The sequence below is a fragment of the Thunnus maccoyii genome, chromosome 18 (assembly GCF_910596095.1).
Source record: "Thunnus maccoyii chromosome 18, fThuMac1.1, whole genome shotgun sequence".
Classification (NCBI taxonomy): domain Eukaryota; kingdom Metazoa; phylum Chordata; class Actinopteri; order Scombriformes; family Scombridae; genus Thunnus; species Thunnus maccoyii.
Genome location: NC_056550.1, coordinates 27,310,990 through 27,454,389, shown reverse-complemented (window position 1 = coordinate 27,454,389; position 143,400 = coordinate 27,310,990). Strand labels below are relative to the sequence as shown.

Here is a 143,400-nt window from a genome sequence, read left to right as displayed (position 1 = left end):
TCAGAGGGAAATATTGTACTTTCTACTCCACTACATTTATTTGACAGCTTTAGTTACTTTTCAGATGAAGATTTGACACAATGGATAATATAACAAGCTTTTAAAATACAACACATTGTTAAAGATGAAACCAGTGGTTTCCAACCTTTTTGGCTTTTGACGTCTTACAAAAAGCAGTGTGTAGTCGGGGTCACATTTCACATGTCTATGAGTTGTTAACAGCTCCACCAAATAGTGATTTTTCCCTCTAAACTTCTCACATGCTTTCATTTTTCAATAAATGTTCAAATGATCCAATATTTCAGCAAAAATCAAAGATTAGAGAAAAAGTCCAAAAACTGAAAACAGATTTGTGTATCAGAACTTTGTTTTTTCTTCTTTCCTCTCCCATTAATCATCTCACCACCCCTCAGATTTATCTGCTGACCCTTTGGAGGGGCCCGACCCCTAGGTTGGGAACCACTGGACTAAACTAGCTAACTGTATATAAAGTAGTGTAAACTAGCTCCACCTCCAGCAGCTACAACAGTAACATGCTGCTCTAACACTGATGCTTCACTATTAATAATCTAATGATGTCATATATAATAATATATCAGTCAGAGGGACCAAACCACTACTTTTACTGCAATACTTTAACTACATCAAGCTCATAATACTTATGTACTTTTACTGCAATACTTTAACTACATCAAGCTCATAATACTTATGTACTTTTACTGTAGTAAGATTTTATTATGCAGGACTTTTACTTTTAATGGAGTATTTTTACATTGCTCTAGTTGAACTTTTACTTCTTCCACCACTGAATATATGATCTTCGCCTTTGTGGTTCATCTTTAAATTAAATAAATAATTCAAAAATGTATTTTTTATACTTTTACTAGATGGTTTTGTACTGTATTCATCTGTGCATCATCTTCTGTGTTTTCTTGTTTGTCTCCTGATAAGAAAAGAAGCCCTGAGAGGTGACAACATGAACAGTGTGATGGACAGCGAGCAGAGGTCGAGTCACCACGGTCAGCGATGCCACAGAAAAGCAAAGAACCCCAGACCGAGGCATCTGCATCAGAGCACCCTGAACCTGGGTGACACAGCACCCTGCTACACCACCACCCACACCCAGGTCAGCAAACACAGGACGTCTGCAGCAACTTCACATATCTGATCTGATGTGTCCAACACTTTAACGTGCACGAGTCAGAGATTATGTAAAGGTTTGCATGTTTTAACTAGGGATGTGCCCGAATACAAATACGTAATTCGGCAAAGCACAAATGGTGGGTTTTTTTTACGAATATTTGTTTCATACAAATATTTTTTAAATTATTTGTTTTCGGGAAGAAAAAAAAAACATGTTAAATACCAGCACACAGGTCAGTTACATCACTATCTCAGTGTCTCTCCTCTGCTCCGCTGTGACGTCTATCAGCAGGTCTCAACAAGGGGAGTCACATCCACCTGCTACATGACGCACATTTCCTAATTTGGATATCACTCCTGAGTTTGGGGTGTTCCCCAGAGATAAAGCTGAACTACTGACACAAATGAAGTGCTCCCAAGGAAACACTTCATGAACACTTATTGTAACACTTTAATTTTCTAAAATTAAAAGTGTGATAAAAACAAAAACAGGATTTTTAAACCTCTTTCCGCTTTTATTCGAATACAAATACAAACACAAATAATTTTGCTGCCTCAACAAATACAAATACTGGGCTCGCTGCACATCCCTAGTTTTAACTCAACTTCTGTGTGAAAACTGGCAGAGCTGGTTCAGAGCTCATAAATGAACCCTAAAGGACAGAAAGTGAAAGAGTTCTCTGCTCCAACACTGTTTATTTATTTATCAATCAGATCTTCTTTAGCACTGACAGACATCACATCATATTCATGTTTCAAAATGAGGGAAAATCTACAACAGGTGATCAAACTGGGAAGCTACTGGCTGTAACCTGAAGCAGCAGACAGACAGGAACCTGCAAAAAAAATAAATACCAGTATATGAATTCAAGAAAAAAAAGCAAGTAAATAAATTACAAAAATATGAAATAAAGTCGTTTATTTAAAAGAGAACATTTAAAGACAACAAAGTGCTTCACAGAGGGATGAGAATAACAATCCCATAAAAACAAGCACATAATTATGAATAAAAATGTAGAATAGAATACATAAAATTTGGATAGAATCATAAAAGCACAGTAGCAATGCACAACAGGACAAAATGACTTAGTTAATAACTGATTTGGAGTGAAAAGAATCTACCGAGGATGATCATCTCATTTCGTCTCTTTTGTCTCTTCTTGTCAGAGTTATTGCGGCCGGTCGGCTGACGGACGTCCTCTCATCTTCCATCTGAGAGATCCCAGCTTCCCCTCGCAGCATCAGACGCAGCTGGACCTCAGCGACGACATCACAGCGCTGCGGGGCCCGCTGCAGTCACACAGCGCAGATGTGCACACGCCCAAACACATCACTCCGGTAAAGTTACATTCATGATAAACTTCATTTATATAACTTTCAAAATGATGTTGACAAGTGCAAAACAAAATCCAAATCCAGTAGAAAAAAGTGGCAGCATGATGCAAAACTCCAAATATGACTTCAGAAAAACACCAAAATCAATCTGTGCATCTCTGAAATGTATTTTTAGGTCATTTTAAGGCTTTATTTAGTTTTTTTCTGGCATTTTAACATGACTGTATTACAGTTTTTTTATGATTGGTACCTGCATGGTTCAATACTGTGTCTTCAAAACTCTTCACACAGTCGACACAACAGCAACAATTATGGATCAAACTGTGACACATTTGCATTGTTTTCACACAGAAAGCGTTCAGTGACAACACTCTTCAGTTCATGTTCAAACACTAACATGTAGCATGTCAGATGTGTTTATAGGCTTCAGACGACCTCCCTCAGCTCCCCACACCAGTGTTGTCAAGGGTCAGGCAGTGGATCGATAACCAACTATAAATACCTGGGCATCGTGATTTGAAATTTGATTCAAACACTGAAATGTTGTGTAAGAAAGGCCAGCAACGCCTTTTTTGCTTAAGGAAACTTGCTAAATTCCAGATTGTTACGACTCTAATGACACTATTCTATAGAGCTTTTATTGAGTCTGATTCATTTTCTGTTATCTGCTGGTGTGGAAACTAGGGATGTGCCCGAATACAAATACATTATTCAGCAAAGCACAAATAGTGAGGGTTTTTTTTACGAATATTTGTTTCGTACAAATATTTTAAAAATTATTTGTTTTTCGGGAAGAAAAAAAAAAGTTAAATACCAGCGTACAGGTCCGTTACATCATTATCTCAGTGTCTCTCCTCTGCTCCGCTGTGACGTCTATCAGCAGGTCTCAACAAGGGGAGTCACATCCACCTGCTACATGACGCACATGACCCGATGGATGTTGTGCATCATATTTCTAGTGATGATTTTGGGGGTTTAAGGTGGATATTTACTCATCTGTGTAAACTGTTGTATGTTTCTGTGGCGTATTGTATGTTTTTGTTTCGCTGCAGCACAGATTTCCGACCTGGGACAAATATTAAACTTGAACTTGAGCTTCATATTGATTCATCACATTCTGTTCATGTTCAGTTGACACTGTTTGAGTTGAATTCTGTTTTATGGACCTTGGATGTTTGTCATTGTGTGTATTTCTGAGTTGCATGTTGAGTTTTGGGTGACTAAAACCTGTTTTTTTTTAACCCTCACACCCTCCTTGACCTGCGTCTTTTCTCCAGAGAGCCGACATGAAGGTAGAAAACTGGGCTCGGTATTGCAGCGGCCAGGCTGTCAGAGAGATCACCAACCCCCCGGATCCGTCTGAGTACGAGACCACCTACATGACAGAGCACAGACTCCCAGTAAGCGACGGCTCACCACACCAGCCCAGTGGCAGACCAACACAGTGGCACCAGCACGACATCCTGACAGGTAGTGTGAACTCTGCAGAACTACTCCTGTGTTATTAGAGGCTCAGTTACTGGAATGTAGAGACCACACCGGGTCAGTGTTTATGATCAGCAGGGTCACCTGGTCGCTGTACAGGTGACTGTGAACGGGCTCAATTTCACCAAAACCATTGAGGTCACAACAACAGTCGTGTACATTGAATTAAAAGACTAAGAAGTTAACTGAAAGCTGGAATTTAAGTTTTATTCTTCATATCATTAAAGTGTTTTTATGTGTCACATTGATACATCATTGTCAGTTAATGAGGATACTTTGGTTCAATTACGGTAAACAAAACTAACCAGAGCTGCAACGATTAGTCAATTAATCAATTAGTTAATTGACAGAAAATTAATCTGCAACTATTTTGATAATTGAATAATAATTTCTGTTATTTTTTGTGCAAAAAATGTCAAATATTTGCTGGTTTCAGCTTCTCAAATGTGATGATTTGATGCGTTTTTTTGGTCAAACATGACAGTAAGGTGAATATCTTTGGGTTATTGATTGTCGTTCAGACAAAACAAGACAGTTAGAGACATCAATGTCAACTCTTTACAATTATAACCGTAATTTTTCACAATTTTCTGACATTTTGTAGAAAGAAAATAATCCACAGATTATTCAGTAATGAAGACAATCGTTAGTTGCAGCTCTACATAGAAATCTTATTCAATCATGTCCATCACATTTATAGACATGATAACTACAACGCTGCACTATTCAGTGGGATAAGAAATATATTTATCATTAGTATTTATACAGGTATCAATAGTCATACAGTATTCATGTTAATAGTATAATAGGCTTACTTTTAATATGCAATAAATACCTTTGTTCTGTTTTTGACTTGAGTGTATTTAGAATGATTAGTCTTTGCTGCCCTCCAGTGGTCACAACAGGAACTGCGATATTAAATTATGTTTGTAGTTAACACACAGTCAATATAATTATAATATAAATATGTAGAACTCATTATGAGTGTGATTATTATTTAAAAAAAAACCCCAGTAACATCAGAATTGGAAACATCTGTATTAACAAAGAGTTGTTTTAATAAGAGCTTTCAGGACTAGAACGTGTTCTAACGTGTTTTAAATGTTTATACCGGGATCGAGTCAGATCATTTTTATTTAATCCTTTATTTAAACAGGTCGTCGCACTGAGATCAGGAGAGACCTGTGGACAAGATTAAACACAAACACTTTAAGCAAAGACAGACGCATAATTCTCAGACACATGTTAGACGTTATTTCCACATTAACAAAATTAATTACAGGTGTGATTGTAAATATATAAGTAAAACCTTTTAAAATCTTCAAGTGAAATTAAACAGTGTAACTTCACATTGTTTGTAGCTCATTCCATTTTATACACAGCAGAGTATTTGAATCCATTTTCCCCCCAAGTTCAGTGTGAATAAGATGTGCAGTTGATGTTAAATCGTCCTGAGACGTGACGTTGTAGGTACGTTATTTAAATGTTACAAAATAAATAAATAAAATATAATGCTGCTTCCCTCTGTCAGAGATCTGTCACGTTTTTTTTTTTTTACTTTGCTGGATAAGCAAAAAAGAAAAAGACAGAACAAATCATCTGGTTGTTTTATCCATAAACAGTTTATCAATTGATTTTTAAATATATTTATCATTATTATATATATATGACAGCGGATTTTATTTATGTTGACAGCTCCTAACACTGCATGATAACATTATATCACCTACAAATGTAAAAATAATAATAATAAAGATCCTGCATTGATGGTTTTATATTAATATAATATTGTTAATCCTGAGCCATTTCTGAGATCATTTACCTTTTCTCTTTCTCTACAGTAAAAAGGAAACTGTGTTGTATGGAGAGTATTGATTCGTTGTATTCGTCTGCAGGTGAACAGAAGCAGCAGACTGGTCCAGTGAAGCCCAGCAGACGGTCCAGAGACAAGCTGCTGTGGGTGGCGAGACGCAGGGAGACAGACTGCTCTGCACTCAGACTCTACTAACACAGCAGTTATACAACTATACACTGCACAACACTCCTCCTCCTCTCTGATGTGATGATGCTTTCCTAAAAGGACGAACACTGAGGTGAAGATGTTGCTGTAAATCGGCTCATTTGTTAAAATTCTCGATCTGGAATAAAACTCTGAATGATCATGATGAAGTTGTTGCAGCAGACGTCGCGTCACCAGACTCCTCTCTCTAAGAACATGCTGTGAAAACTGGAAACAAGCCTGAAGGGAAACAAAAGATTCTCAGTCATTCAAGATATGCAGCTAAATGAAATTAGAAAGACATGTGAAGATCAGCGTGTGAGAGCAGAAGAACAGGAGTTACTGCTTTGATTGATGTGCATCACTGGAGCAAGTCTGTACTACAGTATGTTTTTATACCCATGTGATGCTGCTTTATACTTCCACTCCACTACATTTCAGAGGGAAATATTGTACTTTCTACTCCACTACATTTATTTGACAGCTTTAGTTACTTTTCAGATGAAGATTTGACACAATGGATAATATAACAAGCTTTTAAAATACAACACATTGTTAAAGATGAAACCAGTGGTTTCCAACCTTTTTGTCTTTTGACGTCTTACAAAAAGCAGTGTGTAGTCGGGGTCACATTTCACATGTCTATGAGTTGTTAACAGCTCCACCAAATAGTGATTTTTCCCTCTAAACTTCTCACATGCTTTCATTTCAATAAATGTTCAAATGATCCAATATTTCAGCAAAAATCAAAGATTAGAGAAAAAGTCCAAAAAACTGAAAACAGATTTGTGTATCAGAACTTTGTTTTTTCTTCTTTCCTCTCCCATTAATCATCTCACCACCCCTCAGATTTATCTGCTGACCCTTTGGAGGGGCCCGACCCCTAGGTTGGGAACCACTGGACTAAACTAGCTAACTGTATATAAAGTAGTGTAAACTAGCTCCACCTCCAGCAGCTACAACAGTAACATGCTGCTCTAACACTGATGCTTCACTATTAATAATCTAATGATGTCATATATAATAATATATCAGTCAGAGGGACCAAACCACTACTTTTACTGCAATACTTTAACTACATCAAGCTCATAATACTTATGTACTTTTACTGTAGTAGGATTTGCAGAACTTTACTTGTAATGGAGTATTTTTATATTGCTGTATTGGTATTTTTACTTCAGTAAAGGATCTGAATATTTTTTTCACTACTGTCTGTAGGTAACATCATGAATCTGGTAAAGATATTTTGATATTTTGTATGTTTTTCTTGTTTTGAACAACACAACCAAGTGAAAAGTTTCAGCGTACAGATATTTGAACAAACAAAGCTTCACTTTTCACCATCATAGTAAAAATACAACTTTATTGCATTTGCTGGAAGGTCAACAGTTTGAAGGATATTGGTTCATTCCACAGCTGCGTCTTTACATCTTATAACTCGACTGAGATATTTGACATCAGTCAAAGAAGCAAAACCACAATGTAGAAATACTTCAGAAACTTCTGCATTCAAACTTTTACTTTAAATCAGAAGTATTAACATCAGAATCTACCAGAAGTACCTAAAGTAGAAATATTCCTTATGCAGAATGATTATTAATTTATGGGATTATAACAATGGATTCATGTGTCATTACTTTATATTAATAAATCATAATGTACTTACTGATCATATTTCTGTTATTAATGTGAATCTGCAAAGTAACTAAAGCTGTCAAATAAATGTAGTAAAGTAGAAAAATAAAGTAGCATTAAATAGAAATACTTAAGTACAAGTACCTCAAAATCATACTTAAGTACTTGAGTAAATGTACTTAGTTACATTGTGATCCTCGGGTCAGATCACCACTTCACTAGTATTTCTTGTCACTTCAAGGATTCAAAGTGTTATTAATGTGAACTGAGGCCTGTTCACTGTGACTCACTGTGTGCATCCTGGTGCTCTAACACACGTCATGAATCCATTTCCTTCCTCATAAAAGTATTTTAAACGCTGCATTGTTGACATTGTTTACCATCTTGCAGTCTTCTTCATGGCCTTTACTGCTGCATCGCATGAGAAACAATACAGCGACCTGCTCATTGAAAAACTGCTCCACAGCTCTACTACAGCTGTCTGTATGTAGACAGGAGAAGATGGAATTAAATGAATTTCTTCTATTTTTGACTATTTGTACTTCAGTTGAAGTGTTTTGATGTTTTCATGACCATGAAACACTGCTGCTCAACCACAGCACTCATCTAAAAATAAACTACACACACACACAAAAAAAAAGGTCCCGTGAAAATTAATTTAAATCGAACTTTATTCATTTTCATAAAGATGTCCAATAAACACATATAATGAAATGAGTTGAAAGACAGTGATCAGACCAGAAATGAGGAGACTGAGGAGGAAAAGACGCAGATAAATAACAGGAACAGAAGAAAAAAAAAAAGGATGACAGACAGGAACAGAGTCATATTTACACAGAGACGGCCCACACCAGTGTAACACTGCGGCGGGGGGGGGTGGGGTGGGTGGGGGTGGGGGGGTCGTATAAGAGCTAAGAGACCACAGAGTCCAGCTAGCAGCGGTACAGCAGTAGGCTTGTATCTAGAAACAGTTTCACTCCTGACGAGCTCTGCTTTGAATCCAGTTTTGTTTTCAGCGCTATATTTAAATACAACCAAAGCAGAAGAAGCAAAAAAAATAAACAAACAAAAAAAAAAAAAGTACCTCTTCATTTGTAACAAGAACTGTCCTGAAAAAACAAAAAAGACAAAATACTGAAGGAATCTATGTGAGGTTAAAATGATGCAGTAATGCTACAAAAACTGCTCAGTAGTCACTTTGTCTAAGTAGAGGGAATGGCTTAAAAGCATTACTGACATCTTTAAAACGAAGCACGCTCAAACTAAGAAACAGAAGGATTTCAACTGTGCGTACATGTCACAGGGAGACTGTGTGTGTGTGTGTGTGTGTGTGTGTGAGAACTCGTGGCAACATCAGATAACCTTCATGTGGCGGCTGCATGCATGGCAGATCAATTCAAAAGAAAAAAAAATAAAATAAAATGATGGTAAATCAAGTGAGGTTGAAATGTCAAAGAGTGGGAGGAGAAATGAAACTTATCCAATGTGTGTGGTGGGAGGAAAAAAAAAAAGAAAAAAAAAAAAGTGTGTTTTGCTCTGTGGCAGAGAGCGAGGAAGCAGGAGACATCTTTTTGCTCTCCTCTCTCTCTCTTTTTTTTTCTTCAAAAACAAACTTCCTTCCACTTTCCGTTCCGTGTTGTGTGGTTTTAACTTTCAGAGATTCCCTCCTCTTCATCCCAAACACACGTTCTTCTTCTTCTCCTTCTTACTCGTTCTTCTTCTCCTTCTGTTTGAGCAGTTTGTTGATCTCCCTCTTGGCCATGCAGGTGTACTTGGAGATGATGCCGTGCTGGTTCAGGCCAGGCAGAAGCAGCAGGAAGCTCACTGCGGTGAAGAGGAAGCAAAAACAAAAACAAACAAACAGGCTGTCAAACATGGAGGCGAAGTACCGAACATTTAATTATTCATATTTTAAAAAAGGGGAATTTGTCAGGGATATATTTAAACCTGTTTACTCATCACAGGAACTCCTACTCAGCCTGTGAAAACAACACTGATGATGATGATGATGATGATGATGATGATGAGCGTTATCTCAGCAAACAAACTGGAGGTGTGAAGATTTAACAGGCAGGAGGTCAAATAAAGTTACTGAATTGATCCCAACTGAAGAGAAGTGAGTTCAGACCAAAACAGCTTTGTGTTAAAAAAAAACAAAACAAAACACAAAAACCCAAAGGGCTTCAAGTATCAATGAAACAATGAACTAATCCAGGAAGTCCAGTCTGAGTGACAGATGCAGGAGTTTGAAGGTTTATAAGATGCTTAAACAGGATTTCACATCTCTGTAAAGTTATAAACAGACAATAAATGTTTCTTCTGTCGCAGCGATTGTGATAAACTGTAGAAATGATCTGTTCTTCTGTGTCATCGTCACTCTGTTTTCCTCTCGTCTGTCTAGAAGTGCAACAATAAATCACCTCCGGCTCAAACGGTCCATTAATCCATCACTCGTATGAATCAAGATTTCACTTTTGATTTTTAAAACATTTGAAAAAAAACTTCAAACACGTGTTTCCACTTTGCTGTTTTTGACGAATCGATCGACACTCAATAACAAGTTTATCCATTTAGATTAAATCTACAGTAACGTGTGCAAAAGGTGAAAACAGTGAAAACTTCCTGAATCTCCTGCGTCTGAACTGTGTATGATGATCTTATGTAATACGCTGTGAGACGTGTTTATGAATGTGACTGGTACAAAACAGGAACATGAGCTACATGTCATAAAATCTGCGTCACTCTGAAACAAACTAGTAAAAAAGTGAAGTTCAGGAGAAGAAGAACCAACTCTCATCATCACTGAAATATCCAGCAGTTACATCTGATTTATACTCTGGAATAAATTTACTAATTCCAGACACACTGAGCCGCCTTCACAACAAACTTGTTTTTGACAAAAGGAAGCCGAGCACATGATGTAATTATGTGTTTGTTTATCATGAGAACACTGCTGCTAGGCAACTGACAAAATAAGACGCCATATCACAAAACATAACTCCTCATTTTCTTATCAAAAAGGAGGTTTTCTGGCCTCCGACGTCACGCTGAGGAACAAGAAGAAAACTCTTAAACCTCAGTGGACTGGTTGAGCTGAAGGTCTGAGTGACACCTGCTCAGACGCAGGCTGGCTGGAGAACAGGAAGCATTTTTTTTTAAAAATATATAAATCATTCATAGCACTTTGTAATTAAAGGCCCAGAAAACATGAAAGCAGCCGGAGAAGTGAGCGAGCCTCGAGAGCAACTTGATCTCAGATGAAAAGATAAAAGAAGACTTTGTTGTTGGGAGTCATGCGCCCTCTGCCTCATGCTTTCACTGTCAGATGAATGCTTGACATGTCTCAGCTTATTTAACTGATGATTGGCTCCGACGCGGCCGGCAGCAGAGCCGCTGATTCGCTGGATCGCAGGCTGTGGCGTTGCCCGAGGCGACGCCGCTGTGCAGCTCCGCGGCTGACAGGAGGGTTTGTCCTCCGTTTATGTGACGATTCACAGAAAGACTGAGACGATCTCAGCTCTCACTGCTCTCTCTCACATTTTAGTCCCGTCCTGCAGCACAACCCCCCCTCCCACCCACCCTCCTCCGCCCCCCGAGGCAGGTCATTAATAATGAAGGGAATTTTTTTTTGTCTAGTTTCTCAGGGATCAGGTATCGATCTATGTTACTGCTGCATTTCTGACTCACAGCCCCAGAATCAGCTGACTTCCTGGTACCGAGGTCATGTGACCTGGAACAGCCAGCCAGTCTCCTCACTCCGCTGCAAACTGCTGACACCGACGGCAGCGAGAGACACTGAAATCACTTGAATGGCGGCGTTTGTCTCGTCACCCGGCAGAAGCAGAACAGCTGATGACAAAGAACGAGCAGAGCTTCCTGTTTCTGTTTCTGCAGAGTCATGAGTGAATGTCGTCACATCGTCAGAGATCAGCTGCTCTCTAGACAGGCCTCGTATTGATGATCTGATCTTCATATTCAATCCGCTCAGTAATCCATAGAGATGATCGGTGGCATCAATGTAAAAAAACTACACCTGAAACGATCAATTAATCTGAAACTATTCTGATCATCAGTTAATGGTTTCAGTCATTGCTGAGGTCCAGCATCTCAAACGGCAGGATTTGATGTTTTTATTGATGATATTAAACTCAAAATCTTTGTGCTTTGAACTTTTGGTTGGAAAAAAAAAAACATCGATTTCATCAATAATTAAATCCAGGTGATAGTTGTTAGTTACAGCTTCATATAAAACCAAACTATGTTGTTTCACATTGTTTGTGAATGAAGTCAAATGTTTGAACTTGAAGTTTATTCTGCTTGTTGTTTTATTTCAGCAGAATATATTCAACGTTGTATTTTGAATTATTAACAGAAGAACTGTCTCAAATTTTAGTGAGAGCTAGAAAAAAGGTATAAAAATGGAACTTTACAGACTCAATGAATAAATGTAGTGATGTGATGAAGGTGGAGATTATTCTCAGATGAACAGGAGAAATGTTTCTCTACTAACAACATGGACATTAAGACAGTAGAGAAACGTAGACGTTTGTTTTCTTCTTCAGTGAAATGAATGTAAATTGTTAATATAGTGAAAAGAAAAGAAAGCGTCTCTGACATTCCACACGATTAATTATCCCATTTCAGAAGTTAACATCTTATCTGATGAAGTGTTTTCCTGTGTGGGTGAGAACAGTCGGCACAAGCAGCAGGACACACAAGAACCCGTCGGACGCTGACTGACGCTGGTAGTAACAACAGCAGCAGTTTGATTATAATGGAAACCTTCTGGTTTCTTGCTGCTGCTTGTTCACACGACGGTGCCGTTACTACGTTAAACCCTCCACATTTCTCTTGTCTAGACAAGTAAAAACAAAACGTGTTCAACCTGGAGAACGTGACTCATTTCAACCGTTGCAGGAGTAGAAAAAAAAATGACTGATTGTTGTGATATACTCACCGATCAGGTAGGTGAGGAACAGGTTGTGCACCTGCTGTCCGATCCAGGCGACGGCCAACAGGCTGCTGATCACTGAGGCAAAGTACTGCGGAGGACACACACACACACACACACACACACATACATACATACATGAACTTCAACATCACTCGACATCAAAGGAACCAACCAGGGATGGGAATCAATACCATCATCGATCCTGCTTTTGATTCTTTATTGATTCCTGATCAGTTTTCTGTGTGCTGTTTTATCATCTCTACTGCATGCTGATGAATATATGAAACATAACTGGCAGCCAGAAGTTAACTGTGTTCATTTGAAAGCATCTTACAGTCTGCTGTCGGTATGAGAATAACAAGCTAACATCACGCCTGCAGCAGTGGAGCAGAGTTATTTTCTATTCTCTCTGTCTGTATGTTGGTGTAATGTGTTTAATGCTGCAGTGTGTGTTGGTCAGCTGCTCTCATCTGATTGGTTACTGCTGGAGTTCGCTGTAGAAAGTTCACAGCGGACTTCACAGGTCATTATTTACCACGTTTATAAGCGCTGCCCTTGTTGAAGATGAATGATGGAGATAAGTCTAGTGTGTTTGTGCTGCAGACAGTCTGGAGGCTGCACCGCCCTCTTCCATCGACGTCACATGACCCGTCATCGAGGAATCGATAACGTCGGAGGAATATGATTCTGACGGATCGGACGGTTTGATTCCCATCCCTAGAGCCAACAAAGCTGTCGTTGAGTCAGTGAATGTGATGCGAGTGTGTGGAGCAGTGTTGAAGGCATGCGGTGAGAAACCCGGTTAACGCAGCCTGTAACCCAGTTAGAGGTCTGCTAAGTGGAGCAGCAAAACCAAATCAGCTGAGAGTATTTATATCTGGAGCAGAGAGAGAGAGAGAGAGAGAGAGAGAGAGAGAGCTCTCCACTGTAATAAAACAGACAGGAAGTCTCTGCAGCTTCATGTGTACAGTAGTAACGTCCAGCTGTTACTGACGGAATCAGTCAGATTTAACATTTAGATTTTTTTACCATTTTTGGTTTCTCTTCTTTGAGGGCGCAGAGACGCTTCCACCAGCCCACCACGCGACGCTGAGTCTTCACCAGGTTACCGCAGATCTCGTGGAAACGCTGCTGCTGCTCGGTGGTCCTGCAGACGAGACGAAGAGGTCGATTAAACAACTCAAACAAGGAAGCGCAAGATTCCTGGCAGACGTTCAGTGGAGGCAAAAGGCCAAAAAGCATGTTGCTGTTGACAATTATTCAACACTTAAAACATCACAGAGAGGAAGCAGATAAGCAGAGTGTGGTTTGTCACATCAACACTTGTTAGTTGCTCTTTTATACCCGAGAGAAAAAAAAAAAAGTGTCAGATATATAAACGTTCCTTCATTCATGACGACTGAAGCTGCTGCTGCTTCAATATCTTCACCAAATAAAGACAAAGAAAGATCAGCAGATTCCTTCACTGTGTGACTCTGTATTATCTCCATCACAGCTGAGAAGATGTTCATTTGATAAGCAGCTTGGCAATAAATTAACTATGTTAATAACAGATTAATCGTTTATGTAATTTTTAAGCACATCTGATGTGAAGAAATGTTTTTCTTCGTCTATTATAGTAAACTGATTTTTTGGGGTTTTTTTCTGACATATTATAGATTTGTTAGTAGAGCTGCAACCATTAGTTGATTCATTGATTGACAGAAAACTTTTTCTGACATTTTATAGACAAAGCTAATTGAAAAAGTCAGCAGATGAATCCACAGTGAAGATTATTGTTAGTTGCCATAATTATTCCACATCCTCAGTGACAGTGGAAAGCCGCTGCCTCTACGGAAGCCCGGATGAAGAGCTGGTGAGGCTGTGGTTGAATGTGGTTGAATGTGGTTGAACGTTAACGTGCTGTAAGACTAAAAAGGATCAAACACAGTGTCAGTGGTGACTGTTGGAGGGAAGAGAGGCAGCTGCGAGGAGCGTCCTTCCTTTTCTGCTTAGCCATCATTCCCTATTTCAGTCCTTGTTGTCAGGGAGCCAGACGGGGCCCGTGAGCCCCGTTAAACCTGCTGCTTTAATCTGACTCTGCTGCAGGCGCCGTGAGTAAGCAGCAGCCGCGGTATCACCATGAAGAATAAATCACACTCTACAGATCAATAGCTACACTTTCCTGGCCTCAGTCTAAAAATATAAAACTGCCTTTCAAAACGCTGCAGTGTGAGTCGGTGCCCATCCCCCCAGCTCATTTCCTCCATAACTAAACCCTGTCAGCACGCTGCTGCTGCTTTCAGCCTTCCAGGACACCGTTGAACGCAACGTGTAGAGACACCGTGAAAACTCTTCATGACTATTTATCTAAATGATACACTCGTTTTACTGAGCGGGCCGAGCGTACCTGCTGCCTGTGGAATGTGCAGCAGTGCAAAAAGGCTGCGAGTCATGCTCTGCTGATGCAGGGTTATATATATTGAGAGGCTGAAGGCGTCCGCTGGAGGACAGACGTCCAACACGCTGTGCCAACTGCAGCCTGTTACTCTATCCTGTCCTGGGTGTCTGGTTCTCATCATCAAATGCACAGAGCTGAGTCAAGGGGCTGTCTGCTGAGCGCTGTGTAATGTCAAAGCTCCATGAAGAAGCTGGACTCACTATAGGAGCCGTTTCAGATTCCACTCTGTCATATCAGGAACAGCAAAAAGACGCTTCTGCAATGACCAGAAGACTCCTCGATTCCAACAGAGTCATACTGAAATGTCTCTTTAGCCAAAGAGCAGCACAACAATCTCCAAACAACGATTGGTCCGTTAATGCATCAACAAAAAGAAATGAATCAGCAAATATTCTGATAATTGAGTCATTTTATAAGCAAAAGTGCCAAATGTTTACTGGTTTCAGCTTCTTCAATGTCAAAGATGATGATAATCTGATGTTCTTTGGGTTTATGATTGTTGGTCAAACAAAAGACAAATGAAGACGTCTCCTTTGACAACAGGCGTTCTTCACTATTTTCTCACATTTCACAGACAAAAAGATAAAAAATAACGGGCAGAAAGACTCTTTCTGTTGCACAAACTTTGGGAACTAAACAGAGTATCAGTCCCTCGGAGTGCGTTCTTACATTCAACATTGTGTCCTGGTTTGAATACCTGACGGTCAAAACCAAGGCCAAACTCTCCAGAATAGTCCAACTCGGCAGTGCAACGTCAGGAAACAACACGTGACATCTTTCCACTATGACTGACACTACTAACACCATGACGAAGCAGTTCAACGACGAGGACTCATCCCATGAATCATCACTTTCAGTTCCCTCCTTCAGGCAGACGCTACAGAGGCCAGTAATCAATGACTTTACTTCTTCAATTTATTCATTTCTTTTTTAGAAACGCATAATGATGCAAATGACGTGATGTTGATCATCACGCTGCGAGCTGAATTTCTACTTTTATGCAACAAAGGTGCACAATTAAGTTTTGATTTGATTCAAGATGAACTGATAATAAAAATCATTAATTGCAGCCTTAATAATCACTAACACTGACTAACGAACTCCAGCTTCACTCCATGACGTTTGCTTCTATATTCTCTCTTTATAATTGGTTCAAGTTGTTTTCCAGTCTGCGTTTTTATGTCATGCAGAGAATGTGTGAAACAAGTGGAAAAGTATCATGTGCCGTTTCCTCTAAAAGGGACTTTGTATGTTGGTCTAACTGTCAGTGTTCATCAGTTATTTCTCTGGCCTGTAAAGAAAGCACAAGATCTTGTTCTTGGTAGATTTTGTCCACTGAGATTTGATTGATCCTTCCTCCTGAGATCCAGACCAATAACTCATCAACATGATCTCTCAAAAACAATAAGTCTAACTGAAGCTTGTAAAGTGTATTTCTAGACCAATGTTGGTGAGAAGTGTAGAACAATGACATCTCAGTAGGTGATATATTTGTCTGAGCAGGTGTTGGAAAGGTTCACGTTGACGTCTGAGTGAAGAATGTCACTGATTTATCTCATCAAGCTTTGCCAGAATACAGTGAATAAAAACAAACACAGTGGGCTGACTGGGACACTATCAAACTCTACAACTAAGCAGAAACTCACACAAAACATGGAAAAACCCCTTTAAGAGCCAAAACAAGAACTTATTTTTACTGGCAGGGAATAAATATGACTTTATGGTGTGATGGAAAAAGCTATTTAATGGCACTTTCGCGTCTCCGGGCTCTCACCACTTATTGGAGCCGAAGACTCTGGGTGCGAGGGTGGGCACCAGGTAGTCGGCCAGGCAGAGCAGCATGACGGTGCAGGAGAGTCCGGTCAGCACTGATGGGTCCAAGTAGTAAATCATCCTGGAGGAAGACGAAGCAGACGGTTAGAAAACCTGTTTCACTAAAAACGTGCTCACACTGGAAACAAGGAGCGTTTTGAATTATTCACGCATGAATTGAGAGAAAGTCTGTCGTTCATTCACATGCACGCTGGAAATGTGATATTAAAAACACTGACAGTAGATCGGAGATAAAGAGAGTGTGCGCGTTAGATTAAGTAGGAATGCAGTATGTTAACAAAAAGACATTCAGTAACCAAACAGAAACAGCCTGTTAGTGCTCTTTATGTTCCTGTTGGATTATTCACCTGTTATTCAAGAAATACTCCGACACACCAAAGAATGTTGCAACCTAAGCTCATTGAACAAAATCTAATCTGTTTTAATCCACATTGTTTCCTTCTTCAGGCTTAGTGTTTCCAAAAAACACAGAGAAGCTTAACAAAACCTTCAATCTGGGTCTTTTAAAACTAATTCCATCCAACCTGTGGACTATTTTGAACCACTTTATAGCAGCTTCTTGTCTTTGTAACATTGCTTAAAGGGATGAAATGTGCGCTATGCCAAATATGTGCCCAGCTCTGTGTGTGTGTGTGTGTGTAACTCTGACTCAGCACACGGTAAAATGGACTCACAAGAAGATCAGGGTGGTGGCGGCCATCAGGGCTCCAGGGAACCAGGGCTTCTCCCAGCGCAGCACGCGGTCCCCGGCCAGGATCACCTCACCCCAGCCCTGCAGCTGCTCCTCCAGCTGGGCCGTTTCCTGAGCCTGCGCACAAGATTATACAACCACCTTACTGACCTGTCTGTTACTTCACTTCAAATCTATACAAATATCAGTTTAATGTGATGGTGAACTATGTCTGTGCTGCAGCAGCTTCATGGAATGAAGCACATGGATGTCTCTTCTGAAATCAAGGACGAGCGCTCCTCCTGGGACATGCAGCCGTTCTAGATAACCTTCATTAACTCCATACTGTAATCACCTTCAAAATAATTGGGAACTTAATATCTGCTTAAGTTGTGGCAAACATACATTATCTATCATTTAAAGTAAAGTGGAAACTATTACCCTGTAGACAGGAAAATAACCCATTTTGATAATTACTTGATTAACTGTTTAAGTTACTATTCAAGGCAAAAAAAGCTCTAATATTTCCCTGTTTCAGCTGCTTAATTGTGAGGATTTGCTGCCTTGTTTTTTAACAATAGCAGGTTGAATATCTTTGGGTTTTGTTCAGTCAATTAATCGATTAATCAAGACATAAGAAGGCAGATTAATCGATACTGAAAACACTTTAGCTGCAGCCCCAATAAGGCGTTTCTTGAATGATCTTGATTTAAAAATCTATCAACCGGTTCGTGACAAGTCTGTTTGTTCGGCCAGATATCGACTTATGCGGGGTTTGTCGGGTCACAGATCTTTGTGGAAAATTTCCGCTAATGTTTAGTGTGTTGCAACGCAGACCGAAATTAGGAGTAACGATCTGCTGAAGTCTCGGGTCTTGTTCTAGGGTGTGTGCCTTTAGCGATAAGCAAGACAACGATATCTGCATTTTCCATTATTCGTACGAACACACAGCATGTGCCTTCATGCAAGAGAAAAGAAAATGATAGTATAGCATCAGGTTACGTCGAGGGGAAATGTCATTATAGCTCGATTTCTGCTTTTCAAGCTCAGGTACGACAGTTGAAACCGTTAGCAGCCTGCTAGCAAGGTTACAGGGGGAAGCGACGACGCGGAAGTTAGCTTCCGATTCGTCTTTAAGGGGAACGTTAAGGGGAAGCATGAATAATGATATTTAGCGGCTGATTCTCCGTTTTAGCACCATTTACACTTCGGAAAGAGTGTTAGACATCGTAGAAAAAGCCTTAACGTTGTTTAAACCCTATTTCAGATTATTTTGCTTGTGACTACAGAAAAAGGAGCGATTTCACCGCGTTTTTTTACGCATCCAGATCACGTTAAAACAGATCCAGATTTTTAAAACCACTATACTTAGATTTGTCAAATCTGAACTAGATTAACAAGGAGACTCCAGAGACCTATTAAAACACGGGGATTTGAAAATCCAGATTCGACAGGTCTATGTAGAGTATTCAGTGAAATCGCCCTTTTTCAGTTTTCAAACACAAAATAAAAAGGTTTCACAAATCTGAAAGTGAAATTAAACAGCGTTAAGGCGTTTGCTACGATTTCTAATATTTTCCAAAGGTGTTGCAAAAACAGAGAATCAGCCGTTAATATCGTTATTTAACGTTATTTTCCACTTAACTACGAATCAGAAGCCAACTTCAGCGTCGTGCTGGTGAAGGCGTATTAAACCAGCTAACTAGCTAGCTAGCTGGGGAGCTAGCTAACGGTAGCAACGGTCACCGTCACAACCGATCATTCTGACGGATGTATCATTAAATAATATAACCAACAAGTAGAGGCCCCCCTCGACTGCGTGAACACGCCAGATTAGCAGTCTACGCTAACGTTAGACCCGCAGCAATGTCCTTTAAATTCGCTGGTAATAATAAAACAGGGTTAGGTTAATACTCACTAGCATATTTGCGCTTTTGTTGTCGCCGTCAGCCATCGTAACTAAACCAGCGTCGGTTAGGTTTCTATTGTGAGTTTCGTTGCAGTTTTTCGGTGAGGAAACGAGCCCGCAGAGCAGCAGCACACACGCCTCCTGCTCGACTGGCTTCAGCGTCACTAACGGTCGAACTTTGGCAGGATGTTTTTATCTCAAAAAATTGCGTCACAACCAGCCAGCAGCATTCTGGGAAATGTAGTTTTGTTGTCGTTTTGTTATAAGTTCTGCTCGCGCTGCAAAGACTAGTTTATCTACAAATAACTGCTGAAATGTGTACAATTTTACAAATTAATAGACCCTGAATGTACTAACTTTTGATTTAAACTGAAGACCGATTTATGTTAATTTATCTTTTTAAACTTTATTTATTGTATTATTTGTTGTATTATTTACAATTTATATATTTTAATTTATTTTCAAATTTTCAGTAGTTTTATTGTATGGTTTTGGTTTTTCCTTTTGTTTCTTGCATGCCCAGGTTCTTAATACCGTGGTTGATTTGCCTTGTTGTTTTTAAATGTATTGTTCAATAAAGCATTTTTAAAAAAAGAAGACTGGTTTATTTAAAGGACAGGTTCACGATGTTTCAAGTGTGTTTTAAAACAACAGTCAGGAGCCCAAATGAGCAGTGACACATGTTTTTCTTGCTGTAATCATTCCTCCTGTTCATACTGACCATTAGAAGATCCCTTCATAATGAACTTACAATGGAAGTGATGGGGGACAAAATCTACAGTCCTCCTTCTGTGCAAAAAAATGTATTTAAAAGTTTATCTGAAGCTAATATGAAGGTCTTTTTAGTTCATATTTCCTTCTTTGTGTTTCCCTGTTGAGCCACAGTGGAAGTATTGTAACAAAAAGAGGGAAATTTGTATTAAAAGGGCTGTAACTTTGGAATATATCCACTTGATTTGACTAAATTGGTCAGTTGAAGCCTTGTACACTCACTGAGCACTTCAATCTAACGCAATCCAATACAACAGCTTTGCAATAAATTCTACTTTTGCAAAACTTAAACATCTTCAGTTTTTGTGGATTGTGGTGATGTACTGGAATGCCTAATATTTTGTCCACTCCATTAAGATACATGAGGGGGCAAAAAGTTTTCTTTTCAATACTTTTCAGTACAACTGAAACAAAAGCTTAGAAAAACAACGTATCAGACACCCTAAATAGACAACGTGAAAGATTTAAAATAGTGCTCCAAGCGTGATTCTTGTGGATTAATGTATTTTCTTGATAATATTTTGGATTGATTTATAAAACTTATCAACATAGACACTTGTCACTGTTATAAACCTGAATATTTTCCATGTTTTGTTTTATTTTGAGCACAACATGATCCTGAGGTAAGACAATGTTATTTTACTGATATATTCAAAAAACAAAATGGTCAATGGTTTTCATTTTTTAATAGTCTTAGATATTACAGCAATATTGAATATAAAATTAATAATGTAAAAAACATCAGTAATATTTTAGTTGCAGATTGTCATGTACTTCCTGTGTACTTTCTATGTTAACTGTAGAAGAATTGGTATTTCTCTTTGTCTATAAATTTATTGTGTACGTTACAGTGTTGTAATTTAAAAAAATAGATCATAATGCTTCTACCTAAAGTCTGGGCTTATTTTCTGGCATATATGTGCAGCTTTATAAACTGGAAGCTAGAACGCTTTACTATCACCTTCTCATGGAGCTCTTGTCTGGACTTACAGTTCTCTGTTGTGCCACAAGGAGACAGTCTTCACCAACATAAGGTGTGACTGGAAAATCACAGTGCTACAGGATCCAATTAGAGTTGAAACAATAACCAATTAATCATTGAAGTAATTTTCCAAACAAAAATGGACCTAGTTCCAACCTCTCATTTCTAAGGATACCTTACATTTCTTTGTCATTTATGTTATTTATCTTTGGGTTTTTGGGTGTAATTTTGTGTTCTAATGATTAGATTCTGCATAGAAATTTTATATAGAAAACTGTTTGCTTTTGTGAGGCAGAGTGACAGTAGTACAAGTATGTACTTAAGCACAGTTTTGAGGTATTTGTACTTTACTTGAGTATTTCCATGTGATGCTACTTTCTACATTTCAGAGGGAAATATTGTACTTTCTACTCCACTACATTTATTTGACAGCTTTAGTTACTTTTCAGATGAAGATTTGACACAATGGATAATATAACAAGCTTTTAAAATACAACACATTGTTAAAGATGAAACCAGTGGTTTCCAACCTTTTTGGCTTTTGACGTCTTACAAAAAGCAGTGTGTAGTCGGGGTCACATTTCACAATCAAAGATTAGAGAAAAAGTCCAAAAACTGAAAACAGATTTGTGTATCAGAACTTTGTTTTTTCTTCTTTCCTCTCCCATTAATCATCTCACCACCCCTCAGATTTATCTGCTGACCCTTTGGAGGGGCCCGACCCCTAGGTTGGGAACCACTGGACTAAACTAGCTAACTGTATATAAAGTAGTGTAAACTAGCTCCACCTCCAGCAGCTACAACAGTAACATGCTGCTCTAACACTGATGCTTCACTATTAATAATCTAATGATGTCATATATAATAATATATCAGTCAGAGGGACCAAACCACTACTTTTATTGCAATACTTTAACTACATCAAGCTCATAATACTTATGTACTTTTACTGCAATACTTTAACTACATCATGCTCATAATGTTTATGTACTTTTACTGTAGTAGGATTCTTCATGCAGGACATTTACTTTTAGTATTTTTACGTTGTTATATTTGTACTTTTACTAAAGTAAAGGATTCGAATACTTCTTCCACTACTTGCACTACCAAAAATCTGATTTTATTTGAATTTTTTCATTCGAGTTTCATTTTTCCTCTGGCACTTGAACACATCGCGCTTTCGACTTGCGTCTCGCACGTATGACGTCACTTGGTTTTCATCTCGTTCTTCCTTTGGTTGGAGACAAGACCAGCTAGCTGATCGCTAACTAGCCGTATATCTTTGTTTTTTCAGCGTTTTAAGAGAAGCAGTTATTATAAAGTCAGTCAGTTTCGGCGTCTGATAGAAAGCAGGAAACTCTCCGTCGTCAAAGACTTCTGACGCCGTTTTCTCCCCGTTCCCGGGGAAAACACTGGTACGTAAGAAATGCGTTAGCTAACTAGCAAGCTAGCAGGGGCAGGGATTGTTCGTTACGCCTAAGTGTGGTTAGGCCTTCAGAAATGTATAAATCCACCGCGTTTTAAAACTAAACTAAATATTATAGCAGCGCGTTTCAGTCCGCGGTCCTGTTAGTCTCATATATTAAGTCCTGATGCTTTATTCGGTTGTTTGTCTTTGCCTTAGTCATCATAAATCTTGCGTACAAACACGCAGCAACAGGCCTGTTCTGCGCACGTGTTAAAGCGCGAAAAACCGCAATTTGTGGTGTAATAAATGTCAACAAATGAATAAGAATGCGTGGTAAGATCTGACATGAGACATATTTATCCATTTAAAGTTTATTGGACCGTCCAGCAACTGTGTTAGGTCGAGTAACCGGGTCCTCACTCGAGCTGAAACTGTGTTCAACTTAAAACTGTCTGTCTGTGTTGATGTTACAGCGGTTTGATGAAGCTGGAAGATGTTTCTGCTGTTCAGTCAACCGCCTTCATACAATTTAGAGCCAGAAATACAATCAGGACAATGATCTTGATCCACTATTAGTTTCGTTTTAAGTCAGCCATTTTAGTATAGTACTTAAAAATGGTTAGCTGGTAGTTTGCAGGAGCCTTTGCTGTTATTTATTTGGATCGCATTAGCTACTACTAAAGTAACAACTACTCGTTTTGGGGTCCACACAAGTGAACATAATGCTAAACAATAGTGTAATGAAATCCAAGGCAAAAGGGAATAAAAACAAACAATCTATAACATTAAAACTACAAATAATGACATTGACAACAAGTAGTCACAGTATGTCTAAATAGTCAGTAAAACCACCTGGAACAGCTCAAAAATAGTAGTTGTACCATTTAAAATATGTCAAGAGACTAAGAATAAAATGATCATACAGTCACATGCTGATGGTTTGTTTCAGAATCAGATTTATTACTAAGTTTGCACGTAGAAAGAATTTGTCTCAGTGTTTTGATGCATAACAATCAAAAAATAGAAGTTAAGAGAAAAAAACAAGAATCTATGCAAAGTAAGAAAAGTAGAGCTACCACAAAAAAACAGCTGGTAGAAATATGTAGATAAATAATTTCCAATAACGAATAAGTAAAAATGTATTCTATGTGAAGAAAGTTGTTAAGTTTAAATAATAACATACTAAATATTGACTGGGGATCCGCAAATGTTTACAGTATAAACAGTGTATTTAATGTGTAAGTAATAATACAAAGAATACAAATAATTGCATTAATGTAACATACCATGTTAGATGTGATGCGTTCACAGGTGTGCAATGTAACGTGTTGTATTGTTATTCCATCTTTAGTAACCAGTTGTTCTTTAGCTACATACTTTGGGCTGTTGATTCAGGAGTGTTAGGATTAAGAGCGTGACTTGCACACTGGTTAAAATTAAAACTTTCTGGAAGCCCGTATGTTTGACCAGAGAGGATAATTTGAAATTTCATGAAGAGAGAGTGTGTGTGCGTGACTGACCAGCTAAAATCATCAAACAACGAAAGAAAGCTGCTGCTCCTCAATGATTTAACTCAGCGCCTCGTTGTCCACTTCATTCCTGTCTGTTAAACTCTCACAGTAATAAATCAGAGAGGATTGATTCCACGATTGATCTGTAAACTAACACCAGCTGTTCTTCCACCACAGTTCAATAACCGATCGCATCTCTGTTCTATCTCGTCAGAGCCATGTACAATGGGATTGGCCTGACGACTCCGCGGGGCAGCGGCACCAATGGCTACGTGCAGCGCAACCTGTCGAGCCTGCGGGTCAAACGGCCGCGGGACGAGCGGGGCGGCGAGCGGGACGAGAAGGACCGCGAGAGGCTGGAGAGTCAGCTCAACAGGCAGCCCAACGCCGAGATCCTGGAGCACCAACGGAAGAGGCAGCTGGAGGTCAAGTGTGCTGAGCTGCAGGACATGATGGAAGAGCAGGGGTAAGAGTAGAAATCAACCACCAACATTTACCTAATATCAGGCTGCAAACAGTAACGCACCGTCTGAAATCTAGAGATGAACTTGTTTACTGACTTACAGCAGCTTGCTAGTGAGGGACGGCGGCGAGGTTGTCGTAGTAACTTCTGTACGGTGTTGAACTGTCTTCTCTGTGTTGGACGGTCAGGTATTCTGCAGAGGAGATCGAGGAGAAGGTGAACAGTTTCCGCATGATGCTGCAGGAGAAGGAGGAGCCGGCTCCCGCCACCACCGAGAGACCGACGTAAATACAACGCAAAACAGACGTGACCTTACGTTTCCATGAAAGCAGTTAAATTAAATTAAAAGGTCATTGTAGCCAGATATTAAAACTGGTTCTGGTTTTCCTCTCAGGGTGACAGAAACTCACGCTCTGGCGGCGGCCAACCAGCAGAAGAACGACCGTCTTCGCGCTGCTTTCGGAATCTCCAACGACTACGTAGACGGATCGTCGTTCCACGCCGACCGCAAGGAGAAAGAGAAGGAGAAGAGAGAGCAGGAACGTTTGGAGAGAGAGAGGCAGCAGCAGCAGAAATATACGTGAGTAGAAGAAACGTGAAACCTTGTAAAGTAACAGAGTCTATTGACTTTAAATTATAAATATATGTTTATTCTGATCATTTTGTGGCAAACACCAGAAGTTTCTTGGTTTGTGTTTGTAGTTTGCGATTTCAAACCTGCCTTACTTTAAATACAGGAGCTAAAACAAAGCTTTCCATCATGTTTTCATTACTGATGTGACAGTCAAGCAACAGTTTAATATATCGGCTTCATCTCAGCGTCGTTTCTGTTTCTGACTCACAGGTTGGTGGAAGATTCAGACGACTCAGATTCACCTCCAAAGAAACGCAGTCGGAAGAAGAAAAAGAAAAACAAGAACAAAGACAGGTGAGAAAATGAAAGTTTAATAAGAGCAGAAAAGGTTCAAACGGAAGAAGAGTCAGGTCTGACGGTTTCTTGTTCTTGCTGCCAGCAGCTCAGAGAGTCCCTCCCCGTCTCCGCAGAGAGAGAAAAAGAAATCCAAGAAGAAGAAAAAGAAACGGTATTCCACCACTGAGCTCTTCTCTACATCTGAGTATTTCATGTTTTGCACTTTTGAAGGTGAGATTTAACGGGAAGAATTTTCTATTTCAGTGACGTGTCAGAAGACGAGGAAGAAGAAGACAGGTAGGTGTCTGTTTCTTCAGCTTTTAACAGAGTAGTGTGGCTTTCTTCTTGTCCTGACACAGAAGGGAACTGGATGGTTCTTTTGTCTGACAAACGTAGATTTTAAAAGTGTTGCTTTTTAAATTTTCCTGGATATTCATCAAACCTGAGAACCTCGTTAACTCTCCTCCGCTCGTCTCCCTTTTTAAAGTTCCTCCGACGAGAAGCACAAAGTTTCAAAGAAGAAAAGAAAGCAGAGTGAAAGCACGAGTCCTCCGAAAACAAAGCGACAGAGGAGCGTCTCCTCCAGCTCCGCTCGCAGGTATGAAACCAAAATATCACCAGAAACTAGAGTTGTGAGTTAAAGGTGACCCAGTTTGTATCGAACCATCAGACTTGTTCAGATTTGGTTTTAAGTCCTTGTACGGTGGAGCAGCACGTTTTAAGGTTATTCACCAACTATTGGCTCCAGAATATCTGGACAGAAACGTCTGGCGGGGATAAAACTCGAGAGCAAGTGAAGCCACAGACGGTTGGGATAAAACTGGAAGTAAAGTCATTTTATAGTAAAATATGTCACATTTTCAGAGTTCAAATGTTTTTGGTGTAAAATAGGGATGCACGATATTATCGGCACGTCATCGGCCGATAAAAGCTCTGAAATGAAATATAGGCCGATTATGGGAGGCTGATATGTCGCCTTCTCCTTTGCCGCCTGACTGTGCTTCCCTCCACAGACTGTCTCACCCCGGCGGTCCCGGTGTTTCCTCCGCAGGCTCCGCTTCACTCAAGCTGCCCGTCAGACCAGCTGCTTCTTCCCTCTTTTTAACCTGAATAACAAACCGGAGCTTGGTGCTCCGGTTGGATCCACATGGAGAGCCGGGGGGCTAACGTTAGCTGAGAGGGTAGCTGGCTGTGCTTCCCTCCGGTCACGCTCTGACTAACCCTCCGCTAGCATCTCAGCTAACGTTAGCTGGGAGGTTAGCTAACGTTAGCCCCGGCTCGCCATGTGGATCCAGTGTGCAGAGTTTGAACTTCTCTCACTTCACAAAACTACTTGTGTCGCTTCACGTGTGTTTAACGAAGAACACCGTCAATGTGTTAAGAGCTGCAACAATTAGTCAATGAATTGATTAGTTATTCCAAAGAAAATTAACCTGCAACTATTTTGATCAATTGTTTCAGTCATTTTTTTTAAGCAAAAATGCCAAAAACGTTTGTTGGTTCCAACTTCTTAAATGTGACAATTTCCTGTTTTTCTTTGCAGCAGTAAATTGAATCTTAAGCTTTTGGACTGTTAATCAGACAAAACAAGCAAAGTAAAGACATCACAGTGGACTCTGAGAAATCCTGAATGCCTTTTTTCCACTATTTATTTTAACATCATTGACAAAACAATGATTTGAATAATCAACATATTTATTGATAATGAAAATAACGGTTAGTTGCAGCCTTAAATGTATGAAAGTCTTTCATTTGTTTGATTGATCGCCTCTCTATGATAATAGACTTTTTGCTCTGCCTTTGCACAAATCAGTTCATTTGAAGCATACTGAACCTTTTTATGTCCCGTTTCATATCAACAGCCAGTCTCCAGCTCCACCGAGGTCACGTCAGCAGGACCAAACGTTGAGAAAAGCTGACGAAGGAAGAAAGGGGAGATCACCGGACAGGAGGAGACGAGGCTACGAGGAGCAGAGCCCTCATCGTCAGGGAGGAGAAGGGGTAACGATGTTTCTTCTCCTCATAGCATCCTAAACAAATCATGAAATTGTGATATTAAACCAACAAAATCTTTCCTTTGTCGTCTAGAAGAGGCTCAATGTCGAGAGAGAAAAAGAGCGGACGAGCGCGACGGACAAGACGTCCACCAAGAGGAGACACGACTCTTCGTCCCCGTCGCCGGCGCCACAGACGGAGAAAAGCAGACATTCACGGAGCGGAGAGAGGGAGAAAGGGAGGCGATCCCGAAGCAAACAGAGGGAGAGCGAGAAAGGGAGGCGTTCAAGAAGCAGAGAGAAGGAGAGGGAGAAAGGGAGGCGCTCCAGAAGCAGAGAGATGGAGAAGAGGAGGCGTTCGAGGAGCGTAGAAAACGAGAGGGAGAAAGGGAGGCGTTCCAGAAGCAAAGAAAAGGAGAAACAGAGAGGCAGGGAGATGGAGAAAGGGAGGCGATCGAGGAGTCGAGAGAACGAGAGAGAGAGAGGGAGGCGTTCGAGGAGCAGAGAAATGGAGAAAGAAAAAGGGAGGCGCTCCCGAAGCAGAGACAACAAGCGAGGGATGCGTTCAAGGAGCAGAGAAATGGAGAGAGGGAGGCGTTCAAAAAGCAGAGAAATGGAGAGAGGGAGGCGTTCAAGGAGCAGAGGAGAGGTGGAGAAAGGGAGGCGTTCAAGAAGCAGAGAAATGGAGAGAGGGAGGCGTTCGAGGAGCAGAGGAGAGGTGGAGAAAGGGAGGCGTTCAAGAAGCAGAGAAAAGCGGGAAAAAGACAAAGGAAAGGAGAGCGTTCCCCACAGGACCAGACATGACTCCTCCTCTTCCCCGTCTCCTTCGCCTCCACCTCCTCCTAAACCAGAGACCAGGAGGGCGAGGAGCAGAGACGCCGATCAGGAGAGAGAGAGGAACAAATGGGACAAAAAGACGAGACACGACTCCTCGTCCCCTTCACCTCCTCCACCGCCGGAGAGGGCGAGGGCGAGAGAGAGGAGCGGAGACAGGGAGCGCAGGACGGAGCGAGATCCGCACCCGTACGACGGCGAGAAAAAGAAAGAGACGGGGAAGAGACCGGAGAGAGAGGCGTCTCCTCCTCCCCAACAGAAAAACGACAGAAGGAGAGACGCGCACCCGCCGCGAGCTTCTCCGTCGCCCGCCTCTCGCTCGCCCGCCGTCAACGGGCGTCAAAGAGAGAGGGAGGACGAGAGGAGGAGAGAGAAAGACAGGGAGAGCGCGGCGAAGGAGAGGGACAGGCAGCATCTGAACAAGCAGAGAGAACAAGACGCGCAGCGAAGGAGAGACGAGGCCGTCAGGCGGGACGGATCCAGACCCGCGGAGAAAAGCAGGAGCGAAAGACCGGAAGCGAACGAGAGGCGGGAGAAGACGAGGAGCCCTCCGAGGACGGAGAAACGGGAAGAAAAGACGAAACAGGCCGAGAAAAAGAGAGAGAGCAGCAGCAGCAGTAGCAGCGGTAGCAGCAGCAGCAGTAGCGGCAGCGATAGCGACAGCGATTCTTCCTCCTCCTCCTCTTCTTCTTCATCCTCATCTTCTTCTTCGTCCTCGTCCTCCGAAGACGAGGGCAAAGGGAAGAAGGCGGCAGGGAAGGAGAAAGGTAGCCCCACGAAAAGCGCGCCGTCTGCCATCGGAGCGGCGGTTCAAAGGTATATAGCCAACGGTAGAAAGGAAAGTCCCGCCTCCGCCTCCGAGGGCGACGCCCCTCGACGATCCCAGAAGGAGAGAGAAGGAGGAGGAGGAGTCAAACATGCGCCGTCAGAGAGGGAAAGACCGCCACACAGAGCTCCTGCTCCGTCTGAGAGTTACCCGCCCCGGACAAAAGGTCAGGAGCGATACAGTCCCACACAGATGGACAGCCCGAGCCCGCCTCCTTCCCCCTCCAACAGACGAGACGCCAGCAGAGGGGACAGGTACTCCCCCGCCGAAACTGAGGCGAGAGCCGTGGAGCGGGAGAGAGGGAGGGACAGGGACACAGCAGCCAGGAGACCGGCGGCGAGGTCTAGCCCGTCAGCCAGGAGGTCACGCTCTCCGCCCCAGAAAACCTCCACCGCCTCCCCGGCCCGTCGCACTCCGCCGAGGCAATATCAGGAAGCCCCGCCCCGATCCAGGAGAGCCTCCCCTCCTCCGGCCTGGTCAGACCGGCAGAGGGAGAGAGAGAGGGAGAGCGAGAAGGACAGAGAGAGGAACAGAGAGAGGGACAGAGACAGAGAACGCGAGCGGGTCGCCAGGAGGAGCAGATCCAGATCCAGAAGCCCGAGGAGGCGCAGCCCCCCAAGCAGGTGAGATAAGAACCTGCACGCACATATTCACAGTTCAATTTACTGAGAAGATGTCAAATCACTTTGTATCTGAACTCAAGGACATCTGGGACATTTCTGTCGTCCCTGATGTCCTTTCGTTTGGTTTATTACAGAGATGCAACTAGTGGTTCTTACAAACATGAGCAGGACTCCAACAAGTCACTATTCTGCCTGAATAAGGATTCCGTTTATTACTACTAGCGGTTATTAGAGCTGCAACGATCAGTCTTTTAATTAGTCAATCGACAGAAAACGAAAAACAAAAGTACTGCCAGATATTTTGATATTTTGGATTCTCTGGTTGCAGCTTCTTAAATGTGAATATTTATCTTCAGGTTGTGGACAAAACAAGACATTTAAGTTTGCATCATAGTCTGCATTCACACCAAATCAGGCGGTGCTGCGCTCAGCCTCAGGGTTGAGCGGAGGTGTGCTGGGGGGGTGTGGGTGTGTTTATTTGTGCTCTACAATGTAACCGCTGTGAAACAATCAGAAAATAACCTTTTTATTGATCTGATTCACCGGCTTTCTCGCTACTAGCGCTCCCTCTCTTCATTCACTCTCTAGCTCGCTCGACCACAGCTGCTCTCTCTCTCTCGTCTTTGTTTTTAAAATGAGTCGGGAAGCCGACAGCAAAATCTAACTTTACTTTTAACGTTATCAAGTGAAGAGAAACGTCCTCCCCTCGTCCTAGTAACGTCTTTGTCCTCCCTCATGGCAGAGTTTACAACTCTTGTCAGTCTGATCTCCCGCTGTGATTGGTCACCGCAGCCTTCAGCCGCAGTGACGTCAGGTCGCGTTTCTCCAGAAGTTGACTCTGGCTCAACTTTCCGGCCGCAGCGGCTAAAACAGCCGCAGCCAAGCCGCACTACCCCCATTCAAATGAACGGGACGACTGGCGTTTTAGCCGCACCGCCTGATTTGGTGTGAATGCAGCCTGAGGCTTTTGTGAAACCATGATCACCCTTGTCGTTTTCATTATCAATCGATCAGATCGTTTTTTATTCTTGATTAATCTATTAATCATTCAGTCTGTTAAATGTCACTTTCCTCAAGCTTTGTTTTGTTCAATTAAAGCCCAAAAATGTTTAGTTTGCTTTGACAGAAAGCAGCAAATAAAAGCTAGAAATAGAAAAACAGTTTGTTTGTAAAATGACTGTAAAACCATTAATCAATTATCAAAAGAGCTGCTGATTGATCGAGTACTTGTTTCAGCTCTGGGTGTCAATCAACAGCACAGACTCTTTAAGGAAAGTTATATTTTCTTCCTGTCTGCTCTTCATATTTATATTGTCTAACGTCTGTTTATTGTTTGTCTTTTAAGATGAAATATTAATATGATCAGATAAAACATCCAGTCTGTTAGTAACTGGGTCATTTCACACGTCACCCTTTGTTTTTGTTGTTCAGTTAATGCATCGTTCTGAAAATCAACTGTGTGTTTTGTGTCTCAGGTCTCGCCGCTCGCCGTCTCCTCAGCGGAGGAGGAGGAGCAGTCGCTCGCTCTCCCGAGAGCGAGAGCGAGAGAGGGAACGCGAGAGGATCAGGCAGAGGGAGGTAGAGAAAGAGAGAGAAAGGGAAAAGGAGCAAGCGCGCCTAAAAGAGGCTCCCCAACAACCCCGCCGATCCTCGTCCTCCTCCTCTTCCTCCAGCTCCTCCTCTTCCTCTTCGTCCTCGCCTTCACCTGCCCGCGAGAGGAAAGACACCACGAAAGCGCCGACGGAGAGAGACAGGAGGACGGAGCGAGAGGACGAGAAGAGACGAGAGGAGCAGAAACATCGTTCCTCCTCCTCTTCGCAGGCTCCGTCTTCAGGTTCGCGCGGCTCCCAGCAGTCGGAGTCCAGACGCTCCGACGTGACCTCCAGGAGGTCGCCGGCCGGCAGCCAATCAGAACCCAAGCAGTCGTCACGAGGTCCGAGCAGGAAGCAGTCGCCACCAGCAGCCCCTCATTCGCCGGAGCAGCCGGTCAGGAGCGAGAGCGCCGTCAACGGGAAGGAGGCCAACGCTAACAAGAAAGGCGGCAGAAGCAGCAGCTCCAGCTCCTCTTCCTCCTCCTCGTCTTCATCTTCGTCCTCCTCCTCGTCCTCCTCTTCAGACAGCTCCGACTCTGAAGCAGAGCAAGAAAAAGGGTGAGCTGGAGGCGGGAAGATAAATGACATCTTTGTTTGTTTGTTTATGGTCTGGTGTATAATTTAAAACTAGACATGCAGAATATTTTTATCTATAAAATCAAATAATTAATCAATTGTTCTACAGATGAATCATAAAGTAATCACTTAATTATATAACTGTGCTAATTTCTGTTAACAGGACCACCAAAGCTCAGAGCTCGGCTTCTTCATCCTCCTCATCAGAGACTGAGAAGGACACAAAGAAAAAGAGGTAATTATTCATTCATGTTTATTTGTTTATTTGTTTATTTGATACAGACTGAGCAACATTAATGAACATTAAAATATAAAATACAACATGTAAACATGCTGGAGTTAGCAAGAAATGCTAATTTACATCCGTCGTCCCTCGACAGGTTTAAATAACAACATGCAAATATACAAATATACACAAAATAACTAGTAGATGTTTGGTTAAAAGTGATCATAGTGACGATGCAGTTTGTCTAAATGTGCTGCAAACACACAGATCAGCTTCCTGCTACGTGAACAATAGTCAAGAGAAAGTTTTTTGTTTTGTATAAAATCTGTGAAATTTAAAAGAAACATCTTGAACTGTTAACTTGGTGAGAAAAACACAATCACATGTATCATATTAGAAGATTTGCTTTATTTAAAATTGAACTCTTTAGTTCAAGCTGCGTTCACAAACATAGAAAAAGATTGAAAAATTACGTTTTAAAACAAAGATGACTCAACTTGATCAGAGTATAAATGATGATGAGTGAATAAATCTCCTGTTGTTTTGTATCGAGGTTGTTTGTGTGACTGTTTTCTTCCAACTAAAAGAAGTAAAAGAAACAACCTCAGTGATTAAAGCTCCATTTATTCCAGGACGTATCCTGTGCCGAGCGCTTAAAAGTTGATTTACAGAAATGCAAACCCCCCCCCCCCATGGTTGAGGTGTTTTAAATAAACTGAATATCAGCTGATGTCATTCTGAAACAGTCAGATCTCACCAGACAGGCTGTAAACATGTCTGTTATAACCTCCCAGAGTCAAAGATGAAATAAATAACTGAACATAAAGATCTTCAAGAGTGAAAAATCACTAACGATTATTCGATTATTAAAATAGTTGCAGATCAATTTTCTGCTGATGGATCAATCGCTGCAGCTCCACTCATCATTTTGCTCCTTTTTTAAACACTTAACGTCGATCTAAATATGACTGGATGCATTTGTGAGTTAATGTGAGCAGGACGAGTTGTTTATAGTTGTTTATAGATGTTTTTAGATGTTTACAGATATGATCGAGTGGTATTGATCAGCAGAATTGATCCTTGTCGGACTCCGTCTGCAGCTGCTGGTGTCTGATTGTGTTTGTGTTTCCTCTCAGTCCTGCTCGGCCTCAGAGGGTTCCTGCTGATTCGCTGAGAGATTCTCGCTCGCTCAGTTATTCTCCTCCAAGATACATGAGAGCGGCGCCGTCCTCGCCCGGCCGCAGGTCTGTAGATACTCACGCACACCTTCACAGAACCAGAACCAGAACCCTGCCAGTCTGTTTACATGCACCAGTTTAAACCAGAACAGAGGTTTGGAAAAAAATGAATAAAAGCAGCTTCTTGTCGTCTAGACGTTGAATAAAAGTTGATCAGTTTACAGTTTAATGTAGTTTGATTCCTGAACCTGGAAACCAGATTAGATAAACGAAGAGGTTTGTCGTTAACAGAAAACCTCGTTAGGATTCGTTGTTGGTTCTTGTTGACTGTGAGCTGCTGTTCGAAGGTTCGAGCGTCACAGTTTACAGACGTCATGTTGCAACGTTTAGTTCATTTTAACGATTAGTCGATTGACGGGAAACGAATCAGCAGCTGTTTTGATAATGAAGTTAATCGTTGTATTGATTCTGGAAGCTGAACTGGTTCCAGTCTGTCAAACGTGAAGATTTGCTGCTTTATTGTGTTTTATATCCTTGTAAAGTGAATATTTTCACCTTCGACTCTCTGGGAGATTAAAACAGGCATTTTTCACTATTATGTGACATTTTATAGACAAAATGACTTATTTGATGAATCAGGACAATAATTGGCAAATGAATTGATAATGAAACTAATCTCATATTGAGTAGTTGGCTGTCTAGATATCAGGTTTTGACCTTTGGACAAGTTTCCTCCTCGTCTCGTATCAGCTTTGCGTCTCTTGTCTAAAAGTGTTTTTTTTAAATATCTTGTTCTTGCACTGAGGCAGAAAACTGCTGATGAACGTCTGCCATTAGAAATATGAGGATCAAAGTGTGTTTGAGGTTCATTATCATGATGAAACTCGAAGGAATGATTGTTTTCGTCATATTGTTTGAACACAGAAAGAAAGTGATTTACTGTATGTAGAAAGTAAAAACCATGTAAACAGCAGTATGATCCTAATGTCCAGTTAATCAGATGATGATTATGTGCATGTAAACATTCTGACTTGATACAGTTTATGTTGGAGCCTCCAGGCAAATGTGTTTTTATTCATTTAATGTTGCATGAAAGCTGCAGGTTGCCATGTTAATAAAGTCGATTGAACACTCGACGTCCTCGGTGACGACGCTTCTTTGTTTCCTCTCTGATCAGGAGCGGCAGCAGACAGTCGCCCAGCCGCTCGTCAAGCAGCAGACGAAGGAAATGAGCCGACGACGACGGGGGAGACGCTTCACTTCACTTCCTGTCGGCTGGAAACTGGACTCACAACACGGACTTCACAGCCAGCGCTCGGTAGATGCACATCCGGGAACGTTTCCGGGGGAGGGGAGGGGGGGGCGGGGGACTCGCGTCGGTTTCCGAGAGAGACGCCAACACGGGAACCGACGAGGTGTTTTTGTTTTCTAAGCAGCGACGACCAAAGGCGGCTGGCTTGTACATTTCTTTTTATGAGCTGAAATAAGAAACGTACAAACAAAAACACACAAACACAGTTAAATAAAACTAACAATGTTTCTCTGTATCTGTACTGTTTGTTGCATTCTACCTGTAGATATGAGCTGTCTGTATTTTAGTTATTATCATGTGACAGATACATGATTTCCATTTAATGTGAGCAGAAACTGCAACATGTGGTTAATTTCTTTGTTGAATATGGTTAATAATAATAAAAGGCAATTGTACATTTTATTTGTGTGGAATTTTGTTGTTTCGGTGGCGACGAACCGAACGTCTTCAACCGCCGACTTTACAAACAGATTCTTTTATTATGAATGAAACCTGCAGACGAACATCAGTAAACAGACGATAAATTAAACGTTGAGACGAGCAGAAACGCAGTGATACTGACGGCGTGAGGAAGATATTAATAATTTTATCTATAAACTGTCAGAAATGACAAATGCACTGATGATTCCAGTAGAGCTGCAACGATCGATCGATCAGTTATCAACAGAAAATGAACTCTTTTAATAATCGATCAATTGTTTTGAGTCATTTTTTAAGAAGAAATTCTCTGATCGCAGCTTCTTTAGACAGTCAACTGAAGATCTTTGTTGTGGACAAAACAAGATATTTGGAGACGTTTTTCACCGTTTTCTGATATTTTATAGAGCAAACTAACTAATCAATAATGAAAATGACTCAGCAGCCTTAGATTCTAGTCTGTTATCAATGATTCTAGTCATAAATGTTGATGAATGATTCATCTGTGATGTCATTTCTCAGCAGGCGTCTGTGGCTTCATTCAGATTAATCTACTAAATACTTTGTAGGTTTTTTTTTTTTAAAACCCAATAAAACATCAGTTAATGGAAAACAGTTTCCCAGAGTGCAAAAACATCTTTGACTGTCTTGTTTTGTCCAAATAATAGTTAAAAACACAAAAATATTCAGTCCTTTATCACATATTTGATGCTGGAACCAGCAAATGTGTTTTGTTTGAAACATAATTTAAATAATCATTTATTGTTGCAGATTAATTTTCTGGTTTCAGTTTAGTTCGATGTGCAGTTTAAGTTACTAGTTAAGTTACTTTAGAAGCTGATTATTCTACTAGTTTACTCATGAAACTGTGACAGAAAGAACTCCAATAAATTTCTGCTATTTTCTCAACATGTTGGAGCTCCGTGTGTGTGTGTGTGGGTGAGAGAGAGAGTGTGTGTGTGTGTGAGTGTGTGTGTGTGGGAGAGAGTGTGTGTGTGAGTGTGTGTGAGTGTGAGAGAGTGTGTGTGTGTGTGTGTGTGTGTGTGTGTGTGTGTGTGTGTGTGTGTGTGTGACGGGAATATTTCTCAATTACTCAGTATTGTTGAGTGTGACTGGACGCTGGGCTGCTGTTGTAATGGTGAAACTGGGTGTTGGGTGTGGTTTCACTGCTGGTTTCATCTCACACATGAGTCACAGATGTAAAATCAAACTTTAACTGAACAGTTTTAGTTAAAACTGTTTAAACCCTAAAACATGAAGGACAGCTGTGAGTCTCTCAGATTGATTGATGTAAAATGTCCTGCAGTTTTATCACTAAATACACTTAAAGTATCAAAACTAAAATTTTGAAACCTTTGAAAAAGATGATGGATGTTTATATGTCTTGATTAAATGTTTTTGACCCTTTTGTTATGTTTAGTTGTATGATTTGTGTACAACCTTAAAAGAACTAAACATTGTTTTAAAAATAAAAATAAATAAGAGGATATTTAGCTTGTGTCAAGCTTTTTTTTTTTTTTTTTTTTAAAAAAAACTTTATTTAACCAACTAAAATACAAAAACTCATCTGAGTTTGACAATAAATAGAAATACATAAATAAATAATTACTGTAAAAATATACAAACAGTGCAGACACATGCTCAACATAATGGTACACAAAGAAACAAGGAAATGAATTTAAATAAATAGCAATTACAAAGAAACAATTGGGATAAATAAACTTAATTAATGTAAAGAAAATTATATATTAAAAAACACTTCTTTAAAGAGTTCACTGTCAGTTGGACAGTTTATGTTCTTAATATATTCTCTAAATTAACAGTAATCCAGTGAAATTACTTGCGTTTATTGTATTTATGTATATGACATTCACCATATAAAATAAATAAGTTTACAATTCAATGTTATATTTATCAAAACACATAATGACATTTTTACACTTAATTATAATATTATAATGATTTTTACACAATAGATAATTTTTCATTCAAGTCTAAAAAAATGTATAAAATGGTCAAATTAATGCGTCAAAGATTCTGGTTCATTTAATCGCGGTGTCGGTTTTTCCCACATGACGCGAAGGCATCATCATATGATGGCAGTTTTCCCCTCACAGCGATAATTACCGTATCGGTACGATAATTTTGTACGACGCTCGATCAATAATGCCAAAAGTCCCATAATGTACGATGATTTGATCATTTTGTTACACTTGGTATTAGTTCAGGGCAACCTGTACGTGCTGCGTCCCACAGGTTGCGTCTATTGCTGCCTTCCAGTGCTGTGGGAAAATAAAAAACTCACATCTACAGCACAGGGGAAAGACACAACAAACTGGACAGTAGCCTGGATTTCCAGAGCAACATCTAAACGTCACACTATCTAAATAGCTTCAAGCGTGCATTTTTTCTCCGATATGCCTCCTTTGATACGATATTTTGATTCATATTTGTGACCGACTTTATGGCACGTCCGTGAATGCAGCACGTGTTGCAGCCGGAACAGGCAGCAGCAGCAGACCGCGTTTACTGAAATTACACATTTACGCCTCTTTGTTCTCTTCTTTATGACTCGCGTACGATAAATTTCCTCAAAATACGATAATTTTAACATCTCCTATCTCGCAACGCTGTTCCCAACATGACGTGAAGGCAGCACGAGATGTTGAATTTCCCCCACATGACGTGAAGGCAGCATCAGATGATGAGAGTGGGTCATCAGCTGCAGACAGTCAGGTGTGGTCGGCGGGACACTTTCCGAGCGGACACCACCGGGACAAAAACAACGTCTACCGCGGATCTGTAAACATGACCCACCGGAGGAGCACCGACTTCACCAAATGACCAAAGTGAGTTTCTTACATGAGCTGTTATAAACTTTCTGCGAGGGCTGAGAAGTTTTCTGACGTCTCGGTGTTGCAGGCAGGCAGGCAGGCAGGCCAGGCTCAGGCCCAGACACCGCAACTCAAATCTGGATAACAAATCTGGACGTTTTGAGGTTTTTTCTTGCTTATCGGCAGCAGCGCACATCTTATCAACCACAACTTAGCATTTATATGATTTTTTACGACCTCTTTATTATTCCGGTTGATATTGTCAGCGTTTAACTTATAGAAATTCGTAGTTAAATCGCTGTTTTTGCGGCTCCAGCGTTAACTGCCACCTACGGCGAACGTCTGGCTGCCGTTAACGTCTATAACCGTTGGACGTAAACTGTAGTTCAACGAGCTGAAAACACCGTGTCCGTGTTCCCAATGTGAGCCGAACCGAAAAACGTCTCTTTGAGTCGTTATTTACATATTCACACGGTTAACTGAAGGGCGACGACGACATTAATTAAAGCGATTTCCCGAAAAATCAGGGATTTCCGGGGGAAGTTTGTCGCAGCCTTCTTCCACACAAGGTGAGTTACTGGATAGTGTTTCCGCAGAGGGTCAAACTGACCTCCACACTTCAATGATCGATACTGATGTTCATTTATAACATGTTAGACAAGTCAATTTAATATCGATCTTTTTATTGAATGATTGTCCTGTAGCTACTGATCGATGCTTTTTTCTTGCGTTTGGAGGAATAATTGCGCCACACTACGTTCACAATTTTGGCAAAAAAAATCGACTTGTTTATCAGCAAGTGCTCGTACTCCATATTTAATGACTCGAGACGTTTTCTGAAACATTAATTATCAGTTATGTTTATCACACTTATGCACTAAATACTTCTTTTAGTGAATGATTTGCTGTATAAACACACAGCCTGGCGCAAACGGCAGTAAATAATGCTGAAAGTAGATGTTTTTATTGAAACAGAAGCAGTTTGAGGGATTCATTGGAAGCCGAATTTGAAGGAAAGCCAATACAAGACTGGACAAGATCTGTAATTATATTGTGCAGTGTGTTAACTTTTACTGATGTGCAAATAATCAGTAAATTGCACATTTTTTTAAGCTGCGACTGGTGTTCCCTCCTTGGGATAAAACGCTGGCATTAGCAGCCTTTCCTGTTTTCATGGAAAACTGCCCCAACCTCAGTTAACCGAGCTCCTGCTGGTTAACTTCCCTCATTTAGCTCACAGTGAGGCTGTCAGGGAGGCTTCTGTTCGTGCTAACTTATAAGATGGGTGGCTGTGGATATGGAGTAAAGCAGGATGAGGAAGTTATATTTAGTGACTCAGCTGTTGTTTGAGGAGCAGGGAGGGGAAGGTAAGGAGGGGCAACACACACACAAACACACACACACACACACACACTGCAGACCACAATCAAACATTAAATGACAATCACAGTTGTGAGCTGTGTGACTGATGTGCTGTGATGTTGTCTAACCTCTTATTACAGTCTTCGTCTCTCTCTTGTCTTTTTGCTCTGCAGCTTTTTTTTTTGAAAACGTGGGCTGAAGAAGCAAGAAGCCTCATCCTCATGTAATGAAACAGGGAACGGTTTTACCCAACCAACACAGGAACTGAAGTGAAAGTAAAGGATCAGCGCAAAGGAACCTCAGCAGATGTAACCACTACTGACCGAGCTGCAGTGAAAAAGAGGAACGGCTCAGTTTCTCGCTTCTTTTTTTTTTTAAAAAAGGAGGAGGGGGGGATGGATTTAATGAGTTCAGGGCAATAACTGGATTTATAATCACTTGTCAAATCCATCTCATCATGGAGGGTTAGATGTGTGACATTCAGTGTTTTGTTTTTTTTTAAACGCACAGATCTCTGTGAAGACGCTCCGCATCCCGAAGGAGAAAGAAAGCACAACAACACCACAACCGACAGAACTGTGAATGTAAAAATCGATGAGTCGCCATAAGTTGGAAATCCCCCCCCCCCAACACCCCCTTCGCAGGAGTCTCATCGGGTGGAACTGGAACTAAAGTGGAAGCACGCTGCCGCTCTCTCAGCTGTCAAGCATGAATCATAAGTGCGGCATGCTCCAGAAACGCCGCATGTTCTGCTGCCTGCTGCGGTTTCACTTTGAAACCAAAAGACGGTGATGTGAACTAAAACTCCAGGATAACAAAAAAAACACCCGACGACTTACAGAAAGAGCAGAAACTCATGTGGAAATGTCCTCTAATTGGCTAATTGGGAATGATTTTTGGACAAACTCTTGTGCTGTTTTGATCTGGTAGCATTCAGAGGTGGGAGGAAAAACACAGAAACAAACAAACAAACATAAAGACAAAGTGGGAGAGAAGGAATATCACCTCCTATGAAACTGATCTTACTCGGGATTTCAGTGAGAAGCCTTCCACATGGCGGGGAAGGACTACAATCATCTCTTTAAGCTGCTCATCATTGGAGACTCCAGTTAGTGCTTTTTGATTCATTTAACATTTAAACACAACAGCTTTATGTTTGTTATTGACGTCATAGCGGCTGCTGGTGATGGACGGCGTTTTACTGAAAAGTGTTCCACAACCACCTCAGATGTTCCTAATAGTAAATCTGAGCGTCTAAAACAGGAGACGCAACCTTTTTCAGAGCAGACGTGGAGGGAAATAACGTTAATGATGATATTAGTTTGATGCGTCGCTGTGAAAATGGTTTATTTAACTTCAGCTGCGCTCCACACACACTCTCACCTCCAGCTCTGCTGTCAGTAAGCGACTCCTGGTTGCGGGACGAGTCGAAGGCGAGATGTGATGGTTTTCTCGGTTGTTCTCTCTGGAAGTCAGTCGTGTGCGTCCGACACCGGGAATATTTTAGATTTTATGGATTCAGACTTTCTTGTTGTTCTTACAGTTCTTATCGAATCAGAGTTCCAGTTAATAATTTGAGATAAAACGGAACATAAATAGATTTATTTTCATCAGATTTCGGCTGCCGTTAACAGTTATGGTATTTTTTTGAAGAGCTGAGTTTAGACAGAAACTTAAAGGTGCAGTTTGTAGAATTTAGCGGCATCTAGTAGAACGGACTTGACCTCAGAATGAGCCTTTATATCTACAGAGCGAGCGGATCCTCTTCCACAGAGCCGCCATGTTTCTACAGTAGCCCAGAACAGACAAACCAAACACATTCAGCCGGTGTCAATCTGCAACCTCACCACTAGATGCCACTAAAACCTACACACTGGTCCTTTAATCATCTGCAATTATTTTGGTTTAATTATTGGAATTAAATTTACTTAAATGACAACACAGTGCAGCTGGTGGAAACTGGTTCCAGTACAGTGAGTAACAACACAGAACAACATTTCCATTCAGACTGATTGATTTTGAAACGTCCTGGTTGGAGTCGTAGCGCCTCCTGGAGGAGCTGGATGAGGATTGTTGGTTTTTGACTGTTTGAAGTGTTCTGGTTGCTTCGCTGCTTCTTTGATGAGTGCGATTTGTGTCTAAAGTTGATGATTAATAGGTTTGGATGGATTGAGCTGCAGATTATTGTCTGTGCAGCAGTAACTGCTTAATTAACATGTTTAATGTGTTTCCTGTTATACGATATGAAGTGTATAACGGTTGTGTCGTCTGCATAGATGTTAACAGCTGTGCTGGGATGTGAGTTAAGTTTTTTTTTTTTTGTGCAAACATTTGATGTTTGCAGCTTCTCAAATTCAAAGATGTGATGCTTTCTCTCGTCTAACATCGTAGTAAACTAAATATTTTTGGGTTTTGGATTGTCGGTCAGACAAAAAAAGACTTTATCTTGGAAACTTTGAGCTTTTTTCACAGTTTTCTGCCGATTAATTGATATTAAATCTCGCCATGAACAAGTAGAACCTCGGCTGTTGAATGTTCTGGTACGTTATGACCAAGAACATTTAAAAAAAAAAAAAAAAAAAGAAGTCTTGTACTTTTAAACCTGCTGCAGGAAATGCTGAGTCGTTTAGATCACCTTCCTGCCGGCATTCAAATGTTTTCGCACACTGATTAGACTTCACTGTGTCACTGCTGTCTACTGTGAGACGGAGCTGCAGTTTTAACACAGTAGAAGAAGAGATTCAGTGAGCAACATACATCATGTCCCCCCCCCCATACATTAGTGACCAGTCGTCATTAATCAACTCTGCACTCTGTTTTACATTTAACTTGTGAAATACTGTTTATGTACGAGGTGGATACTTCATGATATTATCTTTTGTTGTTCTTTAGAGTATTTCCTGTAGTATTTCCTCTAATTATTCCAGCAGTGGAGGAAATACTCAGATCCTTTATTTCAGTAAAAGTATCAATACTACAATAAAAATGTAAAAGTCCTGCATGAAAAATCCTATTTAGGTAAAAGTGTATTAGTATTACCAGTTAAATTTACTTAAAGTACTAAAGTAAAAGTACTCATCTTGCAGAAAATCCTGCCATGACTGATTATATTGAATATATTCAGTGAAGTACAACATCAACACTGATGAGTCAGTGCATCAGCAGCGTTTTTACAGTCGTAGCTGTTTGAGGTGGAGCCGGTTTGAACCGCTTTGAGAGGGTCACAAGATAAATCTGAGCGGTCTCGAGATGAATGATTGGGTAGGAAAGAAAGAAAAAGCAAAGTTCTGTTACATAAACTTGGTTTCATTTTTCAGAACTTCTCTGTAATCTTTGCATTTTTTTACCTCTTCGGGCCTCAGACGGTTAGTTATTTGAAACCACGTGAGGGGAACTGCAAACAACTCATAGACATCTGAAACACGATACACAATGACTTTTAGAAAGTACAATATCTCCCTCTGAAATGCAGTCGAGTGGAAGTATAAACAAATAGAAATACTCAAGTAAAGTACAAGTACCTTTTTTTAAAATCATGCTTAAGTACAGTATTTGAGTAAAGATATTGTTCGGTATCATTTGTCAGCAGAAGTCACAGGTTTCAGTTTATGAAGATGTTTTCCATGATGGTTCAGCCTCGTAACGATCCGTTCAAATGATTTAACCAGCTGTGTTATTTTATTAATGTGCTCAAAAATACTTTTGACTCATCAGATGGCCAGAAAGTGACGTTTCTTGCCTTCGGGACTCATAAAAGTGTGAAATTATGATGATTTCCTCCAGGATGAGTATTTAACACGTCAGCAGTACCGTAAATACGAGGTGTTCGGTCTTTTTACAAGTTTATATGCAAGAATTCTGCATTTTCAAAGATGCGTTTGAGAAATTATCGTATCGTTTTGTGAATTACTCTTTGATTCTCACCTTGCTGCTGGATTCTGGTTTGTCTAGTTGTTTTCGAACAAGTCGCCACTGGTTCAAACGGGGCAATTTTCAGCTTTAGGGATGTGTGAGCCTCTTTTTTTTCTTTTTTTTTTTTAAATCACACTGTTCAAGCTCACTCATTTCCTCTAAGAGTTTCACCTCTGCCCTTGTTTCTTGTTTGTTTCGCTTTTGTTATCCTTTCAACATTCCTGGGACGAAGCTGTCTTTGGTTTCGTCTTTCTGAGATTTAAACCTGAGACATAACTAGTTTGTCTGGTTCCGATTGGTCACATTATTTTCCTCAGATTGAGTTATTTGTTAATCTTATCCCTGTTGATCTCTGTTTCTCTCTCTCTCTCTCAGATGTGGGGAAAAGCAGCCTTCTGCTGCGCTTTGCAGACAACTCCTTCTCTGGTGAGTCATTACAGCGTCTGCCACAGCAGGAAATCCAACAAAACTGGTCCAGAAACCTCAGTGACACACATTAGACTTTACTTTCAGGCAGAGAATTACAAGTATTTTATCAAATCACGTCATCTCATCTCCTCCAGGGTTTAGCAGAGCTGTTCTAACCTGTCAGGAGCTCCAGAAGGAGGCACATTATTGGACAGATTGCTCATATTTTGGTGGAAAGGTGGACATGAATGTGGAAAATTTGATATAGAATGACAGATATCCTCTCCAAAGAGATGGATTGGATAAAATAATAATGATAATAACAAACTTTATTTTTATAGCTCCTGTCAGAACCCGAGATTACAAAACGATTTACAACATAATTACAAAATAAATCTAAACGGGAGGAGTGGAAGCGTGTACGATGGTTTCCGTGTCTCTAAAGCTCAGACTTGAATAGATTTAGATGATATTTCTAAAGATGATAGAAACAAAATTGGACGACCTTGTAGCTCAAAAATGAGGCGGAACTCAAACAGTCCACCGAGGTTTCTCTGGTTTTACTGGTACGTATAACTGGGTATCATCTGCATAGAGATGTCTGTGAATGATGCGGCCAAGTGGGAGCACATGCAGTGAGAATAAAAATGGCTCCAGGATGGACTCTTGGAGGACTACGAATGGTACCAGAGGAGATGAAACGTGATCGCTTCACATCCACAAAGCTGCATCCACTTTGCCCAAAAACAAATTCCTGTAACTTCCAGTTAAAGCTTCTGCTCACCACACCGGTGCTTTTGGTTATTTTGGCTAACACTGGGACGCTCTGGACACTAAATACATGTCCTGCACGAACAGCTGCAACAAAACTAACGAGAGACAGAGGGAGAGAGATGTCTAATTAGCCAAAATAAGTGAAAACACCTCTGTGTATGTGTGTGGGCTTTAATTGGAAACAGTCATAATACAAAAGCGAATTTCACTAATTGGTAACTTCTTTGAACCATCGCTATCCTGAACATGATTTATTTCCCCAAGTACAGATGATTTGACACATCACAGTATTTGTTACCTTGCGACGCAGCTGGATTCTTCAGATCACGCGAGAATCCGTCTCGTGGGGCTTCAAGTTAATGCGTTTCAGCGTCCTGCGAGGATTGTCGCATGATCTCGAAAATCCAGCTGCGTGGACGTACTCGAGACTGATAGACTGTGATAGATGGTTCGTCCAAAGTTCCTTCCCTTCTCTTAACAGTTTCCAAGGACGACGTCTCAGATGGTTCAGCGTAACAAACAAACAGACTAGCTAACGTACAGCGTTAGCAAATCTACCCATCAGAAGTCATTTCAGATCTTTCTTTTTCGTCCCGTAAGAGGAAATGAAATTCTTTTTGCAGCAAAGCAACAATTTAAAAAGTGCTGGATGATTCGTGCGACTCAGACAAAAATAAGGATGTATGTGTAAAATCAAGGAAAACATTAACGAGAAGAAGCAGAAGAAGAAGTGCTGATCTGTGTGAGGAAGCAAGAGACAGTTTATTAGAACTAAGAGAATTTATTACTCATGAGATGAACTCTGCAAGATGTAGTAAACATTTACAACATACAGTTACTCTGGTTTACGCTCCCTCTACTCTTTTAGTTTAGTGATGTTAGAAATCTGCTGAATGATGCTTTATGTCAACGAGGTCAGAGAGTAAAGTTTTATCTTATTGGCCAAAAAAATGAAACTCAGGTTGTTAAAAAAATAATTTTCTGTTAAACGTTTGTGCCGACAAGCTGAATCTTAATATGATGCGTTCAGATACAGTCCAGTCTGTTGGTTGTCTGCTGGTTGTCTGTTGGTTGTCTGCTGGTTGTCTGCTGGTTGTCTGTTGGTTGTCTGCTGGTTGTCTGCTGGTTGTCTGTTGGTTGTCTGCTGGTTGTCTGCTGGTTGTCTGTTGGTTGTCTGCTGGTTGTCTGTTGGTTGTCTGCTGGTTGTCTGTTGGTTGTCTGCTGGTTGTCTGTTGGTTGTCTGCTGGTTGTCTGCTGGTTGTCTGTTGGTTGTCTGCTGGTTGTCTGTTGGTTGTCTGTTGGTTGTCTGCTGGTTGTCTGCTGGTTGTCTGTTGGTTGTCTGTTGGTTGTCTGTTGGTTGTCTGCTGGTTGTCTGTTGGTTGTCTGCTGGTTGTCTGCTGGTTGTCTGTTGGTTGTCTGCTGGTTGTCTGTTGGTTGTCTGTTGGTTGTCTGCTGGTTGTCTGCTGGTTGTCTGCTGGTTGTCTGCTGGTTGTCTGTTGGTTGTCTGTTGGTTGTCTGCTGGTTGTCTGCTGGTTGTCTGCTGGTTGTCTGCTGGTTGTCTGTTGGTTGTCTGCTGGTTGTCTGCTGGTTGTCTGTTGGTTGTCTGTTGGTTGTCTGTTGGTTGTCTGTTGGTTGTCTGTATGTTCTCTGAAGGTCGTCTGGTCTCCTGCAGGCAGCTACATCACCACCATCGGCGTCGACTTTAAGATCCGAACAGTGGACATCGACGGGGAGCGAGTCAAGCTGCAGATCTGGGACACGGCGGGACAGGAGAGATTCAGAACCATCACATCAACGTAATAAACTCCAGATCACGATACCAATTCATCATTTATATCTGGTCTGGTAAATTCAACTGAATGTACAGGTGTGTTATGATAATTCATTCTGTGTCTGCAGGTATTACAGAAACACACACGGTGTCATTATTGTTTACGACGTGACGAATCCGGAGTCGTTTGTAAATGTTAAGAGGTGGTTAAATGAAATCTCCCAGAACTGTGACAGCGTCTGCAAGATCCTGGGTGAGTTCACTGAGTTGTTAGCTTCTTAATCAATTAAATGAGGAAAATAATCAGCATATTAATCTGCATTAATTAATGAAAATACTTGTCAGTTGTTGTTTTATCTGTTTCATTTGTTCGTTATTCCTGATGAGTTGATGCATTTCCATCAAGTGTTTTTGTTCATAGTTTCAGTTTGACGGTTATTTTGTTCACTTCCTTTAATCAGCTGATCTGTTCTCCAGTGGAAGGTCCCGTCACACATTAATGAGTATGAATGATTCCTCTCAGTTCTGCCGTCTGAGAGATTAGTTGAAAATAAAAGTTAAAATAGTAACAGTAGCCTCAAAAACAAAGAGTGGACTTTCAGAGGGGTTTTTTCTTCACGAGTATATTATCAAAACGTCTGGAGCAGAACTTCTGAAATTCGTCCTAAAAGTACAGAAATGAAGATGTGATGTTCTCTGCTTCTCTCAGTGGGAAACAAGAACGACGACCCTGCCAGGAAGCAGGTGGATACCCAGGATGCAATGCGTTTCGGGGAGTCGGTGGGAGTTCGAGTGTTCGAGACGAGTGCCAAAGAGAACATAAACGTAGAAGAGGTAACGTCGAGATTTATAAACCAATAAAGTAATTTAGTTTTAATGTATGAACTATAAAGACCCATTCAACCTGAATCTGGTCTGCAGAGAAGCTGATTTTAATTCAGACACTCAATGTTTTATACAAGTTAGACTGTTTTCTAGATTTTCATATTTGAGAACACAAACATCCAGTGTTGGAAAGTAACTAAGTACATTTACTCAAGTACAGTTTTGAGGTATTTGTACTTTACTTGAGTATTTCCATGTGATGCTACTTTCTACATTTCAGAGGGAAATATTGTACTTTCTACTCCACTACATTTATTTGACAGCTTTAGTTACTTTTCAGATGAAGATTTGACACAATGGATAATATAACAAGCTTTTAAAATACAACACATTGTTAAAGATGAAACCAGTGGTTTCCAACCTTTTTGGCTTTTGACGTCTTATAAAAAGCAGTGTGTAGTCGGGGTCACATTTCACATGTCTATGAGTTGTTAACAGCTCCACCAAATAGTGATTTTTCCCTCTAAACTTCTCACATGCTTTCATTTCAATAAATGTTCAAATGATCCAATATTTCAGCAAAAATCAAAGATTAGAGAAAAGTCCAAAAACTGAGAACAGATTTGTGTATCAGAACTTTGTTTTTTCTTCTTTCCTCTCCCATTAATCATCTCACCACCCCTCAGATTTATCTGCTGACCCTTTGGAGGGGCCCCGACCCCTAGGTTGGGAACCACTGGACTAAACTAGCTAACTGTATATAAAGTAGTGTAAACTAGCTCCACCTCCAGCAGCTACAACAGTAACATGCTGCTCTAACACTGATGCTTCACTATTAATAATCTAATGATGTCATATATAATAATATATCAGTCAGAGGGACCAAACCACTACTTTTACTGCAATACTTTAACTACATCAAGCTCATAATACTTATGTACTTTTACTGCAATACTTTAACTACATCAAGCTCATAATACTTATGTACTTTTACTGCAATACTTTAACTACATCAAGCTCATAATACTTATGTACTTTTACTGCAATACTTTAACTACATCAAGCTCATAATACTTATGTACTTTTACATGCAGGATTTTTACGTTGCTGTATTTGTACTTTTACTGCAGTAAAGGATCTGAATATTTCTTCCTCTGCTGCAAACTTCAGGGGTCAAAAGATCACGTTCAGACATTTCTGAAGTCTCATTGTTTTTGTGTTTTTGTTCCTGCGTTCAGATGTTCATGGCCTTCACCCACATGGTGCTCCGGGCCAAGAAGCAGAGCCAGAACCGAGCCGAGAGGGAACGAGAGCGGGAGAAAGACACGGTCAACATCAACGCGCAGAGAGACCGGGACCGCAGGAAGAGAGGGAAGAAATGCTGCTGAGACCCAAAACGAGACACCAAAAGCCACGACGGCGCTGTCGCTTACCGCTCGCACAAAAAAAAAGAAAAAAAGAAAAAAGCATTCAAACAAGATTGGGAAACCCCGTGCCTTAGGAGAGAAAAGTGTTTCAAACTGCAGACGTGAATGTTAGAAACTGTGCGGTTCACTATTTACTATGCCAAGTTAGACCACAAACAGGCTGCAGGTCACCGAGGCCGAGGGATTCAGTCTGTCAGCGCTGACTGCATGCCGAGTTAAAGGACCAGTCTGCTGGGTTTTGTTGTTTTGTTTTTTTTTGCTTGATTCAGCCTCTTTTACTACAAGATCACATTTAACGCAGCCGCAGTGTTTCAGGCGGTTTAGTTGTTGGAGGACGGAGGAGTCGGTTTCTCTCTTCTCGCCTCTACAGCCAGAAATCTGCAAACCAACATCCCAGATCCTCAGGACATATGATCGAGAGGATGAGTCTTGATATTTCAGATGACCTCTGACCTTTTCTTTAGCTAACATTCCCACTAAAACACAAGAAATCTGTCGTCATGAAATGTACATCTCTAAGAACAGTTAAATCCTCCGTTAATCATTTTATTGATTAAACATCAGAAAACAGGCCAAACACACCAGAATCAACATAATATCCTGTTTATTTCTACGTGAGACAAAGAAAAGCTGAAATTTGATAAATTTGACTTATTAATGATCAAAATCGACTTAAAATTTCAACCGTAGTTTTCACAAGTCTCCGCTCAGACTGTCATGAAGTTCTGTGTGGAGACATAATCATATTTTCCAGACTATTAGTCTCAGTGACCTTCAGACAAGGACAAACTACAGTTTTATCCAGCTTGTTTGAGACTCCAGAAACGACTAAAACCTCACTTTTATTCTCAGTGAATCATTTAGTTTATTTAACATCAGAAAAAAGGTCAACGTCATCAAATTTGGGGCTTTTTTTTTTTTAGCTTGAAAAGTGAGAAAATGAACCGTACTGATGACATAAAGTTAAATTTAATCCATTTACAGATTGATAAACTATTAACAAACTTTACATCGTGCCTGAATCATCCGTGTGTTTGACGCTCTTAGCCGCCGCCGGTGATATTTGGTTCGAGACAATCCTTCACAGAGTCTAACTCTTAAGTGCAGATCGATGTGAAAAGCTGCACGACGATAACTCGACCGTGATGTAATCAGACACGAGACGTTTCACATCTCTTCTTCTTCTCAGCTTTTATAAAAAGGATCATTATTAAATCTAGAATCCTGTCGTCCGCTGTGGTCGTAACGTTAAGTGTGATCGTGGTGAACGAGCTAAAACATGCAAAAAAACGGCGTCATGGTCCTTTAACTTTGCACTAGTGAAACCACTGTTACATGCCGACATGTTTTTTTTGTTGTTTTGTTTTTAATCCAGTGTAAGTATCTGACCACTGAAAGGGAACTCTGGTTACAGTCGCTACTAAATCGTAACTTAGACGCACTAACAGGTGTGAAGAGTGACGTTCGTCTGTTTGCCTTAAGATGAGGCCAGTAATCCACGACTACGCTGTGTGTAACCTCGACACGACACGACGAGCCCCAAAACGTTCAACAGTCAGTCATTACTATGTTGTGTGTGTGTTTTTTTTTTTTAAATGTAAATCTGTTGTGTAGCAAATGTGTCCAAACTCCAAATAAAGCAATAAATCCAGAGAGAGTCTGTGTCAATAATATAATTCATGTACAAATAAAAGCTTCTAATGAGGAGGATCAACACTTTTACACACAAAGAAGCAAGTTGAAGCTTCACTAATTACAAATTTAACACTTTAATCCCAGATTTTCCCCTGATTTGTGTTCCAGCACTTAATACAAGAGTTAAAGGTTAGAGTCTTAAAACAACAGTCATTGAAACCTGTTTTTCTTGCTGTAATCATTCCTCCTGTTCATACTGACCATTAGAAGATCCCTTCATAATGAGCTTACAATGGAAGTGATGGAGGACAAAATGTATTTCAAAGTTTATCTGAAGCTAATATGAAGCTTCAGCGTCAAATCAAGTAGATATCTTTCAATGTTACAGTCTTTTTAGTGCCAAAGTCCCTCTTTTTGTTACTATACTTCCACCTGCAGCTCAACAGGGAAACACTGTCCGAGGAAACACAAAGAGGGAATTTGATGCTAAAAAGACTGTAAATGTGTCAGATATCCACTTGATATGACTAACTCAGACTGCTGAAGCTGAATAGAAGCTTCACACAGACTTTTAAATGACAAAACTGTGGATTTTGTCCTCCATCACTTCCATTGTAAGGTCGTTATGAAGGGATCTTCTAATGGTCAGTATGAACAGGAGGAATGATTACAGCGAGGAAAAACCTCTTTCACTGTTACTATGGTCACCTGACTGTTGTTTTCAGGTACTTGAATAAATTGTGAACGTGTCATTTAACTGAACCCTCAGATGTTTCATCAGGCGTCGTACTAACAAACATCTTCAGGATAAAAGTTGCTTCTAACTGGTCGAGTTTGGAGAAACCAGTCTTCAGTCTGAGAGACTCACTGGGACCAGCTCATACGCTGCAGGTCATGTTGGGATTTTGGAAGAACTGAATGATAATGAACTTTGTAAAGTTTATTTGATGGCAGGTGAGGGACGTTTTAAACTGTGACTCTGGAAAAATGCAGTTTGGATCACTGACGGACTTTTAACATATCAGCTGTTCTTCATCAAACCTCGACGTAAACTCTTCACGTCTCATTCTGTTTGAAAGTTGAAGTGAAGATTGAATAATCACAGACTGACGGAGACGTAAAAGCTGTTAAATGAATGTTTCAGTCAGCTGCTGTTATCAGTCACATTATAAACTCTGAAGCAGCTAAACTATCAAAATAAAACTTCCTGTTCAGATTTAATATGAATGAAAACGAGCTTTACGTGTAGAAACATCTGAACAGTTTGTATAAAGTTGTGGATAAATGATAGTTTAAATATCTGAATGTTGTAAACTGTTATGTCTAATTTAACCAATATAATAATTCAAATGGATCGTTTAGATTTATGAATAAACAGTTAAAATATTGAACTCAAAGCAGCTGATAGATGTTCAGGGATGATTTAATTATTATATGAAATAAAAAGTCAAGTTTTATGTAACTATCAGTGTTAAATTACATGAATCAGTTCAAATAAACACATTTGTAGCATGACGGTGGGTGTCAGTGAAGGGGGGGGGGCTGAGGGGGAACATCTGCTTTAGAGCATCCAGCTGCTGCAGAAAAAATGCAGCAACGTTTGGGAATAAAGAGTCTTAAATGTGCCTTCAGAGACAGATTCTGTGTTTCAGACTGTAGATAAATGTTAAACCTGCAGCGTTAATATAATAACTGCTGAACTCCACAGCTGGAAACTTTTCACGCTTCTGCAATGAAACGAAAAAAATGGGAGACAGAAGGAAACGTGCAGCAGTCGATTCAGTTCAGACAAACACACGTTAGACAGTAAAGAGCTTTTATAATTATAATACATCAGTGTTCAACACCAATAGGCTTCACAACAACAAAACATTCCCAGATGCAGCATCAACCAACGAAGAAGAAGATGAGCCCTCATAAAACGATGCTGCATTCAGGTAACGTGGGAAACTCCGGTTCGACACATCGTTGTGTCAGCGACTGATCAGACTTCATCTGAAAAACAAACAGTAACAGTAAAAACTGACATAAGCGATATTTCCCACAGCGTGTGAATGCACCGTCACACTTCAACAGTTTTCTCCTCTTCCTCCTCCTCCTCCTCCTCTTCCTCCTCCTCCTTCAGTTGGCTTTTGGCAGTCTGTAGACGCCTGCGGAGACCATCAGCTGATGCTCCCTGACCTTCCTCTGCAGGAAGGCCTCCAGCTCGTTGACGTCCATCTCCGTGACGACGGGTCCCGTGGCGACGAACATCCGGAGCATGGAGTGGATGCGGTCCAGCGTCATGGAGTCCAGGTTGGTCAGCATGGCCTGGATGTAGGCCCAGAACAACTGCACACACACCAGGACAGTACTGCTTAGAATATCTGATCTAGTTTTTATTTCATTTGAATGTGTTTTATTGGTTTTATTATTAATTTGTGAGCGTGTGACGGTTGAACCGACCTGCAGCTTCTCCTCTCTCTGCTCGGACTGCGTGGTGGTGTTGGAGTCTCTCTCCTCGTCGCTGTCGATCAGCATCACGCCTCTCTCCATCTTCTCTTTGGACGAGCCCGTCTCCACCACGTAGTAGCGGCCGCCCGCCTCCTCCCTCAGCACGCCGTGCTGCTGCCACAGAGCCAGCTTCCTGTGCACCAGCTCCTTCGGGGCGCCCAGTTTCCCGCTCAGCTCCTCCAGCGTCCACGAACCTGATGGGACGACCGACAGCCGCCCGGTTATTTTACTTCTTTCATCTTATGCATCATTTAAAAAGAAGATCTCTAAGAATAATAATTACATCTATAAATTAATTAATTAAGTGTTTTCATAACTTTAAACCAGTTTTAATGATCAAACATTCTGTGAATTTAGTGTAAAGCAACGTTACTCTACAGAACATTTATATTATTATACAGCCGGGTGATGAGTTAAAGGCCCAAATTAAAGCTAATCAGGGTTTTTTTTTAACTCTACAGATCATCAACAGTTTCCAGTTGAAGCAGAGAGACGATGCAGCTGAAGCAGAGTTTACTTTCCTCTGAAATACTTTCAGCAGACGTCAGACTCGTGGTGTAAACATGGAACCATTAATCAAAGTTACTCCGTGTGCTTCCTGCTGCAGCTGTGATCTAACACTGAAGGCTGGAAAAAGACTGGGACCAAATGAACCCCGTGATTTATTATAAAATATTCTGATTTTAATGACTTATATCATAAACTCAAATATTCTGCTGAACTTTGCCGGCTGTTGTTTTGTAGAAACTGTTTAGTTTAAGTTTCAGTTTATGTAAAATCGACTCCGTGACACTGACTGATGTTTCTGTGTTTGAACCAGAATCACGTTTATTTACTGTGAAGCAGCTGCAGGATTTCAATGTGTGTGTGTGTGTGTGTGTGTGTGTGTGTGTGTGTGTTCTGGTATTTTGCAGATATGTCGGTGACTCATCTCGCACACAGACAACAGGATGCACATCAAAGTCTGGGAGCTTCCACTGACGCGTCGTCTCTGCTTTAGATGGAAAAACAAAACCCGAGACATCAGACTTAAAAATGAAACCGTGTTACTTTTCTCCTGGAAGTGCAGGATGATGGCGGCGTGGATCGGGGAGACGGTGAGGTTGCTGAGCGTTCGGTCCTCCAGCTCCACGTCCAGAGTGACTGAACCCAGATGAGGCTTCCAGCTCAGCGTCCTCATGGCCTGAAAGACACACCGACACACGAACCGCCGTCAGAGAAGAAGAACGACAGAGAACTGCTGCGCAAGACAGCTGACAGTTGAGACCGAAAATACAGTTTCAATACAGATCAGTGTAAAAATAGTGAGTGAAAAATAAATGATGAACTCCTGCACACTTACTCCAAAAGCTACAATTCACATTTTAATAAAAACAGATTTAGATCTTCGTCAGGTCAAAGTGTTTTTGTGGCTTCGCAGTGAGTGTGTGGGTGTTATTCTCTTTCCGCTGTCTTCTAATAGCTCTGCACCTACGTGATGTGTGTGTAATTACAGAGAGAGAACTCAAAATGTCAGCGAGCATGACCTTATAAGAGCCAGACAGACAGAAAAAAAAGTGTAACTACAATAAAAAGTAAAAGAACAGTAAAGTTTTTGTAGCGGTGTGTTCAAGGACGGTCGGTTGTATGTGTGAGATGCAGCTTGTTTGTCAGAAACGTTGCTGTTCTGCCTCCAAATCTGACAGAGCAGCTGCTGTCGTGTCCTTGAACGCACCGCCAGTGAAGGTGGAAACTATCTGCAGCAGTTTTCACACGTCAACAAACTCTGCAGGTTGATTTTCATGTTGCATTGAAGTGAATTGAAAATGTTCCTTAAAACACATGTGAAAGCACCGCCGGTGCGGCCGGGAATCGAGCGGCACCTTGAGTTTCTCGTAGCGGTGCGTGTAGGCCTCCATGGCCTGGCAGGCCAGCGGCGGCAGCTCCAGCTTCTCCTCCTTCAGCGACGGCCAGAACTCGGAGGACAGGATGATGGCCGACAGGGACAGCGGCGGCTGCTCCTCCTCGCTCAGCCTCGACTCCTCCTCGCGGATGTTACTGTTGATCCTGCGGGAGTCGGCCATGTCCTGTTCGGAGAGGAAGGCGCGGTCAGTGAATCTCTCTCTGTGAGGAGCGCCAGGCGGAGCGTTCGATGTTAAAAACGTACCTTCAGCATGACCTCGCAGTAGTGCATGTGAGACTCCCCGAACCGCAGCTTCAGCAGCTCCACGTTACGGATCTCCCTGGAAACACCACAGTACAGTACTTCAAATACTACAATACCCATGAGCCTCAGCAGCTGAGTTCATATGAAAACACTTGGTCTCTACAATCAGGAACAAAATGTTCCAACAAAGCTGCTGCTGCTTTATAATTCATGAATTGATCATTTTTCTAATAAAGTTATTGAAGCTCAACCTCTAACTTCACAACATTAGTTTCCATAATTCCAGTTTTAACTTGTAATAACTGTACGGTGCTTTATTATCAATACACACTATATTTAACCCTCAAAGCACCAACTCTTCAATCATAAATCCATCTTGAACTGTCTGATGATGTAAACACGCTACAATGCTGCGTTCATGTCCCATCAGAGTTATCGTATTTACTAGTTTCATGTCAACATCTGATATATCTGACTGGGTAATTAATAATACAAGAAGGAGGCGCCTGAAAACAAAGCAAACATGGACGCTGTCGCACGTCAGCCGAATGTGATTAAACTCATATTAAATGGATATTAAATGTCATTTTTAACCCTGCAAACATCTCCTGATGACATAAACGCTCACGTGTCATAAACACGTCGATCGTTCCGTCTAATGCTGTTAGAAACACATCAGAATCTGAAGCTGTGTGTCTAATCTGTGCTTTTATATTTATATATAAAGATATAATTCAAGTAGGAGAAATATTTCCAGATGATTTCAGGGTTTATTTTTGAATCTAACTCCGGACAATCATCTGCTCTTCATCTTCACAACAAGAGGTCCAAATATATGAAACTACTCTTCTCACTGTTCTCACTGGGTTGAATGTTTTCATCCTTTAAATCCTTTACAGCAGATTTAAAAACAGCTTGTTAACAGTGTGACTTTGTTTTTCTCTCATATTTCTGTATGTTTATTATTCAGTTAAAAGTCCTTCTATGACTCCCTGCTTGTGTTTCTTGTTGTTTGTGTTTATTTGTTTGATTTTAACTCAAAGCGTTCTGATTGGATGTTTATTACAGCAAAGCATTCTGGGACTACAGTCTTGTATCTTTGACTTTTTTCAGCGTTTTTCAGCGCAGCGTCTCATTTTCACATCACACGCCGACACAACGCTGCTGAAAGCTGCCGGTTCGCTGCTCGGGTGTGTTTGCTGACTTGGTACCTGGCTGTGTTGTAGTTGAGTTGGTGCAGCAGTCTGTCGGCCAGGATGGCTCTGTACTCGTCTATGAAGATGTCTTTACTGCCGTAGATGCTGACCAGCAGGCTGATGATGTCTGACGAGCGACGCTTCGAACCCGTCTTATCTGACAAACGTTAACAACCACACGTCAGACTCTTTAAATGAAGTTTAAACCATGTAGAAAACTATTTAATACACGTTTCAGGATCACATGTCTGAGCTGCTTCGGTTTGACCAAACAGCAGACAGAGGCAAGTGACTTTAAACACGTGATGCGTTCACTGACCGGGGACGGCGTCGGTCGGGTCTGGAGTCCAGTCCTCCGGGTCGTTGCCTTCCTCGTCGCTGTCCTGCATCTCCAGAGTGACGGGGTCTCCTCTGGACAGCTCGGAGGCCAGATCGGTGCAGCCCTCGGCGTCTCCGGTCAGACCGGCAACGATCTGCCTCACCGTGTCCTCCCGAGTCCTGAAACGCACCACTCGACTCTAGCAGCTTCCTTATTTTATCTGATTTATGTGTGTTGTGTTTCTACGTCTAATATTGTATTTTTCATTCATTTATTTAGTTTTTTTATTGATGTAAAACTCTTTGTAACCTAAAGCTACAGTTAAACTTTATATCGAGCAAGATTACAACATTTCCCTCCACATTAACTTATAAATAAATAAATAAATAAATATGTGTATAATGAACGGACCTGAGGTATTTGCGGATGGGTTGGCAGGCGACCTGCAGGATGACCATGGAGGGGTCCAGCTCTCTGAGGGCCTTGATGGCCGAGATGTAGACGGTGAGGATGTCAGATGTGTGAACACCTGACGGCACGAAATAAACAAAGACTTCAAATAAATTGAAATGATTTTAAAATCTTTTCACGGTAGAAATACTGAAGAATATAAACACTAAACCTTCAAATATCTAAAATATCAGCAGAAGACGACATGTTGGATCTTAAGAGATAAAAGGTTGAAACATTGAGGCGACATGTAAAAACTAAGCAGCGTCTGTGTTTGCTGAGGTTTCATGAGGTTTACTGTCTGAACGTCAGACTCACCCGGGTGCAGCAGACGACTCTCGAAGGCAGATTTGAGTGACGTGAGGAGCTGCTGTCTCTGATTGGTTCGTTCCAAACAAAACTTCAGATCCTCAATGGCGGCTTTGGATTCTGGGAAATCTGAAAGAAACATGGAAATAAAGACATGATATGAAACTGTGCGTATTAATCTATACTTTATAGATCGACTAGAATAGTCTGATCTGGACGACGGATGTAACGATCAGAACTGGGTTCAGTCGGACATCAGCTGAGTTACAGTTAAACTCTGATAAACTAAAGAAATGTTGACGTTTCTCTCCAGCTGCAGCAGCTACAGCAAAGTAATGAACAATAACATTATTCTCATGTTTATTATTAATTGTAACAGAAATAAGCAGGAAAAATAGAAAAAAGAAAACTAAATATGATGTTTTGGGAAATCTACTTGTTAGCCGTTGTACTGAGAGTCAGATGAGACGATGTTCAAATGTAGTTAGCTTAGCTTAGCTTAGCACAGACACTGGAAACGGGGGGAAACTGTTAGCTTAACTCTGCTGCTTGAGTGCTGACTGGGACCAGAAGGAGAGAACACTGGTTACACTGGTTTTAAAGCTCTTCCTGTTTGTCTGACATGTTGTTAATATATGAACCAGAACGACTCTGAAGTCTTTTATTTGTTCCAAAGTGCAGCAGAAACACTTTTAGTGAAGCAGCTTTTAGTTTTTATGCTCCAATATGGTGGAACAGTGTTAAAACTTCATTCGTTTGGCTTTTGATCAGGATGTTTTTATGGCTTTCCTGTTTTTAAAAAAGGTTTTATTCCTTCTTATCTACTAGATGGGACCATAAAAATCCCCAGAAGCCATCGACAGGGCAGCAGCAGGGCGCAGTTAGCGTAGTGTTTGCCTTCAGCTTGGTGAAACTAACATTGGTACTTAAAAAGGAAGAAGATTCACCAGCGTGGAGGAATGACAGGACAAGTTTGTTCTGTATTATTATCAGTTTGTCTGTAAAGCACTTCTGTATAAGAGCTGCTGTACCAATAAAGTTTGATTCGTTGATTGATCAAAGGTGATAAAATACAGTTTTCTACAACTGTGTAGAAACAGAGAAATGAACTTTAATAACTGAAGTTCTGTCTCCGTCTCACCTCTGATGATGCTGAAGAGCTCTTCGATCCTCATGTTGACGTAGATCCTGCAGAAGAACTGGTGCATGTGGCACCTCCACTGCTTCAGCACGGAGCTGGCAGACTGGCCGGCCTGGATGCTGGGAGTACTGGGAGCGCTGGGAGAAGTGAGAGCGGGTAGCGGAGCGTCTCCGTCCGCCTCGCTGGCGAACACTTTGCTCAGCCAGCCCAGGACCAGCTCCAGCCACTGCTCACACAGAACACAACGTTTTAAAATGAAGAAGAAACTCACCAGCTGATTCAGAGTTTTCATCCAGACCGGATGTTTTACCTCCTGGAACTCCAGCAGGAAGGAGCGCTCGTACTCGCCCCTGCAGTGCTGCTCCATCCGCTGCTCGATGAGCTTGTGGAGGATGGAGGTGACGGCCTCGGAGCTGACCCACTCCAGCAGCTGCAGCTTGGATCTGCCACCGCAGGAGAGATACGAATAGTCAGATGTTTTATGACAGTCTGATGTGAGGTGTTGGTGTTTACTGTCACTCTCTCTGAACCTACTCACAGTATGTAGCTGAGCTCTTGCAGTTGTTTGAGGGCCTCCTGACACCAGCACTGGTGCGTTGGGACCCCACAGCCGGGACAGACCCCTCCCTCGGGGCCGTCGGTGACCTCGGCCCCGTCCTCGGCCTCCCCCTCCTGGTTTATATACACAGAGAAGGTCCTGCTGTAGAACTCCAGCACTCGCTCCTGGAGGACAGGCGACGGCGAGAAGAGCAGGAGGGCCCTGATGATGGTGAAGGCCCGCTCCTGGAGGCCCCTGGGCCCCGGGCCACGGAGACCGCCGAGGCCCATGTCCTGCCATGTCCCGAGCCTCTCCAAACCAACTAGGAGGAGAGAGAGTAGATGTTACTGTTGATGCTTTCACACAGTACTGAACCGTGAAAAGTGTTTCTGCTACTCGCCTAAGAAGGGTTCCAGTCGCTCCAACAGAGTCCGGAAGGTGGTGAGGAGAACCCAGGCCCTGTCTCGCTCCTCCAGCTCGTTCTCCGGCTGTTTGAGTCCGGACCAGAACTCAGGCACCACGGAGGAGGACAGATGCATCTGCAGAGTCTCCAGCAGCCAGCCGCCCAGCAGCTGGCCCAGACCCTGATCACACAGCAGGGCCAGCAAGTCCGAGAGACTCTGCTCCGACACCGAGCAGCCGGGAGACACCTGAGAACAACATCGACCCAAAACAAGAGATCAATGATTCTGTTCTGACACACAGCAGAGTGCTAGCAACGTTTGTCTCCTTTTGTTTACTTGTACTTACAGTATCTTGATCTTTGTCTACAAAAGGTTTAATTGTTAAACCATTTGTTTCAGTATCAGACTTCGCTGAGATTCAAAACATTTTTCTATAAATTTTCACGTTAACAAAAATAAGCTAAACTTCTCAAATCTAAGGCTGCAACTAATGATTATTTTCACTATTTTCTTGATTAATTAATTAGTCTTTTGGTCTATAAAAGTCAGAAAACAGTGAAAAACACCCGTTATAATTTCTTAGAGCCAAATGTGACGACTTCAAATGTCTTGTTTTGTCTGATCAACAGTCCAGAATCTGAAGATATTCAGTTTACTAACATATAAAAGCTTCATATCCTCGTATTCGAGAAGCTGCAACCAGCAAATGTTGGACATTTTTCTTTTAAAAAAATGACTAAAACAATTGATCGATTATCAAAATTAATCGTTGCAGCTCTGCTCACATTCATGTAGGACAGGAGGTGGTTTAAAAGGGGCCCAACGGCTAACTGGGGCCCCATAAAAGGTTAATTTGATCATTTCCAGTGGAAAACTAAAGCATTCAAAGCCAACAATATTTCACCTACAGGACACTTCACAACACATGCACACACTTTAGAGCTGGTTTTGGACAGTGAACACATATGTTCTTGTTTGTATAAAACAGTTTCAGGGTTGTATGTGAAGCATAATTCCCAGCACTAATCCAAACATAATAGACAGTAGCCTCCTTCATTCATGGCTGAAGCTGAAGTGTTGTTATTGACACAAATCTGTTCTGGTCAGATAGCACAAATTATATATTTAGAGAGATTTAAATGAGCATTGTGTTATATTAGTATTTACTGTGGAATTGTGAAAAGTAGAAGAAGCCTCAGAGACTGAAAAAGACCAACAGGAGCACAAAGAGAAGAGGAAAAGAGGATGATATGTACCCCGAATAACCCTTCTGATTAATAAACAGTGTTTGATCACCTCCCACCAGGTTAAAACATGACTAAAAGCATCAAAACATTAAATTATTAGATCTTTAAATGGACTTTGGCGACATCGTTTCACTCCGTGTTGTCTGCTGTGTGTTTGAGCTACAGATGTCCGGTTATAAAGCAAACTCACCAGAGCTGCAGTGACAGTATCCCAAACCTCAGCGACCCCGGGTTGACTTATCGATCCCGACATTTCGACTGAGTCCGATTCCATCACAATTTCCTCCATCTTTTCTAGGCTGTTCAGAAGCTACAAAACTAGCTTGTGTCGATGAAACATTTAAACTTTCAACTGTTTTGTCTCGTGGTAACGTCAAAAGACGTCTACAAGAGCGCGCGCATCATGTCTTAGAAAGGTGTTATTGATGTAAAAAAGGAATATTTTACCATATTTGTTTAATCTTTCAATTATAAATATGAAATAACGTTAAGTGCTCCCTGCTTGCTTATCGCGGGTTAACTTCTTCTTCTTCTTCTTCTTCTTCTTCTTCTTCTTTGAGTTTCCGGTGGCAGACTGTATGCTAAAATGCTCAATACTGCCCCCCAACAGTTAAAAAAACACACACATATAGATAGTTATAGTTCCCCATTCGAGTTGCTTTATGGTTTTATGATTAACGTTTTTATCTGAAGTGTTTTTATATTGTGTCTGTTTACCTTTGAGGCCTCTGATTTGACTCTGGTGGAGAGTTAACGGTTTTAACCGCCCTTCAGTGGTCACAGTGAGGAACTGCAACACCAATTTAATAAAACACAACATTGATATTAATGTAAAATAGTAATAATTAATTATCACATACAGAATGTAAAATTCTTGTTTTGTTGAAAGACCAGTTGATTACCCAACAAAATCAATTAAAAACTGAGTTTCAAATAGATAAAATATTAGTCATAGAAAATGTACAGATGCATACTGTTATCATCAGTGTTTATTAATGACTCATAATCATTGAGGTTTTGGGATGGTCAGCCTGGCTTGGCTCGAAACATCCTAATGGTCTACTTGGTCGTTTGCTCATGGATAAGATAATAACTTTTCTGGACTTAAGGGTTCTGACACTAATGCAAATTAGTATCAGTAAGGCAGAGGTTAAATGTGTAATCTGGGAGTAAAAAAAAACAACCCAATGTGGCAAGAAAGGTGGTGTACAGAGTGGCAAGGGAGACATCTATATCAAATTCAAAAAGGTGTTGATGTTACTAGGATGGGTAATGGACACACACAGAGAGGAAAATCTGTTGATAAGGTTAAGGTTGGGGCACTGTGCACTAAATAAAACACTGAAAATGGTAGGAAAACACCAACTTGTGTGTGGGACGTCAGGAAGAGGAGTCAGTGGAGCATGTAGTTCTGAGTTGTAGGAGGTATGAAACACAGAGAGAGATGATGATGAGGAATAATCTGAGGGAATTAGAGGTGCAGATATTCACATTAAAAGGATTACTAAGCATGGATGAGAGAGCACAAGTCAGGGTACTGTTAGGGTGGCTGACACAGATGGAGATTTTATAGAAGGACTAGGTTGTAAAGCATGGAGGATAAAATGTAACTTATAACCTCAATTTATAACTTATAACTTAGTGTGTGTGTGTGTGTGTGTGTGTGTGTGTGTTTTGTTATTGTTTTTGAAGCAATATACATTGTAAATCTGTTGTTTGATTCCCACTCCGGAGCAGAAGGTGGCGGTAATGCGCGAATAAACTAAACTGGCTGCCGACCGCCGCAATACAGGAAGAAGAAGAAGAAGAAGAAGAAGAAGAAGAAGAAGAAGAAGAAGAAGAAGAAGAAGAAGAAGAAGCTAACAAAAACGTTTTTAAAAGAAACTGATTTAGCTAAAAATAAATAAATAAATAAATAAAAAATAAAAAAAAGATCTGGAGTTTTTTTTAATTTCTTGCATAGTCTCTTGTTCTACACTCCAGTCCGGCTGGTGGCGGTAATGCGCCTCTAAGCCTGTTTGCCAACCGTCAATAACCACTAAAGAAGAAGAAGGAGCAGCTAACAGAAATATCATCATGGCAGCGGAGAGCGAGTGAGTTTGTTGACAGCATGTCTGATTTCTTCTCTTAAAATTTAATGACACCCACCGTGTTGTAACCACAGCTGATACCTCCAGAGACAGAGACTGAGCTCTGAGTTCAATCTGACGGGATGTCGCAGCTGTGATGCAGCTAATTAGCATCACAACACCGCAGCTAAGACGAGCTAACGTTAGCTAGATGTGTGTTTAGAAAGCAGCACAGCAAGAAGACACCTTCACTAATGTTATATTCTTTTTCCTCCGCAGTGTGTTGTCTGAAATCGAGGTGCTGCAGTCAATCTACCTGGATGAGCTGCTGGTCACCAGGAGGGAGGACAGGTGAGGGTCGACAGCTGAAATATCAGCACTTTGCTTCATTAGCTTCGGCTTTAAATTATGATTTTGTAGAGTTAAAGGTTCACAGTTTGTCATGTGTGTCTTAAAACAACAGTCAGGAGCCCAAATGAACAGTGAAACCTGTTTTTCTTGCTGTAATCATTCCTCCTGTTCATACTGACCATTAGAAGATCCCTTCATAATGACCTTACAATGGAAGTGATGGAGGACAAAATCCACAGTCCTCCTTCTGTGCAAAAATGTATTTAAAAGTTTATCTGAAGCTAATATGAAGCTTCAGCGTCCAAATGAGTCAAATCAAGTAGATATCTTTCAACGTTACAGTCTTTTTAGTGCCAAAGTCCCTCTTTTTGTTTCTATACTTCCACCTGCAGCTCAACAGGGAAACACTGTCCGAGGAAACACAAAGAGGGAATTTGATGCTAAAAAGACTGTAAATGTGTCAGATATCCACTTGATATGACTAACTCAGACTGATGAAGCTGAATAGAAGCTTCACACAGACTTTTGAATGACAAAACTGTGGATTTTGGCCTCCATCACTTCCATTAAAAAGCACATTTGAAGGATCTTTTAATATCCAGTATGAACAGGAGGAATGTCTAGTGTTTGTCAGGTCACATTTCTGTAAAGTGAAATTCCAGCTTTCAACATAATTTAAGCTTTTTGATGAGGATAATTCTTTATTGGCAGTTAATAATTAGACTTTTCTTGCTAACAGATGAATATATAATATTCAAATACTAAGTAATGAATCATTTTTTCAAATGCATTTAGGACTGCAACTAACAATTACGTTCATAATCGATTAATCTGCTGAATATTTTCTTGTTTAATTAATTGTTTGGGAATGAAAAATGCATCACAATTATTCAAAAGTGAATAATTACTCTTTTTGTCCAAAACTCAAAGATATTCACTTTCTCATCACATAAGACAAACAAAATCAGCAGATCTTTAGAAAGCTGGATGTTTGGCATTAATGGATAAAACATGACTTAAACTATTAATAAATGATCAATCATTGTGGATTATTTTGACTGTGTGTACAAATCTTTTCATCTAATGAATATTTTCAGTTAATTATCAGTAATTGTAAATGTGGTGTTTTTACGTTCTCAGATGTTTGAGTGTTTAAAGCTTCAGTGTCATTAAAGCTTCTGGTGTGTTTGTGTCCTCCAGAGACTGGGAGGTGAGCCTGGTCCTGTATCCCTCCACAGCCGAGGACTCCGTCTCCCAGTTCGTCCGGCTCACGCTGACTTTGACCCTCGATCAGCAGGTACGCTGCCCTCCGACCTCGCTCTGATTAAAACACAGAAACACTGTGACAAAAAGTATTAATGCTATGAAATGAAAGATACAAACGTCACATTGTGGTTTATTTACAATTATCAATCATCATTTTTATTCCACGGCTCACAACATTAATGTTTCTGAACATAATTAATGTCTTTTCCTCTTCTTGTATCTTCAGTATCCTTCGTCTTCTCCGGCCATCTCCATTCACAACCCGCGAGGGCTTTCTGATGACAAGCTCAGCAGGTGATCAACTGATTATGTGTCTCATTTTATAAATATCACTACTTTTATATACTTTATAATATTTAATAATAATCATTTTCAACCTCTTTCTCTTAGTGTTCAGAAGTGTCTGCAGCTGGAGGCTCAGTCCTGTCTGGGTTCACCAGTGTTGTATCAGCTCATTGAGGTCACTTATATAATGTTTATCATTTATTTATATTTACATTTTAATACATAAACTCAACAATAAAACACAAACCATTTACAAACAAGGATACAGTATAAGTAGATGATATGAACATTAATACCGTCAGTCTCCTGATATCTTCTTATATTTCTGTCTTCCTTCTTTTTTTTCTCCGACAGAAAGCAAAAGAAATCCTGACTGAAAGTAATATTCCTCATGGAAACTGTGTCATTTGTCTCTACGGGTTTAAGGTACGCTGCTGAGTCCAAACGTGTCTCTTAAAATAATCAACACATTTTCCCATCAGTCACATTATGAAGTGTTTCTTCTCTCACCTCCATGAAGGGGAGAAACATGTTGGATATTATTATTATTATTATTATTATTATTATTATTATTATTATTCTCCTGTTAACTTTTCACTCCTCAACATCTACGACCAGACTCTCTGAGATGTTTATAGCATCATGTTCTCTGTAAGAGTCCTGAGCTGCAACTATTAATTGATTAGTTGCCAACTATTTTGACATTTGATTAATCTTTTTGAGTCATTTTTTTTTAAAAAGAAAAACATGTAAAAATTCTCAGTTTCTTTCGTCTCTATGACAGTAAACTGAACATATTTGTGTTGTGGACAAAATAAGACATTTGAGGACGATCATCTAGGATTTTGGGAAACAGTGATCAACGTTTTATAGACCAAACAACTAATTGATTAATTGAGAAAACAATCGACTGATTAATTGATAATGAAAGCACTAAAATAGTCTAACTCAGCAGTTTTCCAGACTCTGGCTGACACAACTACAAACAGGAAATAATAAGGATAAACAGGAAGCAAACAACTTCATAAAGTGATAATATGAAGTTGTTGTGATTGAAACTTGTTCTGCTGCCCCCTAGTGGCCAAAAAACATCCACTAACGCTGCTTCAAACAGCAGTAATGTTGCATCTGTGATCAGCTGAAACTGCGATGGGATCCGTGTGTGCTGCATGTTTCTCCAGGAGGGAGAGACGTTCACTAAGACCAGCTGCTACCACTACTTCCACTCCCACTGCCTCGGCCGCTACGTCCGCCACTCTGAGAGGGAGCTCCGCCAGAGGGAGAAGGAGTTAGAGGAGGACAAGACCAGAGAGAGAGACGAGCACCAGGTCTGATATCAGCAGCTCTGTTTGTATTTCAACAAAGCTGTTTTTAAATACTCACGTCGTCTCTCGTAACAGGAGCTGACCGTGGTGTGTCCGGTGTGTCGGGAACCTCTGAGCTATGACGTAGATCAGCTCCTGTGCTCTCCTGCTCCTCAGCTGCCCGAGGTAAGACCAGCTCCTGATGATCAGTTTCACCTGGAGGTCAGTTAGTGGCCGTTCTGGAGCCGTTTGACATTAACAGACTTTGTGGTTTTCACTCAGCTGGATGAAGCAGCCATCGGTTCAGATTTTCAACGTAAGTGGTTTGAACTTCAGAAGCTTTTGGAAAGACAGCGGCGTAAAGGTGGGATCATCGACCCGGAGGCGGAATCCAATCGTTTTCTGATCCATATCAATGAGGTGAGCATGAATCAATAATTATATGACTACATTCATGTATATCTGCTGCCTGAAGATGTTAAACAAGGTGTCAACATCTTCAGACTCCGTCAGCTCCTGAAAACGGAAACTTGGTGGACGCAGACGTCTCTCCCGGCTCTCCGCTACCTTCCGCTTCTAACGTCTCCTCCGATGAAACCGGCGTCCGAGCGGAGCCGTTCGTTCCCGGACCGTCACACTGCAGAGGCGGTCAGAGCCAGAGGCGTCAGAGCCAGGCGAGGGGGCAGAGGAGAGGGGGCAGAGGGTCCTCCAGACCGCAACACTGGAGGGCCGCCCCGATCACAGAACACCTGGACAAACTCTCTCTGTCCTCAGACTGCTCTGACGGACCGATGAGAGGCAAACCTCAGGGTGACTACGGCCAACAGACGCAAGGAGACGCAGAACCGTGTCAGAATAAGACGGGGAAGGAAGTCTACGCGCAACAAGAGACGCAGCTTTCTCCAGACGAACAAAGTCTGGAAACCGAATGCCTAAAAGATGTCGCAGGCGGTCACGGTCATCGCGGGAGGAGAAGGGGCCCTTATCGATCCGGCCCGCACACCGGGGCCCCCGGTGCACCCGCACGCTACCACTGGGACGGCCGAGCCTCCAGAAGCAGGGGAGGGGCCAATAACCTGTGCGGCAGAGGAGGCGGGCCCCGCCGGGGTCACGGCAGGGGCTACCAACAGAGAGCGGTGGAGAGGGAGAGGGGGAGAGAGGAGGTGCTATGACAAAGGGCGACAGGAGGGAACAAACGAACGTGTGCCTCCATCATCGGTTTGCGTAGATTACAGCCCTGCAGCAGAAACGACCGCCACTCTAGTGTCTCCTGTACTCTCCCGCCGTTCTCCTGGTCTCTGATATGCACTTTCACGCACACTAATCTCAGATACAGATGGTTGTTGTTTTTTGTTCTGATGCAATATGACTTGAAAGAACTACAAATTAAAAATGTCTCTGGATGTCAGTGTCACGGTGTGTTTGTGTTTCCTGTGATTTTATTTATTTATTTATTTTTTTAAAGCATGTGTTGTAATTTACAGCTGCAACCATTAATCAGCAACAATCTTGATAACTGATTCATCTTTTCACTCATTTTTTTAAAGCAAAAATGCTGCAAATTTGCTGTTTTTAACGTCTCAAATATGAAGATTTTAATGTTCTTTTTCATACATGATGGTAAACAGTATCTTTGTGTTTTGGACTGTTTGAGAAGACGTCTTCTTTTGTTTCAGGCGTTTTTCACTTTTTCCTGAAATTTAAGACCATATGATTAAGAGAGAAAATAATTGGCTGATTAATTGATAAAGAAAACAATTGTTAGTTGCAGCCCTGTTGAGAATGATGCTACATATGATGCTACTGAAATTTTATAGGGAATGTTAGCTGGCAATACAGCAGATAAACACTACAGTAGACAAACACTGCCTGGTAAGAACCTGACTCTTCTTTTCAAGGATGCCACCAAATATCACCAGCAAGCTCTAACATTTGCTGATTTTAATGACAGAGAGCTGACAGGCTGAAACATCCACATGTTTGTTTTCTACCCAGACTGTCGTTTAAACAAAGTTGGATCAGAAGCTGAGAGAAACAGGCAACTAGAGCCCCAGGTTCACCATCAAAAAATAAATAAATTAAAAATTTATGAGACGAAATGAGACTCGTATGCACCAAAAAGCATGAAGTAAATTGTAATTACAGGTGCCTGAAGGTTACATATGTGGGGTTTTTTGTTATTAACAATAAAAAAAATATAGATTGTATAAATGTGACAAAATAAAGAGTAAAAAACCAAACACTGCACATTTATATTAAATAAAAGGCAGGTTTATTTTAACTTTACATAATCTTGAAAGTGTCAAAACCTTTATTATTTCAGTTGACCTTGTGTTTATATGGCACATATCGTTAAATAAAGTTGTGCTTACCACAAACTGAATACTAATTTCTAATAAATACAGTCACAACTGAATGCACAGAGAGAGGGAGAGACAGGAATCAGAGCAGCATTGAATTACAATTGTCTACTTGGCAGCAAATTTGACAAATCAAAGTTTATTGTAAAGAAGATAAAGCAAATGTTATGTGCTATTTTTCTTTATTGGGTTTAATATTCATTATTTATTTATTTATTTAGATAGATAGATAGTGTTATAGCAGTCATTTGACATAAATCAAAATAAAACAATGAGGTAGGTAAAAAACAAATACAATTAAAGGCTAAATTATATAATATAATAACTAAATTGATTAACTTTAATATAAAAAATAAATAGAATAACCAAAACTAGAATGGAAAGTAGAAAAATACCCATAACTATAATATACTTCTTGCAAGTTTGCAGTTTATTTTATTTATTAGTTGTTGGTTTTGGCGCTAAGACTCATGGGATATGTAGTCTTCGCTGCTCCAGAGGCGGAACCTAAACGCACCACCGACGCCATCTTGGCAGTTTGTTGTTGAGGTTGAGGACCAGCCCCTCGCTGTAATCTGCGCAGGGTCGCAGGGGCGTGCGGTTGTCTTCAAAACGACTGAGACCATGACTGGCGGGACCGAGTTCCACAAGAGCTACAACAACAACAACAACAACAGCAAGGACTCCGAGTCCGGGATGGACGTAGACATGGATTCGAGTCATATGGAAAGCGAGCGGGGAGATCTGGACGGTAGTATCCCGGCTGCGTGCTCCTCTAACGGCAGCGGCGGGGAGGAAGACGAGACGGAGGCCATTGGACGCGCCAGAGAAGCCGGGGGCTGTAGTAGTCAGCACACCCCGGACCGAGGAGGGGTGCTCGGCTGCGGCAGGGAGCAAGAGGTGTCGGTAGAAATCGGAGAGACGTATTTATGTCAACGGGCCGACAAGACATGGCGTGAGTTAAGACTGAGTTCTGCGTGTTTCACCCCTGTTTCAATTCTCTTTTGTTTTGGGGAGAACTTTACACCAAACTCCATTAAAATTTACGCCTAATTAATTCTATTGTAAGTGGCGGTTAAACCCAACGATTCATTCAACTATTTTAACGTGCGAAAGATCTTTTGGACTTTCTGGAAAATTCGGCGTTTATCATAAAACCATAACAGTGCTAACAACAGGCTAGCTCACTGTGAAAAGTTGATATTTTACTGCAGTAAACGGGCTAAAGTTGCAGTTTGGAAGATTATACTATTCCCGAATTTAAAGCATGCTTCAACACATGTTGAGCAACATTTTTTCAGCCGAATAACAGTAAGTATGTTTGCTAATAAGCGACGAGGTTTTAAAGTGGCAGAAATCTTAAATGGAGTTTGGTGCATTCATTGCACTAATTACTGGTGAAAACTCTCATTAACTGATGGATCTTGCTCTCTTTTTCAGACACAGCAGAGGTTATTCAGTCCAGACTGAATGAGCAGGAGGGCAGAGAGGAGTTTTACGTTCATTATGTAGGATGTAAGTGTTTGTTATACTCACGACTGCAATGCACACAATTAAATCTTATATATTTACATAATCAGAGTTGATATCCTGTGTTTCTTCTCCATCATCCCTGCTCCACCCTCATTCCTCTTCCCTTTATATCCGTCTTAAATCCCTCATACTGTCTCTGTCCCCCTTCTCTTTACTCACTCGCTCTGCATTCATCTTCATCTCCTTTTCTTCGGCCTGCAGTCAACAGACGGTTGGATGAGTGGGTGGGTAAGGCCCGTCTGGCGCTCACCAAGACGGTGAAGGATGCGGTGAGGAAGAGCACGGAGATCGGAGGCGTCGGCGACCTGGGTGAACAGCCTGAGAGGAAGATCACCCGCAACCAGAAGCGCAAACATGACGAGATCAACCACGTGCAGAAGGTTGAGACATTGTTTATAACTCAGTAGTGTGTGTGTGGTGTCACTAACTGTACTGGTTGGTGTTTATCTAACGGACTTTTTATTTGCAGACGTATGCAGAGATGGACCCGACAACAGCTGCCCTGGAGAAGGAACATGAGGCGGTAAGATGGCGCGTTTGTCGGTTTCTTTTAAAGATACAAAAGAAGAAAACAAATATAACCTTGAATTCATCATTTAGTTCAGTTGGCTCATGTATTCGTGTGATTAAAAACCATCTTCCACATCTCTCTCCCTCAGATCACAAAAGTAAAATACGTGGATAAGATCCAGATAGGAAACTTTGAGATCGATGCCTGGTACTTCTCGCCGTTTCCTGAGGACTACGGCAAGCAGCCCAAGCTGTGGATCTGCGAGTACTGTCTCAAATACATGAAGTACGAGAAAACCTTCAGGCATCACCTGGTCAGTCCAGCTTTCACTTCATTCTGAGGACGTAGAGAAGTCGTAGACACAGTTTGTGCCTCTCATGGAATCAGGAAGAAGTTTAGTCTTTGCCGTCTTTGTCTGAGCTTGTGATTTGTGTTAAAATGCTACTTCAGTGTAGACAAAGAAGATATTTTCTCTAGTGGACATCAGAGGCCCAGACTGGGTCCAGTAACAAAGCCACATGTTACATATCAGCCTTCAGAGCAAAATAATATGGTTTATGTTCACATGGCAACTAAGATCCTGTTTACACTTGGTTTTAAAACGCGGATCACAAGTGTAAATGACCAACAAGACAGTTAGCTAGTGATGTTAGTAACTGTGCGCAGGGCCCTTTAAGTGATGTAGGCAGGAACGAAATCTGAACACGAGCGGTCAGCTGGTCACCATGGAGACGTGTGAAAGGAACGGCGACGTGTCTCAGCTGTCCCAACACATTTTAAAACCAGGTGTAAACAGCCTCTAAAAGTCCCAAAACTGTTTAATCGTATTATTATTGCTTCTGTCTTATTGTCCACCTGTGAAACACAAAGTGATGTTTGTTCACGAGGTTTGACCTCTGATGACCTTTGTCTCTCCAGTCACACTGTCAGTGGAAGCAGCCTCCAGGCAAAGAGATCTACAGAAGAAGCAACATCTCCGTGTATGAAGTGGACGGTCGGGACCACAAGGTGAACAAACCTGAAGATGTTTAATGTTAAATAATAAAGATTCATTCAGTCAGTTCTGTAAAGAGAGACATTAAACTGTGATGATCTCGTAGTGACCGACTGACGTTCTGTCTGCAGATCTACTGTCAGAATCTCTGTCTACTAGCGAAGCTGTTTCTCGACCACAAGACGCTTTATTTTGACGTGGAGCCCTTCATCTTCTACATCCTCACTGAAGTCAACAAACACGGGGCGCACATCGTCGGCTACTTCTCCAAAGTAAGTCTCGGCATCGACGGCTGCGACTCGAGAGGTTCGGTGTTTGATTTTGAGGCGAGAAGATTGAAAAATATTTGCAGAATCAATCTTGGGACTCACCAGTGTTTGATTCTCTCAATGAACCTAAAGAGAATTATCAGAGACTCTGCAGCTCCTCTCGGCTTTACGGAGCTTTATAGTGAGTTTCAGCTCATTGTTGATCTGTTCTGGTTCACTCTCAGCGCTCTCATAGCGTCGTTTGCAAAGAAAAAGCTGTAAAAATCCAACTGTACACTATCTGCTCAGCACCAAACAGACACAGTTAGCTGTAGACTAGCTGGTGAACATCGTGGAGCATTTAGCAGCTAAAGAGCCAGATATTTCCCTCAGGTGGACAGAAACACGACTCCACATGAATGATAATGTAGCTCCGTAACTGCTGGACGTGGAAATAAACAACTGTTTGTTGATTGTTTACATCCATATGTTCATTGACTCATTACTGCCACCAGCTGTCTAATCAGTGAAATGACGTGTTGCTTAAAAAAAGATGCAAGATGATCTTCAAACACTACAGCTCCATAGTGTCAGTAGTGTTTGAATAACATGTTACATTTTAATTGCATAAATCATCCTTTACATGTGTGAGCAGTTCACTGATGCTGTGGTTTAATTCAGCAGCATTAAACAGTATTTAACTGAAACCACAACCACTGCTGCTCTGAACTGTTTTGTTGTTGTTGAACTGTTTGGTTTTGTTTTGCAGGAGAAAGAGTCTCCAGATGGGAATAACGTGGCGTGTATTCTCACGCTGCCGCCGTACCAGCGCAGAGGTTACGGAAAGTTCCTCATAGCGTTCAGTAAGTGAGAGAACGACAGGAGTCTCTGAGCCACAGCTAGTCAATACTAATGATACTAATTAATACTAATGATACTTTTTAGAGCTGCAAAGATTAGTCAGTTGATAAATTGAATAGAATTTTAAAAAATTAGCTGTTTTCATATTCTCAAATGTGATGATTTAATGCTTTTAATTTGACATGATGATAAACTGAATATCTTTGGGTTATTGACTGTTAGACTAAACATGATTGGATGAGAGAAACTATAAACTATAACAAATATTTTTCACTGTTTTCTGACATTTTATAGACAAAAACATAATAATAATAATAATAATAATAATAATAATAACAATAATAATAATAATAATAATCATAATTGGTAGATTAACCAGGGTCTCATATTATTTCATTTTGTGGTTTCAATCAGAACAGTTTGATATTTTCTACTTCGTTAAGTCGACGAGTTCAGAGAGCTTCTCCTCACTCAACAGTTTTTTTTGCATAAATGTGTGTTGTTGTTTTTTTTACCTGCACAGAAATGTGAAACATGAATGTGTGTGTGACAGATAGTAAACCGTGTGTGTTTGTGTGTGTTTGTGTGTGTTTGTGTGTTTGTGAAGGTTACGAGCTGTCGAAGCTGGAGAGCGCCGTCGGTTCTCCAGAGAAGCCTCTGTCTGATCTGGGGAAGCTGAGTTACAGAAGCTACTGGTCCTGGGTCCTGCTGGAGATCCTCAGAGACTTCAGAGGAACGTTGTCCATCAAAGACCTCAGGTAGACACATGATAACCCATTACATCATCATCATCATCATCATCAGACGCCAGCCGCCCTCCTCTTCTCTTTTCAACCACCTTCATCCTGTCAGACTGTGATGCTGATGTCAGCACCTCCTCCTCTTCCTGTTTGTCTCCAGTCAGATGACCAGCATCACGCAGAGTGACATCATCAGCACGCTGCAGTCGCTCAACATGGTGAAATACTGGAAAGGTCAGCATGTGATCTGTGTGACGCCCAAACTGGTGGAGGAGCATCTGAAGAGCGCCCAGTACAAGAAACCACCAATCACAGGTGAGTGCAGGCGTGTAATAAGCAGCTATCATATATATATATATATATATATATATATACACTTTATAGCGAGTTTCAGCTCGTTCAGTGTTTCCTCTGCGTGCTAAGCGATGAATGCTGCTGCTGAAATGTCACATTGTGCACGACAATCACGACAAACGCAAACCGGGCGCACATCTTCCCCCGCTTTACGTCGTTGACTGGAGTTACTGGTGAGCAAATGGGAACCAGACTTCTTAGACAAAGACAGTAGAGTTAGAACATGAGGACCAGAAATGACTTCCTGTTTGTGTCTGAGCATCAACGGAAACAAACAGTGAACTCTGAATGCTTGAAGTGTAGAGAGACAGTTATTATGTTCTATGTTTTGTTATCCAGTATTTTATGTTTTTTATTATCTATGTGCAATAAATATAATGTACGTTTTCTGTGTTGAGGCATTTCATTCTTTGATATTTATTACAACTACAGATATCAACCCTTCTGCTGTCAGAAGCTCCTGTAAATTAACTCACACATGACTCTATGAATATAAATATCTAGTTTTAAGTTATTTTACTGGTCCTGGTGTTGTTGGACTCTGTGCAAACACATCAGCATCGCTGCTGAAAAAGAAACTCTGTCATTGTTTACTGTTCTGCTTCTAGGGATGTGCCTGAATACAAATACATTATCCGGCAAAGCACAAATAGTAGGGTTTTTTAACGAATATTTGTCTCATACAAATATTTTTAAATTTATTTGTTTTCGGGAAGAAAACAAATAAAAACGCTGTTAAATAGCAGTGCACAGGTCGGTTACATCACTATCTCAGTGTCTCTCCTCTGCTCCGCTGTGACGTCTGTCAGCAGGTCTCAGTGAGGGGAGTCACATCCACCTGCTACATGACGCACATTTCCTAATTTGGACATCAGTCCCAGAGTTGGAGGTGTTCACCAGAGATAAAGCTGAGCTACTGACACACGCTTCATAAACACTTATTGTAACACTTTAATTTTCTAAAATTATTCGAATACAAATACTGAGCTCTCTGCTTCACTCTCAGCGCTCTTGTAGCAGCGTTTTGGGCTGCAGCAGGCAGCCAATCACTACCTGCTCAGAACAAACACAACAAGGCCAAATTGGCTGAACGTCTGACGACCAAAACATTGAGTTATTATAGTGAGTTTGTATTTTGTGAATCATCTTGTAACAGTGCATGCATCAGTTTACTTGCTTCACGTGATGGACAGTTTGCAGGATTCTTTAGTTTTCATCTTTTCATCTGGAACATGTTGCACAGCAGCAGTCGTACAGTCGTACTCTGAGAATCACCTGACTGTGTGTTGATGTGTGTGTGTGTGTGTGTGTGTGTGTCGTCTCTCGTCTCTTTCGCAGTGGACACCATGTGTTTGAAGTGGGCTCCTCCCAAAAACAAACAAGCCAAGTTGTCCAAGAAGTGAGAAGCGGAGCCACAGACGCCACATCTGTCCCATCAGTCAACCACTCCAGCTGTGTATATACTATTTCCTCCTCAACCAGTAAAATCCTGCTGTTATTAAAACTTGTATGTACATAAATATTAGTATCATCTGTCAGTATTTTCTTAAAATATATATTAAAAAAAAAAAGATGTGTGTCCTGATTCCTTCTTTCATGAGTATCAACTGATTCCAAAAGTCTCTTATAACACTGAAAATTAAAATATTTTAGCTACAAGAAGATAAAAATCGGAAAATTTTTAACTAATTCTTTATTTTTATGATTCAAACACTGAGTCCTTTTCCTTTGGTGTTGCCTTTTGTAAATAATTGACATGTCTTTTATCTAAATAACCAGTCAGAGTTGAATCATCTTTATGTCAGCAGACATGTTGGATGCATGTTGTCACACAGGTGTCACTAATAAAGACTGATGATGATGATGATGACGTCAGTTACACCTGAGCTTTTTCTGCTGTGAGAAAGGTTCATGTGTTGTAGGAGGAAACTCTTGACTTTTTCACCACGGTTTATAAAATTAATTTATTCCAAGTGAGGAAGAAAAGGAACATTTATTTTCAGAGGATGAACCAACGTCTGCAGGTGAAACAACAGGTGAGTTTAATTTACAAATGAATTGTGAGGGTAGTTTACAGTTAACCTGCAGATTAAAGGACAAGTTCACATTGTTCCAGTGTGTCTTAAACCAGCAGTCAGGTGTCCATAGTAACAGTGAAAGAGGTTTTCCTCACTGTAATCATTCCTCCTGTTCATACTGGATATTAAAAGATCCTTCAAATGTGCTTTCAGTGTAAGTGATGGAGGACAACAACCCACAGTTTTGTCATTTAAAAGTCTCTGTGAAGCTTATATTCAGCTTCATCAGTCTGAGTTAGTCATATCAAGTGGATATCTGACACATTTACAGTCTTTTTAGCATCAAATTCCCTCTTTGTGTTTCCTCGGACAGTGTTTCCCTGTTGAGCTGCAGGTGGAAGTATAGTAACAAAAAGAGGGACTTTGGCACTAAAAAGACTGTAACGTTGAAAGATATCTACTTGATTTGACTCATTTGGACGCTGAAGCTTCATATTAGCTTCAGATAAACTTTGAAATACATTTTTTGCACAGAAGGAGGACTGTGGATTTTGTCCTCCATCACTTCCATTGTAAGCTCATTATGAAGGGATCTTCTAATGGTCAGTATGAACAGGAGGAATGATTACAGCAAGAAGAACATGTTTCACTGACTGTTGTTTTAAGACACAAACACGTCCTTTAATATTATACTTTGGGTGAATATGTAACATTAAACATCTTAATAGCCTCATAAAATTATGAATTTAATCTGTGTTGGAAATTAAGAGCAGCAAAAGTGCCGTTATATGTGAATTGTAAAGTTACAGATCAAAAAAAAAAAAGATTAAAAGTCTACAGTTTGTTTGTAATTTTGTAAGAAAACCTGATTTAACATAGATATAAGATATAATTTTCACTGTAAACTGAGATTTGCTTCACTTTCTTTTAAAAAAGCAAAATTTCCTCTGATCCCCTCAGAGGAAATTAACATCCCTGACTTAACCAAAGAACTAAATGAGGCAAAACATAGAATTTAATATGACGTAGGCGACCCCCAATTAAAACATTTAATATCTTAACATTAATTAATTATCACAATGTGCAGCAACAATATGCACATTACAAGTGATCGATCATTAGACCGATGTAACTGTAATAATGAACAGAAGGGGGCAGCAGAGCTCTGACTCTGCCTTCATTGTTATAAATAAATATCCTTTATATATTTATATTTCAAGTCAGATTCATACAGTCGCAAGCTAATAGAGGAAAAAGTGAGCATAATTAAAACAAAAAAGATAAATAAACAAATAAATTACATTTAGTGTTTTTGAAGAAATAATTTGAAAAATGCCGTCAGCCATCAGTTAAAACACTGTTTAAGAGCTGGAAAGAACCTTTTTTTTCTGTCCTCTGTAAACACAGATAGAAACACATGGAAGGTTTCTATGTTCGGGGACATTTGTTTAAGATCTTTGCTGTAAACAGGATTCGACTTTCTCATTATGAGCGTATATTTAAACATAATGCAAGAGAATAAATGTAAAATCAGGGAGGTCCTGTCTGGTGTCTGTTCTGGAGGTTTTCTTCTTTTATTTAAAATATGATGACTCCAGTATTTGTAAACCTCATATTTTCAAGTTTGGACTGATTTTAGGCTGATGAAAATAGAAAAATAAACAATTTATTTATGTATTTCCCCACCAGAGCTTTATTCCTTGCAGCGTGCAGAGATATTGAGTCTAAATGTTACTAAAAAATGACAGAAAACATAATCAAAGAGTCATAAATTAATTTGGTGTCTGATCAACATTTAAATGCACTTCTGATGTCAATATAAATAAAACCCACCTGCACTACACTGAATATCTACTGGAAACCTTTTAACCTGATTCTACTGAGATCACTGTTCATTATTCTAGTTGCTGTCCTGCATTTCAATAATTTTAGTGACTCGCGATGGTCAAAAAATGCAGTTTAAATACTTATAATTTAAATACTTGACTGAATTAAAGGAGAGATCTGACTTTTTAAAAAAATTCTTATGTAAAACTTCCAGAATCAGCTAAAAATAAATATCAGTTTTACCTCCTGCACAGTGCAGAGACGCAGTAAATCCAGGATGTGTGTAGCGTAGCTTAGCATAAAGACTGGGAACAGGTGGAAACTGTTAGCCTAGCGCCACCAAAGCTACAATAATAGATAAAAAAAACAGACACAATTCTGACACTTGTGATTAAAATATTACACCAAAAGCTTCTGTATCTGAGTTATGGTCCGTGTCACATGCTGCGTGATAATTAACTCTGTCCGTCCTGCTGCCTGCCTTCGATCAGCTGTATTGATGATTGATCCATCACCTCTGGCTGTGGCTGCTCTTCACTGCACATATGAAGCTTGTGTGACTGTTCACTCAGGAACATTTTTAAGTAAAAAAAAAAAATCATTTATACTAAAGGCCTGAATTTATAGATAAAATCCAGAACAGCACTTTAAATAAGCTGCAGTTCCTCTAACAGCCACTAGATGCTGCTCCAAGAAAACTCTGAAGTGTATTAAAGCTATTAAAGGACAAGTCTGATGAGGTCTCATTGATGTCCAAAAACACATCAGTGAGTCACACCATTTCACAAATACTAACACCAAATTAGGATTAATCTGCCACTGAAAATAGTCCCCAAAATTGCTTTTCCTCCTGTTTGTTTGTTAAAAGTTACAGTGTCCAGCTGATTCAGGAAATTACTGGGTGTTTTTTAAATTAAATTAAATTTAACTATATTTTAGAGGTGTTTACTTATATTTATTGTATTAATTCTCTGTAGGTTATAACTACGAGCCATGTCCAACACATTAAACACTGTCAGCTCATATATTATAAAAATATTGATTAAAGCTGCTTTAATGTCTAAAGAATGGGAGCGTGCTTGCTTGTTCTGTACATTTCCAGCTCTATATTTATATTCTGGGGCTCTACTGGAATATCTTTGCATGATTTCCAGTTAAAACCTCCTTATTTATCTTCTACTGGTCCTTTATGCAGCCCCTCAGTTCAGCCTCTGTCTGAAACAGGCCGTTTTAGCTCCTGTCTCTTTAAGGCCCCGCCTCCTGATGAGCCCACTCTGCTCTGATTGGTCAGCTTCAGGAAGCTTCCTCCGGCTCCGTAGTAGCAGCATTTCACTTCTTGTTCTCCTTCTTTACTCCAAATGTCAACTTCTCAAATACATCCGTACATGTTGGAGCTGAAATTTGGTCCGAAATATGAGAGTGGACAAAGTGGAAAAACCACATGGAAACACCTTAGCAACCACCTTAGCAACCAAGGCTACAGAACGGACGACTGTTTGTGGGCATGTGTGAACAATCTGACGTCGGTGTGAGGAGGAAGTAGAGGTAACTTTGCAAACAGAGCAGGTTGAAGCCCTGACTTTTGACTTAAAGGCAACATTTTTTTTAAAATACGTTTTGGACCTTTGATCATGTTTAACATCCGACATCATAACAGGATATAAAGGACAGAAAACCACAAAAAGCAGAATATGTCCCCTTTTTAAGGACTGTTAAAGTTCCCCAGACCTCAGTTTGTGAAACACTGATACATCCACATGTATATTAATCCACAACATAAAGGGAGATTCTTTTTTATTTTCAGAAATGTACTTCAAAACCACTAAGGTCATTTATAAGGCATTCACAACATTTTTCTTTCTTTTTTTTTTTTTTTTTGTTTTTGGACATTTGAGACAGTTTTTGATGCTTTCAGAGAGGGTTTCCTAAAACAGGAGTACAACTAAGGCACAGCACTACCCCCAGAGAGAGAGAGAGAGAGAGAGAGAGAGAGAGAGAGAGAGAGAGAAGCAAATAACAGAAAACAGTCGATAAGACAAAGAAATGGCACTGGGATAAAACAAAAACAGGTTGATAGAAAAGGAATAAAACAGCAAATAAAGTGAGGCAAAAACAAGAAGTCTGGAAAGATCAAACCTGTCAGCTGAGATTATCCTCCAGAATCTTTATCAACATCTAAAACACTTTCAAACAATCTTTTTTTAAAAAAAATCCTCTTAAAAACCATCACAGCACGCGTCCAGAGAGCTTCTACACCTTTAACTTAAAAACTATACATCTATTATGAATTTAACAAAATACTGATTTACATCGACTCACTCGTCATATGAAAAATACATATCGGACATAAGACGGCTCTGACTTTTCAAATCTATGGCATTAACCTCGAGGAGGAACAGAAAATAAATAAATAAAAGCTGAATTTATTGTTTTATCATGTAAATATGGAAGCCATAGACTGCCATAACTGCTAAAAATAGATCAGATGTTTAAATGTCATGACGACTGTCAAAAAATTTTGAAAAATTTGGTGAAATTTAAGGATTCAAACTTTAAATCAAATTACTGTTGGCTTCATTTGAAACTAAAACATGTTTTTAGTGTTTTAAAATTTAAATAATAGTTTTATTTCACCTGGTCAGGGAAATTTTAACCGTTGTATTTCAGCATTAAAACGAAAGCACCAGAAACAAAAAAAAAAAGTTTTTATAACGCGACACAAAAACAAGAAAACTGCATCCTCTTATCGACCAATAAACCCTCACAGCTCATCAAAATAACAGCTTCTCGTGTTTTACAGTTGAATACTTGAATAAATATAGACTTTATTTGGCCGTAAAGTTAATAATAAACACATAACAGTCATTTTGTTCTGATGCTACTGTAAAGGGGGACAAACACCTGTCACGAAAGTATTCTGTATCTTAAATAATCCCTTTAGAGAATCCATTAGTGAGGATCTTTTTTGGTTTCTGATGCTTTCATTCTAATGTTGAAATCAAACATAATCTGACCTCACCTCATGCGTTCACTTTAATCCATTAATTTAGTGGCAGTAAGTCACTAATCTTTAAGCGTGTTTTTGGTCCTGTGCGTTACAGACTGTATTCACCCTTCGACCCAAACATCTGGTAACATCTGCAACGTGCGTCCATCATTTCAAATAACAATAAATTATATATATATAATAGTCACAATCATTTTAGAATAAATATGACGTACCGTTCGTGTCTTTTACATTAAGTGCTGACTGTCACAGAATAACAGTTTATTCACCCTCATGGTCAGAAAACCTCACTGGCCTCCAGTTTTGGTCCCAATAATATTGTCATACGGCAACAACACAAACACACAGGAAATGTTTATTTCTAAATAATTCAATAATATTTTTTTTTATAGTAATGAACAATGGATTGCACCACTAAGGATTAGGAGATTATGTTGCTGCATTTACATTTTAAATTACAATTAATAAATTTAATCTGTGATTATGTTTGACATATTCAGTTTTGGTTGAGATAAATGTGTAGCATGTAATTACTGTAAAATGATATTCATAGTAATTATGTTAAGTTAAAGGTGCAACATACAACATTCAGCCCCACTAGACGTCAACTATCAGCCGTGTAAAGACATAGAGGATTAACGGCGTCCTGAGCAGAGAATGAAGTCGCACTCACTGTGTGTGTGTTGTCCCTCCCTGGCCTCCCCCGTGTCCGTTTCCAACATGGCCGCCGCGTAACAAACTTTCTCATATTACAGCTGATCGGTTCACTAAAATATGTTTCTGAAAGCATTTGAGGGGAGAAACAGGCAACGCAGTAACAGAATATTGATCCGTAGTTGATCGGCTCTGCCTAGTTTGAGCTGTCTGTTTCTTTTTTTCCAAACTTTATTGAGTAAACGACGAGCTCATTTGTTTTGGTCTGAGATGATGGTGCTATAGTGCGACATCTAGAGGGGCTGAATGTCGTATATTGCACCTTTTTTTTTTTTGTAAGACATTTAAATTTCAGAACCCAATCTGTTCCCAAACACATCTGAACCTAAATTCAATTTTAAACAATTTTAAAGTAATGCAGCAAATACTTGTAGCTGTTTTTGTTTACTTGTTTTTTTCTCTGTTTGCATTATTGCAAACTGTTTGTTGCTCTCACATTAACATCTACACAGGGCAACTTTAATACCTTCATCCTCGCTGGTGCAGCCCAGGTTCAGTGAATATTTGCTGTTTTGGCACAATGTTTAATGTTTCCGTCACTGAGCAGCATGGAAATCTAAAAGGTGCATCTAAATGTTTTTGGGTGGCCTCTCCTCCACTACTATTACATCCAAACTGAGTGATTAATATGAAAACAGAACTTCATAAACATTATCAACTTAACACATATATGTATTATGATGATATTTAAATATAAAAATTAAGAAAAGTTTAATCAAAGTAATTTCTTACCCATCAGCTAGTTCTGGTTATTCTCTATAGAGACTCAAATAAACAGGACATTATGAATAAAATCATTAAGTTCAGACAAAATGAAATATAACCATTAAATTGTGAAATTGAATATATTTATGTTGCATTTATATTGTCTGTATTAAGTTTTTTTCCCCTATGATGCCTTCATATTGAAATGTGAAACATTTGGCTCTCCGTAACTTCCATATAAATTAATGCAGCAATAAACACACAAATGTTTTTCATTACAGAAATACTTAATGAATGTTATGTTGCAGTAATGTCTCAAATTTAAAGCTTGAATGACTCACCAATTAGTAGATTCACAGATTATTATTATTTTTTTTTTACAATCAATTTAAGTAATAAACCATAAATTTGCTGTTGAAAGCTTAAAAAATATGAATATTTTCTGTTTTTCTCTGCTTCATATCATCATAAATTAAACATCAATTGAGGTTTTGAGTAGACTCAGACATATATAGTATTATATAAATATGCTGATGGGTATTTTGCTATTATATTTTAGACATCTAGAATATAACTAATGGATAATAAATAATAACTGTATTAGCCTCAGAAATGTCTGACTGGAAAAAAGAAAAACAAACCAAACAGGGAAAGAAAAACTTAAATAAACCTTCCTGTGCTGTCGATGTTTAGTCGTAATAAACCTGCAGCTGAAATAAAAGTAGAAAAGTCAAAGAGCAGAGAGGAGAGGAGGCCGTTTTAACCCAAAAACCCACCGATACAAACATTTACCATCTGAAGGCCTTTAGTAACAAAGGCAGACGTTTTTTTATCCAAAAACACAAATCTAACCCACTGCACCAAATATCAGCATTTTTAAAATATTAGTCACTGACTAAAAAAAAAAAAAAACTAATTTGTTTTAAATAAACTTCTGAATAAATAACTCACGCAGCAGTTGTACAGTCTGATGCAGTCACATCAGTTCCTACAGCAAAGAGCAGATTTAAAATTAAAAAAAAAAAAGATAAAAGAATAATGAATTAAAAAGGAAAAAAGGAAGTGAATGTCTTCTGAGTTCCAGCATAACGGACGTCGTCTCACACTTCAAGTCTCAGGCGGTCTGAAGGATTCAGACATGGCACAGAAAGAAAACGAGAAAGAAACACACACACACGGGAACAGAGCCGTTGGGGTGTTGAGGAGGAAACGTTTCTTAATTAATTAATTAGTTCGAGTGGTGGAAAGTAACCGAGAGCATTTACTCAAGTACTGTAAATATTATATTCAGAAGAAAATATTGCACTTCACTACATTTATCTGACAGCTTTGCAGATTCACATTTTACATACAAAACAAGAGGAGCAGCTGGTAAAACATGCTGCTCTTTCAGGGCTGCAGCTCACAATTATTCTCATTATCGATTCATCGTTTAGTTCATAAAAATGTCAGATAAGTGAAATGTTCCGACAGTTGAAGGTGACGTCTTCAAATGTTTTGTTTTGTCCAAAATATTCAATTAATGATGCAAATGTTGGTCTTTATGACTAAAACGATTAATCGATTATCAGAATAGATGTAGATTAAACTAAAGTCAGCTCCGCCTCAACGAGCTTCATTAACTTGCTGCTTCCATCAATAATAATAATAATAATAATAATCCAATAATATAATACATGTACTGATACATAAAGGATCCATTCTGTAAAAGAAGTACTTTAAGTACTTTAAAAGGTAATTTGAGTAAAATTTTGAATGCAGGACTTGTATTTTTACCTTCATGTATTCATATTTTGGGACCACGTTCTAATAAAACAAAGATTATAAACTGTAATTAATGGATATATTAATTGTTAATAAATAGATGAGTCCAGTTTTATAGATCAGTTATAAACTCATTGATAAGAACATCTTCTGGGTTACCAGTTAAGAAACCAATAACCCTTTTAATTAATGACTGCAGACATGTTGACTTAATAGAAATATTAGTTATTGATGAAGCAGCTTGTTAATAGTCAGTGTTAATAGTTGTAAACATGTTGTAAGTAAATGGTTTGGAAATAGAAACATTAATAAAGTTAATTACAGCTTATAAACCTTTTCAAAAAGTCAAATCTACAAGTTTTTTTAATTCCTTTTTTTTTTTACAAGTTCATGCCGCTAAAGCTTCTGTTGAGGGTAAAGTTAACTTTCTAATTCAAACAAACAAATAACCAAATTAGAAGGAATTAAATAAGTATATTGAGCTCAGAAATTAGTCATTTTACAGGAATGATTTATGTGAATTTTTTCCTCCCCGACACCAGCGCGGCTCCGCATGAGAAGGTCTGTGGTTGCTAATAGCTTTTTTTTTTTTTTTTTTTTTTTAGACCCGTTATCTCTGAATCACAGCTGAGGAATCTTATCTCAAAGAAACTAACGAGGCTTGTTAACCCCGAGATTTAATTACAGCATTATCTCAAATATACCAGTTACTCTTGACTCAACCTTTCTGGATATTATCTCAAAATATCAAACCTTGAATTATTTCTGGATAATTGACTCTCAGCCGATGAGGCGTCAGAGCAAAAAAAAACCAAAACAAAGGTCGTTACACAGAATGTTGTCTTAAGGAAATAAGATAATAGTTTCTGCTCTTCAACAAATACTTGTTTGGGATTTTTTTCTGGTGAACAATTATACATAATAACATTGAAAACAGATTGTGAGCTACACAAAACATCAATTATAAATTTTAAAAGTTTTTGCCAATTTGTGTCAGGTGACTTCACTAAGGAAATGGTTCCTGACCTGGAGGTCATGTGATGATGAACGGAACAGGACGTCTTTCCTCTCATCAAATCTTTTCTTTTTATCTGGTGAACTGAAAATTAATCGTACATCTCTTCAGACATCTGAAAATGATTCAATTTAAATGAAGAAAGATGTCGTTTTTATGGTTGAAATGGTCACAACCAGCAACGAGGAGGGTTCACAAGTAGACGAGCCAGAAAACACTGAGGACACCTGACAAAATACATATTAGAGGATGAACATTTGTGCAACCTCGATGTCATTTTGTTGCACCTTTTTTTAAAAAAAAAAAAGTTTTCTAGGCAACTAATTATTTTCCAGGATGTTTCTGTGAGTTTTGAGAACTATGACTGAGAAAACCGCATAGCCGTGGATTAAACTCTGATCTTGTTTTGAAAAGTTTTTCTGTAAATAAAATACAAGCAGAATAAAAAAACTATTTATCTCATGAAACTGAACCCCAACTAACCCCTGATCAAAGCTTTGTCAAAATAACAGGCCTAAAAATGAGCAACCGCGTTTGTTTTCAGCATCTGAACATGTAAAACTCACACTCACACACACTCACACACGTCCTGATCCAGGGAAACACTCGTACAACAAGAGGTATAAAGTTCTTCTGACATACAGCTTTGTAGTCCCACGTAACAGTGAGAGCAGCAGACTGAATGAAGACTGAAGGAGGATTTTTTTTTTCTTCCCCTCAACATCTGAGTCTCTTCTTCCCGTCGCTGCCTCCAAAGTTCGTCCCATCGTTTCCTTTCTCTCCCACCTCGCCATCATCGTTCACAAACTTTTAAATAAATAAATATCAGACACTAAACAGGACATGAGCCCCACGCCTTCCTTCATGTGTTCCTCTCCTCCCTCAGTCCGTCCGTCTGCTACCTGATCCGTCCGTTCTCTCTGGGCGGGGTCAGTTCAGACTTGGGATCGGGGCTGGCGGAGCTCCAGGCGGTGAGGCGGCATCGCTGCATGACCGGACAGGCGCTGGGGCCCGTCGAGCACACGTCCGCGGCGGACCAGTGGCCCTCCAGCAGACGGTCCAGCCAGCGACGCAGCGGCGCCCCAGTCAGGCTGGCGTTGGCCTCGGCCTCCTCCACGGCGCCCAAGCTCACCGGCAGCTGCAGCACCGGGTTGAGACCGTGGAAACTCTGCTCCATGTAGGAGTTCCTGGCCGGGCCGCCGTGCAGCCGCAGAGACGCTTCTGGATAACGAGCAGGGAGATGAAGGGAGGAAAGAAGGAGAATTTAAGATCAGTTTTAAAAGCTCTTTTCACACTTAAAGCTCTTCAGCCATTCAACAAAAAACAGAACCAGAACCGAGAACGTTGGAAAAAGAAAATCAGGTCATTTTGCCTCATATATCTGGTGAAAAACCCAGAGTGTTGCTTGGTAACACTTTACTTTAAGTTCCTCTGACTGGCATTTATGCACAGTTTATAAACTAGAGCTGCAACAATCACTCAATTAATCAATGAACAGAATATTAATGTTTGTTTTTTTTTCTAAGCAAAAATCCCAAATGTGAGGATTTTATGTTTTCTTTGTCTTCTATGATAATAAACTAAATGTCTTTTGTTTGGTCCGACCAGCAGCCCCAAAACCCAGACATTAACTTTATAGATAAAATGATGACTCCATTTCAAGTCAATAAATATTTAGCAGATTAATCGATAATTAAAATAATCCCTACTATGTTGTAAACTTCTCAAAAAACGTCAGTATAAAGTCTAGAGGTTGTGATATGAAGCACAACAAGCTAGTGAAGCTGTAAATAGTAAAGGGTTCCTGCACATGCTCAGTAGCATCTACCTTACACAGAACTACTCTCCAGAGACTGAAAACATGATGCTGTTATTAGTCTTTGGAGCCGTTTCTAAACAAACTAACGTGACCAAACTCTTTATGATGAAGGAACATGTCACCCAGTGCAGCGGTGTGACTCACTGATGTGTTTTTAATAGTTTCTGGAACAACAACGGAGGAATAAGATAAATCAGGCTTTGATTCACACACACAATACTAGTTAGTAGATCAGTTCATTGTTGGTTTGGATCCAAACATGAGATTTGATGACAATAAGAATAATATAACCCCAATGTTAACCCTTACCCCAACCCCTAACCCTTACCCTAACCCCTACCCTAATCCCAACCCTTACCCCAACCCCTAACCCTTACCCTAATCCCAAACCTTACCCCTTAACCTAATCCCAAACCTTACCCCTTAACCCTTACCCTAATCCTAACCCTTACCTTAATCCCAAACCTTACCCCCTAACCCTGACCCCTAACCCTTACCCCCTAACCCTTACCCTAATCCCAACCCTTACCCTAACCCCCTAACCCTTACCCCAACCCTTACCCACTAACCCAACCCTTACCCCAACCCCTAACCCTTACCCTAATCTCAACCCTTACCCTAACCCCTAACCCTTACCCCAACCCCTAACTCTTACCCTAATCCCAACCCTTACCCTAACCCCTAACCCTTACTCCAACCCCAACCCTGACCCCTAACCCTTACCCCCTAACCCCTACCCCAACCCCTAACCCTAATCCCTAACCCTAACCCTTAACCCTTACCCCCTAACCCTAACCCCTACCCCAACCCCTAACCCTTACCCTAAACCCAACTCCTAACCCTTACCCTAACCCTTACCCCCTAACCCCTAACCTTCCCCCCTACACCTAACCCTTACCCTAAACCCAACTCCTAACCCTTACCCTAACCCTTACCCCCTAACCCTAAACCCTAACCCAACCCCTAACCCTTACCCTAAACCCGACCCATAACCCTTACCCTAACCCCTAACCCTTACCCCTAACCCTAAACCCAACTCCTAACCCTGACCCCTAACCCTTACCCCTACCCCTTACCCCAACCCCTAACCCTGACCCCTAATCCTAAACCCAACCCCTAACCCTGACCCCTAATCCTAAACCCAACCCCTAACCCTAAACTGAACATAAACCCAATCTAACCTTAACTTTAAAACTAAAACCCTCAAACAGTCGTTGGAAGGTTTGTCCCAGTGTGAAGAGCAGACAAAATGTCCTCACTGCCAAGGTTAAAAACTCGGATTGGTCTCACAAAGATACACAAACACACACACACACACACACAGAGAAACACACACATAGATCAGGCATGAATGACATCAGATACCACCTTCACATTACAGCACCAGCCCATAAAAACCTCACTGTCTATTCCTGCACTGGGCTTTACTTTACAGTTATCCCTTGTGTGTACACACACACACACTCAGACCTACATTCATTTCCTGGAGACTTACTCTAAACCTAACCTTAACCACTGACCCAAAAATCAGCATTTTACCGATTTGGGACACTGCATTTGTCCCAAATTGGACAAGCCGTCCTCAATTAACTGGTCTTTGTGTTTGAAATTTGTCACCAAAAGTAGCTTATGACAAACACACATACACACACGGAGGACTGGGAAGGTCAAACAAATCAAACGCTAACCCAGGGGAGGCTAATTCGAAAAGAGGTGACCCTGTGTGCTGCTGAGTGAGAGTGACTGGATACTGACACTATAAATATATGGATCCATGGTGTTGACAGCTGTGACAGCAGGGCCTCTGCTCTGTGAGTATATGTATGTGTGTATGTGTGTGTGTGTAATTCAAGTATTAGATGTGCTATTGACATATGAACTACAGTCACCCCTCTGAAGCTTTTGAATATCATTTCAACAGGTGTTTGCAGTGCAGAGTTTGAAGGTTGATACTCCAACTTTGTGCCTATGTTTAGCAGACTTTAAGATGCAATAAGATACATCCGCAAAATAACTGCGATATGTCAGCAGGAGTTTACAGGTGAAGCCGCTCGATCCTTTGTTAGTCTGAACTTTTCAGTCTGTCTTTACCGGTAGAGCTGATCCGGCTCGTCATGAAATGTGGCTGAAAGCTCCAGAAGAAGGGACATTGTGGTAAGAATTTTTTGTTTCCTCTTTACTATAAACTCTTCAAATTTAGCATTTATAAGCAGTATATAAAATTTAAAAAATGGTTTATAAAAAGGGCTGCAAGTATTTAACAATTATCTTCATTATCGATTAATCACTTTGTCAGAAAATGGTGAAAAATATCGATTACTGTTAAAGATGCAACTTAATCAACCTGCGACGTTAAATACGTTATAATGTAGATATAAGCATATATAAGTGTTTATTAATGTACTGTATTTGTCAGCAATTATTACCTCTACTATGAAGACATATTTTGTTTTACGATATTGTCATTCATTATCTGTTTATAACTTATATCTGCTGTTTATTTCATAACGTTCATATACTTCTTATAAATGTTAACTAAGGAGGTTAAAGTTTCACCACCTCCTCATATGAATTTCCAGAAAAACTGCTCAACAGTGATATAATTACATGTATCGTGATGATGACGTGAGTTTCCACTAGTGTGTGTGTGTGTGTGTGTGTGTGTGCGTGTGTGTGTGTGTGGTCTGTCCTCCTCCCAGGTCTCCATGGTGACAGAGGTCATGTGGCTGAGCTCATATTTTGTTTTGGCGGCACCTGAAGGTTGCTCGGTGTCCTATTGATCACATTCTTCATATATATTATATTTCTATTATAACACATCTGTCGTCCTAGGAGAGGGATCCTCTGTTGCTCTTCACGAGGTTTATTCCATTTTTTTCCATTAGAGGGTTTTTCAGGGAGTTTTTCCTTCTTTGAATCGAGGGTTTAAGGACAGAGGATGTTATATTGCTGTACAGATTGTGAAGCCCCCTGAGGATAATTTGTGATATTGGGCTTTACAAATAAAATAAAATAATAACTGACTTGATGAATTGATGACGTCTGCTGGTAATCTGGTTTCTCGTGTTCGGTTCGCTCACCTTGCTGTATCGGCTGTTGTCGGTGGAACTCCAGCGGAGCCACGATGAAGCTGGTCTGGCCCAGCGGGGTCCAGTGGTGCAGCACCCTCAGCGTCCACACGCCGGGCCTCAGCGGCGAGGTGAGAGGTGGCCGGTAGTGGGTGACCTCGGCGGAGGCATCCACCAGGATGTCGTAGGTCGCCGCGATGACGTTGGTGGGGTCGATCCACACCACGGTGGCCGTCAGGTTGCTCTGGCCTCGGCTCCAGCGCTGCACGGCCACCGGCTCGTCCTCCGGTCCCAGCAAACCACCCCAGTTCCTGAAGAGACGCTCCTTAGGATCCCAGTCCATCCCCACCTGGAGAACAGGAAGAGACTCAGACTGCATCTCTCTACTGGTCTCAAATTGGGTTGCAACTCAGAATGATTTTTTATCATCGATTAATCTGCTGATTATTGTTTCAATTAATCGTTTGGTCTATAAAACATCAGCAAACACAAAGAAATGCCCACAATGATTTGTTCAACCAACAGTTCAAACCCAAAAATATTAAACAATGAGAGGATTAGCAGTTCTGTCTGAAAAATGACTTAAAGATTTCTTGATTTATCAAAATAGGTTCTCTACTGATCGACTAATCGTTGCAGCTCTAGTCTCAAGCTGCAGGGGTGTCTGGAAATATTTACTTAAATATGTATATTGGCTTCCAGCTGATTTTAGAATTGATTTCTAGGTTTTACTTATTGTTTTCAAAGCAGCATCCAGACGTAAACACACTCAACCTCAGATCCAACAACTTAAAACTAAAGGCTCTCAAACTCTGAACAGACTTCCTGTTGAAACTCATCCTGCTGCTGTGTGAATTCCTTTCAATCTCTCCTAAAAACTCATGTTCATACATTAACCCTGGGATCCCACCGAGCGCGCGTGCGCCGCGTTCCGGCTCCGACGTGGTTTTGCTCCATCCTCTGCACAGCGCCCTACTCCACCGGGAGCGTGTCAGAAGCAGAGCGTCTTCACCGCGGGGAAGCCTTCCGCCGTTTAAAGTCAGTTGCACTCCTACTACAGTAATTACAGCAGCCTAGTCAAAGCTTACAGAGTGCCTTAAGGCTACCGTAATTACTGCAGTAGCAGGGCAACTAAACTGTCCAATTTTGTTAACTTGCTCAGCTTTCATTGATTTGGTCATTTTCCTTGATCTTTGTGCTTCTACGTAGTTAAATGGTTTCTTTATTCGTCTGTTTTAATTGCGTTTATTGTTGAAATACGACCAGGAGTCTGCACGGTGTGTTTTATTTTGAAAATTGACCGGATGCTCAATGCTGTTTCTGTGTCTGACTTCCTGCCCAGCTCCATCTGCTCTGTGCTGCTTGAAAAAAAAATAGACGAGGCGCCTATTTTTAGCGCAGCGGAGCGGAGAGCCGCTTCTGGGACGCTTCTGAAATGCGCCGCGACGCACCCGGTGGAATCAGAAACATTGACTAGATGGCCGCGATCAGCTCCGGTAGCCGCGTCGGAGCCGGAACGCGGTGCACACGCGCCCGGTGGAATTTAGGGGTTACATTTTGTGTAATAAATGCTTGTGAGGTTCTGCGTTAACGGTGTAAAACTGATGAAAAAATAATCAAGTCACAAAAAACTAAATATAATGCACATGACATTTAAATATGCTCGGATAATATCAACTAGTGACAAGTAACTGATTTCAAAAGGCCATGTTGGTCAGTTAAGTGTGTGTGTGTGTGTGTGTGTGTGTGTGTGTGTGTGTGTGTGTCTGACCTGGACGTGCTGCAGGCGGTTGTTGGGGAAGGGGGGGCTGGCCAGGGTGAAGTGGTCTCTGGGTGTCACCCAGGTCTCCAGGCTCTCCAGCTGGGTGGAAGCTCTGTTGGTGGCCATGTGACGCACCAGGTATCCTTGGAACTGGTCGGACAGGAAGTAGAGGTGGACCGACACCGGGTGGCTCATGGCCACGTACCTGAAACACACACAATGATCTTATTTCTCACATTTTGACTTTTTTTTTTTTTTCTCTCAATGCAGCAAAGTATTTCAGCACATTTACTCAAGTACAGTTATTAATTATTTCTTTGTTTGTGCCATTTTCTCTCTCATCATCTTTTAGCAACATCTGTCGATAATCTTCACCTTTCAAAAGAAAATGTCATATCTAATTCTTGATCTATTCTTTTTCTCATCTTTCATAATTGTAATTATTTGTTTTTACATGATTATTGTCTGCTGATTGAAATCTGTTCATTTTGTGTTTCTTAATGTCTTTTATTTTCTTTGTATTTTGCTTAATCATGATGTTTTTTACACAGAACTACTCTCCAGAGACTGAAAACGTGATGCTGTTATTAGTCTTTGGAGCCGTTTCTAATCAAACTAACGTGACCAAACTCTTCATGATGAAGGAACATGTGACCCAGTGCAGCGCTGTGACTCACTGATTGTTTTTGATAAGATATATCAGGCTTTGATACACACACACAATACTTGTTAGTAGATCATTCATTGTTGGTTTGGATCCAAACATGAGATTTGTTGACAAGGAGAAAAATAAAGACCTGTTCTTTAATATTCTGTTGATCAACTAAGTGCTGCAGCTCTAGTTAAAATGTTAACCATATAACATCTTATTAATTTATGGCTTTAATGCACAATTTTGTTGTTTCCAAACCAAACGAGTGGGAGGAAGAAGAGATTTCAATCTGTGAGGAAACGAGTACTCGCAGTACTCATGTGGACAGAAGCGTGGACGTGCTCTGAGATGCTGTTTGACTGAAATCATAGGTTGGAGGGAACAGACTAGTCTTATTTTAACTCCCCTCCTCCCCCCTTCACACACACACACACACACACACACACACACACACACACTCTGCTGCCCCCACCCATTCTAGCCACCAATCCCCACCCGAAGTCCAACAACAAGAACCTCCTTGTACCTACTGTTGGTCTCCACCCCACACACACACACACACACACACACACACACACACACACACACACACACACACACACAGCTGGAAAAATCCAGTCAGTGCAGAAACTGAAGCCTGATTGTACCTCAGTACAAGCTTGCGTTATCTTCATATTTAATTTGGACTGGTGAACACACAAACACCAGTGGTGGTGAGTTTAGTGGAAACACACATTTCATCTGCCAGAGTCCTCGTCTCTCTACACCAACTGTGCACATTCTCTTAGCAAAAAGCAACTTTACAGATCCAATAACTAAGTGAGGACTGATACCTGTATGAGGCCGATTGTAGTTTTTAATAAAGACAAATTCTAGTACAGACTTTACTTTCAGGCCTGTATTCCACTTCATTTGGTCCAGACCAAGAAAAACATGATGCATTGTTGTCTTTCAGTTCTGGATCTTGTTTCCCAAAAACATCTTAAGGCTAAAATTATCTTAAAATCCATCTTGTGAACCTTCTTAATGTTTCCCAAAAGCACTGTAACCGAAGACTCTCTTGGAATTGACCGTAGACTAACAAGCAACTCCTCGCGTTTTTTCTCTGGTGTCACAAGGAGCAGGTTATGAAAATGAATATTTGAAACTGCAACTAGACGTAATTAATCGTAAACAGTGACAAACACAGTAACTGGACAAAAAAAAGTGACCTAACCGAGACCACTTTCTCTAAGCAGTCCCTGTGTGGAGAACAAACCAGGGTCCCATTCAACCAGACTAAACTACACACCAGAGTTTGATTGACAGCTTTCAAACCAGCTTAAACAAACCGAACCAAACGGACCAACACACCAGCGTTTGTTCAAACCGAACCAAACAGGTTTGGGTGTGAAAGCATAATCTCCCCAACCAACATTACAGGTTATGTCTCAGGGAGCCAGATTCTAGTTGATTTAGTGGTGAGATGGGTCTCATGCGCTGTAACACTGGTATCATTACAGTGATACTGTTCAAACTGTAATCAATTTAAGCACATGTGAACCCATCAAGAACCCCTGGAAGCTTTCCAAACATCCCTTGATAACATCCATGAATCCATTGGACCCTCATGAAGAACCCCTGCAGCCCTTTCACAAACTCCTGGAGCCCCTTCAATAACCCCTAGAAGTGCTTCTAAGACCTTTTAGGATCCTGTAATAGCCTCTTTTGTCCCTTCCAGAACCATTTTTAAATAGGTTAAAACTAACTTTTTCTGCTTTTCGAGGTGTCTTGTTTGCCTCCTACGGTATGGTCTCATAATGGGGAAAATGGTATTATTTTTTGGTACTGCTGGTGGTTTCTGAGAAAACAGCAGGACTGTCTGTCACGCCCCATCCAGCTCTGTTAATACATCCATGTTCGTACCTGCAGCTGTTGTCGTTGGGATGGCCCTGCAGCGAGCCGGCGGCGCGGCTCAGTCCCATACGAGCGAAGGCGTGGTAGTGGCTGAGCGAGGAGTCCGACAGGCTGGCGGGGCCGTCCGTCTCCTGCTCATAAGCGTTTTCCCAGTAGGCCTGGAGGCCCGGCGTGCCTGAGGCGTACGCTCCGAACAGGTAGGAGTCCAACTGGCTGATGATCTCCTGGCTGACGCTGGCCTCGAACTTCCGGGCGAAGAAGGTGGGTCTGGACACTTGCTGTAGTCAGAAGGAGACAAGGAGGGATGATTACAGTTAGAAGAAGAAATAAGCCACAAAGGAAAAGCCAAACAAAATAAAATTAAGTCATTATATTTACAGAAGCTCTAAGAGAGAGAAATAAACTGCGATGTAATAAATATGAGTGGAAACACTGGCAGCACTGATGCAGCTTGTGGTGGCGCTTATTTCTGTTTTTCCAGATGGGAAACCTGAGTTCCACTTCATACAAAGCAAAGAGCCAAATGTGAAAATAAATCTGCAGCAAACAGCAATTATCTCATTACTTTCTGTACTGCTACATTCAGTAATTTCAATGACATAGTTAAGAGGCTAATGACTGTAATCACTTAAAGAAACAGAATAACACATTACATACTGTATATAATTCCCACTAAACATTATAATAACAACAAATATTAAATAAGTAATAGGAGCAAATATTTTCACTATTCAAGTCACAAACTATAATATCTGAATGTCTCCTCTCTTATTGTGGCACTTACACAGGTTGTTTGATCCCAAAATTAATGTTTAATTGATTAATACTTTACTGATTGTCTTGTAACATCAAATTCAATCAATCAAACATCATAAATTTGCTTAAATCACTTTATAGTACTTATAAACTATAAGCAAGCCAGCTTTTACAAAGCAATTTACTGGAAGAAGGAAATTGAAAGATAAAATGGAAATAGAAGACAGAGAAGATATCATAAAACAGATAAGTTGTAAAGTAGAAAAACAACAACAACAACAACAACTAGATCAACAGGTTAAAATCACAACACGGTGGGAAATAAACACCTGCAATAAGATACATATGTGTGATTTTGAGCAGTTTCCAGTCATTTCCATCAACAGTCACTGTGGTGGGTAAAACTCTTCCTGGACTGGTTTATGAATCGCAGTTATTATTCACTATCCTGTGTTTACATCCGATATACCTGCTGGACCACATGTCTACATGTCTGATGAGTCAGTGCTGGTGGTAGAGCGGGTCATCCACCAATCAGAAGGTCAGTGGTTCGATCCCCGGCTCCTCCAGCCCGCATGTTGAAGTGTCCTTGCTCGGTGTGAATGGGTGAGCTTAGAAACACCGCGGGGCGCTCTGGATAGGAAGCTGAGCGGGTCGGCAGCTTGCATGGCAGCCTCTGCTATCAGTGTATGAATGTGTGTGTGAAGGAGTGAATGCTGGCATGTGTTGTTAAGAGCTCTGAGTGGTTGATCAGACTAGAAAAGAGCTTTTTAGGGACCGAGCCCAAAAGGCGAGGACCCTATTGTTTTTCGTGTTTGTTTGTTTGTTTCTTTCTTTATTATTACGCCACTTAAACCCTTAATTTGACCCCCTAAACATGTGCAAAAACTCACCAAATTTGGAACGCACATCAGGTCTGGTGAAAAATTTGATAAAATGTAAAAATTAACCCCCAAAGTGCCAAAATGTGCTCTCTAGCGCCACCTATGTAACTAAAATGGCCGCCACGGCCCGCAGGAATGTCGTAGAGAGATCAAACCAAAACTCAATTATTCGTCTCATAAAGACCTACTAATCATGACACCCCTGACCTAAATCCAACAGGAAGTCTGCAATCAGCCTTTAAAAATAAGACTTTGCCCCAATTTTGGCCCCCGAACAAACGCTATCTCCTCCGAGGGCGTTAATGGTATCAGCTTCAAACTTTAACAGGTGACTTATGACACTATGCTGAAAAAAAGTTGTTAAAAACTTCGTAATAACTCGAACGGTTTTATAAGCCCTGAAAGTTGCAGTGCCACATCACACCTTACAATGTAAAACAATGGGGAGGCATGAACTTTGTGTCAAACAGAGGCTACTGATGTCTAAACTATAAGTCTGACCACTTTCAAACCTGCATCAGTGGATTCGCCACGAAATTTCCTACTAAATTACGATTTTTAATGTAAGATTTGGCCAAAGTCATGGGATTTATGAGGATATTTCACAAGAGGTGTACTTTAAAATCCTCCTCTCCAACTGCTCCTGGTGATGTCACTTCCTCAGTGCTGTGAAACATTCTGCAATACACACTCATTATAAAATCACAGGAGGAGCAAGAAAAGACCTTAAAACTCACACTCTAATATCTCAAAAACAATAAAAGATAGAAAAAACATGTAAATTCAAGATTTGTAGGTCAAAGTCTCGTGACTCATTTAAAGTTCAAATGAAGTTTGTATCTAAAACCAGGTTAATGCCTTGCTCCTGGGCACCTTGTCACTCAGTGTTGTGGTGGGAGGCAGTAGAAGGAGGGAGAAAGCTCTGCTGAACTACCTTTTACATGTTTGGTGTGACCTGTGGTCACTGTTTGAGCCAAAAATAACTTTGCATGTAGTTTCACACACGTGTTAAAACCCGTCGCTGCAGTACGAGACGTCTCACATACAAGCTCAACATGCTGCACGCGCACACAGAGGAAAAACTAGGATTTGAGTTTTCATCATCTCTTACTAGCTCCAAACCTTGTGATGCCATGGCAACGACGGCAAACTCCCTGGCAACAGTCACACACACACACAGCATATCAAAGGAGACCGGCTCTCCTCGTATTTCCTGAAATAGCTCTTTGGAGACAAAAAAAAACTGGAACTGACAATCTCTGCTGATCAACAACAAGCAGAAAAAAACCCCACAAAATCCCTCGAAACACACATCTGACACACTAAACCACCGCTGTAGTGAATCCGTTTCCAGTTTTGTCTCGTAACTTCTGGTTCATACTGTCGTCTATATGCTGGCTGTATATGATCACAGAGAGCAGGTCACAAAGTCAGTAGAGAAACAAACGGATCATTAAAAATTAATTTGAAGTCAACTGTTAATAAACGGAAACAAATTGGTCTCATCATCTCACGTCCCAACAGGCTTTCCTTTGGTCTGATATCGGTACAGGTTGTATATTTGGTGATAAATAACATAATTGTTGGTGTAGAAATGCCAAAGATGTGTTTGAGCTAATTTAGAAACAAGACCGGACACAGATAAAGCTTCGTTAGAGTTCTTAAAGGTGAAGTTTGTAGGATTTAGTGGCATCTAGAATAAGAATCATTGTGTTTTTGTTACCTTACAATGAGCCTTTATATCTACAGAGGGAGCGGGTCTTCTTCCATAAAGCCCTCCATGTTGCACCGCCATGTTTCTACGGTAGCCCAGAATTGTCTATTTTCACTTCATAGACAACTATGTTTTTGTGTGTTTACTGATGTTGTGTCGTCATCATTTTGTCTGTCTCTACATTTACACAAAAACTCAAATTAAGTGATCTGAGAGTCTCCTTTACTACATTCAAACTGAGTTAAGAGTTAAGACTGTACACACACACACACACACACTCTCGTCACGCGGCCCAGCAGCCTTGAGGAAGGAAGGGCGTGCTTTATGATGTCATCGGGAGGGTGTGACCTCCACCAAACCGGCTCTCGGTGGGCTACGGCAGCACCAGCGATCCAGGAAATGATCCAGGAAACCCCGAACTAATGAGGACCATGAGGACTGAGCAGGCTGACTCTGAGCTCTTACACGGCTAAAGACAACAGAGGAAACCACTAGTTACAGGTTCAGGAATGACTTTATATAAAACGCCTTCACTGTTCTGCATGTAACAGGTTGAATAGCTGCTGATTTGGACTTCATTCTGTCTCTTTTTTGACTGTTTGGGTTTCTTTTTCATTCACTATAAAGCTGAAACTTAATCTTTTATAATATTTTGATGGACAGATTATACATTTAGTTTATAAAAAGTTAGATAAATTGTGAAAACAGCTGCTCACATTTTCCCAAAGTGATGTTCTCTTATTACTTTGTTTGTCTTTTCAACTGCAAAACATTTAATTTACAATCATATATGAAACATTTCTCTTTCTACAGCTGTGGTTTACAGCTGATATTTTTAATATAATGTCACAACGTTAAATTGAGGGGACACCTATATTAGTTATGTTTCAGGTGGAAGAAGTACCAAATATTTAAATTACTATATTAATTAAATATAAACAGTCCCTCCTGGCAAGAGGCTGCAGCCAATCAGAACCAAAACCTCATGACACAAGAACAGTTTCTTAACCTGGGACCCCCACTGACACGGACTCTCATCCTGCCCACAGACATGTTATATTAACATAACAATGTCATAAACTGCAACAACACCTGTGAACCCACCAACATAGTTACTACATTTGCATATTACATGAACTGTTTATACTGTTTATACTTGAACACGTTCCTGGAACATATTTTTATTGTAAAACTTCATTCATATTATTTATGATCACTGACTTTTGTGCTAACTGTATATTTCTCTTACCTTCTATTTTTTGACTGTTATGCACCTCAACACCGGTTCCTTTTACGTGCAAACTTACTTGGCGATATTATTGTTTCTGATAAACGTTTCATATGCAGTAACGCCGCAGCTGATGAAAACTCAGCAGCTGCTGGTTGTCATGGTAAAGCAACAGTAAAGCTCTGTGGTTTGAGAGTTTCTCAGGTTAGCGTTAGGGGTCAGGAGACGTTCCACAACAAAGAACGTTCTTGTGACGAGGGTCTAAGATAACTGCTGTACATGTCAGTGTCAAACAGCGTTGACTGATCTCTGCAGTTTACTCTACGGATCTCCTCTAAACCTCTATACAACTGTTGTATCTTCCAACCATCAAGTTAAAGGAGGCTGGTTATTTTCTATATTTTTTCTTATTGTCAACAAATCTCAACAACAATGAACTGATCTACTAACAAGTATTGTGTGTGTATCAAAGCCTGATATATTAAAAAAAAAACTATTAAAAACCCATCAGTGAGTCACATCGCTGCACTGGGTGACATGTTCCTTCATCATGAAGAGTTTGGTCACGTTAGTTTGTTTAGAAACGGCTCCAAAGACTAATAACAGCATCATGTTTTCAGTCTCAGGAGAGTAGTTCTGTGTACGGCAGACGCTACTGAGCATGTGCAGGAACCCTTTACTGTTTACAGCTTCACTAGCTTGTTGTGCTTCATATCACAACCTCTGGACTTCATACTGAAGTTATATTACAACGTCGTATAAAAGTTGTGATATGTAGCACAACAAGACAGTGAAAGCAGTGAATACTCACATCTGAGAAGATGAAAACAAATAATTACATTTACATTTTGTCATTTGACCGAAAGATGAGTAATCGATTATCTCATCATAGATATCATATCGATTAATCAGCTGATCGTTTCTATATCTAATTCCTAATCTCACAGAGTCTCACTGGTTAAATAATGTAAAAGTAGTGTGTGCACTGTACTATACATACTGTACATGTGCGACCCTGAACTCTGTCTTCCAGGACTCTGAGCCGCCTTTCTAGCAGGCCAACCCCGGCATTATGGTAATGACAACGTTAGAAACCTCAGCGGCAACTCGCTACAAAGCTCTAAAAATACTCTCCGCCTCAGCTTACAGCTGTTTCCAAGATTAGTTGTCCTTATAGAAACCATCGGTAGCTCGACCACAGACGCTGTCTTTAGGTCTGCCGTTACAGGGAGCCAAGGACCGCCTTCTGTACGTGAAAGCAGCACTGCTAATTTGTGAATACGAAGCTATTCTGGTCCTGGGCCACCGTGGCCCCGAGAGGAGAGGCTGGGTAGTAGACTGCATGAAGGTCCAGAGTTACTAGCGTGATGACTGTAATCTGTCTGTCCTCTGCCAGGCTTATAGAGCTATATTACATTAAAAAAAATCCACAAAATGATCAGCTGTGTAAAGCTTCGTGACTACTGAGAGGTTCAAATGAGATGAACATTATTTATGTAGCCAAGTGTGGTTGGAAAAGCAAGTAATCATGTTTTTTAAAGAAAAAAAATCATACATGACCAACATACTGTTATTTTCTGATATGGACAGTTTGATTACATTGTTAAAATTCTTAAACCTACATTAACTGATGTTTTATCCATTTGTAGTGAACTCAACACTGACAAATCATCAGCTTTTCAGCTGATATGTTGAAGCTTATTTCCACATCCAGCAGTTACGGAGCAACATTATCATTCATGTGGAGTCGTGTTTCTGTCCACCTGGTGAATATGAGTCCAATATTCACTCTCTTTTAGCTTCTGTTTCTGCTCTCTACCAACTCCTGAGGGAAATATCTGGCTCTTTAGCTGCTAAATGCTCCACTATGTTCACCAGCTAGTCTACAGCTAACTGTGTCTGTTTGCTGTTTGGTGCTGAGCAGGTAGTGTACAGTGGCTTTTTACAGCTTTTTCTCTTAAAATGACACTATGAGACGCTGAGAGTGAACCAGAACAGATAAACAATGAGCTGAAACTCACTGTAAAGCTCCGTAAAGCTGCAGAGTCTCTGATAATTCTCTGTAGGTTCATCACTACGAGCCACAACCAACACATTACATACTGACACATCAGACTGTTATTATAAAAAATATCAAATATAGCTGCTTTAAAATTACACCCATATCTTCTCTTCTCTTTCCTGCTGGACACCAGATACTTCCTGCTTCACTGTAAAGTCTCAGTGTTTGTGCTCTGGAGGCTTCAAGTTTCCACATCACACTTATGTCAGTTGAATACTGGACCACGATTGTCTCCAAACTAGTTGTGATGTCACAAATCCTGCTCGTAGGTACATGTGTTAAACTCAGATTACAGGTGAGAAACTTCAATCATTCTGCACGGAGAAGAAGAACAAACATCCAACTGAAGGAACAAGAAGAAACATGTTTTTGAGTCATTTCTCACCTGGAAGCGCGGCAGATCGGAGGGCTTGAAGTCGTTGGGCGAGCAGCCGCACCAGTCCACAATGTGCTTGTACTGGCATTTACATCCCAGTTTGCGGTTCCAGTTGGTGAGCCGCAGGTTGTTGTCTACCATGGACTCACAGTGGGCGCTGTTCTCCAGCACGGTGTGGAAAAATGACTGCAGATGGCGAGAAAGACAGACAAGTTTTAAATCACATTTGTCTCCTGATTGATTCTCCTGGTGCACCACCACCACCATTATCCTCTGGACTGGTGGAGAGCCCACACTGACTCACATGTAGCTGGGAGACGATTTGTGTTCTGGCCAACAAACCCTCACAGAGCACTTTATTAGGAACACCTGTGCAATCTAATTATATTTGTTGACATTGTCAGAAAGGTGATAATTCTACTTTATGTTTATGATTGAGGTGTTGGTGGGTGATGGTGGACTGGAGCGGAGTGTTCCTAATATTTAACATATATGAGGAACTGGTGCTGGAGCAGGTGGGACAACTAGAGGTTTTTGTCCTCCCACTTTCAGGTGTTATGGTAATAAAGTGGTAACGTCTAAGCCAGGTATTACGGTAAATCTATTCTAACATGTTGGATCTTTAAATCTAATCACAATCAACCGCTGAGCAATTCAAATAAAATCAAAGTTATCTGACATCCAATAAAATGTGATTATGAATTATGTGTTTGCTAGATTACTGTGTGTTACATAGGTACCGGGCTAGCTAGCTAACATGCTAGCTAACAAAATGAATGAGCTACCTGCTAAAAAAAAAAAAAAAAAAAAAAAAAAAGTTTCTGCAAAGCAAACTTAGATTTGTGACCGAGCCTGAGCCTGCAGAGTCATCGCCAGTGGAGCTGTCAGATGTGGGAGAGAGAGCACCACCACCACTGGCTCTTAATGAGAGAGAGAGGAGGAGGAGGAGGAGGAGGAGGAGGAGGAGGAGGAGGAGATCACCCCTGTGGCTGCAGCTGCCACCACTGCTTCAGCTACAATATGTGTGTCTATTTGTATGTTGCTCTGTTTTAGTAGGGCATGAATTTGTAGTCTCAGTGACTGGTTGGTTGGTTACAGTCGAACCTTTTTAGCCGCTAGCTGGTGGACCACTGAGCCACCCTGATGAGAGGGAATGCATTTCATATTTTAGTTGTACAGAAACGTCAGACTCATTCTGGCGCCGCTGACATGAGATGGACAAAATATTCGGAACAACTTTCAATATAATACACTCCAGTCCAGCATCACCCACTATGACCTCAGCAATAAAGAATTATCAGCTTTCTGACAACGTCAACAAAAACTAAAAATATATAAGCTTCATAAAAGTAGAATTTATGTCAGAGCTGTTGTATCAGACTGCACCGGTGTCTATTAAACATTAATATTTATGTTTTGTATTTTGTTGTTACTATCACGTGTGTTTGATGTTTTCAATGTGAAGCCTTTTATAATTTTTAGCTTTGAAAAGTGCTTTATGAATGATACATACATTTAGAATGACAAGTGTGTAGTAAATGTTTGCTGATCAGATCATTCGGATCAATTATTTGACTGATTGTATCGGCTCTAATCAATATTTACTTGTTCTATTTAAAAAATGCTTGAGCAAGAAATAAACCGAGTTCAGTTGTGTTGTTTTAATGATGCTAAATATCTGTTTTTGACCCTTTATACAGTAAATAAACCTGTTTCTGGTCCAGAGATAAATAAAACTATTGATTATCTTGGATTTTACAGTTGATATTAATGTTTTCATCTCGGAGACAGAAGCTGCAAACATCTGATATCTGTATTTTATTTATATTTGGCTAAATTCTTACTAAAGTGGAAACAAGACTTTCTCTGTATCTTTATGGAGCGACTGAAGGGTTACTGAAGTGTGCGTGTGTGTGTGTGAGTGTGTGTGTGTGTGTGTGTGTGTGTGTGAGTGTGTGTGAGTGTGTGAGGATGTGTGTGAGGATGTGTGTGTGTGTGTGTGTGACTGTGTGTGTGTGAGTGAGTGTGTGCGTATGTGTGTGTGTGAGTGTGTGTGTATGTGTGTGTGTGAGTGTGTGTGTATGTGTGTGAGTGTGTGTGTTCCTGCGTGTGTGTGTGTATGAGGATGTGTGTGTGTGTGTGTGTGTGTGTGTGTGTGTGTGTGTGAGTGTGTGAGTGTGTGTGTGTTCCTGTGTGTGTGTGTGTGTGAGTGTGTGTGTGTGTTCCTGCGTGTGTGTGTGTGTGTGTGTGTGAGTGTGCGTGTGTGTGTGTGTGTGTGTGTGTGAGAGTGTGTGTCTGTGTGTGTTCCTGCGTGTGTGTGTGTGTGTGTGTGTGTGTGTGTGTGTGTGTGTGAGAGAGTGTGTGAGAGTGTGTGTCTGTGTGTGTTCCTGCGTGTGTGTGTGTGTGTGTGTGAGTGTGCGTGTGTGTGTTCCTGTGTGTGTGTATGTGTGTGTGTGTGTGTGTGTGTTCCTGCGTGTGTGTGTGTGTCACCTCGGCAGGCAGCAGTGTGTAGGCGTAGAAGCGCTTCATGCTGCTGACCAGCTCGTCTCGGGAGTTCACCACATAATCCACAAAGACCCGGTTGAGCAGGAACCAATCGGAGCCTCCGTCCACCGCGATGCCCTCTGGGATCTTTCGGTCCCCGAGGCGCCACATGTGGGTGTCACACTCGTAGAAGAGACGGTCCAGACCCTGTTTACGGATGAAACTGAGACGACAGTTGGGAATGATTAAAATCATTTAAAGAGACACATTTACAGCTGAACTATAGAGAGAAAAACAGTTAATTATCTAAAATGAATAATGAACAAAAAACAAACTAAAGTAAAGCTGTTAAAACCTGTTGACTGTGCAGTTAATGGAACTTCAAGACTAAATCTGTGTCTAAACCTAAAAATACATTTAATTTCACTGGATGCAACTAAATTACACGAGAAACTCAATGAAGACTAAACCAAAATTATATAATATTAGTTTATGTGACAAGTCAGGCGTAGTTTTACTCTGAGAAAAAGACGTCCTGACGACGTATTTGAACCAATAAATCTAAATATACTGCAGCTCCAACAAACTGCAGCTACAACCAGAACATATAACAGGCAGCAGATGAATCATCTGTGACTTAAACAGATTTAAAAATTATAAATCTAGAGTTGTACATCAGTCATTTTTAATGATTGTAAAATAGTTTTACAGTTTTTTAAAGTCACTTTAGTTGATAATCAAGAAGCTTTTCTTTTTCTTTTTCTTTTCTTTAACAGTTTAATTTTTTTTTGTCTTCACAGACTAAAACATTTTGATTTAGATTTTTTTCTATTATTATTATAATTTATTTAGTTTCTTTTTTTTAGTCCTCCACCGTTCTTCTTCTCTTATATAAACACACCTCACATCAGTGCAGGAACTACAACATCTACAGCTTCTGTTCACGCTCAGTTTTTAACTTTACTTTTGTTTTTCTTTATTTGTCTTCATAAATCCTCCGTACATGTACGAGGACTGGTCTGTATATTTGGAATAAATTGTATTTATAAAAGGAGTTATGCTAATATAGAATTATTATTATACTAAATCTAAAAAAAAGAGAAAAAAAAGAGATAAGCTTAATGAGTGTGGAGGGAAAAATGACATTAGAAGTGAACTGTTTGATGATCCAGTGTAGACATGTGATCAGCTTTGACCTTTTACATGTTGTAACCACACTGTTCTGTTTTAGGTCGGATGTCTTGAACCTCGTTAGTGTCTCGTCCGTTAGGAAAGGAGAAATAGAAAAGGTTATCTGAAGTGTTTGACACGTGGTGACCGCGATTCTACAGAAACCATCGTTGGAAAAGGGAAGTAAATACAAGAACTGGACATGACTGACTCCATGTATGGAAATATTATCGATTATCTTGCAGGAAACAGGCGTCTGCAGACAGAGAAGTGTGACTGTACTGGAGGTGTTTGTGTGAACTGTTCAGTGTGTTTCTCTTGGAGTCTGTATTCATACGCTTCAGTGGTTCATTAAAGGCAGTTGGACTGTAAAAGAATCTGTGTGTCTGGTATTTAGTTTCCTTTCACACCAAAACTACACGAGCTGATGTTTTCAGCTGCAACAACATCAGTTTCTGGATAATTTAACTTCCATGTTTCACATTTAGAGCAAACTTTTTTTGGATTGAAACCCTTTAAATTGAACATTTTTGAATATCTCAAGTTTTTTTTTTGCATTTGAATATTTGCTAAAAGGTAAAACGACCCAGTATCAAAATAATCTAGAGGGCTGGGAACCAATCATTTAACTACAATAACTGCAAAAACTACTACTACTTCCAAACTAGAGAGAATAAGCCATCATCATCATCATCATCATCATCATCATCATCAGAGGAAAAAGGGACTCTCCTACCGTGCGTTGTCTCTGCCGTGAGACTTGATGAAGTTCATGTTGGGGTATTTGGACAGAAAAGACACCAGCTGTTCATTGGTCCTGAGGAGAGACAGACGACAGCCGTCAATCATCCGCGACTCAGCCAATAATCATCACAGATTATCTAAACCCTGATCTGATCGATCAAGCTGGAGATGTGACATCACAGGAAAACACGCCGCCGGCTGACGGCGCTCAGACTGACTGACGTGTTTCTCTTTACGGCAGTTTTACTCGTTTTCCAGCAGTTACAAGTTACAACTACACAAGCATGTACAATATCTCTGCTGCTGGTTGTATTTATTGATTTATTTATTTATTTTGTCCGTCTTTTATCTTTGTATGATTTGTTCTTTTGCACCAGATGTTTGATGGCTGTTGTTCAGACGTTGTGTGCTGTGTGTGTGTGTGTGGTTATGATTGACATAAGCAGACAAATTTCCCTCCGAGGACCATAAATGTTATTTTATATTATCTACCAAGCCTCCTATCACCTTCGACCGTCTCCGTCGGTCACATGACCCTTCCCTCGCGAGGTCGTAGTTGTTTGTCTTGTCAGAGCTGTTTGCATGGCTGTTTTGACACGATCAATAATCATATCTGATCTCACACAATCACTGTCATCCATTTATTACTTCATATTAATGAGGTGTGTTAGATACCAGTATATATAATGTTCTTAACGTCACGTTTAGATCCACACAACAAAGCAGAAATATCAACAAAGACTTTTATTGACTTTTATTGAGTGTTTATCTACTTCATCCATATTGACACTGTGCAACATGAGACCTCCGGCTCTGACGCAAGACACAAAAAGAACCGCAGACTTTAATGTGCCGTCGTCTGTGTTTGGCCACATGAAGAAGAAGAAGAAAGACATAAAATGGACTCATGCACATTATTTCAACAGTGTTTAAACTAGTGGGTTGTTGATACACATCTACCCAGGATGCAACGTGTCTCTCTTCCATTCAGAGCCGCTCCGTGTCACAGCTGGACCGAGTTTATTTAAGCTTCCTCTTCCAAGCTGGAAAGGAAACGGTTAATCTGCAGCGTGCGGGCCCTGAAGCCGAGGCAGCGGCTGTGTGAACACGCCGCACGGCACGACACGACACGACACGACACGACTCTGGTGTCGGTCCTAACGAGGAGACGGGACGGCAGACAGACGCACGCGTCGCTCTGATTACATTTGATTACAGTGGTTGAGACGAAGCGCAGGCGTCGCGTCTGACTGCAGCTGCTGCTTGTTGTGCATCTACCTGAATTCATCAAACTGAGAAACTTCTTTTATTTTTAATTGCAAACTTCAAAATAAAAGCTAATTATCAAATGACTTACTGCTGTGCAGAAACAGAGCTTCTTGATGACATGTTTTGGGGGATTATAAAAGTTTAACCTATTATTTACATTTCATTTGAACTTTTTTTTTGTATATATCAGCAAACAACAAGAGAAAAGCCGCATTGATTGTTTGCAGCCACTTTCCATCATTCTAATCTGTATTTTGTAGCTCGTTTCTCAGCAGCAACACCATTTATATACTGTAAATATAAAAGATTACTGTCTACTGGAGATATTAAAGATTTCACACAAATGCCATAAACTCATGTTTCTGCATGATGTTTTTAAAGAATGGACTACGAGGTGGATGTAAAGAATAACAGCATTTTTCAGCTCAATTTCTAGAAGTTTAAAGTATCACATAAAATGTTTCTCATCTAAAGACTTTTTTTTTTTTTTTCTCCCTGCAAATTATGACCTTTCAGACTGTCAGAGCTGAGCTGCAGACTCTACGTTTCACATTTTCACCTCCAGAAATAGAAAACTTGAACGTCTTATGTTCTGCAGGCTTTGATACCACGGATGATTTAACTCATAAATGTCTTTACAGCTTTCAGGTAAAAGTACGAATCTTCTCTTTTCTTTTAGCTCAGCGGTTGTGAGACAAATCTGACGAGTCGTGAGATGATTAATAAGGTAGAAAAGAAGAAAAAAAAACATATTTCTGCGACAGAAATTACAGCTTTTCTCCAATTCTCCTTTTTTTTATTGTGAAACACTGAACAGATTTCCTCTAAAAACTGAATTAAACAACATGAAATCACTTTTTAGTTGATCTTTTTGCAACCTGTCACAAGAGGATATTGCTTCATTTTTAAGGCTCAAAAGCCCCAAAAAAAAAAAAAAGTCACATTTAGCTGAAAATAAAGAATCAATGTTTGACAAATTGTCCGTCGTCCTGTCAGATATTGAATTATCATCCAGTTGATGTTCTGTTTATGACATTTAAAAGTTTTTGTGACCTTCTCTTGACAGCTAGTACTAACACACACACACACACACACACACACACACACACACACACACACACACACACACACACACACACACACACACATGCATTGACTCAGTCTCCATGTTGTGGCTCGGTGACGTCATGTATTGACGGCGCTGTGCTAACGCTGCGGCTCTGCTATGGATTTTAGCTGGAAGCGTGTTCAAACAGTCGCTCTGATGAGAGAGAGGACAGCAGAAGATCAGTGTGTTTGTTTTTTTCCATCCTTATGAAGAGCGATGAAGAGTAAGAGAGATGAAGAAAAACCCTGAAGATACAAACATTTCATCGTCTGAACCTCCTCAGACGCTGGTTTGGGTTAAACGTTAGTCTGGTTTAGTTTGGGGAAAGAGTTCAGGATGAGTAACGTATTTCAACAAGGCAGCAACACAAGCTGCTCACAGAGGTTTAGTGATGTAACTAACGATTGTTTTCATTATTGATTAATCTGCCGATCACTCTGTCGACTGTTTTGTGTTTAAATTGTTAGAAAATAGTGAAAAAAGCCCAAAGTGACGTCACCGACAGTCCAAAACCCGAAGAGTTTCAGTTCATGTTTGACAAAGAAAAGCATGAAAGTAGGAAACAAAACACTATTTGGAATTCTTTCTTAAAAAAAACGATTATTTGATTTTCGTAATAGTTGCCGATTAATTTCCTGCCAATCGATTAATACGTTCAGCTCTAAACCAAACACCCAGTTTAACCCCTGTAGAGCTGCAGGAAATATGAAAACTCAAAGCTCAACATCTGCTAAAGTTTCATCTTTGGTTTGGTTGCGATGGTTGGGTCAACCCTCCTGTTGTCGTCCCGACGACTGTGCAACTTTTGTCCTCTCGGGTCAGTTTTTACTCTGGAGGACAAACGTCTACAGATGCTATAAATTTTAATAAAAACACCCAAAATTCGATGAAAGTAGTGATCGTTACTTTTACTTGTTAAGTGTGTGATATGGAACCATCCATGTGATTTTCAGGTAATTAGATGAAAGAAATCCATATTTCTGATATAAAAACATTTGAAAACGGGTCAAATTTGACCCGAGGACAACAGGAGGGTTAAAGGAGCCCAAATGAAAACGTGTTCTTCTTGCTGTAACACTATGTAACGTCTGTCTGTCTGTGTGTTATTTATTTAATAGTCTTAGTCCATCAATCGATAACTAAATAAAAATATCTTGTGGACATTTGAGGACGTCATCTTGGGCTTTGGGAAACAGTGATGAACATTTTAGACTGATCAACTAATCCAGAAAATAATCTACAAATAAATCGATAATGGAAATAATCGTCAGTTGCAGCCCTACATGTGCACGTGGATCCGTTTTGAGTCCAGAGCTGCTTTGAGTAGGATACCTGCTGGACGTCATCCTCAACATCTCTGCACCGTTTAAAACAGGCCGACGAGCCAAACACGAACCTCCGTATGTAACCTCGTTTCTTTACTGTGAACCATCGCTCGATATCTCTCCGCTGATCACCGAGCCGAGCTCTTTCCTCAACAAATACCGCTTCCCTCAAATCCCCGAGCAGCAAGACAGCCATTAAAAAGGGCTCTGCTTCAAAGCTATAGACCCCCCCCCGATCCATTCACACTCAATGCACTTGTGGTCTATCGGCCACGTAACCTGATCCATAAGACCTTAAACAAACCAAACAAGGCCCGTCGGGCTGCCAGGACACTGGTTAGTGGCCATTAGCTGACACAGTGTTTTAATAAATCAATGTGGCTTTGGCAGGAACGTTGGTTCATTGGTTAATCTCCTACATTCTTCCACAGGGACATAAAACAAAACCTTTCAGCTGCGTCTGTTTCAGAGACAATTTCTGCCTTTTTTGTCTTTAAGCAAAAGAACAAAACCTGAGAAATTCTGTTAAAGATGATGTTTTATCCTGAGAGTTCATAGACAAGACAATTAAATTATCACAACATCAGATCTTCTCTCTGAATGGAGACAGTACAGCTGTAGCACCAGCTCCTACAGAGGGAAGAGTGTTGCATTATGGGTTGTTTTATAGCCTTAATGTTGCTAGGCTAGCAGGTTTCTTCAGTGTGTTTATAGTGAGTCTGTTAAGAGTGTTCGGTTCGCTCGGTTTAACCTGCAGCAGCTTCTGAACACACACAATACAAATCTGTCAAGTAGCTAAAACTTACTGCTGCTACAGATGATGCAACAAAGAGAAACATGATATCTGCTGGACAAAAGATTGTTGTTGATGCTTCCAGCAGCCTGACAGGAGAGTGTGTGTGTATGTGTGTTATGTTCTGCTTTAATGGAAGCATGAAGACTCTCTTCTGCTTGGATTAACAGAATCTCCCAACAGTGTGAAAGTATGTTGTATCTTTAAAAAGCTCTTTTTCATCTTTTTGTTAAATCTAGGCCGATACAGTTTTACCTGTTAGGCTTCTAGAAACAACAGCTGCTCCTCACGTTTAGCTTCTGTAAAGCTGCTCTCCAGACAACCAACATCAAACACGTCACCTGGAATATTTGCTCAGTTTAAACTTTACTTCCTGCTTCCTCTTGTCTGACCCGGTCTCTCACCTGATGGGGTAGTCCGCAGCGCTGAGGTTGATGAAGAAGTCCCAGGACCAGTCGGACATTTTGAGAAGGTCTTCCATGCTGCGCAGGTACATGGTCAACAGGCTGGCCCCGCCCCAGATGGTGGACATCCGCCAGGAAGTCACCCGAACGTTCGGGTACTGGCTGGCCAGCAGCGACACCTCTCGGTGGAGGTAATTGGACCTCTGAGAGGGAAACACAATGAGCAGGAAGGTTATATCGTACATTTATCTTCTCAGCCTTTATCGAATCATGTGAACAAACTGCTGGTACTGCTGAGAGCTAACAGCTAACATTGTAGCACACCAAGGAACCAATCAGTGCTCTTCCTGTGTAAGATCCAGGAAACTGCAACAGAATAATGGCCAAAAAATGACACTGACACATGTTCATGTTCTTTAAAAGTAAAACAGAAAACAGCTATCATGAACATGATGGAAATGAAAAGGAAACTCATCCCAGCAGATTTATCTTTGGACGTTCTTGTTCACACAGAACGATATCTGAAAGTCTGACCTGGTCTACGTGGATGTAGTAGTAGTGGGAGGTGTGGTAGATGGCTTTGAAGAGACGCCGGAACTGACGCGAGGCTCGGCCGTGGATGACAAGGACGAAGGCGATCCGCACCGGCGCCGGGCGAGCGGCGGAATCCGAGGAGGGCTCCTCATCCCAAGGTACGTTCACATTAGTCTTACCTGCACGGAGGAGGAGACGAAGGTATCAGCTGATGAGACACAAAGCATCCTTCAAAGTGATTCTTAATTCATGCTTTCATGTAGTGAAGTAAGTGTTCATCACCCCCTGCAAGTTTTTATGTTTTATTGTATTTCAACATTGAATAAAAGGAGATTTAATGACAAATTCTAGACAGAATACTTGTTTGCAGAAGTCTTCACCTCCTCTCAGTCAGTGTTTAATATATATCCTACAGTTTTGGCAGCAGCCTCGAGTCGGTTCGGACACGTCTCTGCACCTCTGGTCAATTTTTCCCTCGTTCTTCTTTGCAAAAAAACTGCTCAAGCTCTGTCACAAACTCTGGATCGTACTGAGATCTGGACTCCTCATTCTTGTGTGGCTTTGGCCCAAGTGACAAGGTTTCTCACATGTCCTGCATTCATTTCTCTGCATTCATTTCTCCTTCTACCCTCACAAGCCTCTCAGCGCCAGCGGCAGAGGAACATCCCCGTAGCATGATGCTGCAGCCACCACCACGCTTTTTAGTCTGCAGGCCAAAAAAAAAAAAAAAAAAAAAAAAAAAAAAGCTGTGTTTTGGTCTTGTTAAATGACAGAAACCTCTTCCAGCTGACTTCAGAGTCACTCGTGCTTTCTAGCAAACTGCAGCTGAGATGTCATGCAGGTTTTTTTTTGTTTTTTAAGAGTTGCTTTCTCCCATAAAGACGCACCTGCTGAAGCACCAGCCAGCAATATGAGCACACAGTCTCTCCAACATGAAAACTTCCGAGGGGGGGCCTCATGCAAGAAGCACTCGAACCAACAGATTTGTTCTTAAGAGTCACGTACGAGTGATTTAAGAGGATTCAGAGCTGACCTACGAGTCATGAACAGACAAAAAAAAACCCTGAAATCATAATGTCTTAATCCGAATTAAATCAAAGTTTACATGTGATACCGAAATCAACTAAAATTAATATTCTGGTCACCATATCATCGTCATCCTTTTTTTCAAAGTGCAGATGTTTCTGTCAGTAATAAACAGCATCATGTTGATAGTGTAGCATCAGCTGTAATATTCTCTATAATATCTCTGATGGTCACATGACGCCTCTCGTATTAATCATTGGTGCGTTTTTGCTTTAGAAAGACGTTTTTTTTAGCGTCTAACTTCTTTATTTCTGTCACAGCTGCTCTGATGGATTCATGTTTTCTAACAGTTTCAGCTCCTTTAATACGACGACTGACTGATCAATGTGTCTGCTGGTTTTAAATTCTTCTTTTCAGTCTTTCTGGGAATATTTTTCTAAGTGAAACAGAGAAGAACAGGTCGCCTTATATGGACGTTTTTTTTTCATTGAGTTTTTATCTATTTCTAATCTTTTATCTGGTGTTTCCTCACTTCCTGTTATTATTTAAAGTCATTTATCACTCTGTGTGTGTGTGTGTTAGAGATGTGCAGAGGGTCCAGTATTTGTATTTGTATCTGTTGAGGCAGCAGAATTATTTGTATTTGTATTCGAATGAAAGTGGAAAGAGGCTTAAAAATCCTGTTTTTGTTTTTATTATGCGTTACAATAAGTGTTCATAAATAAAGGAGGTCCCCACACCGGGTCTCTGGAGTCTCCCAGATCACTGACCTCTTACTAACAAATGTTTTTAAAATATTTGTATGAAACAAATATTCCCCATGATTTGTGCTTTGCCGAATAATGTATTTGTATTCGGGCACATCCCTAGTGTGTGTGTGTGTGTGTGTGTGTGTGTGTGTATGTGTCTCAGGAAGGTTCAGCTCCTCATGAACAGGTGACGTTCATCAGGCTGAAACCAGAGATTTACTACAAGTTTAAGAGAGTTTGTTGGAAAACTCGTACGAACAAACCTGACAGGAAGTCTGACGGCTTTAGGAGAAGAATATGAAAAATGTTCTTGCATATTCTCTCCAGCTCATCAGGTGAAAGACGGCGTCACTCTCCGCTCTCGTCCTTCATCTTCACTTCTGTCTTTCCTGGAAATCTTCCCCCCTGTGGTCGGTCTAAGAGCTAAATCTGCCTCTTGTATATACAAAAACCCTCTGACAGCCTAATGCCTCTCCATCATCATGCTAGCTCTAAAAGAGGGCGCCGGTTGAGGCCTGCTTGGCCTAATTAGTGACCGTCCCGGGCCGTGGGGCATGCTGGGATTGGGAGTTTGAGGAGAAATAACTGTAATCTGGCGGCTCAGTCGAGGAGACGGGGGGGGGGAGGGGGGCCTGCATGAGCTCAGAAACACCCAAGTTTACTTCAGAAACCCTCTTGTGAAGCCGGAGAGCAAACGTCAGTCAAACTCAACACGAACCAAATCATCTGTTTCTGCTTCAGTCTGCGGATATAATGACTAGTGTATCATCAAAGCAACCTATAATCATATAAATTAAACCTCAAACGGCTCAGGGTGGTTCTGAGAGCACGACTACAAGTAAATCATTAGTCAGCCATTCCAAAAATAAGACTACAAACTGCTTGTTTAATTAGGGTGTAATTACGCTGAGGAGGAGTATCATCCTCGTGGCGAGCTGCCTCACTCTGTCCATTCATGCTTTCAGTTCTTGAAAATAGAGCTGGCAGCCAACGGGATGCCTCTCCACGGCTTGTGGCACGTGCCAAGTTCAAAATGTTTCTCAAAAAAAGGGTAAATTTGGAAGAAAAAGAAGAAAAAAAATGCAATCTTGCCACTTTAAAGCAGCCGCTGCCCCATTCCTTGACTTTCTGTCTTTCAGCCTGTCACCCTTTCATTTGTCGTCTGGCTCAGTCATCGGTCATGTTCACAAGAAAAGTCCTTAAATCATAGGTTAATACATGTAAACTAACTCTGCGTGCTCATACTCTGGAATACTCCCATAACTACAGGCTGCCTGGAACTTGGAAATATCATATATCATCATGTAAGATCAGCCCTTTTTCTATGAATTTAACCTAAACGCTCCTCTACAGTCTGAGGTGACCAACAGTCCAAAACCCAAAGATATTCAGTTTTTACTGCAGCAGCGTCAAAGAAAAGTTGAGAAAGCTTTAAAGTTGAGAAGCTAGAAGAAGAAGATTCATCTTCCTTTTTAGCCAATCGACAGAAAATTAATCACCAACTATTTGAATAATCAAGTCATCGTTTTGAGTCATTTTTTTATAAGAAATTTGAAATTTAATTTGAGGAAAAGACACAAAATAAATCAATAATAGAGCTGCAACTACTTAGATTATTTTCATGATTGATTAATCTGCCATTTTTATTTTCTATATTAATCATGTAGTTAGTGTGCTTGGTGTTCACAAGGCCACACTGATGTTTTATATTTTGCTTGATTATTGTTTGATTAACAATTCAAAACCAAAAGATGTTCAGTTTAATGTCACATCTGAGAGGCTGGAAGCAAAGAATTCTGACTGAAATGATTCATCGTTTATCAAAACAGTTGCAGATTAATTTTGTGTCTCATGAAGAAATTATTATTATTATAGTATAATCTATACATTTAGTTATAAATATCCATATATTTATACATAATTATCCATGTATATTTAGCAAAGTGCTGTTTTAACTGCTTTTCACTTCCTGATTGTTATGTGCTGATGTGCATGCCTGTTTCCATGGTTACATACAGTATACACACCGCTTACACAGCTCATTTATCTTGATGGTTCGTGTCCATAAGATGCAGTTTGAATTCTAAAATCAAATATATCTGTTATTAAGAAATCCTGCAGTTGGTCTGTTTTGCTTTAACACCACAAATGACGCGAGAAGCAGGTTTCAAAGCAGCAGAGTTGTGGTTTTTATCAGCATAAAGACTCTCTGATGGATGTCGTCCACTCCGCGTCGCTATCGGAGACACCGAACCCATGTTTGTCACAATGAAAGATATTATCAGAAAACTGTATCGTAATAAGGAAAAACATGTTCTCTTCATTATGAGAAACCAATTTGATACTTGACACAAAGTTTTGTCCATAAATGACGTCATGTTTATCATCTCTATCTGTGTATTGTGTGTATTGATCTCACCTTCGACGGGGCAGTAGCGCGGCACTTTCTCGGGCATCAGCGCCCGGTCTTTGTGTTTGCAGTAGACCTCCACTATCTGCTGCCGACACTCGCGGGTCTTTGCTCTGGACAGAGCAGAGATGGCTTCCTTCCCGTTAATCTCGCACTGAGGCTGCTCCTTCCTCGGCTCCAGCCTGGGCGGCAGCGCCGTGGCGGCCTTCTTCGACGGGTAGAACGGCGGATCCTGATTGGAGCCCTGAGCCGGCGCCGGGACGGTGGGCAGCTGCGGGTGGGGTTTACGGATGTGGGTGCGGTTGTGATTGTGTCCCGTCCCTCTGGGTTGGATGGGAGGGTGTTTGAGGACTTCATTTGCAGATTTTCCCAGCATACCTTGCGCTTGGACTTTATCCAGTTTGTGTTTGGCGTTTGCGACCGGCACACGTTGGCGTTGGGATCGCGCTCCCAGGTTGCTGTTGCTGTCGATGGTGTCGAAGTCTTTGGGGACGGAGTTCTCATTGTTATTGCTGTCCAGGTGAAGTTTCTCTTTAGGGCGGTGGGAGTGATAAACATCCTGTCAGAGAAAAGCAAAAATAAAACAATAACATCACAAACTCACTCGTTTAAGGTTTTATTAAGCCGTAAAGTTCTGCATAATGAAGGACATGGCTGCTTTGAGTGACAGGTCCGCCAGCCGCTAGGTGGCTTGTTTCAGCCATTCGGCCCCGCCTCTTTGCCCAATTTTGATTGGCTCGGAGTTAGACAGCGTCACGCACTGCCAAGATGGCGACGGCCAGAGCGGCTCGCTTTGAGCTTCAAAACCGCTCTTCAGAAACCAACGAAAGGGTGACGTCACGGTAACTACGTCCATATTTTTATACAGTCTATGCTTCCAAAAGAGAAGATATTGATATCTACAGTGGTCTGGTAAACTTCCTTTCTATAAAATGCTGATTGAAAACATAATGTTTCTAAGATCTTAAACGTCTTAAACGTCTTAAACATCGTTAGCCTCGCTCTGCCTTTGGTGAGGTCGACATTTTTGTTTTTGAGTGAAATGTCTCGACAGTTATTATTCACGGTGCCCAGAAAATGAATCCTGATAACCTTTAAATAAGACTCTTAAACCACTTCAGAGAAAACGAAGCTCTAGTCTGTAGAAAACATTAAAACTGCCAACATGCAGGTACATGTATAATAGTACAGTAGTATAATAATATGATGTGTGTGTGTGTGAGAAAGAGTCTTTTTATTTATTCTGGTCTGAATGACAGTGTTGTGTCTCTGCTTCACAATAACAGTTCAGGCTGAAAGTTTGGAATGCAGCTCCACCTGCTCACACACACACACACACACACACACACACACACACAAATATCTGAGAGCTGAACTTTGACCTCAGCCGTTGACAGTTCTGAGGGACGGCTGAGGTGGATTTTTATAAAAAAACGAGTTTGTCGAGTAGCATTTTATCTTAAACTTCAGATGCGTTTGCTTTCAATATTTCACACTGAGGTTTTCCTTTTATTTATTTATTTCTTCCAACACTTAAACTGCACTAAACTTATGTTTTATAAATAAAAATCTTTTAGTCAGTAGATTAATAAGAGACTGGAGGCTATTAGCAGGGCGTTCAGATTGAAAACAACCCTGTGACAAAAAGAATTGCTTCAGGTATCGAGACAACAGAACACAATCCAGAAAATCCACTTTGAATAACAGATTCAAGAGTTTGAAGCTTTATCAGACGCCGAAACCGAGACAGGATTTCACAATTCTGGAAAGTTAAAGGTATAATATGTAATTATTCCACATTAAAATGTCTAAAAACAACTACAAACAACAGACAAATCTGTAATTTAATCAAAGTAACGGACCGTTTCATTTGGTCGCCTGTCAATGGCGTCATACCTCCTCTACCAAAGAGTAAACACGCACAAGATGCATACGGCGGCGCTGTGTTTGTCCGCTACAATGGCGTCTACCAAAGAGTAACTTACACACATACAAGATAATACATCGGCGTTGTGGTTGTTCCACACAAACTGTTATAAATTGGCTTTCATTCAGTTTTAAGCCACATTTTCATGATAAATTTAGGTGGTTTTTAACTATATCTTTTAACTGGAAGAAGGATTTTAGTCATTGGACGTCTGGATCTTAAGTTATCAGAGAAATAAGCTGGGCAAACGTTAGCAGCAGCTCGGCTAACAGCCCCTCCAGGAAGTCCGGTGGTCACCGAACATCGTCGGAGAAATATTGATTTTTTAGGTGAAACAGCTTTAATTAGTATTTTAACGATTTTAATCAGCGTGTACGTTTATTTTTGGAGAGGAGGAGACCTCTGCGGCAATTCGGCTCCCGGGAGAAACCGGCCGAACATCTGGATCTAAAGTTATAAGAGAAATAAACCGAACAAGTGTTAGCAGCAGCTCGGCTAACAGCCCGTACCGGACGTCCGGTGGTCGCCGAACATCGTCGGAGAAACACTGATTTTTTAGGTGAAACAGCTTTATTCAGTGTTTTTACCTGTAATCTCCGGGTCCGTTTGTTCTGGAGAGGAGGAGACCTCTGCGGGTAAAAACATCCTGAATGATGAACACTGGAGTAATCCTATCCCGGTGAAGCTGGTTATTTAACAACGAAGACAACAACTCCCATGATCCCTTGCTACTTCACACCGTCATCACACTCCGTCTTTTGTTATTGTTTTGATTGAGACCCCTAGCGGCTGAAATTACATATTGTGCGTTTAACACAATTATTTTTGTTGAGCCAGGTTCGAGTATTTTGCCAGACGACCATGTGTCGGTTCGTCTGAACGCGGCTTTAGAAACTGATGCAGAGCACCGTGGAGACGCCATGTTGAGTTGTTCCACTAACGCAGGCAGTGATTGGTCAGGTGTGTTTTAATTCCTAACACAACTATTTCTGTCACATCTGTCACAATTTTTTTTTGAAAAACTGAGAGCAACGTCAGGAACGCCTTCAGGGAGAGACTGTCTGAGAGTGTGTGCTGTTATCTATTTGTAAGATTGTATGATTTATTGGCTCAAGACTACAAAGACACAAAACAGATGTTGACAGTTGAGACTATTTATGACTCTGATTCTTCATCTTCCAGTGTGGACTTTCAGCGCAGATAGAAGCACTTTTGACTTTCAGTTTCATGCAACTTCAATGTTTTGCTGCATAATAGGAGACTTTAAACAACTCCTAAATATTTGTTCCTTATGGGTAGGTGCTTTTTTTTAGCCCAAATTAAAGGATAATTCCGGTTGATTTCAACCTGTATGTATATCAGGACAAGCTGCTGAGCCTCCTACAGCTTTCCAAACATAGATGATTTTTATACAAATCATTTTAAATGTTTGTCTCTGAGTATTACAACGACATACAACCACGTTTACACACTGCATCACCAAACCTGACGACTTCCTACAGACACAAGAAGGAGATTCTGCTGTAATTTTTCTTTATTAGAAATGGTTTCTCTCATTTAATCCACGATTGTCCGGCTCTTTATGTTCTACAGTATTTATTTTGTTGAGTAAAACACTCAATTTGTAGATAATCTCTGACTTCCTCTTGCAGTGAATTCATCAGATTCACCAGCTTTCACTTTCTAGGAAAAAATGACAGAGAAGTGAAAAGACACAAGAGGAAACTTGTACAAACTTGAACTTTGACCCCTGAGACACAGACAACTGTGGCCTTGACCTCCCAGAGTCAGGTGGTGATATTTATATGTGTGTGTGTGTGTGTTTCAGTAGCAAAGCCACATGACTTCGATGGGTATTTTAATCCCACAGATCGCCCTATATCTGTCTTTTCCAGGGATAAAGAGTGTGTTTGAGTGTGTGTGCATCTGTTTGTTTGTACATGAGTCTCTCTCACACACACACACACACACACACACACACACACACACACACACACTATCAGAGTGCCTGTGGGAAAGCAGCAATATCAGCTCTTGCCACCTGCTCCTCAAACAACCTTTCATTATCTCATCTGTAATATCAGCTTAGAGGAATGTGTGTGTGTGTGTGTGTGTGTGTGTGTGTGTGTGTGTCCTGCTATTATTGTGACTGTACAAGTATGGAGGAAACCAGGAATAAAACCTTCACTGTACAGAGAGAGATAATTACAAGGACTCGCAGTAACATACGGAGGATTTTTCTGCTCTTAGAGCCAAACTAATAGTAGAGCTAAAAATGTGAAGTTTGTCCTGCGGGTGGCGCTAGAAGGACGGCGATGAGGACTTTAAATTCACAATGGTTGATCCAGTGGAGAGCAGGAACGTGCTCTGTAAGTTATGTGGTTGGATGGACAGACTGACATAATAATATACATTTGTAGACTAGTAGATTATGTTAGCTTTCCTTAGTATTTTCTTTTGCTAGCTTTTTGTTTTGTTTAGTTAAAGGATAATGCTGCCAATTTTCCATATTTTTCTTATTGTCAATGAATCTCATGTTTGGAGCCAAAGAGGGTCCGAAAATAACGTTTGGCGATTAAATCTCGGAAGGCTATCCGCCACACTGGTGAGTAGATGTTTGTACCGAAACAGTCATGTAATAAAATATCTCGCATGATGGCTCGGACTCATGTTTGTCCCAGTGCAGTGTAGATACATGCATCATACGAGTTTTTTACGTCGATTAAACAGTGCTGTGAAACGGTAGGAGCGCTCCAGACGGTCTGAGATGAAGAGGCGCCATCCACAGACCGTTTACCGTACGAGACATCGCAGGTCTGCTGCTAGCTGCTGTTAATTAAATAGCTATTAATGACTTCTATCTCAATGAAATGCACTGAAACTAATGTGTATGTGACACAAAAAGGAAATTTATTATTTTGACCATTAAAAAATATGATTATATGCTTGGCTGGTGGATTTTTTCATCTACACGTCACCTCAGCAGGTGAGTCCAAACGTTAATTTAGGACACTGGAGCCAAACCAACAATGAACTGATCTACTAACTAGTATTGTGTGTGTATCAAAGCTGATATATCAGCGCTGCACTGGGTGACATGTTCCTTCATCATGAAGAGTTTCATGTTTAGAAACGGCTCCTAAGACTAATAACAGCATCGTGTTTTCAGTCTCTGGAGAGTAGTTCTGTGTAAGGCAGACGCTACTGAGCATGTGCAGGAACACGGTTCTGTTTACAGTTTCAACAGCTTTTTGTGCTTCACATCCCAACCTCTGGACTTTGTACTACACTGTTAATTAATCAAAGAACTTAAAGAAGGAACATGTCACCCAGTGCAACAGTGTGGTGTTCAGGTATTCAGACTGCTTGTTTAATGTAAACAACAGTCCGAAACCCAGAGATATTCAGTTTATTATTTCAGCAGCTGGATACAGAGAATGGCTAGTATTAATTAATGATCAAAATAGCTGCTGATTAATTTTCTGTTAATTGTTGTAGCTCTAATTTAGACCCTGCTGCTAAATACAAAGACTGTTTTACTTGACTGATACAGTTTCACTTTGATTTACTCCGTACAATTCCTTTTTGTTGATTATTTTCATTGTTGATTAATCTTAATGTCTCAAGGGTGACGTTTTCATAAAAATACATTTTTTTCAACCAACAGTTCTGAGCTCAGAGATGATCAGTTTCCTGTCATGTATGATAAAGAAAGACTTAAATCATCACATATGAGAAGCTTGGCCAGAGAATTTTTGTCATTTTTGCTTGAAAAATTACTATAAAGATTATTTTATCGTTAGAATACTTGCCAATTAATTTTCTGTTGATCGACTAATTGTGGCAGCTCTAATTTAAATCAATCATCTTTGGGGTTTTTGGACAAAACAAGACGTATAAAGATGCCATCTTGGTCATGACCATCTTTCAGTTGCACATCTTTATGTTTTTAGTTATATTTTTATAGACTAATCTAGATGAACCAAAAAATACTCGGCAGACACTTGACAGAATAATGAATAATTGCAGCCCTCGTACTGTTATTACCGTTCACTTCTCCTCTTAAATAAAACCACTGAGTGCTCACAGAATACTGTGAAAATGTCCTCCAGCGATTCAGGCTGTAATTTTGTTTGACAGAAAAAAACACAAGCTGGCGTTTCTGTCTCCTCCACGGATCCTTCTAGAGAGCCGTGCGTTTTTTCCCAGAAGCCTCCCTTCCATGGAGACCGGCCACAGCTAAAATACCACCGCTTACCTACAAAGACATCATTCTTTATGCTCTTAAAACACACACACACACACACACACACACACATAGCGAGTCACTGCTTTCTTGCTAACTGTGTTCTCGTGTGAGTCGGTTTGCTCTCCTCCTCAGCAGGTTCTTATTGAAGTCGTCTACGCTGCTTTCAGACCTCCTGCTGCTCCGTGATAAAGGCGACAGCAAAGAGACAAGAGAGGCTGTTCCCCTCAGGCGCCCGGGGCGAGAGACATTAACATTAACAGAGAGTAGAGAGAGAGAGAGAGAGAGAGAGAAGAGAGAGCGAGGGGAAGAGACCTGTTGCTGTGACATCTGTTGATTAGAGGCCATTTTCACACTGATGAAGATTGTTTTCTTAAACCTGCAATAACTGATTTATTAACTTCCAGCAGAAACATGTTGTGACATCATCAGCTTTTAAAAAAGGATGTGTTCCTAATTCTCTACAGTTTGTCCAAATGAGTCAAATCAAGTAGATATCTTTCAACATTACAGTCTTTTTAGTGCCAAAGTCCCTCTTTTTGTTACTATACTTCCACCTGCAGCTCAACAGGGAAACACTGTCTGAGGAAACACAAAAGACTGTAAATCCTCCATCACTTCCATTGAAAGCACATTTGAAAGATCTTTTAATATCCAGTATGAACAGGAGGAATGATTACAGCGAGGGAAAACCTCTTTCACTGTTTCACTGAGTTTTGAGGCGCATGTTAAGACGCTAACTCAATCATGTTTCTTTCACATGAGAAACAGCCGAACTCTGTCTTTGTGGTATCAAGATGTTAATTCATGCTTTTATCTCATCACGTTTGGATTACTCTAACTCTCTTTTTACCTGTCTTAATAAATCTTCCATACAAGGTTTACAAACTGTCCAAAACGCTGCTGCTCGGCTTTTAACACTATCCAACAGATGGATTCTAGTAAATTTTAGAATTCATTTTAACATTTTGGGGCTCCACAGTACATTAGTGACCTTCTGCACCCCTACAGCAGCAGTCAAGCTCTTAGATCCTCCACGCAGGGCTTTCTAAGTGGACCTCGTACACATTTTAAGACCCGGGGGGATCATGCCTTCCAGTCAGCAGCCCCTAAACTTTAGAATAGTCTTCCAACAAGCTTAAGGTCCTTGGATAATGTAGACTCCTTTAAAAAGCAGCTAAAAACACATTTGTTCAGACAAGCATTTAGGTATATTATTTTATTTTATTTCTTTGACCGTGAAGCACTTTGTAACTGGTGTTCGTGAAAGGTGCTATATAAATAAACTTTGCTTGCTTGCTACTATGATCACCTTCCACATCCAGCAGTTACGGAGCAACATTATCATTCATGTGGAGTCGTGTTTCTGTCCACCTGGTGAATATAAGTCCAATATTCACTCTCTTTTAGCTCTGTTTTTGCTCTCTACCAATTCCTGAGGGAAATATCTGGCTCTTTAGCTGCTAAATGCTCCACTATGTTCACCAGCTAGTCTACAGCTAACTGTGTCTGTTTGCTGTTTGGTGCTGAGCAGGTAGTGTACAGTTGGATTTTTACAGCTTTTTCTCTGAAAACGACGCTATGAGACGCTGAGAGTGAACCAGAACAGATAAACAATGAGCTGAAACTCACTATAAAGCTCCGTAAAGCTGCAGAGTCGCTGATAATTCTCTGTTTTAACTTTGACTCTTTACTTCAGGGAGCAACTCACAGGTGATGTCTTAAAACTTTTTTTCTTTTGTCCAACCAACACTCCAAACCTCAAAAATATTCAGTTTACAATAACATAAAACACAATGATTGAATGATTGATCTAATCATTTCAGCTCAGTGATGAGGATTTTAGGGCTGCAACTAATGATTATTTTCACTATTGATTAATCTGTTGATATTTTCTCAATTAATCAATCTTGTTTTTTCCCAACCAACAGTCCACAACCCAAATATATTCAGTTTACTGTCATAAAGAACTAAATAAACCAGTAGATATCAACATTTAAAAGCTGGAACCAGAGAATTTGTTCCTCTTAATTGCTCCAAATGATTAATTGATGACCAAGATAGTTGCAGATTAATTCAAAACTTGGAAACTAACTCATTAATTGACTAATCGTTGCAGCTCTAAACAGTTTCACTCCATTAGTGTCCCCTAAAAACCACAATGTTGAACACAAATACACAGTAACGTGTCCTGAATAAATAAAGGACAAGACGATACTGTCACATCATCATCGGCGGCTTCAAATGATTTTACTAATTAACAACATGTCTGTCTTCACACCATCATTATAACTGTATGATCATCATCTCCTTCATCTCTCACTCTTCATCTGAAGATGAAACAAGAGAAAACAACAGAGAATCTAATCAGGAGCACAAAAATTGCTCCAGAATGAAAAAAAAAGAGAAGGAGAAAAACATTCGTCTCCCAAAGGAAATTAATAGAAGCTATCAGTCTGAACGAAAAGCTGAAAATAGACGGAGAGGACAAAAGGAAAAAACAGAGGCAGATGGAGGGAAAGTAAGCTAGATGGACTGTCAGGAAGTGCTGTGAAACCTGGCTGAAGTAGCTCCGGCACCCGCAGGATGACCCGGGATTACAGCGGGGGATTTGAATCTATCTATACCAGATTTAACCAGAATTATCTCATAAAGCAGCTTTCTGGTTGTTGTTCTCAGTCGCTAATAGAGACGTTAACATGCCAGCAGGAATCATCATCTCTCTGATGCTTCATGACAACAGGAGAAATAATAAAAATCAATCACATATTTATCTGTTCTTCCAAAACACCAAAATATATTTCACACAATAATTAAACAAGACAGATGGTTCAAACCGAGCATCTGCTGCCAGATTGATATTATTCTCTGCTCAAGTGTTTTTTCATGTAATAAAATCAGCCAAATCTTACAAATACATCAGATTTTAGTGTTTTCTCCACACAAAATATTTATTTCTGTCTTAAACGAGGATTACATCATCATCTGTGGACAGACCTGAAGACTGGAGCTGCAACAATTAGTTGATTAATTGATCAGACAGAAAATTATTCTGCAACAATTTTGATAGTCAAATAATAAATAATAAGACTTAGGGCTGTAGTCAACCAAAGAAAATCTTGGTCGACTGAAATCGTACATAATCTTCAACTAATCGATTAGTGCACAGTGAACTCAGACACTGTTAGGCTAACCTATCGTTGCTAACTTTGGAGCTAACCACCTTCACTTTTCCAGCACTTGGGAAACAACAGATGTAACTTTTTGTGTTTGATTTGTGTATCAGAACTTTGTTTTTTCTTCTTTCCTCTCCCATTAATCATCTCACGACCCCTCAGATTTATCTGCTGACCCTTCGGAGGGGCCTGACCCCTAGGTTGGGAACCACGGGACTAAACTAGCTAACTGTATATAAAGTAGTTCAAAGTAACCAGTAAAATTCTGCTTAAACATTGATTGATCAGTATTAATAATGTACTTTATTAAACATATTGAATATATCTACAGAACTAGTACTTTTACTTTTAATGCTTTGTTAATTTAGCTGATAATACTTATGTACTTTTACTTAAGTAGGGTTTTTCATGCAGGACTTTTACTTGTAATGGAGTATTTTTACATTCAGGTATTGCTACTTTTATTTAAGTAAAGGATCTGAATATTTCTTCCACCACTGGTTGCAGCCTGATCTGAAACCAGTACAGACTGGACAGACCGCACATGAAGACTGTTCCCACAAAATTAGTCTTTGTCAGGAAGAAGCACAAACTTTACAACAGAATAAAAAAAAAAAAAAGTCAAAATTCTCTGATTCCAGCTTCTTAAATGTGAATATTTTCTGGTTTCTTTTGTCTCTATGACATTAAACTGAATATCTTTGAGTTGTGAATAAAACGATTCATTTGAAGACGTCATGTTGGGTTTTAAGACACACTGATCATCACCGTTTTCTGACATTTTATGGACCAAACATCTAATCGATTATTCGAGACAGATTAATCGATAATGAAAATAATCATTGCTGCAACTATTCTGATCATCGATTAATCAACACCAGCTGATCCAAACCCGTCAACTCGCTCCAATCAGTCGTCACATCCACATCGTTTTCATAATCATTCAACAGTCATCGTGTGCACCGCCGTCAGACCACACACACATATATGATGCCTCTACTCTGATGGGTCAGTTCACCAAATTTACCAAAAAAACCCCCCAAAAAAACAAACATTTCTAAATTGTCTCTAATCCGATAACCATTACAGCAGAGGTGAATGGAATTTAAAGTGATCTACACTTACTTGAAATCGGGGAACTTGCAAAAAAATGATCAGAAAAAGGATGAAATCAATGCAACAGAGGCAGAGATATCCTGACTGCATTATTTTCATTATCCATTAATATGATGATTATCTTCTCGATTAATCCATCAGTTGTTTGGTCTATAAAATGTTGGAAAATGGTGAAAAATGTCATTTATGTCTGTTTCCCCAAACAGTCCAACATGATGTCCTCAAATGTCCCGACCGGCAGTCCACAACATAAAGACATTTCATTTATCAAGGACTAAAGAAACCAGAAAATATTACATTTGACAAGCTGGAACCAGAGAATTTGGAAATTTTCTTCTTCAAAGATGACTCAAAACGATTATCGATGATCAAAATCGTTGGCAACTGATTGATTATTGTTGCAGCTCTATATTGGAATTATGGTAATTGTAAGATTCTGACTTGTAAACATCACTCACATCAACTTTCAAGTCGTAATTACAAATGAGAAACTTCTGAAAGCTCTGATATATATCAGACCTGGTGCTTCATAACACATGAAATATAACACATGAAATATAACACACAGACATCAGGACGGAGATGCTGCTGATGAGTTTTCTAAAGTAATTTTCCGGAACTTTAAGATCCACAAACCAAATTCTAACTTTCACCCTAAAACCAAGTATTAACCTTAAAACTGGCCTTTGGAGAAGTGGCTCCTCACTTTCCAGCTCTAAAATTGATCCTCACAGAGCTAGAGGTATAAAAGCACACACACACACACACAAACACGCACAAACACGCACACACACACACACACGCACACACACACACACACACACACTATTTAGGGATTATTGGACAATCTAAACTAGATTAGAAAGTATAAATCCCATCAGAGAAACCTGATCCAAACCAATCCTCTAATCTGATCTGACCTGGCTGTTAGGAAGTGAATCAGCTGTGTGTGTGTGTGTGTGTGTGTGTGTGTGTGTATGTGTGTGTGTGTGTGTGTGTGTGTGTGTGTGTCCTTCCCCTCAAAGGTGTGATGAATGTGAGAGTTGTGCAACTGTGGCGCCGTCCACAACTGCTGTAAACACACTTAACTGGACATCAACAGTCAGCACACACACACACACACACACACGCACACACACGCACACACACACGCACACACACACACACACACACACACACCTGTAAACACTCCCTTCCTGCAGTTTGGTTGCTGGAAAGTTAAACACTGCTGGTATTTTAATGAATCTTTAGTGTGAATGTGTGACTGTGGAGGCTGCAGTGAAAGTTTGTCCTTCTATCCTTGTGAGGACCATCGCTGACATACGTAGTACCTTACCCGAACCTTAAATATGAGTATGTATATGAATATGACAGAATATATCCTTAAAAGAGGACATATTCTGCATATTTCCAGCTTTATATTCATATTCTGGGGCTCTACTGGAATATCTTTGCATGATTTCCAGTTAAAAACTCCTTATTTATCTTCTACTGGTCCTTTATGCAGCCCCTCAGTTCAGCCTCTGTCTGAAACAGGCCGTTTTAGCTCCTGTCTCTTTAAGGCCCCGCCTCCTGATGAGCCCACTCTGTTCTGATTGGTCAGCTTCAGGAAGCTTCCTCCAGAGGAAACTAAGCGTTCAGAGCAGGTTGAAGAACCCTGGCTTTTATCTTTCAGGCAGCATTTCTTCATACATTCACTTCAAGTTTTGGAACTTTCACCACGTTTAACATCCGACATAAAAACATTATAGAGAGCCGAAGTCGTGAGCTACGCACTTCCTGTCTAGCCTCGTTCCACTAGCGTCTGTAACTTAACACAGTCTTTCACTCAGCGTTTCTTTTATCTGTCTTTCTGAAAAAACTGAAGTGTGTTCCTGGACTTTACTTTCCGTAAACGTTTTCACTGCACACACACACAAAACTACAACCTGCATTAATAGTACATACATGGCAGCGCAGGTACTAGGGGTGTGCCCGAATACAAATACATTATTCGGCAAAGCACAAATTATTTGTTTTCGGGAAGAAAAAAAAACAAAACATATTAAATACCAGCGCTCAGGTTGGTTACATCACTATCTCAGTGTCTCTCCTCTGCTCCGCTGTGACGTCTATCAGCAGGTCTCAGTGAGGGGAGTCACATCCACCTGCTACATGACGCACATTTCCTAATTTGGACATCACTCCCGGAGTTGGGGGTGTTCCTCAGAGATAAAGCTGAACTATTGACACAAGGGAAGTGCTCCCAAGGGAACACTTCATAACCTGTTGTTCCCTTTCTCTTTTCCACAAGGTTAGTTTGTAAAAAAATAGGCAATAAATGAAAAGTGCAAAGCAATAATCACCTCTGAAGTTGCCTACGCAGACGTTACACGCTGTGCTGTCTCTGTTTGTTCACTAATTCTAACACTTTAATTTTCTACAATTAGAGGCATAATAAAAACAAAAACAGGATTTTTAAGCCTCTTTCCACTTTAATACGAACACAAATACAAATAATGTTACTGTCTCAACAAATACAGATACAAATACAAATACTGGTCCCTCTGCACATCCCTAGCAGGTATGTATGTCACCATAACTTGGTTTTGTCCCCAACTCTTTCTTTTTCAACTTTTCTCTATCCAGCTGTGACTTTTAGCTCTCAAACATCTAGGACTTATGGGAAATGATGTTCGTTCAAGGCTGCAAAAAACATGAATATTGACTAAACAACGATATTAAACTGTCTTATCTAAACATACGTATGAAGTGAGCGACATGACATACTGTTGAGAAGTTCCAGTTTCACTTCAGCTCTAACAGAAAACCAAAAAAAGCACAATATGTCTCCTTTAACAATTACAACTAAACACATAATCCCAACATTTACCCTGAACTGAACATAAACCCACTCCTAACCTGAACTCTAAGTCTAAGTCTTGACCTTCAAACTGCCCTTTGAAGGTTTGTGAGGACCGGCCAAAATGTCCTCACTCTCAAGGTCTCACACTCAGTATATACGAGGAGGTGTCTGAGTTTTTATTGAGCGTCTTCAGATGATGTTCAGTCTTTTTATTGGAAATACGATGCTTCATCCTGTCAGTAAACACGACCCTCCTCCTCCTCCTCCACACACACACAGTTTATCACCTTCACACAACCTTCACTGGTTCACTTCAATGTCACATCGCTGCTAACGAAGCTAAACAGAAATATATACATGCTTCTATTAAGGCTGCACTGGATTATTATCAATTAATGCATGGATTATCTTTTTTATGTCTATATAATGTGAGAAAATAGTGAAGTTTCCACTATAATTACACAGAGTTCAAAGGTGATGCCTTCAAATATCTTATTGTGTTCAACCAACAGTCCAAAACCCAAAGATGTTCAACTTGCAGTGACATAAATCAGATTAAAGCAGCAGATACCAGCTCACAGAAAATTCTGATGTTTTTTAAGCAACTTTTTGAGCCAAAGATTCAGTTTCCAGCTTCAGAAATGTGCATGTTTGATGGTTTCTTCATTTTTTAATGATATTTAAATTAATATCTTTTGGATAAGCTCTGAGAAACTAGCATCTTTTAAAGATTCCCTACAGACATGTTTAAAGACATAAAAATACTTGGTTTTGAATAATAATTTGAGTCTGATATGATTTTTTTTTCCATCCTGTAAATGAATGAAATTCCATCCTTCTCCTTTATTGTAAAATCCAAAGTCTAAGAACATACAAATATTTCTCATTGGAACTGGACTATGATTGGCTCCAGACTAGTTGTGATGTCACAACATCCTGCTCATAGTCGCGCATGTTAAACTGAGATTTCAGCAGATGAAAAAAACAAACAAACACATTCATCATTCTGCTCAGAGAAGAAGAACAAACATCCAAACAGTCTATTTATCAAACTGCTAGAAGTTACATTTTGGACTTAAGTGAAAGATAAAAGTCACTTTTACTCACAAATTTAAGAATAAAAACAATTTAGCAAATTTCTTACGACTTAAACTTGCCGTTAAACGTCAGAGAGCTGCAGACGATAAGTACATGATAAGTAGATTATTAAATAATCTAAACAATAGATTAGCTGAAGCAGTGTGTGCTGTGTAACGGAGAACAGACTCATTTCAGCCTGTTATTTACATTTGATTGGAACATTTGATTAGAGCTGAAAGAATTAATCAACAGAAATTTAATGGACTATTATTTTAATAAGCGATTGATCGTTTTACGCAAAAAAACGCCAAAAATCTGCTGTTTTCACCTTCTCGAATGTGATGATGTAATGTAATGATGATTTAATGCTCATATATGATAGTGACTGAATATATTTGGGTTCTGAGTGACTAAAACACTAAATTTTCACTATTTTTGTAAACAAAACCATCGATCAAGACAATAATCGGCAGATTAATCGATCATGTAAATAATTGTTAGCTGCGGCCCAACATTTGATACACGGAACCAAACATATAATTACAAAAACTTGCCTCTAACGCTGCAACAATTAGGCAATTACACAATTAGTTGATGACAGAAAACTAATCTGCAACTATTTTGATAAACTGAATAATCATTTCAGTTATTTTTAACTCAAAAAAAGCCAAAGATTAACTGGTTTCAGCTTCTCAAATGTGGTAATTTGATGCTTTTCGTTGTTAAATGTTTTTTTTTTCATTGATCAGGGTTGCAAACAATAAGAATAAAGCTTTTAAATTCTGCTCATAATATTTTCTTCAGAATTTCTTTCCTTCTCCTCTTTTAGTTTCCATTGAAGCCAGTTTCTAATCATTTCACTGCTATTTGTATATTTATGTATTATGAATTAATTAGCTGCTTGTTTTTTTTTGCTTTTACAAATCAGCATTTGATTTTTTAATAAAATGTAAGGATATTTTTAGAGTAGGATTTTAGAGTAAAGCCTGTCTGTGCTTGTCTTCCTGCTCAGAGCACATGTGGTTAATCATGTGATCACTTGAGAGTCTAAGGTTACTTCTACACGCTTGATAAAAGGTGTCTTGTCTTATTTTTTTTGCTCTTAAATCGGCTCTTTAAGTGTAATTCTTAAGACGATATTCACCAATCCAGCACCAGTTAGTCTTGTATTCTCCTCACAGACTCATAAACACACTGCGGTTCTTTATTTCCCTGTTTGGCTTCGACTTCGGATCTTTGTAAATCACTCGTTTAACTCTCACATCCACCTTCTTTTATCCAGTTTTCTCTCCTTTTTTCCGTCTTTCTCCCTCTTGTCTCTCTTTACCTTCCAAACTCTCGTCCTATAAAAAGCGCTGGCATGTATCTCTACGGTTTTAAAAGCCAATAACTGTCAGGACATATCACCGCTCTCTCTCTCACACACACACACACACACACTCACACTGACACACACACTCAAAAGGGAAGATCACAGGGCATCCAGTTATCTGTAATGAAAGGACGTAAAAATGGATCCCTACAATACAGCTAATGTCTCTCTCTCTCTCTCTCTCTCTCTCTCACACACACACACACACACACACACACAGCAGCATTTACAGTACGCTCACTTTACTACACAAGAGAACACCTGGATCCCACCAGGTAAAACAACACACACACACACACATACACACACATAACATAATTTTCTGAATCTCCTGCAGAGTCCAGATCATCACCTCCTGCGTTTGCTGCTTCCAGTTCTGACTGTACACACATGCAGACTTGGAGAATTTACTGAGCACACACTGAGCTTCAGTTGGTAATAAAATGATGTAAATGGAAGCACAGAAACACATTTGTTCTTGTAGGGAAAGTTGAAGAAATAGAGAGAAGAAAATCAGACATTTTTTTGCTGTGACTTGGCGAGCGCCGACATGCAGGCTTCATAATGTTTTCCCCCTATAAATAAAAATCACCACAGCCTCTCCTAATTTATGCACACACCTCTTAACATGAACTAAAAGGGTCTGTTAAGTTCCTTGATTTCACCAAGAGAAAGATTTAATTAACCTCCTAAAACACAACCACTCACTCGACTGCTTTAATCCTTAAAGTTACTTATTCTGTGCACATTTATCTTAATATGTGAGGCTGAAATTGAGGCTTAAAATAAAGGAATATTGATCTTCTACATTAAAATTAACAAATTAGAAAGCGAGACACTGTTGTCACTGCGGGGAGAAATGTCACACCAAACTCCGTTGATAAATTAGATGATTATATATTTACTTTCTTTTCGACAACCTGACATTTACTGCAGAACGTGACTGGAGATATTTTAACTAAATACTCGTCTCATTCTTCCATTCGGCGTGTATATAAACCATAAAGGGCCATTTATTAAGCAAACATGAGCATTTTTTCCATTCATGTCGCTAGATAATTGTCTTCTTCTACAGAGTATGTTTTGTAAAACTGGGTGAATCAAAGAAACTGATTCTGGTTCAGAGTTCAGAGTTTGTTTGTGGTACAATGGATGTACGTATCTGACCTGCAGCCCACTAATGAACGCGTTAAATTGCCGGGTTTTTGAATTAAGTTTGGCCTACTGGTCCATCTCTCCACACAACGGACCAAAGCGGGGAACTGTGTTGATGCAAATGCCAAAACAACAGGCGAGCAGCTGCAGCCGCTCCGGAGCATCTTCTCTGCAGCTCCCCGCGGCGATAAACGCTCATTTTCCGGGAAGTAGAGGAGACACACGTGTAGAAATATCAATTAAACTCACACAACCCGGTTCCCCATGAATAATGAAGCAGATGTGATTCAAACATACCGCCTGCAGCTTGTGCCGGACGGCCGCCTTTCCGAGCGGCGGCGGCGGGTCGCCCCTCTTGTGCAGCCCCCTCCGCGGGTGCTCCCTGTCGGCTTTGTTGAGCCCCGCGGCTCGCTCGTCTCTCTTCTCCCGACTCCTGGCGCCTCCGTCCCCGCCGGTAGAGTCCAGGCTGCTGAAGTTCCACACGATGAGAGTCTGGACCAGCAGGACGGCCAAAGCGGCCACCAGCAGGGCGGACTTGGAGCGCCGGGCCAGCCTGCGGGCACACGGGTTACCGTTCATCGTTCTCCTCCTCCTCCCTCCGGCTCAAGCTGAGAGCCCCATCCGCTAAACGCCGACAGCGGGGTGTGAATGCTCCCCTACGCGGCCTGAGAGGGGCTACTGGCAGGCAGAGAGGAGGAGGAGGAGGAGGAGGAGGGAGGAGGGAAGAGGGAGGAGGGATTTTGGCAAAGGCTTGAAATGAGGAGAGAGGTTTGGAGGTTCGCAGGCAGCAGAGAGGACTCAGAGGCCCTCATGTGGCCATTAGAGAGTCAACAGTTCAGTCAAAGCATTTATCATTTATACGTCTCATGTAAAATTATACACAGATTATTACCCAGCAAATCATCATATGTGATGTACTTCTAGAAACACTTGTTCATTTGTTTTGACGCTGAACCAAAAGGCTGTGGAAGGACTTGAGTAGATTTATTATTGATAATATTGAGTCTGTGTAATGGCAATAAAATCAAAGAATATTATACGAATAACTTAATCATTATTTTAGCAAAATTTCATATCCGCAAATCCAAATTGAATAACTCTAAACTCTTATTTATTATATTTGAAAATGAAATACATGAAGCAATAAATGAAAACTAATTTCTCCTCCAATAACAATGTGTTTGTATTAATGAATAATGTCCTTTAGATTTTTGTTTATATTGTTTATTTTGCTATGATTGACTGATGTCATTTGAATGTTTTCAAATTTTGTATTATAAAGACCTTTAAAAAAAAAAGAAAAGATTTTGTCATTTAGAGCAAATGACGTCGCTGCACTTTGTAAACCAGAGAAGAAGAAGAGACGCATCAGGAAGAAACTCTCATGATGATACAACTCAGTCGTCAGACTAGAGAAGACGGGATGGACTTTACTATTAAGCAGAGTAGGCAACTGCCTGGGGCCCCTAAATAAAAGGGCCCCAAACAGATTTAATGTTTAGATATGAAAAATATTGAATTATGTTACTATTCTAATTCATTGTACCCCGAAATAACTTCTAAAAAAAAAAATCTATGACTGTTTACCTCTACTTCAGAGGAAAACGTTGTACCACTACATTTTACATCATTATCGATTAATCTGTTGATTGTTTTCTTGATTAGTTGATTAATTGTTCGGCCTATAAAATGTCAGGAAACGACCAACAGTCCACAACCCAAAGATACACAATTTATTATCACAAAAGACTAAAGACACCAGAAAATATTCATGTGAGAAGCTGGAACCAGAGAATTTTTCCCTAAAAAAAAAAAAATTACTCGAAATAATTAATCGATAGCTATCAAAATAGTTGACGATTAATTGTGTAGCGGATTACTCGACTCATGGTTTCAGCTCTAGTGCTTCTGCAGGGATGAGCAGCTCACGGAGGAACTTCTCTCTCATATGAAACGTATATAAACGAGTAAATTATGTGAGTTAATAAATGTCAAATAAATGTTAAAGTTCAGTCTCCGTATGTATCTGACCAGAGCAGGCAGCCAGTCAGCAGTGGGTCCAAGCTAATGGAAGATATACCCAATGAAAATAAATATAAGTATAATTCAATATGATAAGCTTTCTTTCCACGTCTCCTCCTCCTCCTCACACACACACACATATATATGCATTATGTATGCAAACAAACAGAGTTCCTCTATATAACCTAAGGAAATGATTACCTCTCCATACATTATGTGTCTCCAGTCATGCAGTAATCACACCACACACACATATATATATATGCAGCACACTCCAACAACCCTATTAATCTTCCTCTGCTCCATCTCTGCTCGCCTTCGAATACACTTTCCACCAGATTAGTCTGATTTCATGCATATTGCAGAGAAGTGCCAGTGATCTAAATGAATGAACATCTAAAAATAGACACTTCCCCTTTCGCTCATTCGCCCTCTCTTTCTCGTTCCTCTTGTTCTTCATCTTCTACTTTATTTTTAAGCAATGATGGCGCCGCGGCTGAAACACCTAGCTATTCGATGGATCGATGGATGGTTCATATTCCCCAGAGGATGAATTTAACAGGAACGGTGCACATAATTAAACATTGCTGTACATGCGTGAGAGTTAGCCAAGAGGTTATAAAAGTCACTCCTAAAAATAGAATATGAGATTTTAAATGACAAAGTTATTGAGATCATGTTTGAGCACATTTATTACACGTTATATTACTGCAGTAGCAGATTTTTGATCCAGGCAGCCACTGGTTTCCATTATTTTCCTCACAGGGATGAAATCCACTTAAAACTTGATGCAGTTGGATATTTTAATATATTTCTCATCTATCCAGTGTAATGATGTACTGTATTGTGTGTGTAATGCGACACAGTATTGTGGTTGTACAACATATGTGTCTGTGACTTATATATATGTTGTTCTGAATATCTAAGTACCCAAATGTAAATCTGTGTGACCATAAATAAATAATCAGAACATGGGGACATATGAATTAATGATGCCTGTATGTAAATTCATTGTATTGCATACGTTCACCATGTGTTTCCCTCCTTAATGAAACCTACACCCAACCTCATGCACCTGAACCATAACCACCATCTAAGCCCTAACCCTGATTGCAGAGGTGGTGCTGCAGGAAACACAATTCTAACAAGAGGGAAAAACTATTCGAGGGGAGAAGAAACTTCAACACAAAACCAACAACGAATTTACACACAACAACCAAGAATGTTGCAGCTCAGTGAGGAACGTTTCTGGGGGAATGAAAGCTGAATTTGGTTCTGAACAGACCGTAACTTTGAAAGATACTGACTCCATTTAACTAACTCAGACTGCTAAAGTATCATATTAGCTTCAGCTGAAGTGTTTATTACAGTGTAGTCTGGTTCAGATGGAATATCTTCATGGTCTGTGGAAAATCCCCTCCCACTCTAACCTTCCTCTACCCGCCTCGCTACTTCCTGGATGGGTGGAGCCTCAGAATCAATGCAGGCGGCCGGCTCACCTGCGTCAAACTCTTGAGAACAAACAATGTGGCTGGCCTCACGTGGATGTCTCATCCCTCCAATAGTTTGATCTGTGTATATGATGTGTAAGTTTCCTTTGGTTTAAAATGCACTTACAGCAGTTTCAGTAATTAGGGCCTGAGCCCCAAAGGGGAGAAGACCCTCTTGTATCTGTTCTCTTTCTTTCTTTCTTTCTTTCTTTCTTTATTAATCCGCCACTTCAACCCTAAATTTGACCCCCTAAACATGCCCAAAAAACTCACCAAATTTGGCACGCACATGCGGTTTGCTGAAAAATTTGATAAAATGTAAAAAATTAAGCCCCAAAGTGTCAAAATGTGCTCTCTAGCGCCACCTATGTATCTAAAATGGCGGCCACGGCCCGTAGGAATGTCGTAGAAAGATCGAACCAAAACTCAATTGTTCGTCTCAACAACACCTACAAATCATACGCTGACACCCCTGACCAACAGGAAGTCCACAATACACCCAGCAAAGTATGACTTTGTGCCAATTTTGGACCCTGAACAAACGCTATCTCCTCCTAGAGCGTTAATGGTATCGGCTTCAAACTTTAATACATGACTTATCACACTGTGCTGAACAAAAGTTATTAAAAGCTTTGCAATAACTCGAACAGTTTAGATATTATAAGCCCCGAAAGTTGGAGTGCCACATCGCACCTTACAATGTAAACCAATGGGGAGGCAATCTCTAGGCATGAACTTTGTGCCAAACTGAGGCGTCTGATGTCTAAACTATAAGTCTGACCACTTTCAAACCTGTATCAATGGATTTGTGACAAAAATTTCTACTAAAATGTGATTTTGAATGTAAGATTTGACCAAAGTCATGGGATTTATGAAGATATTTCCACTAGAAGACTGCTCCGAAATCCTTCTCTCAGTCTGACAGGGAGGAGGGGATGGATGTGACGGTTGAATGTAGCTCAGTTTATAGGATATAGCAGAAAGGTCTATATACATACAGTATATATGTACAAACTTTAGTTTGTATATAATGTACTTTAGAAGTTTAGGGTTATTATCATTTATTTTACAATAATTGTAGGTCTTATATGTATAATCAGTAGTGGGGATGACCTATGAGGGGAAGGGAAAAAATGGAGTGAGGGTGACAGTTTAGTGATAAAGTGCTGCAGAAAAATAAAATCATGACTAAAATTTGTTGCTCTGTACTGCAGTTTTTCCTTTATTAGGGCCCGAGCACCTGGCGGTTCGCTCACACTCTCCATTCAAATATATGAGTATTTTTCTGTGTCCAGCTGCAGTTACTTATTGTCTCTACACACCTGACAGTACACATGTCAATCAAACTTTGACCAGGTCATGTGGGTTAAAAGTCTTTACTTTTCTAAAAACAGACTTGATGAAAATTAGGAAATTAATTTGTTTTACACTCAAACGTTTTCAATTTACTAATTGAAATTCAAGTGAATGGGCCCAAAACTTGCATGATTTTGATGACACAGGTGTGAACAAGACAGACATGTCTCACCCTGCAGAAAATTCTCATCCTCACACCGTTGAGATCTGATGTTTCACCATGACAGAGGAAGTTGCTATAACTTTATTGGAAATGCTTCAGTCTGCACCAAACTTTACATGTTTGTAAAGTCAGACCTGTCAGCCCAGGTTTGGAGACATCTACATGCCCGTGACAGAAGTCCGTGGACTGCACCGCGCCCCAACGTGCACAAAGGTGCGAAGGCCCGTTCAACGCTGCTTGCAGCTTTAATTTATGATTTATTTGTTGTACTGATTAGGTTTAAGTTGTGGTAAAGTTATCTCTATATCTCTAGATTTACATAGGAACTGTGTTTGAAGTTAAATTACCTTTGTTGGATTAATAATAATTATTGAATTAGGAATTATGATGTCTGGATTAATATCCTTTGTTATCCCTTTTCTTCTGTTATCAGATAAACTGGTTCAGCTATTCCATAATAAAAGATCAGACTGGAACTCCTGCCTTTGCTCCTCTGTCCTCACAGACAAGTCATTGAGTTGGTGATATTCCTTGAACCAGACTGTCCTTAGGAGATATTCCTCAAGATAAATATTCTTCAGAGTCAGTATGGACCCATTTCCTCATATATATGAGCATATCAGTCTTGTATTAAGACAAAACTTGTAAAAACCTGAACCTCTCCTTTAACCAACATAATCTGAACCAGCCCTCAGAGCTACTCGTCAAATCTGACAAGAGTGAAACACGCCTGAGCTTTTGTGCATAATGGTCTAATTAAAATCTGAATGCAGCATTAGTCATAAACCAGCTCTCTCTTTCTCTCTCTCTATCTTTCTTTCTCCCTCTTTTTTCTTCTCTCTCCATACATCTCATGCTTAAGAAACTAAAAGACTTTGTTTTGAGCCAAACAGCTTGAAGCAGAAGTAAAACCACGTTAAAGATTAGTTGTTCATTTCATGCTCGTTACTCGCGAGTGTTTCTCATTTCTAACAGGGTGAGTCACAGCTCAGTGAAAGAAGATGGCGTCAACCACGCAAAAGTGTGAATGATTGTGTTAATAAGGCAGCTACACACATGATACATGTGCAAAATGTAGCAGCTAAAGAGACAGATATACTTCTCAGGAGGTGGTGGAGGCCAAATCAGAGCTAAAAGAGAGTAAATACCGGACTTATATTCACCAGTTGGACACAAACACAACCAGATGAGTGTTTCTCTGTGAGTGCTGGATGTGTAAATAGTTGTAAACATGTTCAACAAACTTCAAAGTGTAACATGCCAGAACTAACAGCTTGTTTCCCCAAAGTGGCCAAAAAAATCTGTTATTAGAGGTTTAAATCTGGTTTAATTGTAATGAGGAGATTACAGCGGGACATTTTACAGCTGAAAAATAAAATTGTCAGCACAGGACAAACTATGTGATGTCCTACAAGTCCTCACTTTTCTGTACTGCTGTTTCTTGTAATATGAGGTGACATACAGTATGAGCGGTTATCAATACAGCTGTGATAAGTTGATTTATGAGCTTTAATTCTTATAAATCATTCATCCAGTCAAATAACTTTCAGAGTTAAAACTGTTGAGTAAAAATGAAACTCAGGGAGCAGAACAGACCAGGCAGAAGGGATTTTCCATATGTCTCAGTGATAATTATGTTGGGTTTGTATATATTTATACCACGGCTGCAGAGAATACTTGATTCTGATTGGCCCGGAGGATGTGTATTATTCTCAGATAACCTCACAGCTCTGACGTAGCATCCTCAGCGTCTTTCTGGATTACTGATAATCCTCAGATCTGGAACCGTTTCAGTTCTTACTAAACTGCACCCTCACCTGCTTGTTGAACAGGTAAAGTAACATTTATTCTGCTTATTGTTCAAACATGTCAGAACACAATGAACTGTGAGTGACTCAGCTTAACGCAAACAACTTCAATCAGTCCTGTTTTCTATGTCTCTTATGTGTCTTATGCTGCGCGTTTTACTGCGTTTGGTTTTATTTTCCTGTTTTTCATGCATTTGATTTTATGTTTTTTCTGCTGCTGGTTCATGTTTTATCTTTAATGTTTGGTTATTTCACCATATGTGCTACTGTTTTTATGTTGCGTGTTCTTATTTCCCTGTAATTCAAGATACTGTATATAAAAAATGCTCTGCTTTGAATGATTATTTCTCCAACTCCAACTTCACTGTAAATTCTCAGTGTTTGTGAACTGGAGGCTTCAAGTTTCCACATCATACTTTTGTAAGTTTCATACTGGACCGTGATTGGCTCCAAACTCGATGTGATGTCACAAATCATGCTTGCAGATACAGTAGAGCCGCAGAAATGTGTCCAAAGTCCAGATATAGACAACAAAGACTTTACAGTGACTTGGCTGAAGAGATTTTAAAAATATATTTTTTAGTGAATTATTGTACGGTGTTTTATTTAGTTTTGGTCTTTTTGTGTGTGTGTTTTTTTATTGTGGTCTGCTTTATTGTAAAGCGTTTTATAGTGGTGTTTTGAAACATGTTATATAAAAAAGTGTTTTACTATTATTATTAGATTAAATGATCAACACAGACACAGATTGTTGTTTTTTCTCCTCCTTCTGGACCTGCTCCTGCTCATTCACCTTCTCATCTTTATTACTTGGCCCAAATAAAGTTTACAAGCTGCTTGGAAATAAAAAGCAGCTGCTCCATCACAATGAAAACCTAAGCAAATATGACGGGAATGTAAATGTGGTTTATTCTCTCAGTTGTCAAACCTGTTTCTTCTTGATAGTGATGTTGCTGATTAAATGTTTCCTACTGTTATGCAGCTCATCTGTCACTGTATATTAGAAACTGGGCAACGTTATTATTATTATTTTTTTTCTTGTCGGAAAAACATCACCAGGGAGGCTGGAAAGTCCCTGGAATTCCCTGCTCAGATTTAAGGCCCTAAAACCTCTGATTCCACTATCTGGCAGCACAGAACACATCAACATGCTGTAGTGGCCACACCCGTGGACAGCGTTTAAATGTTTCCTACTTAACTGTAAACGAAAGTCATACAGCAATGCAAGAGGAAGAAACGAAAGTGAAAGGAGACAGATGCAAAATTATGGCATTTCCTCCCAAAGCCGAAGCTCTTTATATAGGTCACTTCCAAGTGAACAGTCATTTCCAATCTGCCTGCACTCAGGGACCAACACAAGACGGGAGACAGGTACGTGAAACACACACTTTGTTTTTTTTCTGTGAAGAGAGAAGAGAGAGAGAGTTTTTACAGAAAGTCCAAAAAAATACCGTGTTAGACAGAGTGGCCTTAACCCCTCTTTTTATTAGTAGATCATGTTGTCAAGTCTGACTCAACTGAAGGTAAGGTGTTTATGTGTGTGTCTGTGAGAGAGAGAGAGGGACAAAGGAGTAATGTAAGCTGCAGCCCATATAAATTAAAGAGTATGGTCCAGACCTGCTCTATGTGAAAAGTGCCCTGAGATAACTTTTGTTACGATTTGGCACTATGTACATAAAATTGAATTGAATATAAATTACATCTTTTTTAGCTGCACACACACACACACACACACACACACACACACACACACACACACACTAGTTTTTCTATACATACAGATACACCATCCTTGGACATCCATATCAATACTAACGCAACACAATTTTCAGATAAATAAATTTGCTTCAATGTCCTGCAAAACTTGATAATGCATGAAATGCCCCTGACATAGCCCCTAGTGGAGAGAAATGCTAATGTGTGTGAAGAAAATTGCTCAATCAGCTGGAAAATAGGAAAAACTACAATTTTGAAGTCAGGGCTTCAGTTTGAAAGTCTTATAAAACAAAACGCATGACTTTATGCTATAATGGTCATGGGATCAAAAAATGTGGTTTTAATGGGTTTAAATGGGACCTTAAAGGGGCCCTAACATGCTGAAAGTTAGTATTGTTTCTATGCAGTGTATTATAGACTTAACACAGGATCTGTGGTTTGATTTCCAAAATTGGATAAAAAAATACCCACTTCACCAAAAGTCATGGCTACAGCATAATCACAGTCAAAATGATTAAAAAAACAAAAAACATTAAAGGCCCTTTTAGGTCCCTAGTGAGGCACGAGGGTTAAGCTAAGTTGGTCCTAACTTGCGTTCTAGGTCCGACCTGACACTGGAGGAAATGTCAGGAGATCACCATAGTTGTCAACATATTTCAATAAAAAACAAAAATGTCAACATCATGGTGGCGCTAGAGGAAAAGCACTTTGTGTTTGGTGCTAATTAGCAAATGTTTCCATGCAAACACACTAAACTGCCTGTTAAACATCAGCATGTTAGCATTGACACTGTGAGCATTTTAGAATGCTGACATTAGTATTTATTCTCTCTTAGTGTTGTTTCATGGCTAAGCTAACAGTTTTCCTCTGCTTGTTCAAGTTTTTGTGCTTAGCTAGGCTAAACAGATCCTCAAGAAGAACAGAACTTCAAATGATCCTTGAATATTGGTATATGTGTCTGAATCATGTCTTAATTGTCTTGTTCCATTCCTGTATTATTTTTATTTGCAGTGATGTTTAATTTCTTTGCATGAAATCCTTCTGAAGTTTTTACACTTATAAATCTCTTTCCTACAGTGATACTAAGACCAACATGTACCAGCAATCACGGTTCCGGTGGGCTGAGGATGACTTTACTCTGCCTGAGGGGGTAGGTCGACTGGGCCTCTCAGCACCAGCTGATGGTAAAAAGTATGTCATGTACCACGGCACCACCAGCGCAAGTGCTCAGGTCATCCTGGCCTCAGGTTTTCGCCAGTCTACAGGTGGGATGCTCGGCCCGGGCGTCTACCTCAGCAGAGATCTGGAGAAAGCTAGTCGCTATCCCATTGATCACCCTGAGCATGACAGAGTCGTCATTAAGGTCTCGGTCAACGTGGGGAGAGTGATCGTCATCAATAAACAGGGCCACCCACGTCAGAAGAACTGGCATGACCCCAGATATGGCGAGGTGTACGACACCGCCTGGGTACCTCCCGGGTGTGGAATGGTGAAGAGCGGTTTGGAGGAGGATTGTGTCTGGGACCCCAATCGAATCAAGATCCTTCGTACCATCAAACCACGTCCAGTCCAACCTGGATATGGTGCAGGGGGCTACATGTGAGCTCTACAAGCTGTTACCAAACTGATTTATTTTGTATGCTCAAATATATTTTTATATATTTGTATAAAAAGGCGATGACATTTGTATTTTGTTACTCTGTCATTGTAACCTGGAAAATAAATTGGTCATGTTAAACCTTAAATTGCTGTGTGATGGGTAAATTTTCATTTTGAGATATTCACCTCTGAAACATCGGCTGCCATCAAAATACAATGGAGGTGAAAATAATTTTATTTGTGGTGCGTGGAGCATTAAAAACACATTTGCAAATACTTACAAGAATCTTGCTGTTCAAGAAACAGTGTCCCTGTTACTCTGAACAATCCCCCTTGTTGTGTTTCCTTACAAATGGTGCCTACTACTTATTTTGCACAGAAAACAGTTTGATATCTTGAGATAGCATTCTGCTAATGTTGCTAGCAGTAGATCACTATGATTCAGACTCAAACTGTGTTTCTGTAAAAAATCTCGTAGTTGCATTTGCAGGCTGATATTTTGTGGAAGAGAACATCTTTTTTGTTTAGTCTCGATATTAGGCCAGTTTGTTATTGTACATCTCTGGAAATTCAGTGACACAAGTAGATTATGTAGTTTTGTGTTCATCTTTCAGTTCAAGCAGTGGGTGACAACAATCATCTGTAGCCTTTGTTGCTAAGGTTTATCATGTTGTCCACACACACATAACTGTCTCCTTTTTCCCACTACCTCACATGGTTAAATTGAACTAGCTGTTTGCCATTAAATGTGAGTTAAAGGATATGGCTGCCAATTTTCTATATTTTTCTTATTGTCAAGACATCTCAACTGTTCTACATGCCAATTTCACACAGCATTGACTGGTCTCTGCAGTATAATCTACGTCTATCTCTCCTAATCAGTAATGCAACTATTATATCTTCCAGGAACCTAAACCATCAAGTTAAAGGAGTCTGGTTATTTTCTATATCTTCCTTATTGTCAACAAATCTCATTTTTGGATCCAAACCAACAATGAACTGATCTACTAACAAGTATTATGTGTTCACCCAAAGCCTGATATATCTTATTCCTCTGAGCCTGTGTTGTTTTCCAAAAACTATTAAAAACACATCAATAAGTCACACTGCAGCACTGGGTGACATGTTCCTTCATTATGAAGAAAGCATTAGAGAGATGAGTACATGAGTAAATACAACCACTAGATGGCCACAGAGAGGCCATGAACAAATGCTTGCCCAGCAAAAATACAACAGAGAATAAAGAATATACAGTGTATTGTATATTGAATATAGATATAGCATCATCTGAGACATATTTATCTCAAAATAAGAAGTCAAACCATTTTTAAACATGTGAAATGATGTCAAGGATCATATGTTTGATGGTAAGTTATTGCAGTCTGAAGGAACCTTTAACATAAATTTCTCTTTCCAATTGTTTTTCTGACTGTAAGAAAGGAGGCGGAATATCATGTAGAGTGTCTCAACTGATAAAATGAGGAATATTGTACCAAAAACTGTTGTAGGTAATGAGGATAGTTGAAATGTACACATTTGAAGATGAGTTGCAGCCAGTGAACCCAGTAGAGCTCAGAGACTGTAGAATCAATGCCAGCACCTGGTGGCCCAACACCTTACTAAGATACTTTATGTTGGTTTTTCCTTTAATTTGTCACCCGTCTGTATATTGTAGTATGATGCACATATTTTTTTTAGAGGTTGTGATATGTAGCACAGACAGAGGCTGAACTGAGGGGCTGCATAAAGGGCGAGTGTAAGATAAATAAGGATTTTTTAAATTGTAAATCATGCAAAGATATTCCAGTAGAGCCCTAGAATATAAATATAGATCTGGAAATGTGTCCAAAGTCCAGATTTAGACAAAAAAAGACTAGAATGACTTGCCTGAGGAAGTCATGTTCCTTCTTTTGAATCACTTTTCAAAAATGGCTTTTTAGTGATTTGTGGTAT

The 143,400-nt window shown here is 40.3% G+C and overlaps 8 protein-coding genes and 1 long non-coding RNA gene across 13 annotated transcripts in view; 6 read left to right on the top strand and 3 right to left on the bottom strand.

Annotated features, from left to right (window-relative positions):
• Positions 1-6,128, top strand: part of LOC121884537 — a 6,512-nt gene extending 384 nt beyond the window's left edge. The window contains exons 2-5 of one of the 2 annotated variants that reach the window (XM_042393410.1): positions 952-1,126; positions 2,311-2,481; positions 3,756-3,948; positions 5,859-6,128. In XM_042393410.1, coding sequence (XP_042249344.1) covers positions 977-1,126; positions 2,311-2,481; positions 3,756-3,948; positions 5,859-5,971 — 627 coding nt within the window. In that variant the 5' untranslated portion in view covers positions 952-976 and the 3' untranslated portion in view covers positions 5,972-6,128. The remainder of the gene's footprint in view (positions 1-951; positions 1,127-2,310; positions 2,482-3,755; positions 3,949-5,858) is intronic. The other variant, XM_042393411.1, reaches the window with a different exon arrangement.
• A 2,122-nt stretch (positions 6,129-8,250) lies between these two features.
• On the bottom strand, positions 8,251-19,584 carry arl6ip1 (ADP-ribosylation factor-like 6 interacting protein 1). Its single transcript, XM_042393413.1, has 6 exons — positions 19,413-19,584; positions 17,499-17,632; positions 16,766-16,885; positions 13,581-13,698; positions 12,555-12,639; positions 8,251-9,421 (listed from the first exon to the last, which is right to left on the bottom strand). Exons 1-6 carry the CDS (start codon positions 19,446-19,448, stop codon positions 9,303-9,305), a joined length of 612 nt encoding a protein of 203 aa, XP_042249347.1. The 5' UTR covers positions 19,449-19,584; the 3' UTR covers positions 8,251-9,302.
• A 2,760-nt stretch (positions 19,585-22,344) lies between these two features.
• Positions 22,345-35,011, top strand: srrm2 (serine/arginine repetitive matrix 2). Of its 3 annotated transcripts, none has more exons than XM_042393256.1 (14): positions 22,345-22,571; positions 24,290-24,541; positions 24,727-24,822; positions 24,933-25,118; positions 25,383-25,466; positions 25,552-25,620; positions 25,713-25,745; positions 25,936-26,046; positions 27,311-27,449; positions 27,537-29,725; positions 31,201-31,875; positions 32,057-32,128; positions 33,256-33,363; positions 34,475-35,011. In XM_042393256.1, the coding sequence occupies exons 2-14, from the start codon at positions 24,294-24,296 to the stop codon at positions 34,527-34,529; spliced, it is 4,065 nt and encodes a 1,354-aa protein (XP_042249190.1). In that variant the 5' UTR covers positions 22,345-22,571; positions 24,290-24,293; the 3' UTR covers positions 34,530-35,011. The 3 variants fall into 3 exon arrangements, with proteins under 3 accessions (XP_042249190.1, XP_042249192.1, XP_042249191.1); XM_042393257.1 differs by having other exon boundaries at positions 22,346-22,571; positions 25,555-25,620; XM_042393258.1 differs by lacking the exon at positions 33,256-33,363.
• A 2,542-nt stretch (positions 35,012-37,553) lies between these two features.
• Positions 37,554-49,246, top strand: si:dkey-16l2.16 (ras-related protein Rab-35). 2 transcript variants are annotated; one of them, XM_042393408.1, is made up of 7 exons: positions 37,554-37,875; positions 39,396-40,330; positions 43,510-43,560; positions 45,989-46,112; positions 46,216-46,340; positions 46,797-46,921; positions 48,151-49,246. In XM_042393408.1, exons 2-7 carry the CDS (start codon positions 40,276-40,278, stop codon positions 48,298-48,300), a joined length of 630 nt encoding a protein of 209 aa, XP_042249342.1. In that variant the 5' UTR covers positions 37,554-37,875; positions 39,396-40,275; the 3' UTR covers positions 48,301-49,246. The 2 variants fall into 2 exon arrangements, with proteins under 2 accessions (XP_042249342.1, XP_042249343.1); XM_042393409.1 differs by lacking the exon at positions 37,554-37,875 and adding an exon at positions 38,192-38,429.
• A 2,530-nt stretch (positions 49,247-51,776) lies between these two features.
• anapc2 (anaphase promoting complex subunit 2) lies at positions 51,777-60,769 on the bottom strand. The gene is made up of 14 exons (XM_042393285.1): positions 60,408-60,769; positions 58,967-59,216; positions 58,567-58,888; positions 58,339-58,471; positions 58,029-58,254; positions 56,897-57,016; positions 56,540-56,657; positions 56,129-56,307; positions 55,825-55,966; positions 54,614-54,689; positions 54,330-54,533; positions 53,518-53,650; positions 52,420-52,661; positions 51,777-52,305 (listed from the first exon to the last, which is right to left on the bottom strand). The coding sequence occupies exons 1-14, from the start codon at positions 60,504-60,506 to the stop codon at positions 52,096-52,098; spliced, it is 2,454 nt and encodes an 817-aa protein (XP_042249219.1). The 5' UTR covers positions 60,507-60,769; the 3' UTR covers positions 51,777-52,095.
• A 1,401-nt stretch (positions 60,770-62,170) lies between these two features.
• rnf25 (ring finger protein 25) lies at positions 62,171-66,895 on the top strand. The gene is made up of 10 exons (XM_042393320.1): positions 62,171-62,310; positions 62,566-62,637; positions 63,838-63,934; positions 64,130-64,197; positions 64,294-64,363; positions 64,543-64,614; positions 65,370-65,516; positions 65,589-65,678; positions 65,775-65,912; positions 65,996-66,895. The coding sequence occupies exons 1-10, from the start codon at positions 62,294-62,296 to the stop codon at positions 66,662-66,664; spliced, it is 1,440 nt and encodes a 479-aa protein (XP_042249254.1). The 5' UTR covers positions 62,171-62,293; the 3' UTR covers positions 66,665-66,895.
• A 1,472-nt stretch (positions 66,896-68,367) lies between these two features.
• kat8 (K(lysine) acetyltransferase 8) lies at positions 68,368-74,678 on the top strand. The gene is made up of 11 exons (XM_042393314.1): positions 68,368-68,807; positions 69,293-69,367; positions 69,587-69,765; positions 69,855-69,908; positions 70,045-70,209; positions 70,815-70,904; positions 71,022-71,162; positions 71,908-72,001; positions 72,607-72,757; positions 72,900-73,054; positions 74,432-74,678. Exons 1-11 carry the CDS (start codon positions 68,477-68,479, stop codon positions 74,494-74,496), a joined length of 1,500 nt encoding a protein of 499 aa, XP_042249248.1. The 5' UTR covers positions 68,368-68,476; the 3' UTR covers positions 74,497-74,678.
• A 292-nt stretch (positions 74,679-74,970) lies between these two features.
• On the top strand, positions 74,971-89,157 carry LOC121884560. Its single transcript, XR_006092360.1, has 4 exons — positions 74,971-75,129; positions 88,060-88,116; positions 88,662-88,823; positions 89,077-89,157. It is a non-coding gene; the product is annotated as an uncharacterized LOC121884560 (long non-coding RNA).
• On the bottom strand, positions 82,649-132,036 carry LOC121884451 (xylosyltransferase 1-like). The gene is made up of 11 exons (XM_042393282.1): positions 131,591-132,036; positions 114,386-114,935; positions 110,192-110,370; positions 109,658-109,860; positions 104,751-104,831; positions 102,851-103,067; positions 100,370-100,546; positions 93,350-93,618; positions 90,802-90,997; positions 89,043-89,379; positions 82,649-85,364 (listed from the first exon to the last, which is right to left on the bottom strand). Exons 1-11 carry the CDS (start codon positions 131,870-131,872, stop codon positions 85,042-85,044), a joined length of 2,814 nt encoding a protein of 937 aa, XP_042249216.1. The 5' UTR covers positions 131,873-132,036; the 3' UTR covers positions 82,649-85,041.
• Positions 132,037-143,400: the final 11,364 nt, after the last annotated feature.

Coding starts and splice junctions, on each gene's coding strand:
- arl6ip1 (XM_042393413.1), bottom strand. CDS start 19,448: ATGGCTGACGGCGACAACAAAAGCGCAAATATGCTA. Junction 16,886..17,498: donor GCCACCACCCTGATCTTCTT/GTGAGTCCATTT, acceptor GTCTTCCTCCAG/GATGATTTACTACTTGGACC. Junction 9,422..12,554: donor GTTCCTCACCTACCTGATCG/GTGAGTATATCA, acceptor TCTTCACCGCAG/TGAGCTTCCTGCTGCTTCTG.
- srrm2 (XM_042393256.1), top strand. CDS start 24,294: ATGTACAATGGGATTGGCCTGACGACTCCGCGGGGCAGCGGCACCAAT. Junction 26,047..27,310: donor TCCTCCAGCTCCGCTCGCAG/GTATGAAACCAA, acceptor TCATATCAACAG/CCAGTCTCCAGCTCCACCGA. Junction 29,726..31,200: donor AGGCGCAGCCCCCCAAGCAG/GTGAGATAAGAA, acceptor TTTGTGTCTCAG/GTCTCGCCGCTCGCCGTCTC.
- si:dkey-16l2.16 (XM_042393408.1), top strand. CDS start 40,276: ATGGCGGGGAAGGACTACAATCATCTCTTTAAGCTGCTCATCATTGGA. Junction 40,331..43,509: donor GCTCATCATTGGAGACTCCA/GTTAGTGCTTTT, acceptor TCTCTCTCTCAG/ATGTGGGGAAAAGCAGCCTT. Junction 46,922..48,150: donor AGAACATAAACGTAGAAGAG/GTAACGTCGAGA, acceptor TCCTGCGTTCAG/ATGTTCATGGCCTTCACCCA.
- anapc2 (XM_042393285.1), bottom strand. CDS start 60,506: ATGGAGGAAATTGTGATGGAATCGGACTCAGTCGAAATGTCGGGATCG. Junction 58,255..58,338: donor TCCTGCTGGAGTTCCAGGAG/GTAAAACATCCG, acceptor CTGTGTGAGCAG/TGGCTGGAGCTGGTCCTGGG. Junction 52,306..52,419: donor AGAGAGAGGAGAAGCTGCAG/GTCGGTTCAACC, acceptor GTGTGTGTGCAG/TTGTTCTGGGCCTACATCCA.
- rnf25 (XM_042393320.1), top strand. Junction 64,198..64,293: donor TCTGATGACAAGCTCAGCAG/GTGATCAACTGA, acceptor TCTTTCTCTTAG/TGTTCAGAAGTGTCTGCAGC. Junction 65,517..65,588: donor GAGAGAGAGACGAGCACCAG/GTCTGATATCAG, acceptor CTCTCGTAACAG/GAGCTGACCGTGGTGTGTCC.
- kat8 (XM_042393314.1), top strand. CDS start 68,477: ATGACTGGCGGGACCGAGTTCCACAAGAGCTACAACAACAACAACAAC. Junction 69,368..69,586: donor TTACGTTCATTATGTAGGAT/GTAAGTGTTTGT, acceptor TTCGGCCTGCAG/TCAACAGACGGTTGGATGAG. Junction 70,905..71,021: donor TGGACGGTCGGGACCACAAG/GTGAACAAACCT, acceptor TTCTGTCTGCAG/ATCTACTGTCAGAATCTCTG.
- LOC121884451 (XM_042393282.1), bottom strand. CDS start 131,872: ATGAACGGTAACCCGTGTGCCCGCAGGCTGGCCCGGCGCTCCAAGTCC. Junction 103,068..104,750: donor CACGGCAGAGACAACGCACG/GTAGGAGAGTCC, acceptor CTGTCGTCTCAG/TTTCATCCGTAAACAGGGTC. Junction 93,619..100,369: donor CCGATCTGCCGCGCTTCCAG/GTGAGAAATGAC, acceptor TTCTGACTACAG/CAAGTGTCCAGACCCACCTT.